This window comes from Lutra lutra, chromosome 17, assembly GCF_902655055.1.
Source record: "Lutra lutra chromosome 17, mLutLut1.2, whole genome shotgun sequence".
Lineage (NCBI taxonomy): Eukaryota > Metazoa > Chordata > Mammalia > Carnivora > Mustelidae > Lutra > Lutra lutra.
Genome location: NC_062294.1, coordinates 25,293,599 through 25,437,777, shown reverse-complemented (window position 1 = coordinate 25,437,777; position 144,179 = coordinate 25,293,599). Strand labels below are relative to the sequence as shown.

Genomic DNA, 144,179 nt, shown 5'->3' with positions numbered 1-144,179 from the left:
AAGAAATTAACACAGGGGAACAAATGAGAAAATGACCCAAGACATCTTAAGAAATTAACATGACATCACCTTTATCTAGGAACCTGTTTATTTCCGGTAAGTGTAATAGGGAATTGCATGTAACTGAGCCTTATAACTTCATTCATTTCTTCATTTGTCCATTCATTTGTTCATTTAATAAATATAGACTAGCCACTGGAATTAACACTAGCAATGAAAAGATAAATAAGCCATGGGCCCTACCTTTAAGCAGATCATTTTTTAGCGTATAGTCTATGTGCATCCAACACCATATGGCAAGTGTTGTAGTGGAAGTGGATTTAAGAAACAGCACTGGTCAAAAAAAGAAGAGATGAGCCCTGCATGGGAGGGTCTGAGAATAAATCACAGGTGGAGAAATCAGAGCCACATTTTGAAAAACGAACAAGAATTTAGCAGGTGGATGAAGCACAGCTAGCCTCTCAGGTAGATTAAGTAGTTTGAGCAAAGGCTTGGGGGCTCCCGGATTCCTCAGCAGTCCCAGGGATGAGATCTTATTGGTCCAGCTCAGTTCACCTGACCTTCCCTGAGCCAATCCTGTGTCTGTTCAAAGGAATTCTCTGATTAGACCAGCCTATAATACTAGAGGTAAGACGACAGTGATGCTACAGCCATGGCCCTTACATTTCTTCATAGAGACTTAGCTGTGAAGATTATATAAGGTGGTCCCTGGTAAGCAATTGGTACAAAGACTGGTAAGAACTGATGTTTGTTGTGATTGTAGTTGTGATGATTATTGATGTTATTACTATTTTAAAAAATGTTTTATTTATTTGACAGAGAGAGAGAGAGAGATCACAAGTAGGCAGAGAGGCAGGCAGAGAGAGGGGGGGAGGCAGGCTTCCCGTGGAGCAGAGAACCCGATGCAGGGCTGGATCCCAGGTCCCTGAGATCATGACCTGGGCCTAAGGCAGAGGCTTAACCTACTGAGCCACCCAGGCGCCCCTGATGTCATTCCTATTTTAATAACAAAGGCAGACATGTAGAAATCCAGCATCATTGCTGACCCTCACTAAATATCTCTTTGGGAACCTAAGAGGAACATAGCAGAAGGAAAGCAAGAGTTGTACATGGGGCAGTGTATCCTTCGGGAAGCTTTCCCAGGATTTGCTGTCCCTAGTCTGGATTGGGTTGGCTCCCTTGTACTCTATACATAGTTCCGCATGATCCCATCACATTGTAATAGAAACATCTGTTCCATTAAACTGGGGGCTTCTCTAGGGAAGAAGTGTATCTTACTCATCATTTTAACTCAAATCCTTGGGATATTGTAGGTACTAAGCATGCCTGTTCAAATAACTTATGAATAGGCAGATCAGAGAACACTCCATGGTGGAGATTATATCTGAGCTGGTTCTCAAAGGGTAGAGAGGACTTTTGAAGTGCAGAAATAGGAAAAAATCACATCAAGGACAGGAAAATCCTCAAAATAAGCTTGGAGATGGAGAAGCGTCCAGCATGCTTGAGTATGTCAGTTAATTAGATTCAATGGATGTGAGCAGTGAGTGAAGACCATATAGGAATGAGAAGGTAGACTTTAGGACAGATTGCAAGGGACTTTGAATGCTGGGCCGAAGAGATCAGACTTTGTAGTCTGTGAAATCGAAAGACTGAGAAGTTTTCATTTGGGGATAGGTATGGCCAGGATTCCTCTCGCTCTCTCTCTTACACACACACACACACACACACACACACACACACACACACACACACACACACACAGTACAAGGCATTTATTTAGGCTGTACTTAGTAAGTAGAATATGGGTTACATGGATTTAAGATGCAAAGTTCTCTGTTCCTAGGGAGTTTATGACTTAGCAAGAGATGGATTTACCAAGAACCCAAAGAAGGGTAATTATCACTTTATTTGCACTGACCTTTCCCCCCTAAATAAATACATTGCTGTCTAAATATTATATTTTAAAAACAGAATCTTCCATTTGATTTGGTTAAATGGGAACTCTACAAACATCATTGGGGTTGAGAAACAGAAAGGTGTCATTGTCCTGCTGAGAATGCACTAATAATGAATAAAATGATGGACAAAGCTAGAAGTCACAGGATTTTGAGTCCTACGCTCTAGTTCTTCTCAAGGACAATTCTCTCACCTCTCTGCATTTTGATTATATGAGCAAACCAATATTCCTTTTGCTTAAGCAAGTTTGAGCTAATTGTCCTGTCACTAGCAATTCAGAGAACTTGGTAGTTACTATTATTTAAATTGTCACTTTATAGATGTGAAATTTGAAGCACATGGAGCTTAAGGAACTCACCCAAAGTCATATAGCTAGTAAAAAAGTTGGACCAAGGTTGAAACTGAGATCTTCCTAATTTCTGGTTTATCTGGTCTGCCTATGCACTCTTAGTATTTCGTTCTAAAGGATAATCATTGAGTTAATGACTGTGCCTTCATCATGCTTTTCTCTCACACTACCACCACTCCATGACATCATAAATACTTAATGCTTGCATAATTCCTGAAGAAAGACTAAGTCTATAAAAAATTCCAGATGTACTGTCCTTTTGTTGCTAGGAAATAAATAACTAAAGGATAATTCCATCACTCATGTTGTAAATATCTCTCCATATTTATTCTTAAACCACAGTGCTGTCTGTGTCTAGATGTACACTGTTATCACACTGGTACAGAGAAAAGTGTTTGGTTGTCAATTCTTACTGTAGTTTTCTGCCTTTTTGTCCCTCCCTGATTTTTTTCTTCTATCAGCAAAATCTTGTCCATGTGGAGGAAACAAGGAGCATTTTATAAACCTGCCTAGAGCTGTAAAATATACATCTACCTTTAATAATGACAGAGGTATCTTTGGAACTTCCTCTAGAGTGAAATCTACTTCAAAAATTTGCATTTAACAGACAAACATAATATTGTTGAAGAACACAGAATTATAAATTCATGGACATTTGGGTACTGGGGATACTTTATAATCCACACATCCACACTTCTAACTGTAATTTTTATGGCTATGTAGTTCAAATTACCCAAGATGGATAATATTAACTGTATTTGAGGGGTTTGTAACAACGGCTCCGTGAAAGCTCTTTATAACTTGAGACTCACGCAGGAAGTTGCAGGCCCACATAATGTGCTCTCTGCCATAGGGTATGAATTTGTCACCTCTTGATGTAAATCTCCCAAATTTGATTGGTCTTAGAAGTATTCATTTTGCACAACATTCCAAAAGTCTCCTGCTTCAAAAATGAAAAATTGCAAGTGATTACTTTACAGCCCATTTAATTGCATTTGGAGATTTTCTGCCCCTTAAAGTCTCTGGATAACCATATTAATGCTCTCCCCAAGCACATTTTTGAATAGAGTTTTATTATGGGTAGCACCTGACCTTTCAACATAATTGCATGTGGTCCAAATTAATTGTTCTATTGTGCACTGAATAATAGGTATTCTAAAATGAGACTAATTATGCAGGTACTTGCTAGAGAGGAGAGTCTTAGAGTGAGCTCTTTTGGGTGACTGGAATTTAGGATAGGAGAGATAAGATGACAATTAACTAATAAACAAACTGACATGACTGACTCCACAGGAGACTTCTAGTCAACACAATTCAGAAAATTAGGAGACTCTTCCTTAACCAAACTGTAGTAAGAGGGAGCTTACATACCAAACCAACACTGCTGTAAATCAGTGTGCTAGTGAGAAAGGTGTGTAGTCTAGATTTGTTTAGAAAAACATAAAAATCATTTTGGTTAACTGTCTCCATTGTGTATTTAATACATATTCCATTCATTTATGTTTAACTCTGTTGATTCCTTTTTTGGAATATTCTTATGGATGTCATTGTGGTATTGTATAACAAGCACCAAAATGCAAATTTTAAACCTAAATTTGAAGCCAGTTTGCTGTGTAATTAGCTGATTTAAAGACCTCGGTGACTCTGTAGCTAAATCAAGTTCCTCATACTGTTTATTTTCTCCTCATCTGAAATGACTTGTTAGATCCTCTCTGCTTATCTTTTAGAAGTACCTGTTATGGAAACAAGAGTAGAGCAGATGGTTTATATCACGGGATGCCCATGAAAGTGAGGCTATGGGAGGTAGAGCTGCTTCCTGTGGCTCATCCCACCTCCACTGGTGTCACCCTGACCAAGAAGGCCTGAATTTCCCTTAGTTTGATTAAAGTTTAGAATGGTTTCTTCCTAATTCTAGGCTCTGACCTTCCTTTCTTTTAGAACATTTATTTTAGAAAACTTGTAATTGTAAGTTCTTTCCCTGGCTCTTTGAGATATGTAATTGAGAAAAAAAAAAGCCTCTTGCCAGTTTTACAACACAGAAAAGTCTCAAGGACCTAGGAGCCATCCCTTTGAACAGGTAAACATCAAGGGATATAACCTCCCTCTCTCCCAGGTTCTGTGGGAGGGTAGGCATCTCCTTTCAGTGGAGGCCTTGCTCCAAATTGTAAAACTTTCTGTCACAAAGATTTGAGAGAAAGTTTTCTTTCTCCCTTTCTTCCTTCCTCCCTCTCTTCTCCTTTCCTCCTTCCTTCCTTCCCTCCTTCCTTCCTTCTTTCTTTCCTTTCTCCCTCTCTCCTTTCCTTTTCTTCTTCTTCTTCTCTCTCTCCCTCTCTCTCTCTCTTTGACTCATTTATCTGAGAGAGAGAGAAGAGGGAGGGGCAGAGGGAGAAAATCCCACGCAGACTCCCTGCTGAACCCAGAGCCAGAGCCCAGTGAGGGGCTTGGTCCCAGCACCCATGAGATCAGGACCTGAGCCAAAATCAGGAGTCAGATGCTTAACCGCCTGAGCCACCCAGGGGCCCTGAGAAAGTTCTCTTTTAGGTAAAGCCATTTAGCAAACATGATGGCTTGGGTTCTCCCCCCTCACCCCAGCACTTAGGACTTCGCCTATTCTTTGTTTCAGGGGTGTTGAGTGCGGGCTGATATCTGGCCTCTCTCCCTAACTGAAACAGCCTTGAAGTCTCCCATACCCGTTTAACTTCCTCTGGCACAATGGACACTTTGACTGTCAGCATAATGCTCTGTGACGAACAACCATTTCCAGTCCCCTCAGCACTCTCATAGTTGACCGTCATGTTGAATGTACGACCTGGTGTGCCAGAGGTGGTGTTGATTTCAAATATTGGTTGTGTTTTCATTGCATGTACTTGTTAGGCCATATGTTCCCACTATTTTGCTAACTGTAGTCATGAAGCTAATAGCCCATCTTTGTGTAGGGGAATTAACACATGTGGAGCTCCAAGGATTGCCCCATGAACTGATGTGTGATCCACACACTATGGCATTTAATCCTGCCAATATCACTTGTAAAGTGAATAACACTATTTCTGTTGTACAGATGGGAAAACTGACAAGTTACTTATTTGCCCAAAATCAATCCATGAAAGCATTAAAGACCAAGGCAGGCTCCCTTAACGCTTGGGAATAGGACCTATTGGCTTGAATTTGAATTGTGTGTCTCTTACTTTATACTACCTAATCACTTACTAATTAGCTCCCTTTTTGTGTAGGGGCAAATGAAAGTTTGCAGGTGTTGTTGTTTTTGAAGAGAATGCATACCCGTGAGCAGGGGAGCGGCCGAGGGAGAGGAAGAGAGAGAATCCCAAGTCAGCTCCATGCCCAGGGAGGAGCCCAACAAATCAAGAGTAGGGCATGGGTACCTGGAGGACTCAGGCAGTTGAGTGTCCAACTCTTGATTTTCCCTTGGGTCATAATCTCAGGGTTGTGGGATTGAGCCCCACGTTGGGTTCTGCACTCAGCTTGGTGTCAGCTTGTCCCTCTGCCTCCCTTAACTTGCACTCTCTCTCTCAAATAAATAAATAAAATCTTAAAAAAAAAAGACACCTAACTGACTGAGGTACCCTGGTGTCCTGAAGGTTTAGAGGTTTAAATTTATTTTCCCAAAGAAGTACAGTACTAATAATTATCTTGTATAGATTTTGTGACTGTGGACTGAGATAATATGTAAACTGCTTAGGAGAAGCCCCAGATTTGATAAGAACCCAATAAATTGGGTACCTGGGTGGCTCAGTTGGTTAAGTGACTGCCTTGGGCTCAGGCATGATCCCAGGCTTCTGAGATGGAGCCCCTCATCAGGCTCCCTGCTCAGTGGGTAGCCTGCTTTTCCTTCTCCTACTGCCCCTGCTTGTGCCCATGCTCTCTCACTCTCTCTCAAATAAATAAATAAATAAATAAATAAAATCTTAAAAAAAGAGAACTCGGTGTTATAAATATTATGATTAGTGGGATAAAAGCATATGGAAGACGGTATGGTCTCTTCCTGTGAGAATGAAGGGAACACCTATGGTGGCACCACTGACAATGACTTAGAATCAATGGGAATGTCCCTATGATTTGTTGGTGAAAAACAGTGGGTCTAAACCATCCTTTTTACAGGGATATCCCAGATGAGGAGCAAATGCTTGCACTGAGTGGGTAGAAAAACTTTTGTGAGAGCCAAGGATGCCAAAAGAGTGTTTTAAGAGAAGCAAGAAGGCTTCTAAAAGCAAGGAAATTAGTACCCTTTCTGGCTTTTGAATTGGGATTTTCCAGTCTGGGTTTGAACCCAGTTATGTTGGGCTAAAACCTGGAGCAATGCCATTTGCAGTAAGATTTTAAATACTTTTAAATGCAATAACAATATTACTTTTCACTTTTAGGGGAGAACCAGAAGTAACATTTCTTTTAATTCATATTTGATAAAAATGACTCCCATGTTAACTTAGCTCTTTTAAATATGTAAATAACTTTTAATAATTAACTTTTGGGATATATTTTGGGATTAACAGCCTAAAATTAGCTTAATCTCAACATTTACCTAATGACTACATGGCAACTTAAAAGGCATTCAAGGGGCGCCTGGGTGGCTAAGTGGGTTAAGCCTCTGCCTTCGGCTCGGGTCATGATCTCGGGGTCCTGGGATCGAGTCCCGCATCAGCCTCTCTGCTTGGCAGGGAGCCTGCTTTCTCTTCTCTCTCTGCCTGCCTGTCTACCTACTTGTGCTCTCTCTCTGTCAAATAAATAAATAAAATCTTTAAAAATAAAATAAAATAAAAGGCATTCAAAGAATCCAGACTGTGTCAGTATATGACATACTAATTTTTCCCTCTATAACACTTCCTTATGGGTTAGTTAATTAATTCTTTTCACATAATATACAAATTATGTATGTGTTAATGGCATTTTAAGAAGAGGACTCAATTCATTTAATTGTTCATAATTATCTCCATTTTCTTTGTTTTTGGGAACTCTCTAGTTTCTTCTTGTTAGGGTAAAGGATTAAATATTAAATGGGAAAAATTGGAGATTTTAACTATCAGTTGAGCCTCTCTGAGAATTTTGCTATGATAGTGTTAGATATTTTCGTAGTTGATTAAGTTTGGTTAGTAATTGCCTGTTTTAAGATAATCAAGCATCAGCTAAGAGAACAAAGGAACAGGAATTGCTCCTTTCTTCCAGCCCAGAATACCTTTTGTAATTCACAAAAACAGAAAAGTCCACCATTAACTTTCATTGTATTGGAAGACAATAATGTCTTGAGAGATTGAACATGGAGATTGAACTTTTTGACTTTTGGAGAGTTACTAAAATGTGCATTTAAAAACTTTAATTCTGGTGTTTAAATGGTGTGAGTATGTCTGCCTAGGAAATTTGATTGAGCCGAATTGCTATGAAATGCATGCATTTATGCAAAGGTCAATTATGATATAGGCAATCTATTTTAGGGTAAGCTTTCTTGCAACTTTGGAAATGATTTTTTTTTTTTAAGCTAAGTGAGGATCACTCAAGGAATACAGAAATTAAAGAAAAAAGTCCAGCAGTACAGTCTTTATATTTTTTCTTCTAAGTCTCCCCAGTAGAGGCCGTCATATGCATTTATTCAGCTAAGACAGCAGACTGCTGAGTCCTAGAGTGCATTTAGCAATTTCAGATGTGTATGTCCTTCCAAAAGGAGAGATCAGGAAGATTCTCTAAGAGGAAATACAGTGACGAGGGAGATGTTGATATGTAGCATTAGTAAGAAACAATAGAAGGATAGAAAAAGGTATAATTCCAATTTTATTTTTTATTTTATTTCTTTATTTTTTTTTCAAAGATTTTATTTATTCACTTGATAGAGAGAAATCACAAGTAAGCAGAGAGGCAGGCAGAGAGAGAGGAGAAAGCAGGCTCCCCGCCGAGGAGAAAGCCCGACGCGGGGCTCGAACCCAGGACCTGGGATCATGACCTGAGCCGAAGGCAGCGGCCTAACCCACTGAGCCACCCAGGCGCCCCCCAATTTTATTTTTAAAGATGTTTACATGCCTCTATGTGGATTGCATGAAAAAAAAACACCGAGAAGAAATGCATCAAATTTTTAATGATCTTTAATCGCAGCAGGACTGGTAATTTGCACTATATATATATATATATATATATATATATATATATATATATATATATATATATATATATTTTAACAGTCACTAATATAATTTTTTTTAATTTAATTTTTTTTAAACATATAATATATTTTTATCCCCAGGGGTACAGGTCTGTGAATCGCCAGGTTTACACACTTCACAGCACTCACCATAGCACATACCGTCCCCAATGTCCATAAGCCCACCCCCCCTCTCTCAACCGCCCTCCCCCCATCAACCTTCTGTTTTGTGAGATTAAGAGTCACTTATGGTTTGTCTCCCTCCCAATCCCGTCTTGTTTCATTTACTCTTCTCCTACCCCCTTAACCCCTCATGTTGCATCTCCTCTCCCTCATATCAGGGAGATCATATGATAGTTGTCTTTCTCCGATTGACTTACTTCACTAAGCATGATACCCTCTAGTTCCATCCATGTCGTCGCAAATGGCAAGATTTCATTTCTTTTGATGGCTGCATAGTATTCCATTGTGTATATATACCACATCTTCTTTATCCATTCGTCTGTTGATGGACATCTAGGTTCGTTCCATAGTTGGCTATTGTAGACATTGCTGCTATAAACATTCGGGTGCACGTGCCCCTTTGGATCACTACGTTTGTATCTTTAGGGTAAATACCCAGCAGTGCAATTGCTGGGTCATAGGGTAGTTCTATTTTCAACATTTTGAAATGTTGAAACCTCCATGCTGTTTTCCAGAGTGGTTGCACCAGCTTGCATTCCCACCAACAGTGTAGGAGGGTTCCCCTTTCTCCGCATCCTCGCCAGCATCTGTCATTTCCTGACTTGTTAATTTTAGCCATTCTGACTGGTGTGAGGTGATATCTCATGGTGGTTTTGATTTGTATTTCCCTGATGCCGAGTGATATGGAGCACTTTTTCATGTGTCTGTTGGCCATCTGGATGTCTTCTTTGCAGAAATGTCTGTTCATGTCCTCTGCCCATGTCTTGATTGGATTATTTGTTCTTTGGGTGTTGAGTTTGCTAAGTTCTTTTTTTTTTTTTAAGATTTTATTTATTTATTTGACAGAGAGAGATCACAAGTAGATGGAGAGGCAGGCAGAGAGAGAGAGGGAAGCAGGATCCCTGCCGAGCAGAGACCCGATGTGGGACTCGATCCCAGGACCCTGAGATCATGACCTGAGCCGAAGGCAGTGGCTTAACCCACTGAGCCACCCAGGCGCCCTGAGTTTGCTAAGTTCTTTATAGATTTTGGACGCTAGCCCTTTATCTGATATGTCATTTGCAAATATCTTCTTCCATTCTGTCAGTTGTCTTTTGGTTTTGTTAACTGTTTCCTTTGCTGTGCAAAAGCTTTTGACCTTGATAAAATCCCAATCGTTCATTTTTGCCCTTGCTTCCCTTGCCTTTGGTGATGTTCCTAGGAAGATGTTGCTGCGGCTGACGTCGAAGAGGTTGCTGCCTGTGTTCTCCTCGAGGATTTTGATGGATTCCTTTCTCACATTGAGATCCTTCATCCATTTTGAGTCTATTTTCGTGTGTGGTGTAAGGAAATGATCCAATTTCATTTTTCTGCATGTGGCTGTCCAATTTTCCCAACACCATTTATTGAAGAGGCTGTCTTTGTTCCATTGGACATTCTTTCCTGCTTTGTCGAAGATGAGTTGACCATAGAGTTGAGGGTCCATTTCTGGGCTCTCTATTCTGTTCCATTGATCTATGTGTCTGTTTTTGTGCCAGTACCATGCTGTCTTGATGATGACAGCTTTGTAATAGAGCTTGAAGTCCGGAATTGTGATGCCACCAACTTTGGCTTTCTTTTTCAATATTGCTTTGGCTATTCGAGGTCTTTTCTGGTTCCATATAAATTTTAGGATTCTTTGTTCCATTTCTTTGAAAAAAAAAATGGATGGTACTTTGATAGGAATTGCATTAAATATGTAGATTGCTTTAGGTAGCATAGACATTTTCACAATATTTATTCTTCCAATCCAGGAGCATGGAATATTTTTCCATTTCTTTGTGTCTTCCTCAATTTCTTTCATGAGTACTTTATAGTTTTCTGTGTATAGATTCTTAGCCTCTTTGTTTAGGTTTATTCCTAGGTATCTTATAGTTTTGGGTGCAATTGTAAATGGGATGGACTCCTTAATTTCTCTTTCTTCTGTCTTGTTGTTGGTGTAGAGAAATGCTACTGATTTCTGTGCATTGATTTTATATCCTGACACTTTACTGAATTCCTGTACAAGTTCTAGCAGTTTTGGAGTGGAGTCTTTTGGGTTTTCCACATAGAGTATCATATCATCTGCAAAGAGTGATAGTTTGACTTCTTCTTTGCCAATTTGGATGCCTTTAATTTCCTTTTGTTGTCTGATTGCTGAGGCTAGGACTTCTAGTACTATGTTGAATAGCAGTGGTGATAACGGACATCCCTGCCGTGTTCCTGACCTTAGCGGAAAAGCTTTTAGTTTTTCTCCATTGAGAATGATATTGGCGGTGGGTTTTTCATAGATGTCTTTGATAATATTGAGGTATGTGCCGTCTATCCCTACACTTTGAAGAGTTTTGATCAGGAAGGGATGCTGTACTTTGTCAAATGCTTTTTCAGCATCTATGGAGAGTATCATATGGTTCTTGTTCTTTCTTTTATTAATGTGTTGTATCACATTGATTGATTTGCGGATGTTGAACCAGTCTTGCAGCCCTGGAATAAATCCCACTTGGTCGTGGTGAATAATCCTTTTAACGTACTGTTGAATCCTATTGGCTAGTATTTTGGCGAGAATTTTTGCATCTGTGTTCATCAAGGATATTGGTCTGTAGTTCTCTTTTTTGTTGGGATCCTTGTCTGCTTTTGGGATCAAGGTGATGCTGGCCTCATAAAATGAGTTTGGAAGTTTTCCTTCTATTGCTATTTTTTGGAACAGTTTCAGGAGAATAGGAATTAGTTCTTCTTTAAATGTTTGGTAGAATTCCCCGTGGAAGCCATCAGGCCCTGGGCTTTTGTTTGTTTGGAGATTTTTTTTTTTTAATTTTTTTATTTTTTTCAGCATAACAGTATTCATTATTTTTGCACCACACCCAGTGCTCCATGCAATCCGTGCCCTCTACAATACCCACCACCTGGTGCCCCCAACCTCCCACCCCCCACCCCTTCAAAATTCTCAGATCGTTTTTCAGAGTCCATAGTCTCTCATGGTTCACCTCCCCTTCCAATTTCCCTCAACTCCCTTCTCCTCTCCATCTCCCCTTGTCCTCCATGCTATTTGTTATGCTCCACAAATAAGTGAAACCATATGATAATTGACTCTCTCTGCTTGACTTATTTCACTCAGCATAATCTCTTCCACTCCCGTCCATGTTGCTACAAATCGCCAGGTTTACACACTTCACAACACTCACCATAGCACGTACCCTCCCCGATATCCATAACCCCACCCCCTCTCCTAACCCCCTCCCCCCATCAACCCTCAGTTTGTTTTGTGAGATTAAGAGTCACTTATGGTTTGTCTCCCTCCCAATCCCATCTTGTTTCATTTACTCTTCTCCTACCCCCTCGACCCCCCATGTTGCATCTCCTCTCCCTCATATCAGGGAGATCATATGATAGTTGTCTTTCTCCGATTGACTTATTTCGCTAAGCATGATACCCTCTAGTTCCATCCACATCATCGCAAATGGCAAGATTTCATTTCTTTTGATGGCTGCATAGTATTCCATTGTGTATATATACCACTTCTTCTTTATCCATTCGTCTGTTGATGGACATCTAGGTTCTTTCCATAGTTTGGCTATTGTAGACATTGCTGCTATAAACATTCGGGTGCATGTGCCCCTTCGGATCACTATGTTTGTATCTTTAGGGTAAATACCCAGCAGTGCAATTGCAGGGTCATAGGGTAGTTCTATTTTCAACATTTTGAGGAACCTCCATGCTGTTTTCCAGAGTGGTTGCACCAGCTTGCATTCCCACCAACAGTGTAGGAGGGTTCCCCTTTCTCCGCATCCTCGCCAGCATCTGTCATTTCCTGACTTGTTAATTTTAGCCATTCTGACTGGTGTGAGGTGATATCTCATGGTGGTTTTGATTTGTATTTCCCTGATGCCGAGTGATATGGAGCACTTTTTCATGTGTCTGTTGGCCATCTGGATGTCTTCTTTGCAGAAATGTCTGTTCATGTCCTCTGCCCATGTCTTGATTGGATTATTTGTTCTTTGGGTGTTGAGTTTGCTAAGTTCTTTTTTTTTTTTTAAGATTTTATTTATTTATTTGACAGAGAGAGATCACAAGTAGATGGAGAGGCAGGCAGAGAGAGAGAGGGAAGCAGGATCCCTGCCGAGCAGAGACCCGATGTGGGACTCGATCCCAGGACCCTGAGATCATGACCTGAGCCGAAGGCAGTGGCTTAACCCACTGAGCCACCCAGGCGCCCTGAGTTTGCTAAGTTCTTTATAGATTTTGGACGCTAGCCCTTTATCTGATATGTCATTTGCAAATATCTTCTTCCATTCTGTCAGTTGTCTTTTGGTTTTGTTAACTGTTTCCTTTGCTGTGCAAAAGCTTTTGACCTTGATAAAATCCCAATCGTTCATTTTTGCCCTTGCTTCCCTTGCCTTTGGTGATGTTCCTAGGAAGATGTTGCTGCGGCTGACGTCGAAGAGGTTGCTGCCTGTGTTCTCCTCGAGGATTTTGATGGATTCCTTTCTCACATTGAGATCCTTCATCCATTTTGAGTCTATTTTCGTGTGTGGTGTAAGGAAATGATCCAATTTCATTTTTCTGCATGTGGCTGTCCAATTTTCCCAACACCATTTATTGAAGAGGCTGTCTTTGTTCCATTGGACATTCTTTCCTGCTTTGTCGAAGATGAGTTGACCATAGAGTTGAGGGTCCATTTCTGGGCTCTCTATTCTGTTCCATTGATCTATGTGTCTGTTTTTGTGCCAGTACCATGCTGTCTTGATGATGACAGCTTTGTAATAGAGCTTGAAGTCCGGAATTGTGATGCCACCAACTTTGGCTTTCTTTTTCAATATTGCTTTGGCTATTCGAGGTCTTTTCTGGTTCCATATAAATTTTAGGATTCTTTGTTCCATTTCTTTGAAAAAAAAAATGGATGGTACTTTGATAGGAATTGCATTAAATATGTAGATTGCTTTAGGTAGCATAGACATTTTCACAATATTTATTCTTCCAATCCAGGAGCATGGAATATTTTTCCATTTCTTTGTGTCTTCCTCAATTTCTTTCATGAGTACTTTATAGTTTTCTGTGTATAGATTCTTAGCCTCTTTGTTTAGGTTTATTCCTAGGTATCTTATAGTTTTGGGTGCAATTGTAAATGGGATGGACTCCTTAATTTCTCTTTCTTCTGTCTTGTTGTTGGTGTAGAGAAATGCTACTGATTTCTGTGCATTGATTTTATATCCTGACACTTTACTGAATTCCTGTACAAGTTCTAGCAGTTTTGGAGTGGAGTCTTTTGGGTTTTCCACATAGAGTATCATATCATCTGCAAAGAGTGATAGTTTGACTTCTTCTTTGCCAATTTGGATGCCTTTAATTTCCTTTTGTTGTCTGATTGCTGAGGCTAGGACTTCTAGTACTATGTTGAATAGCAGTGGTGATAACGGACATCCCTGCCGTGTTCCTGACCTTAGCGGAAAAGCTTTTAGTTTTTCTCCATTGAGAATGATATTGGCGGTGGGTTTTTCATAGATGTCTTTGATAATATTGAGGTATGTGCCGTCTATCCCTACACTTTGAAGAGTTTTGATCAGGAAGGGATGCTGTACTTTGTCAAATGCTTTTTCAGCATCTATGGAGAGTATCATATGGTTCTTGTTCTTTCTTTTATTAATGTGTTGTATCACATTGATTGATTTGCGGATGTTGAACCAGTCTTGCAGCCCTGGAATAAATCCCACTTGGTCGTGGTGAATAATCCTTTTAACGTACTGTTGAATCCTATTGGCTAGTATTTTGGCGAGAATTTTTGCATCTGTGTTCATCAAGGATATTGGTCTGTAGTTCTCTTTTTTGTTGGGATCCTTGTCTGCTTTTGGGATCAAGGTGATGCTGGCCTCATAAAATGAGTTTGGAAGTTTTCCTTCTATTGCTATTTTTTGGAACAGTTTCAGGAGAATAGGAATTAGTTCTTCTTTAAATGTTTGGTAGAATTCCCCGTGGAAGCCATCAGGCCCTGGGCTTTTGTTTGTTTGGAGATTTTTTTTTTTTAATTTTTTTATTTTTTTCAGCATAACAGTATTCATTATTTTTGCACCACACCCAGTGCTCCATGCAATCCGTGCCCTCTACAATACCCACCACCTGGTGCCCCCAACCTCCCACCCCCCACCCCTTCAAAATTCTCAGATCGTTTTTCAGAGTCCATAGTCTCTCATGGTTCACCTCCCCTTCCAATTTCCCTCAACTCCCTTCTCCTCTCCATCTCCCCTTGTCCTCCATGCTATTTGTTATGCTCCACAAATAAGTGAAACCATATGATAATTGACTCTCTCTGCTTCACTTATTTCACTCAGCATAATCTCTTCCAGTCCCGTCCATGTTGCTACAAAACTTGGGGATTCATCCTTTCTTTCTTTTTTTTTTTTTTTTTTTTTACAGCTTTATAAACATATATTTTTATCCCCAGGGGTACAGGTCTGCGAATCGACAGGTTTACACACTTCACAACACTCACCATAGCACATACCCTCCCCAATATCCATAACCCCACCCCCTCTCCCAACCCCCTCCCCCCATCAACCCTCAGTTTGTTTTGTGAGATTAAGAGTCACTTATGGTTTGTCTCCCTCCCAATCCCATCTTGTTTCATTTACTCTTCTCCTACCCCCTCGACCCCCCATGTTGCATCTCCTCTCCCTCATATCAGGGAGATCATATGATAGTTGTCTTTCTCCGATTGACTTATTTCGCTAAGCATGATACCCTCTAGTTCCATCCACGTCGTCGCAAATGGCAAGATTTCATTTCTTTTGATGGCTGCATAGTATTCCATTGTGTATATATACCACATCTTCTTTATCCATTCGTCTGTAGATGGACATCTAGGTTCTTTCCATAGTTGGCTATTGTAGACATTGCTGCTATAAACATTCGGGTGCATGTGCCCCTTCGGATCACTATGTTTGTATCTTTAGGGTAAATACCCAGCAGTGCAATTGCAGGGTCATAGGGTAGTTCTATTTTCAACATTTTGAGGAACCTCCATGCTGTTTTCCAGAGTGGTTGCACCAGCTTGCATTCCCACCAACAGTGTAGGAGGGTTCCCCTTTCTCCGCATCCTCGCCAGCATCTGTCATTTCCTGACTTGTTAATTTTAGCCATTCTGACTGGTGTGAGGTGATATCTCATGGTGGTTTTGATTTGTATTTCCCTGATGCCGAGTGATATGGAGCACTTTTTCATGTGTCTGTTGGCCATCTGGATGTCTTCTTTGCAGAAATGTCTGTTCATGTCCTCTGCCCATTTCTTGATTGGATTATTTGTTCTTTGGGTGTTGAGTTTGCTAAGATCTTTATAGATTTTGGACACTAGCCCTTTATCTGATATGTCATTTGCAAATATCTTCTCCCATTCTGTCAGTTGTCTTTTGGTTTTTTTAACTGTTTCCTTTGCTGTGCAAAAGCTTTTGATCTTGATAAAATCCCAAAAGTTCATTTTTGCCCTTGCTTCCCTTGCCTTTGGTGATGTTCCTAGGAAGATGTTGCTGCGGCTGACGTCGAAGAGGTTGCTGCCTGTGTTCTCCTCGAGGATTTTGATGGATTCCTTTCTCACATTGAGATCCTTCATCCATTTTAGGTCTATTTTTGTGTGTGGTGTAAGGAAATGATCCAATTTCATTTTTCTGCATGTGGCTGTCCAATTTTCCCAACACCATTTATTGAAGAGGCTGTCTTTGTTCCATTGGACATTCTTTCCTGCTTTGTCGAAGATGAGTTGACCATAGAGTTGAGGGTCCATTTCTGGGCTCTCTATTCTGTTCCATTGATCTATGTGTCTGTTTTTGTGCCAGTACCATGCTGTCTTGATGATGACAGCTTTGTAATAGAGCTTGAAGTCCGGAATTGTGATGCCACCAACTTTGGCTTTCTTTTTCAATATTGCTTTGGCTATTCGAGGTCTTTTCTGGTTCCATATAAATTTTAGGATTCTTTGTTCCATTTCTTTGAAAAAAATGGATGGTACTTTGATAGGAATTGCATTAAATGTGTAGATTGCTTTAGGTAGCATAGACATTTTCACAATATTTATTCTTCCAATCCAGGAGCATGGAACATTTTTCCATTTCTTTGTGTCTTCCTCAATTTCTTTCATGAGTACTTTATAGTTTTCTGAGTATAGATTCTTAGTCTCTTTGGTTAGGTTTATTCCTAGGTATCTTATAGTTTTGGGTGCAATTGTAAATGGGATGGACTCCTTCATTTCTCTTTCTTCTGTCTTGTTGTTGGTGTAGAGAAATGCAACTGATTTCTGTGCATTGATTTTATATCCTGACACTTTACTGAATTCCTGTACAAGTTCTAGCAGTTTTGGAGTGGAGTCTTTTGGGTTTTCCACATAGAGTATCATATCATCTGCGAAGAGTGATAGTTTAACTTCTTCTTTGCCGATTTGGATGCCTTTAATTTCCTTTTGTTGTCTGATTGCTGAGGCTAGGACTTCTAGTACTATGTTGAATAGCAGTGGTGATAACGGACATCCCTGCCGTGTTCCTGACCTTAGCGGAAAAGCTTTCAGTTTTTCTCCATTGAGAATGATATTTGCGGTGGGTTTTTCATAGATGGCTTTGATAATATTGAGGTATGTGCCGTCTATCCCTACACTTTGAAGAGTTTTGATCAGGAAGGGATGCTGTACTTTGTCAAATGCTTTTTCAGCATCTATGGAGAGTATCATATGGTTCTTGTTCTTTCTTTTATTAATGTGTTGTATCACATTGATTGATTTGCGGATGTTGAACCAGCCTTGCAGCCCTGGAATAAATCCCACTTGGTCGTGGTGAATAATCCTTTTAACGTACTGTTGAATCCTATTGGCTAGTATTTTGGCGAGAATTTTTGCATCTGTGTTCATCAAGGATATTGGTCTGTAGTTCTCTTTTTTGTTGGGATCCTTGTCTGCTTTTGGGATCAAGGTGATGCTGGCCTCATAAAATGAGTTTGGAAGTTTTCCTTCTATTGCTATTTTTTGGAACAGTTTCAGGAGAATAGGAATTAGTTCTTCTTTAAATGTTTGGTAGAATTCCCCCGGGAAGCCGTCTGGCCCTGGGCTTTTGTTTGTTTGGAGATTTTTGATGACTGTTTCAATCTCCTTACTGGTTATGGGTCTGTTCAGGCTTTCTATTTCTTCCTGGTTCAGTTGTGGTAGTTTATATGTCTCTAGGAATGCATCCATTTCTTCCAGATTGTCAAATTTGTTGGCGTAGAGTTGCTCATAGTGTGTTCTTATAATTGTCTGTATTTCTTTGGTGTTCGTTGTGATCTCTCCTCTTTCATTCATGATTTTATTTATTTGGGTCCTCTCTCTTTTCTTTTTGATAAGTCTGGCCAGGGGTTTATCAATCTTATTAATTCTTTCAAAGAACCAGCTCCTAGTTTCGTTGATTTGTTCTATTGTTTTTTTGGTTTCTATTTCATTGATTTCTGCTCTAATCTTTATGTTTTCTCTTCTCCTGCTGGGTTTAGGGTTTCTTTCTTGTTCTTTCTCCAGCTCCTTTAGGTGTAGGGTTAGGTTGTGTACCTGAGACCTTTCTTGTTTCTTGAGAAAGGCTTGTACTGCTATATATTTTCCTCTCAGGACTGCCTTTGTTGTGTCCCACAGATTCTGAACTGTTGTGTTTTCATTATCATTTGTTTCCATAAATTTTTTCAATTCTTCTTTGATTTCCTGGTTGACCCATTCATTCTTTAGAAGGATGCTGTTTGGTCTCCATGTATTTGAGTTCTTTCCAAATTTCCTCTTGTGATTGAGTTCTAGCTTTAGAGCATTGTGGTCTGAAAATATGCAGGGAATGATCCCAATCTTTTGATACCGGTTGAGACTTGATTTAGGACCAAGAATGTGATCTATTCTGGAGAATGTTCCATGTGCACTAGAGAAGAATGTGTATTCTGTTGCTTTGGGATGAAATGTTCTGAATATATCTGTGATGTCCATCTGGTCCAGTGTGTCATTTAAGGCCTTGATTTCCTTGTTGATCTTTTGCTTGGATGATCTGTCCATTTCAGTGAGGGGAGTGTTAAAATCCCCTACTATGATTGTATTCTTGTCGATGTGTTTCTTTGATTTTGTTATTAATTGGTTTATATAGTTGGCTGCTCCCACGTTAGGGGCATAGATATTTAAAATTGTTAGATCTTCTTGTTGGACAGTTCCTTTGAGTATGATATAGTGTCCTTCCTCATCTCTTATTATAATCTTTGGCTTAAAATCTAATTGATCTGATATAAGGATTGCCACTCCTGCTTTCTTCTGATGTCCATTAGCATGGTGAATTCTTTTCCACCCCCTCACTTTAAACCTGGAGGTGTCTTCGGGTGTAAGATGAGTTTCTTGTAGGCAACATATAGATGGTTTTTGTTTTTTTATCCATTCTGATACCCTGTGTCTTTTGATTGGGGCATTTAGCCCATTAACATCAGGGTAAGTATTGAGAGATATGAATTTAGTGCCATTGTATTGCCTGTAAGGTGACTGTTATTGTATATTGTCTCTGTTTCTTTCTGATCTACTACTTTGAGGGTCTCTCTTTGCTTAGAGGACCCCTTTCAATATTTCCTGTAGAGCTGGTTTGGTATTTGCAAATTCTTTCAGTTTTTGTTTGTCCTGGAAGCTTTTAATCTCTCCTTCTATTTTCAATGATAGCCTAGCTGGATATAGTATTCTTGGCTGCATGTTTTTCTCATTTAGTACTCTGAATATATCATGCCAGCTCTTTCTGGCCTGCCAGGTCTCTGTGGATAAGTCTGCTGCCAATCGAATATTTTTACCATTGTACGTTACAGACTTCTTTTCCCGGGCTGCTTTCAGGATCTTTTCTTTGTCACTAAGACTTGTCAATTTTACTATTAGGTGACGGGGTGTGGACCTATTCTTATTGATTTTGAGGGGTGTTCTCTGAACCTCCTGGATTTTGATGCTTGTTCCCTTTGCCATATTGGGGAAATTCTCTCCAATAATTCTCTCCAATATACCTTCTGCTCCCCTCTCTGTTTCCTCTTCTTCTGGAATCCCAATTATTCTAATGTTGTTTCGTCTTATGGTGTCACTTATCTCTCGAATTCTGCCCTTGTTTTTTTTTTTTTTTTAAAGATTTATTTGACAGAGATCACAGGTAGGCAGAGAGAGAGGGGGAAGCAGGCTCCCTGCTAAGCAGAGAACCCGATGCGGGGCTCGATCCCAGGACCCCGGGATCATGACCTGAGCCGAAGGCAGAGGCTTAACCCGCTGAGCCACCCAGGCACCCCTCGAATTCTGCCCTTGTTGTCCAGTAGCTGTTTGTCCCTCTTTTGCTTAGCTTCTTTATTCTCTGTCATTTGGTCTTCTATATCGCTAATTCTTTCTTCTGCCTCATTTATCCTAGCAGTGAGAGCCTCCATTTTTGAGTGCACCTCATTAATAGCTTTTTTGATTTCAACTTGGTTCGATTTTAGTTCTTTTATTTCTCCAGAAAGGGCTTTTATATCTCCCGAGAGGGTTTCTCTGATATCTTCCATGCATTTTTCGAGCCCAGCTAGAACCTTGAGAATCGTCATTCTGAACTCTAAATCTGACATATTACCAATGTCTGTATTGATTAGGTCCCTAGCCTTTGGTACTGCCTCTTGTTCTTTTTTTTGTGGTGAATTTCTCCGCCTTGTCATTTTCTCCCGATAAGAGTATATAAAGGAGCTAGTAAAATACTAAAAGGGTGGCAACAACCCCAGGAAAATATGCTTTAGCCAAATCAGAAGAGATCCCAAATCGTGAGGGGGGAGTAAGGGGATAAAAAGAGGTTCAGAAAGAAAGAAAAAAAAGAAACAATTAAAAAAAGAAAACTAATAAAGAAAAAATATAAAAAGGAAAAAAATATATATATATTAGATAAACTAGTTAAAAAACGTTAAAAAAGAAAAGGGCAAAAGTTAAAAAAAATTAGCCGAAGAAGAGAAAAAAAAATTGAAAAAGAAAAAAAAAATTAAATTAACTGCAAGGCTAAAGAATCATGGGGAGAAAGCCAGGAGTTCCATGCTTTGCTTTCTCCTCCTCTGGAATTCCGCTGCTCTCCTTGGTATTGAAACTGCACTCCTGGGTAGGTGAACTTGGTCCCGGCTGGGTTTTTTGTTTATCTTCTGGGGGAGGGGCCTGTTGTAGTGATTCTCAAGCGTCTTTGCCCCAGGCCTTCCCCGGGGCCGGACTGGGTAATCCGCTCGGTTCACTTTCGCTTTCGGGAGTTTTTCTTCCCTGAGCGCTTTCCGTAGAGTCCGGAGGGCGGGAATGAAGATGGCGGCCTCCCGGTCTCCGGCCTGGAGGAGCCGAGAGCCCAGGGCCCCACTCCTCAGTGCGCCCTCAGAGAACAGCGCCCAATGACTCCCGTCACCCTGCCTCCGGCTGTGCTCCGAGCTGACCGAGCCTGTGACCGGTTCAAGGTAACCCCGAGCTTAGAGCTCACTCCTCAGCTCTGTCTCTGTAGCCGGCTTCCCTGTTCTAATACCTGTAAGCTCTGCGACACTCAGACATCCCCGATCCTTCTGTGACCCTGCGGGACCTGACGCCACGCTGATCCTGCGTGGGCTTCACCCCAGTTAAGCCTCTGGAGCGATGTCCCTCAGCGGAACAGACTTTTAAAAGTCCTGATTTTGTGCTCCGTTGCTCTGCCGCTCGCCGGGAGCTGGCCCCTCCCCCCGCGGTCTATCTTCCAGTCGCTTTGGATTCACTTCTCCACCAGTCCTACCTTTCAGAAAGTGGTTGATTTTCTGTTTCTAGAATTGCTGTTCTTCTTCTCTTCGATCTCCCGCTGGATTTGTAGGTGTTTGCAATCTTTAGATAAGCAATCTAGCTGATCTCCCGCTACCTGAAGTAGTCTCAGCCTGCTACTTCTCTGCCATCTTGACCACCAGTCCGCACTTTATATTTTTTGAGTTTTTCCCTATTTTACAATGATTATGTATATCCTTATCATTAAAGAAGAAATAGGGGTGCCTAGGTGGCTCAGTCAGTTAAGCATCAGACTTTTGATTTTGGCTCAGGTCATGATCCTTGGGTCATGAGATCAAGCCCTGAGTTGGGCTCTGCACTTGGTACTGAGTCTGCTGAGATTCTCTCTCTCTCCTTTTGACCTTCCTCCTGCTACTGCTCCCTCCCTGTAGGCTCTCTGGCTCTTTTTCTCTCTCTAAAATAAATAAATAAAATCTTAGAGGAAAATAAGAAACAGTGTTATACATTTTAAAAGAAAGAGAAGTAATAGAAACCTAATCTCTCTAAAAATAAGCCTCTGGCCATTTCAAAGACCATGATGAAATAGATTATCTGAGAAAGATATGATGGTTTCTCTTCTTTCTTTTATTTTAATCATACTTCCTAGGTTCTCTCTTGTATTAAGCAAGTAAGATACAAGATGAACATTGACCCTGTAGATGTCAATCATGTGGAAGATTATCTATCCACATGCTCTCACACATGCACACACACACACACACACACACACACACACACGCTCAATCCTCTTTTACAGATTTTATATTTGTTAGTTCCCCTCCTCGCTGAAATATATTTGTATCCCCCAAACCAGTACTTGAAGTGTTTCCGGGGCTGTTTGTGGACAGGCGCATGCTTTAAGCCACAAAACAATTTGAATTGCCCAATGTGCACATTACCAGCAGAGGCTGAGAGCCAGCCCACATGCTCAGCTTTCTTGTTTCAGCTCTAATATACTGGAAACAAGTCCTTTCTGCGATCTATTTAGTGCTACATTGTTTGCTTTTTTGGGCTTTTTGTTGATGGTTTCACTGTTTAACATGGCCCCCCAAGCATAGTTCTGAAATGCTGTCTAGTGTTGCCTAAGGGCAAGAAGGCTGGACTGTGCCTCACAGAGAAAATGCATGTGTTTTACATAAGCTTCATTCAAGCATGACTTACAGAGCTGTTGGTTGTGTGTTCATTGTTAATAAACCAACAATATAGGGGGCGCCTGGGTGGCTCAGTTGGTTAAGCGTCTGCCTTCTGCTCAGGTCATGCTGGGATCAGGCTCACACTGGGCTCCCTGCTCAGGGGGGGAGTCTGCTTCGCCCTCTCCCTCTGCCTTCCTCCTTACCCACTCATGTTCTCTCTCTCTCTCTCTCTCTGAAATAAATAAATAAATAAAATCTTTTAAAAAAAATCAACAATAGGGACGCCTGGGTGGCTCAGTTGGTTAAGCAGCTGCCTTTGGCTCAGGTCATGATCCCAGCGTCCTGGGATTGAGTCCCACATCGGGCTCCTTGTTCTGTGGGGAGCCTGCTTCTCCCTCTGCCTCTGCCTGCCACTCTGTCTGCCTGTGCTCGCTCTCTCTGTCTCTCTCTGACAAATAAATAAATAAAATCTTAAAAAAAAAAGAGGCTTTTTAAAAAAAAAAATCAACAATATATGTTAAATAAGGTGTCTTTAAATAGAAACATGCATCAAACAAGGTTCTATATTAATCACTTGATGAAAGTCCGACAGGAGGCTCACAGGAAACTAACCTTGTGTTTACCCAAGCAGCAATGGCTAATTCAGTGTTTATGGAAACTATAAATCATCACTCCTACAAATAACTAGAATCATCTATATATAACTTAGAGCATACCACTCTCTCTATATATGATATACATATAAGTCTGTATAGGCAATTTCTGTCTGCTTTTCACATTAAAACAACTCACCTATATGATTTAGAAACACACACACACACATACAAGTACACATATCCAAGCACACTTATACCACAACATGTGTTTCTGTGTATTCGTGACTTCTCCCATACTTCTTCTCCCTCTCCAGTTTTTCTGGTTCAGGTATAATACAATGATGTATATTTGGTTCCTCAGTCACTGATTATAGAAATGTGAATGCATTAGAGAGTCCTTACTATGGCTTTTTGCACTTCAGAAACTAGAGAAGAATGTCCTCTCCCAGACTTTGAACTCACTTCAGAAACAACAGAAACAATGATGACAGTAACAATAATCCTCATTTTGAAGCTTCTGATATTTTTTTGTGTGTGTGTTATTTGGACAAATGGATGGCCATCAAAGGATAGGTAACCAAGAGGCCTCAGTACTTAACTGGAAAGCCTAATATTGAAAAAAAGGAAGTGATAACACCCTACATCGTAGTGGAAGGTGCCATCTCAGTTGATAACCAGGAAAGTAGTACAGATTGTATTGTAGCTAGGACAGTAGTTCTAGTTCTGAATATGAATGTTTGGACACCTCTTCTTCAGAGGCCTCATGCTCATTTTTAGCAAGGGCCTTTGGGTCCGCGTGTATGTTTAATCCCATGGATAGATACCCAAAGGATGGCTGTGAGAAAGGGAAGTCTATCTGCAAACCACACCTGCACACAAGTGAATGTCTGTGTGCAGTATTCCATTCTGGACCTGAAGTGCTTCTTTGGAAAGATAAGGATGGTTATTCTAGGCAGGAGGGTTTGTGGAAAGCCGTGGATAAATGGGAGAGTGTGGGAAGTCCTCAGAATCGCAAATGCTCCGTGTAATGCATCGGTTGTTCTGGTTCTGAGTCCCTGGTGAAGCTGTGAAGGAAAAGACGAGAGAATTGTGCCGCCTGATGAAGAAGGCCCTGCCTGATGTTTCTGCCACAGGCTTGTGCTTTATCTGGAAAGCTTGGTGGAGCCCTTATAGAGCTCTTGGCAGGCACACCTGGGGAGAACTCTGTTTCAGGAAGACGTCTCTGACTGTCACGTAGAGAAAGCTGAGAGAGAACGGGTAAGAGCCTACTTCAGGATCAGGCCGGCGCTCATAGTGGCTCTAACGATTCCAGCATGTGTTTGAACTCTGTGTGTCTCCACACTACCTCTCTCACCCATGGGCATTTTCTGTCCCTTCTCTTAGACCCCGCCCACCTCCTGCATTCTTGATCCTGAGCTCTGTGCAAGCCAGAGAAGGCCCCCAAGGCCCAGCAGAAGTATCCAAAGCTGATATTAGGAATTCAGGGCCAAATTATTGGCTCTTTCTGCAGAAAAAGGACCAAATATGAGTGGAATATAAATATACTATTCCCTTTATTAATTTGGTCAACAAATATTTGTTAGATGCCAGTATGTTTCAAATGCTGGATTAGGCGACTAATGAATGAGCGGCGACCCAATTTAGAGAAATCCCATTCCTAATTGAGTTTTGTTTTAGTAGGGAAGATAAAAACAAAACAAAACAAGCAAACACAATAATTACCTATTGTTGCTGGTGTCATGGAGAAAATAAACAGAATGGAGGTTCAATTGTGAATGAAAAAGGGAGGCTTTTTCTAAACAGAGATCAGGGATGCTCTGTCTGAGAAGGTGGTGTTCAATCAACACTTGAAGGGTGAGGGAAAAGCAGACACGTGAAAAATTGGGAGAAAAGAGATCCAGAAAGGGAGTGTAAACAGCAGAGGGGTGTGTGTGTGTGTGTGCGCGCGCGTGTGCGTGTGTGTGCGCGCGCGTGAGCACGCACCTTTTCAGGTTAGAATGTGCTTGCAGTTCCATTGATTTCTCTTCATAATAACATTTGCACCCTTTAGGAATTTTTTCCCCCCTCTGTCATTATAGTCTGCACATTAGCATATTCCTTTATATTCTAATTTAAAAAACATGAAAGTAGCCTGACTTTTAAATTATGTGAATGATTTACAGTGGAGAAGCAGTTTTCTGATTTATATGTCCGTGTATGTGTATTATGTTTTGGTATCAGCAGTGGGTTCTTCATCTCTGAATTTACAATGACTCTGCACTGTCTGAAGACTCTTCTGGAAAAAGTAATGATGGCAATAAATGGCATTACTTGAGTTCCTCCTAATTCCAGTCACCATTGTATACTCATTAACGTACCAACTCATTTAATCCTCTCCAGATTAGTATTTTAATTATCTCCATTTTACGACTGAAGCCCAGAGAGGTTATGTAATTTGTCTGTGTAACACAGCTGTTAACTGTCAGGGAAGTTAACTTCCCTTTAGGATTCACTCTTTCAGTCAAACAGCATGTAATTCCCATACTGAGAACCACGTGCAAATACAGCAGTAATACTATTTTGTCATTCAACAAAAGAGAACTTTCCCAGAATTTCGGGATGAAAATTATATATTAAATGGAATTTCCTCACTTGTACCATTCCCTCCTTTCTTTCTTTTTTTTTTTTTAAGATTTTATTTATTTGACACACACACAGAGAAATCAAAAGTAGGCAGAGAGGCAGGCAGGCAGAGAGAGAGAGAACAGAAGCAGGTTCCTCACTGAGCAGAGAGCCCAGTGTGGAACAGGATCCCAATACTCTGAGATCATGACCTGAGTTGAAAGCAGAGGCTTAACCCACTGAGCCACCCAGGTGCCCCTTTTCCCTCCTCTTTTATTTAAAAAAAATATTGTACAATGCCTTGTCTACATTGTTGGTAAAGGGTCTGTAAATATCAATAGGAAGCCATTGCACGGAGTACTTTCCATGACTCATTAAGTCTTAAGAAGACTTTTGGGTAGAGTTGCTATTAACATTACCTGGGCTTGACTTTTGGCTTTGTCACCTCATAATGGTATGAATTGGGGCATGGAAATTATCTGACCTGTGTCTCAGTATCCCTGTTTATAAAGTTCAGTCTGATTCCAGAGTTTGTGACCTTAACCGATTGTATATTATCTCTAATATGAGATGGTATCGGATTAAGTAGGAAAATGTATTTAATTATTGTTAAGTTTAACATTTTATTATTCGTGGTCTTCTGCAAAGCATTGTCGTTTCTAGTTGCTCTATTAACAGAAAGATTAGAGAATCACTGATCTGGTGTCCTTGGTGGAAATGACTTCCTCAAATCCAGGACTTGGTTCACTGAGAAGCAGTGAACCTTTAACTGGAGTTATTCCTACTTTTAAAACCTTGTAATTGCTATCCTGAATTTACTGTGCAGAAGCTGGACCACGCAAAATAACATTTTCATTTTTCAGCATTTTAAATTGAATAGTGGATATGTTCATTTGTTGTTAATACCAATCTCAAACCTACAGCAAAAACGATCAAAACATAAAATGCCAAATTCATTATTATAATCCAGAATGCAATTTTATTTCATTATTTTTAGTTGAGCTATAGCTGCGCAATTTAAATAACCAGACCATGGTATCTTACTGGGTGATTTGGCTCACCCAGTGGCTAACTCAATGAACTGCCAACATTGACACTATGATGGCCTGTGAAACCAAGTTGACCCTGAATATAAATAGACAATTTTTCATTCAGAGCTACAGTAAAAAAAGCGAATACTCTTCAAATATGGGAAAACTGATTCAACAAATGAGTTTTCATCTCACTTTCAAACTTACTTTTATTTACATATGTAAGATAATTAGGTAAAGGTTTTTGTTGTTCTGCCCACTATATATGTTTTGCTAATTCATTCGGCCCATCTGGATACACTACTGAAAAGATTGACAACTAACATTTATTAAACTTCTGTTATGTGCTGTGTACTATGTGAAGTAATCCCAATTCTGCCAAATGCAACAGAACTTAATCTTCACAGTCATTTTCTGAGTTAGTGGTTACTTTTCTCTTTTAGGGAGGAGGACACTAAGCCCCAGAAAGCTATTTAACCTCTACAAGTTGTCACATGCATTAAATCCAGGAGTCAAATTAGAGCCCAGCATTCTGCATTATTTTTAACCTCCTCCTCCTCCCCTGAAAAAGAGATTTTTCAAGGTAAACCATCACTAATTAGACCAATACACAAATTGAACTAAAATATTTATTTTTGAATTCGATCTGGAAAGAATCTCTTCTGTAAGGAACATTTTTTTAAATAAAATAACTGAATAAATAAATAAATATAGCTTCTAAATAACTGAAACTGGCTGCTTCATGCTGTTTTTCTACAATCTGCACTTAGTCAACCTCTTAGTTTCATCAGCAGACTTTTTCTGGGTATTCTTGACTATTTCCTTGCTTTTAATGACTGTTTCCAGGCTGGTCATTTCTGAATCATTATTTCTTGTCCAGATCTCTGTAATGAGTTTCATATATGTACCTCCGGCTGCCCTCCCACCCCGGATATGTTGTTACTGGGATGCACAAATGACCTCAAATAAAACATGTCAATTACTGAGCACATCCATTGTCCCAGAAAGGAGCTTTTCCTCCAGCCACGCCTATCTCAGTGGATGGTCTGGTTAGGAAGCTTGGACTTCAACCTTAGCAGCTTACCATGCACATCACTGAGTTCTCTCCATCCTCTTTCCTATATGTTTTCAAATCCTTTTTGCCTAGCCAAAGTGATAGGATTCTTCTAGACCACCATCAGTTTCTTGCCTGTGTGTCTTCATCAGCTTTCAAACTCATCTTTGTATCTTTTAAGACTTGCCTTCCCCTCCAAGAAAATTCTTCGGAAAATCAGATATGATAATGCTCTGCTCTACCCTAACCTTTGAATGGCTCACCATTACTTTCCGAATAAGGTCCAAGCTATTGAACATGATTTGCTTTTCCCTTCATAATCAAATGCTTTCTTATCTCTTACCTTTCTTGCCCTCACTCCCTGATCCATCCATAATATCCTGCTTTAGCAAAGATATTCCTTGATTTTCTGAGAGTTTTGCATGTGTGTGAAACACTCTTCCCTCTTTCTTTTCTTTTCTTTTTTAAGATTTTATTTTATTTATTCGACAGACAGAGGTCACAAGCAGGCAGAGAGGCAGGCAGAGAGAGAGGAGGAAGCAGGCTCCCTGCTGAGCAGAGAGCCTGATGAGGGGCTGGAACCCAGGACCCTGGAACCACGACCCAAGCTGAAGGCCTTAACCCACTGATCCACCCAGGCATCCCCCCCTTCTTTTCTTTCTAGTGAACTCCAACCCGTTCTTTAAGTTTTAGCTTAGACACCAGCTTCTCTTAAGCTCTGCCTGTGATCACCCTATCTGGCTAAAGGATCAGAGCATGTGCTTTTGTATCACCCTAAATCTCCCCCTCAAAGCACTTAGGGCATTGTGTTATAATTCATAAATTCTTTTCTCAGCTCCCAGTAGACTGTAAGTTTCCTCAAAGGCAGAGGTTCACTGCCTGATACATGGAAGGTTTTTTTCCTCTTTCTGTGTGTGTCTCTGTTTCTCTCTCTCTCTGTTTGTCTCTCTGTGTATTTATTGTATTGCAGATGCATATTAAATAATTCTTACTAATGTGCCCAACAAGTTTTCTTCCTTATTCAGGTATTTTTCTCTGGGATAACACTCAATCTGCATGGACACAAAACCATAGAAGTCTAGAGTTGGGAAAGGCATTCACATGAAATGTTCTTTATCTGATTCCAGGCCAGTTTTATCATTCATTTTCTGTATCAACTTAGACACAGCATTTGCTCTCCTTAGGGACTTAGGGGCCATCTGTTTAAATCCCTCTAGATTAGGTTCCTTCACTGTCTCTTATTCTAGGTCACTTTAGAAATGGCCTCAAATTATTCACATGCTTTTAGCATATGTCAAACCAAAAAAAAAAAAAAAAAAAAAAAGTAAAGGGGAAAAAAAGCTTATGACTTTGTGAGAACTTAGTATTCACTCTCCCGTCATTTTTGTCAACTTTCTTTCTGATGATTTTGTTAATCATTTTGGAATAAAGCCTGAAATAAAATCTCACTAAGTTTCATTTTAAGCACTAAAGCCTGTTCTAATTTTGCTCTATGTCTGAATGCAGTCACTGGGTTATACAAAGGACCTCAAACAAAACGTGGCATGACTGAGCCCACTAACTGGTCTCAGGGAGTAGCAGACAGTAGCTAAGGCCTGGCACGATTAATAAGTAGGGTTGACTGAATACCTGGCCAACGTGGTCATGTATCCTCAGAGAGCTGTATTTTAAGGTATTAATATTTTTTAAAATTAGCTTTGTTAGGAGAAGCATCTGTTCTGCCTCTGTGGAAGGGGGCGACAGTATTTCTCTCCAATATGAATCTTTAATATATCAAGAGTAATCACAGAGATGCCTTTTCCAATTCACACTGGTAAGTGATGGATGGGAATTACTCTTTGGCCAGCACTTTATACTAAATAGAGTCCAGGGATAATTGACCATTGAAATTTTCTCCTAAATCAAACAAACCAATCCTTCAAATATAAAATTATTCATTTTATCGATATCAGCCTTCCATCCTTACTCCATTAAATCCTTAAATTCATGCTAGAGATGACATAGGAAGCAAATTAAAATGGGATTTTTACAAAATGAGGAAGATAAAATTGTGCCTTCTGAAGAAGCAATTTAATCTTAATAAATTATTTTTAATATTCTTTCTTCAATGAGGTGTCATATTGATCATAAAATGAAGTGTAGAAGGGCCGTGGTAGAGGAAACTGAGTTACAAAGAGACCACTACACCCTTGAACAGTTATACCTGCAATAATTTGCTTCATAAATTTTTATGGTGCATTTTACATTTTTTAAGAAAGCGAGTATTCCCAACAGTGTCACAATTAGAATCGTGACAGTGTGAGAGCAACTGCAGGAAATTGTATTGGATCTCTGGAGTATTTAGCTAAATAGTTTTAAATAGGAATTTGTTGCTTTGTTGAAGATGGATTAGAGTCGACACAGAAGACACCCTTTGAATAGAAGGCCCGTGCTCTCAGATGGTCCACACTCACAAATATGGCTTCACAGAAGAGCTAAATGCCAATTAAGAAGATCTAGGAAATGGAAATGATTTGCCTAAGAGATTTATAAAATATTTGCTGAAATAAAGGGTATCAGTCTTTAAATGTCAAATGTTAATGTGCATCATATACTATCCCCTTGTTTTAGATTTTTTTTTTTTCAGTGCTCTGTCTCTGTAGTTTGAGAATCCAAAGCTCTCACTAAGAAATATTCTCTCAAGACACATCTTGCATTTCACAAGCCCATTTTCCTCTTTTCTATGCAGAATTACTCTCTTTATTGCCTGTACCATGAGGATGTTTTCCTGAAAGATAGAATGGAGCTGCCTTAGTGGTTGGTATTCAGGTAGTTTCCAGAAGTTATGTGCCCTCTTCTTAATGTAGCAAGCTTCTACTGCTTTAACACAAACATGACTCTTGGAAGCCTTTTATCAACAATTGTGGACTGTCCCTGGAATATTGGAGCTGTTCATGAAGTGATAGCCCTTGTTCCTCTAGTTGTTTGATATATATGTTCATTATATGTTCAGTTATTATGGGGCCTGTGCTACAGCCGGGGTGGGTGTTCTGTTCAGGCCCAGGCACTGGGAGACCAGTTTTCCTTAGTCAGTAGGTCCATTGGCAGAAATAACAGAAGAATAAACAAATAATCAGGAGCTGGTTGTATAGAACTCTCCTCTGTCCAGTCTGCTGTTAAAGGGAAAACATCTTGAAACAGTATCTTTGTCAATTGCTGAAGCTTATTTATAGTATTTTCCTGTTGGGGCCATTCTAGTCTCTGTTACTGATAAAAAATTTAAAAAAATTTCCATTTCCCATGGAATTACATTTGGATCTAGAACTTTTCTTTTTTTTTTTTTAAAGATTTTATTTATTTATTTGACAGAGAGAGATCACAAGTAGATGGAGAGGCAGGCAGAGAGAGACAGAGAGAGAGAGGAAAGCAGGCTCCTTGCTGAGCAGAGAGCCCGATGCGGGACTCGATCCCAGGACCCTGAGATCATGACCTGAGCCAAAGGCAGCAGCTTAACCCACTGAGCCACCCAGGCACCCGATCTAGAACTTTTCTAGCTTGATCATGGATGTTACCCTCTGGGACCCCAGGTATGCAAAGCCGTGAAACAGTCCTATTGAGCCTTGGGAGGTAAGAGATTGAAAGCCTACCCTCTTTTTTTCTGTACTTCATAGTGAACTATTGTTTCTCTGTTAACCAGAATAGCCTCAGCCAAAATTATTGTCAAGGAAAGAGAGAAATTCATAAGGAGAACATAAGATCATAGACTGGATCACTTGAAAGAGCTCAAGGACCCTGAGGACCCAATATGAAATCAATGTGATAATTTCTTTTGTAATGAGCCGCCCAGGCACAACTGGCCTTAGAGAGAGAGAAGTAAGTTGAAAGTGAAGATCTTTATTTGGAAGCCCCAGCTTGCATCAGCCTTCGACAAGCTTAGCTTTGGGGAAGAGGAATCCTCCTACCTTGCAGGCTTATTCAGAGACCTTTTTCTGGCAGTGGAAAAATATCATCTCTCGGGCCAAGTGGGACCAGAGACATTATGGAGTCACAAGAAACAAAACGCAGTGAACCATCCATGCCCTTTGCTTGGCATATGGAAGTATGACCAATTTCCTTTGGACTAAGTTCCCAAATTTCTCAGAGGCTTCAAAAAACAGAGGAAACTCAAAAGGCAGTTTGTGGTCTTTGCTAATAAGGTTCCTACATGTTAGAACAATTACTTAGAAAAAAATATTAAAAGGATGGATGTTTGGAACAAGTCATAACTTGCTATACCCAAATAGTCATAGCTATTATGTTATATTCAAATATCTGCAGAATATCTTTTTTGGATGCCCCAGGGCACTACAGACTCAAGTCCAACATGGAGTTCAACAACTTTCCCGATAACCAACAATTTATCATTTCTTCTCCATTTCCGGTCTCCATTTTTCTCTATATTATCTTCCCAGACACCTGAGATAGAAAAGATACAGAGTCTAAATGTTTCTTCCTATTTTATATCTCACATCAATCAATCATGAATTCTAGCTGTTTTTAACCTCAAAAATATCTCAAATCCATTATGTCTATTGCATCCCCGTGGCTACTGCGGCAATGCTGGCCTCATGAGGTTTTGCTTAGACCATTGCCATAGTCTCCTAAGGGGATTCCATATTTCCAGCCAGCACACTCCATTCCATTTTACATATGCTACCAGAGAATTAAATGCTTTTCTTAAGAAAGCATAGCCTTAGGGGCGCCTGGGTGGCTCAGTGGGTTAAAGCCTCTGCCTTCAGTTCAGGTCATGATCCCAGGGTCCTGGGATCGAGCCCTGCATTGGGCCCTCTGCTCAGCAGGGAGCCTGTTTCCTCCTCTCTCTTTGCCTGCTTGTGATCTCTGTCTGTCAAATAAATAAATAAAATTTAAGAAAAAAAAGAAAGAAAGCATAACCTCTCAGTGGCTTAATGAACATTTCTTTCAGGATGATGTCTCAAATCCTTGGTAGAAAACACAAGTCCTTCAAAGAATAAAACTTCACCTACTTCTACCACTTCTATCACTAGTCTAAGATTTTTGCAGGAAGACTAAATTCGTTCATTTTTTTTTTAGAAGTCCCCAGGACTTAAGATGATGTTTTATATATGGTAAACTCCCAAATAGTTATTAAAAACAAGTTGAATTAGTTTGTTGGTATAGAAAGTAATACTGGGAAAGCTGATTCTTTATCGTATTCAAGTCCATTGTGTAATAATTGTCTTTGGTGCCATTTCTGGCCTTTGATGTAGTTTTGTTACCTTGCAGAACTTCTCCTCAAGCTTCCTCTCTCTCTGTTGGCAAAGATGATACCTGCTGCTACTTTATTCCAGAAACTGGATAACCTTCTGCGTTGTTTTTGTGCTGAGTGACCCTTTTGACAGACCCCGTGGCTCTGACCCTTTACACAGTAGAGGTCTCCTGGTGTTTTTACTCAGCAGTAGACCGTGATATTTAGAAATCCCTTCGTCGAGCACCTTTGATTCTCCAGGGATGCCCATAATAAATATTTGCATTATTAAAAGAGTTATAAACACAGTATAAAAATGAGTTCACAAGGAAGTCACCACTTGGCGTTTGATTATGTCTACCCAAATGAAAAATGAATGAAGGTGCAATTAATAATAAATGTCCTTGTGTTCTTGTTTTAATTTTTAACTCATCAGAGAATGTTAAAATTAAAGTGGAGCCAACATTTGCTTTATTGTTTTATTAAAGGCAGAATGTGGCCCTCATGTAGTTGATTCTTGGAACTTCATAAAATTCTAATATCTGTATTGCCACTCCTAAGCTGCTAACTCTATGCATTTACTTATTCCCTGTTAGCTTTAGTTTCCTCATTTATACATGGGGATGATAATAATGTGTGTATCATAGATCCATTGGTAGTATTAAATGAAGTTGTTCATCTGTTACCAACAAATGTGTATTAGGATGACAATTTTATTTCAGCCTTACTCCTTGTGAGGTTAGCAATCTAGAATTTTTTTCTCATTTCAGAGATGAAGTAACATTTTCTTTGAAAATGATCTGTCAGTGAGCACTTAGCTCTTCTAAATCCCACTTTTTTTTTTTCCAGTTGAGAAGGATATGTCAAAGAAAATCTTTTTATATTCTCTGGCCTCCAGAGAAGGGAGAAGTGAGCATTGTATTTATGGCTAATGACTGATACAGGAACATAATTTCACAAATTCTGCCTTGGTGGCTTTCCTTTCATCCCTTGTCCACAGCATTACTATAATTTTATTTTTTGTCAAAACACTGTCTGGACTTCTGTGTATCAGCATGTTGGTGATTGGCTCTTGCTAATGCAATGCTGGAGCTTGCTGTCCTCCAGCCCATGACCATTCTTGGAAATGGTATCTTTTCTAAAAGATCATGCGATAGTCAGCACCTTGTCAGGATCCAGGACTCTGTCTTTCTTTCTGTCAAGATCTTATGGGGTTTAAATATTTTCTCATGATCCAGGTGAGTGAGAAATGGATCATCAGTTTGGATAAATGTTTAAAATGATTAATGTTCCCTGGGGATGAGGTATAATGAACAAGGGTGAAGGCACTTCCTGCTTAAAATTTATGGTTGCCCAGAAAAGAATTTATCTCCAAACCAGAAGGAGCTACTCTGAGAGGGACCATTAAGATTGTCTAACACCTCATGGCATTTTCTTTTTTCCTCTTACCCTTGTTTCCAGGCTATCTTGTGGAATTCTTGAGGCATCTCATATCTTCAGCATGTAGCAGCGTCTGGGTCCCCACTGATGTGATTGATGAATAGGTGAATGCTGTGGATTCTATTGCTGCTTTGAGGTCACTTTTATTTTACTCCACCTTTCCACACAATATTTTACATGGGAACCTGGGAAAGATGAGACAGTGCCAGAAGGATGCCATTTTTCCTTCTCGTGAATCCCCATGTAGTCTAAGAGTTACACTTGCTCACAGAGACTAATTCTGCCTCCACATTCCAAATACAACTAAATGAATAGAAAAATGGAATCCCCAATGCCACTCCAATCGCAGGGCACAGGGAAGCCAGGAAGGCGTAAAAATAACGCTGTTCTAGTACATTCTAGTACCCGAGAACAATATGGCTCAGACGGCTGAAGCTATGGTTGTTGTCACATGAAGTTTCAGTGATGAGATTTAGACTGTATCTCATACCAGGAGTGAGGGGTTGAAAGGTTTTGGATGGAATGGATATACGTGGTCCCTTAGGGGAAAAAAATATTGCAAATAATGACAATAAAAGCAAAATTGTCCCATGCTGGAAAGGATTTCTTTATTTAATGAGAACTAGGAAAAGGCTCCAATTATGGAAGGAAAGCACGCTCCCTTTTGAAAGAAATCTAGATTGTCTCCCAAACATCAGGAGACATGAGCACAGTGAATTTTAGGTAGCGTATTCATTATGTTATTGTTCTTTTTAAAGATACATAGTCTCTGGGCTAGTTTCCTCATAGTTCTGTGGTGGAGAATGGTGCAAATAGGAAGGTCCAAAGCAGGCCAAGTCCCTCTTAAGAGCAGTGCCTTCTCCTACCCCAAAGTAAAGGAGCAGATGAGCCAGAAGAGAACCATTTCCAGTTGCTTTTTTTTTTTTTTTAAAGATTTTATCTATTTATTTGACAGAGAGAGAGAGAGAGATCACAAGTAGGCAGAGAGGCAGGCAGAGAGAGAGAGGAGGAAGCAGGCTCCCCGCGGAGCAGAGAGCCCGACGCGGGGCTCGATTCCAGGACCCCGGGATCACGACCCAAGCCGAAAGCAGAGGCCTTAACCCACTGAGTCACTCACGCGCTCCTCCAGTTGCTTTTAAAACAAAATAGTTTTAGGGGGGATGCATTTAAACATTTTCTCTGCAAATGAAATCTCTTATCTTCTTACTACAAGCTGTTTATCCATTTCTTCGATGATCGCTGAAATTACAGACATTCTCTCAAAGGAGCCACAAGGACACAATCTTGAAGCAAGTACATCCCAGCATTAGGGCTGAGTGGTCAGGGTCTGAAAGGGAATGATTAATCCAATGCTTTTGATTCTAACATGGAAGAACCGCTACCTCCAGAGATAGGAAGAACTGAAAGAAGGAAGGAAGGAGAGAAGAAAGTGGAGAGGAAAAGGCAGAGAAGGGAGAGAGAAAGAAGGTAGGGACAAAGGAAGGGAAAGAGGCATGGAAGAGAAGGAAAGAGAAAAACAGAAGGAAAGAAGGAAAGAAAGAAACAGCCTACAAACCAAGGGGGTTTTTGTGGCAAACACCAGGAAAAATAATACTAGCTTGCATTTAATTAGTGTGAAAAAAAAATGGATGAAGCGAACACATTTCCCCTTTTGAAAAAAGAAGGTGCTAAGTTTGAAATGGTAACTGTTTACAAGACAAACTAAGTTACATGTGAACAACACGACGAGTGTTCCAACACCCAGTCTTGCACCATATTGTGTATCCACTTAAGAAAAACTGGCTCCAATTAGGGATCTCCTGTCGAGCATCTTATTTATCTGCTTCCAGAACAGCTGTGAGCCATTCAGGATGCCACCAGTTTTTCCTCATTACACTCTCCTTAGAATTACAGATGTGCCTGGCTTATCCCCAGGGAGCCACATTCTAGTAAACACATCCTTTCTAGGTTTCAGGGGCTTCTCTGAAATAAGCCAGTGAACACAGGCTGACATGGTCAGTTGAAGTTGGCTTAAGAGACTTAAGGCTGTAAACACCTCCTGTAATTTCATGGGAAAGGAGAGCTGGATAATGAAAAGGATTTAGGGTGTGTGGGGGAAAGGGAGGGAGCCAGTTAAAATAACACACTTTTATTTTTAATCAGTTTTATCAAAAAAAGTTGTACTGGGAATCTGTGACTGAGAAGCCACTGTTGGAGGTGCACACTTAATTGTCACGGATGTATTTAATGAGGGGTTTAAGGGAACAGGCTGAGGCAAGTTAAGTGGGAATGAGTGAATCAACATATTTCAAGGAATGTACATATTTTTCCTTTGATAGAACAAACAACTGTATTTTAAGATCTTGTAAAGTGAATTCTTTCTTTTCCTGGAGAATGGCTTCATAGGAAATGCATAATGTATTCAGCAAGTGGCCTCAGACCAACCTTTATGGGAGTGGTTGAGCTCCGCCCACACACAGGTGGCCAATTGAATTTCAATTCACCCCAGTGGATATACGCGCGCCCCACTGATTGGATTTCTTCAACCGGCCTGCCCCGCCCCTACATCCGGGGTTTACAAGTAAGTTCCTCTGGGAGGGGCAGGCCCTTACAGTTTGTTTCCTGAATTGTTTCCTTGTAGCAAATGGAGTTTCCTCAAAAAAAAAAACAAAAAAAAAAAAAACAAAACTTTAATTCACTAACCGCTAGATCAGAAAATTCTGTGCCTTTGATTATTATCTTTGGTGATGACATGCTTTCATGATTCTTCATGTTCCTTATTGTTTTGTGTTGCTTCTTCTGCATTTGAGGTACCTGCCCAGTATCTTCTTAGATCTGTACTAGTTGCTTTCAGATGGGATATATTATTCATGGTTCTGTTTACTCTGGGGTTTTCCTCAATCTTGTGTCAATACACCTGCCTCATACTTTAAAAAAAAAAAAGTATGCTTTTTTCTGCTCCTCTCCCCCACTCCTGCTTGCTCTCAAGAGTAAATCATTGTAAAGTATTAATGAACACAGTCATGGCCCTATTTATTATTGATAAAGAAAAGAGGGTTCTCATGTTGGCAGACATGGGGGTATCTGGGGAAAAGAAGACTTAAGAATTAGTTATAGGATTTATTGAGCAACAAGAGTGTTAGGGAGGCTGCAGGGTGGGTTTCTAATTTGTTTACATGTCATTGTTGCCATACCATTTGGTAGTTTTAGTGGACTCGTCTTGGTCGTATGACCTGCTGTAGCCAATGGGATGTCTCTGATGCAAACAGAGACTTGATAAATACTTGTACTTTGGGGTCTTCCTTTTTTTTTGCTGCTTTGGGGAATCCTACAACTACCTCGTGAATGAATATTCTCTGGTTAAGCTGCAGGTAATTGCTGTCCTATTAGAATCCCCATTAGGGATTCCAGCAGAGATGAACAGCACCAGCCCAGACCAGAATGATCACCCAGGACATCCATAGGCATCTGAGCTAAGTAAATAATTATCTTAAACAACTAGATCTTAGAGGTGTTACTCTAAACAACAAAATCTAGTTAATGCAGAAAGCCAGATTGTAAAATAGATAAGGAGTTTATCAGAATCATCCATATATCTACATTCAAAATCTACCATTGTGCCTGATTGTGCAAGATACTGAAAAAAAGAGACCATTTTCTTCGCTTTGTTTTCGAAAACAAATTTAACAGCAATTATACCCAAGGGCTATAAATATTATAAAAAGAGAAGACTAGAGTACAGAGAGGGGACATTCAACTCAGACCTGGGAGTTGAGTTAGGGAATGCACTGGCTGGCTTTGACTGGCTGGTGTCATATGGGTGAAGGCGGGTAAATGTAAGGTGTGCAGAGGTGGGAGTTAAATAGGGTTCTAGACAGAGTGAGTGTCACACATGAAAGCCTGGAAGGGACAGCAAGGATTGTCTCCTGGAGGAAATAAAAGAAGTTCAGAGCCAAGCCTAGAACGAGCTTTTTCTGTTGTGACACCTTTTATGACCCTCCATTGAGCCTTACCTTGGGAACATTCTGCCTCATTTATCAAGGCCGGGAAAACTGGCTTCCGTTTTCTTCTTGGTCTATGAGTATAATGCCCGTGAGATTATTCCTGACATGGAGCCAAGTGAATGAGCTCCCCAGGTTAGGAGATTTGTAACACCACTTCACACAATTAGTAGAGGCTGGGGTAGCATATTCTTACGTTTGAGTGTCCTTGCCCAGCCAATGGCAATTACAGAGGGAAACGTAGTGCAGAAGGGTATGAACATCAGACACACGCTTCTCTGGTATGCACCTTTCATGAATATGCACTGTAATGCTGGCAACCAGATTGTCCTGAGTACTTCATAGTCTTGTTTTAAGGATAAAGAAGTACTGTTAAGGGCATAAAGCACCAATTTGAAGTCTTGGAATGGTAATACTCTAACTTATCCAATTTAATTGGATGATAATACCAACTTGATTGGCCAAACACATGATATTATTAGATTTCTAGAACAGAAATGAAGTAATCATGGAAGTGTCTCCTAATGGTGTCTAGTTTCAGAGCCTCGGCCTCCCACCACCGCTGCACCACCCTTGGTTAGCTCGTATATTTTGTGTGTCTTTCAATTTCCGTGTCCCTGTCACACATTTTCCTACATTCTTATTTATTTGCAAGAGGTACCGCTAAGGAAATGTTTGTTCATTTTGGACACGTGACATTAACATTTCTTTAAGCAGCACATGTGGACTGGTGCTCCCTAAAATCTGTTCTCTTACCCAGATTCTGAATTCTGTATAGGCAATCCATTGAAATTCTGTGTATTTTCCTAACTTTAGTGGTATCTAGAAATACTCATACCACAGAGTGAAAATAGTAATGTTATTTGTAGTACTTTCTGATATTTCTTCTGCGCTTTGAAGTTTTCCAGGAAGAGTCCTGTGCACTTGCTTGCGGATAACTTATAGCACCCTTGAGTGATGGGTAGCATGCCACACTATGTATGTACCTTTCATATGAGACGAAAGTTGAGAAGATAACCCAAGATGGCTAAATAGTCTCGATGAATCAGACTCAGAATTCAAACTGAACTGTGTAATCTTGGACAAATAATCTTAATTCTCTGGGACACAGGAGCTGTATTTTATAGGTAGTTAAACCAATAAGGAGAGCCTGGATGTTCGGGCGTTTGGGCTCCTCAGCCCGGCATCCTCATGCCCCACTGCCCTATGGGAGTATCTTTGGTGTACAAAAGGCCTCACCACATCACGTGGTCTCTCTGCAGGACAGCAGCGAACTGATAGAAAACTGGGGCCCTGAAGGCTGGTTTCAACCTGTGAGGTCTAATTCCACTTCATTATCATCAAGGACATTGAATTAAATGGACTGACATAACCCCTTCCTTCCTACCTACCTCTTGCCTTTATCTACCATAAGAATAGGAGAAATGATTATTAGTAACAGTTCTGTATTTTATTTTATTTTTAAGATTTTATTTATTTATTTGACAGAGATCACAAGTAGGCAGAGAGGCAGGCAGAGAGGGAAGGGGGTAGCAGATTCCCCACTGAGCAGAGAGCCCGATATGGGGCTCAATCCCAGGACCCTGGGATCATGACCTGAGCTGAAGGCAGAGGCTTTAGCCCACTGAGCCACCCAGGCACCTCAACAGTTCTGTATTTTAGATTCAACCTCTAAGGACTCCTGGATTTCATTCCTACATGGGTATTTTAAGATAGTGATTTCTCAGTGGGGTGATTTTTGCTCCCCTTGCCCAGTGGATGTTTGGTGGTGTTTGCTGACATTTCTGGATGTCACAACTGTGTATTTCTGTGGCACTGTTCTACTGATCAATAATGAGTAGAGGACAGAGATGCAGCTAAACATCCTACAGTGTATAGGTTGTCCCTTACAGCAAATAATTATGCAGTCCCCAATATCCATAGTGTTGAGGTTTAGAAACTTTTCTTCAGGGATTTTTTTTTTCTCCTTACCATCAACAGGTCAATAGGGATATTTTTTAAAAGTAACATTTATTCTACTATTTAATTAAAATATATGCATATTCATTTTAGAATATTCAAAGAGAAACAAAAGAAGAATACAGAGCAGGAAATGAAAATCATTCATAATCCGACAACAGAGATAACCTCTGTTAATATTTTCCCAATTTACTAAATGGTCCCCTCAATTAATTTAATTTGCGTGAAATTATATTTTTTTGAAAAGAGGATCGTTGCATACATTTTTGGTAACGTATTTTGTAGCTTGCTGCTTTACTGTATCTTACATGCCTTTCAGTATCACTAAACAGTTTCTGCAAAAATCATTGGGAGTATGGTGTTCTTATTTATGAATGTATACAGATTGGTTAGCCCATCTACCATGGTTGGACTTTTGGTTATTTCCAAGTAAGTGCTATTGTTACGAAGGCTAATAACGTGACATTTTTCACTCCGCCAACGACAGTTTGGTTAGGATAATATCCAGTGGTTAAAGGATATGCATTTTTTCCTTCATTCATGAAGTGAATTTTCACATTGTATCCCAGGACAGTATTTTTCAAGGTTTCCTTCCACCAGCGGTATGAGAGAGCACCTATTTCCCAAACCCTTGCCAACCTGGAAGAGGTCGTGTGTCTCCAAGTGAAAATCATTATTTTTGAAATTTAACTCTTGCCTGTTAAACAGCAATGCATAACTGGAGAATATGCTTAGAAACCCTTCCTGCATAGGCAGAGATTATTTGATATTTCAAAGGTAGTATCCCTTGGTCCCTGGAGGACTTCCCTTGAAGAAATTATTGATGTATATCATCAAAAACCAAGTATTCAAGAAGCAGTCTGAAACCCTGGCTAAAAGCAAAGTATGCAGGTTTCCCAAGAGTCCCATCTGTAAAAGGATCATTGATTTTTGACCTTTTGGGATGTTTAATCTTTCTCACTCTCTCTCCTTTTTAAAAATTCTCCTAATGTTTTATTATGTGCATGGGTAACGTGAAGAGGAAGCAGGGATAAAGGACACAATGTCCCTGGTTTTTGACTGGTATATGCCAAGGACCTTTCAGTAGTAGTAGGTTTCATAGTATAAAATTTTTAAACAAACTAACAAACAAAAATCATTATGTCCAGGCAGATAACCTTCTCCAGAGTGATCAGTACAGGTGCTTTGTTGTTCCTGATTTCATGAGAATAATTCAAATAAGCAAGGAAGAACTCCATAGAGGCAAATAATCAATCCAACATCCACCTTCACTTAAGATCTTCCTCTCCAAAGTGTTGGACAATAGTCCCCACGTTGGAATCAACTTTATTTATAAGATATTCATGATCCAGGTGTAGATTTTCAAGAGCTTCTTTAAAATCTTCTCTCCTAAATTTTGCTGTGGCAGTTTTGGGTATGTGAGCTAACGATCTACTTTGCACATGGTGAATTTCCTACGCTAGGCATCCCAGACAGCGTAAGTAAGATCTCACATTGTTATTAAGTAAAGGCTATAATAATGTCTCTTTCTAAACATATAGCTTCAGAAAGTTAATAGAGACAAAAAGAGAACCAATCTCCTCTATTCATTTGAAAATACTTTTTTTTTTTTTTTTTGGTTATACCAATAATGTATTCATCACTTTTGATGTGTTGCGACGGACGTCAGGATCTCAGTGGCTTTTAGCATAAGCGTGTAGTTTATTTTTCAACACTCTGCATATTTCCTGATGGCCTGCTGAGCTTGGCTCTAGGCTGTGTGTGGGGTTCACATCTATGCATCTTTCTGTTCATGTACCTCGGATCTGCAGCTCCATGAGCCATGTTCTCTTCAGGACAGATGGCCAAAGTGTGAGAGGCCAGGCTAAGCATAGAGCTCATCAAAAGCATGTGCTCGTGTTCTGTTTCCTAACAGCCTTTTATGCAAGGCAGTCTTTGGGGACCAAGCCTCATCTCAATGGAAAATATCCTTTGCCTATTCTGTGGAGGGTACTTCAGAGGTACGGCAAATTTTAATGACTTGCCCGAGGTCACAAAGAGGTAAATGCCAGACCTGCGATTAACACTCAGTGCTACACTATGCTGTCTTAATTTAGCTTAAAGTGGTTTCTATTTTTAAAAAAATAATGATCCATGGGGATAAAAATATATGTTTATAAAGCTGTAAAAAAAAAAAAAAGAAAAAAGAAAAAAGAAAGGATGAATACCCAAGTTTTGTAGCAACATGGACGGGACTGGAAGAGATTATGCTGAGTGAAATAAGTCAAGCAGAGAGAGTCAATTATCATATGGTTTCACTTATTTGTGGAGCATAACAAATAGCATGGAGGACAAGGGGAGATGGGGAGGAGAAGGGAGTTGAGGGAAATTGGAAGGGGAGGTGAACCATGAGAGACTATGGACTCTGAAAAACGATCTGAGAATTTTGAAGGGGCGGGGGGTGGGAGGTTGGGGGCACCAGGTGGTGGGTATTGTAGAGGGCACGGATTGCATGGAGCACTGGGTGTGGTGCAAAAATAATGAATACTGTTATGCTGAAAAAATAAAAAAATTAAAATTGGGAAAAAAAAATAATAATGATCCATTCATGTGTCTGTTCTTGTGTCATTAAATGGTGAAATCCTCAAGGCAGAAACTTTAATTTATTCTTAGAGCCCACCTCAAGCAGAGCACGTAGGGAGGAAATCTATGAACTGGGTGCTAATGAAATAATAGTTTAATAAATAAATTTAATAAATTAATTGTAGTAACATATGGAAAACCCAGCCAAACGGCTGAGCAGAGACCTATTAGCTGTCTCCATCTAAAAATGTAGTACAAATGTTCTTTAAAAAGGAAGGATTTAAAATGTCTGTACTTAAGATCCTATAGTTGTAGTCATTGTAATGAGTCCATTTTAATCTGTTGTCAAGATGTAATGAAAACACACAAAAGCGATTTTATAACCACGGTCCCCTCAATTAATTTAATTCACTTTATCCTAAATCTCACCTCTGTGGTGTTTGTATGTCATCACTCTGTGAGAGAAACTGCTGCTGAAAAGGAGAATCAATTGGGTCAAACACTTGGACAGCTCCAGGAGCCCTCACAGTGGCCTTTTCCTGGGGACATGAGCTGCAGTCTTGAGACTTAACAATTCCTCATGATTTTCATGTTCTTGGTCACAAGAACAGTGCATTTATTACTGGGGCCACCTCTCTGATGTAGAACACTAAATGCCGGAGGAAAATGGAAAACGGTTCTGTTTTCCCTCTGTTTCTTTAAAAGTTTTATTGACAATATTTGGAACAAAAAGAGATGTTCCGTTTGTTACATCTTAAGACTTAAATATGCTCATGAACACCACACCAACTGTTGAAACACACACACACCTAGTTATCTACTAGTGTTGACGCAAATAGAAGTTTTCTGTGAAGAAATACCAAAAGGGGAAGTGGAAAATAAATCTTTCACTGCCTCCAAATAATATTTGTCCTCAGGCAAGTCAAAATTTGGGAGATGGGAGGAGGTGGTGGTTTAGGTAATAGTCTATGCTATGTCAGACTGAAATCACCAAATACCATCAAAACCATTCACAATTCTCGGATGCTGTGAATATCAGAGATGGTTGAACGGGTCCAAAGACAGTGTGTATTTCTGTACCTAAAATCACGGCTTCTGCGTGCAGACCTGAGTTTGAATCTAAGATCCACCACACTTGTACACTTTCAAGTGTAACGGATTCTCTGAGCCCTAGTTTCTTTACCCTTAAAATGATCACCAAGGCTATTGTAAGGATTGACAGAGATCCCTAAAGCACCTAGTTTGATGTCTGGCAGCAAGCCACGTGCCAGATAAATTGTGTTTCCAACAATGGGCACATGGGATTAAAAGGAAATTTAAAGATCAAATTGTATTTGGAGTTTTAGCATTAATCCTAGGCGAGGGTTGAAGTAGGACACAGAACCGTCTCTGTCTTGGGCATATTTACTGCTAGTAAACAAGCATGTTGGTGATCTGAGACTCCTCATTTAACAGACTCTTGTAAATAGATTGTGAAAAGCAGCATGAATATTCCAATCCATGTTGTGTAGCAGGAAATCCTAGGGTTCAGAGACAGAAATTCATTATTTACTAGGCACGTAAATTTCAGACAAATTAACTTTTCTGTGCCTTGATTTCCTAATTGGTATTTTATAGTACATTTATTGAAAAATACTGTGTTCCAGGTACTGTATTCAACCTGGCAATATAGTCATTAATCCACTGTGGGAAGCCCTGGGTAGAGAGGGCTGAGTGAATGATATTGTCACCACCCCAACTTTCATCCTGCTAGAGAATAGAAGATTTTCCCTTTTTTGGTACTTTCTCCATTAAATTACATATTGATAGTAAATATGCAAAACAGATGCTGGGAAGACAAAAATGAAGTGAGAGAGGTACTTAAATAAGGTTGAAAGAGGAATCCTTTCTAGGGAAGCTTTGTTTAAGTTTAAACCGGATGAATGAGATGCAGCTAAGTGAAGAACTTTCTGGGCACAGAAGACAACAATCTGAAGACTGTAAGAAAGCTCTAATACTCCTTAAAGTGAAACTTAAAAAGTGAGTGATAATTAAACATGAAAAATCATTCTAATATTTGTGATTCCTACAGGCATTGGTAGAGTGTCAGCTCTATTTCTTTCTCTCTCTCTCTCTTTTTAAGTAGAATTAAAATATAGTGTTATATTAATTTCAGGTGTACAATACAGTGATTCAGCTATCCTATATGTGTTACGTGCTCATCATAATAAGTATGTTCTTGATACCCATCACCTATCTGCCCCTCTCCCCCACCAACTCCTCTCCTCTCTCATAACTACTAGTTTGTTCTCTATAGTTAAGAGTCTGAGTTTTTTCCCTCTTTTTTTCTTTCTTTCTTTGTTTTGTCTTTTAAATTCCACATATGAATGAAATCATATGGTAGTTGTCTTTTCTGACTTATTTCAGTTAGCATTATATCCTCGAGATCCATCCATGTTGTTGTTGCAAATGGCAAGAATTCATGCCTTTTTATAGCAGAGTAATATTCCTCAGTGTGTGTATGTGTGTGTGTATTTATATATATATATACATATATATATGTAAAATATATATATATGTAAAAAATATATGCATATACATATAAAGATGTATATATACATTGATGGACACTTGGGCTGTTTCTACATCTTGGCTATTATAAATAATGCTACAATAAACATAGGCCTGCATATACTTTTCTGAATTAGTGTTTTCATTTTCTTTGGGTAAATACCCAGGAATGGAATTACTGGATCATATGGTAGTTCTATATTTAAGTTTTTGAGGAAGCTTCATACTGTTTTTCACAATGGCCTCACCACCTTGCATTTCTACCAATAGTACACAAGGGTTACTTTTTCCTTGAATCCTCACCACACTTGTTTTTTCTTGTGTTTTTGATTTTAGCCGTCTTGGCATATGAGGTGACAACTCATTGTGGTTTGATTTGCATTTCCCTATTGCTTAGTGATGTTGAGCATCTTTTCATACGTCTGTTGGCTATCTGTATGCCTTCTTTGGAGAAATTTCTCTTCATGTCTCCATTTTTAACTGGATTATTTCTGTGTTAAGTTGTAGAAGTTCTTATATATTTTGGATATTAATCCCTTATTGGATATATAATTTGCAAATTTCTTCCATTCCATAGGTTTCCTTTTGTTAATAGTTTCCTTTCACTGTGCAAGAGGGGTTTATTTTTGTGTAGTCCCCATAGTTTAATTTTGCTATGCTTCCCTTGCCAAAGGAGACATATCTAGAAAATAAGTACTATTTTTTAAAAAACATTTATTTATTTATTTTAGAGGGAGAGAGAGACTGCTTGGAAGTGGGGGTTGGGGGAGGGCAGAGGGAGAGGGAGAGAGAACTGCAAGCAGATTCCCCACTGAGTGTGGAGACCAACATGGGACTTAATATCATAATCCTGAGATCACGACCCTGGATCATGAATTGAGCTGAAACTGAAAGTCACATGCTTAACTGAGCCACCCAGCCATCCCAATAAGTTCTATTTCTTAACGGCCTTGGATATGTCATTAACCTTTCTGAAATTCTGTATCCTCATTTTGATTCTCAGTAAATAGTTTTCTTTTAGCCTCCTTTTTTCATTGTTCATTCTGGCCATGTTGAAAGAAGTAGAAAGTGATAATTTACAAGTAAGAGAAACAATGAAAAGTAAGTCATTGAAAAGCATTCGTTTCCTTTAGTGCATATAATCATCCAGAAATGTTAGATATTTGTGTAGCTTTAAGCTGTGCTTATGTTTACTGTAATAGAAAAAAAATGCTCGAGTAATCTACTTGTAGAGATTAACTAGATGCATATCAATCTTATTTATTCCCTTGAGCCTACAGGATGGCTATATTTCTAAGCCTCCCTTGCAGTTATATTGGGGTCTATGACTAGGTTCTGACCAATGAAATGGAGGGGAAGAAGGACTGCATTCTTCTAATAGACTTGGCCATAAACTCATCCATATGATTCTCCATGCAATTTCTTTCCATTCCATAGCAACTGTGGAGGCCAGGTGATGCATGGTACACAGAAAGAATCACCGGGATAGCTACTCCTTGTCATGTGAGCACCAAATGAACCTGAACCACTGAGATTTGGGGATTATTTACTGTAATAGAAAACATCCCTTATCTTGACTAATACACGAATCCTGTGCATTATGGCCAACAATACGTTGGCTAAAAATTAGATTTTTGAAGAAGTCATCAATTCTTTAAAAAAAGTCTCCTTTTAAAAAAAGTACATTATATTATCTTTTTTCCCTAATTAAATATCAGTCTTTGAGATCATCTTAAAATGAATCAGATGGGATGAGGTTTGAGAGGCAAAGTACCCATAATCCATTAAGTTGGGATTTGACCACAAAATGGTGATTAAAACTCAAAAAGATATTTTATTCTTTATTCTTTGTATGTAAAGGGAAGTGGCTAATGGCCCATGAAATCTGAACAAAAGGAGCCTCTGTTGAAGGTAAAACAGGACTCACTACATTAGATATATTCTGCAGAAAAAAATTTAAACATATACACACACATACACATAGATACACACAGACAAACTTTCTAACATCCATGACATTTCCATTGTCTTTAGAGCCAGTCTTTTTCTGGGAACCCATAAGTCTTAAAAGCCCTGTTCAAGGTAAATATTTGTCTTCAATGCAAGCTGAGCACACTTATTGAAAACCATTGGTGCAGGTTAATGTGGTGGATGGCCACCCGTATAGGGAGTGTGGACACAGCAGGGGACATGAGGTTAGAACCCAACTTTGCCTATTGCTGCATCACTTAGGTAAGGCACATGTGAAGAGGAAATAATGCTTTCCTTCAGGATGGTTTTGAGCCCTAAGTAGCCAGTCTGACATTTCTCTGCCTTTTCAATTCCCACATACTGATTGCCGTGCTTTGAGAAGGAATTACTCAATTTTGCAGATTTACTTTCTTTATCCTCAGATGTACCTAAGGGCTATTCAACAATCCTTCATATATCTCTGGTCAGCTACCTCCCAAAGCATGTCCCAAAGCATCCCTTCAAAGCTTTGACCTCTCCCTTCCAACTGTCTGTTCTAGAATAGTACTCTCAGCCAATGTTCTGGCTTCTTCCTTCTTAGAAATGGAGGCTGCACCACATGAACCCATGCCCACCCACTGCCACGTTGTGGACATTTCTCTTTCTGTAGCCTCACTCTACAGCTCAGAAAAGCCCCTTCTCTCTGGACAGAGGCTTATCTGCCTTCCTATGCTCTTGAGCTCCTCCCTTATATCTCATATGTGAACCTGTCCTTTTAATGTTCTCTCTCATATGCCTCTGCTCCACTGCAATCCATTTCTCCTCTTGTGAGGGAGAAAATGAGACCAGAGAGGGTATTTCCCAGTTATGCGCCCCCCCACCCCCGCAATCTCTCTCCTTTCTGTCATTAGTAAGCTCTTCCTGCAAACAGTAGTCTCAACCTCATTGCCTATTTTTTGTTTAAGTCTACTGCAATATGCTTTCTCCCACAGCCACTCCACTGGAATTGCTCTGGAGCATGATCTGCTGTTTTCCAACCTCAAGGGACTCCACTTCTCTTTCAGTTGACTTTTCTGTAGCTTTGGATGCTGTCGAAGACCCTTCTTGAAACTACTTCTTCCTTTGGCATTTCTGATATTAAGTTCACTTATTTTTCCTCCTACTGCTGTCTTTTTTTCTCACTTAAACTCGTTTATAAGATACTCTTCTGCCGGTGTTTGTTTGTTTGTTTGTTTAGAGCACGTGAGCAGTGGAGGAGGGGTACGGGAGGGAGAGAGAGAATCCCAAGCAGGCTTCACACTCAGCGAGTGATCCTGAGACATGACCTGAGCTAAAATTGAGAGTCGGATGTTCAACCAACTGAGCCACCCAAGGCCCCCCATCTTTTGCCTCCATTTTAAATGTTGGTATCTGCTAATATTCTGTCATTGATGATCTCTTAATTTCTCCATTCTCCTTTATAGATTTCAACAATTTCCTTTACTTTCACTACAACCTGCACGCAAATATTTCCTAATTCTGTGTCTCCAACTTAATTTCCTAAATTCCAGGCCCCACCATCAAGTCAACATCTATACCTGGGTGACCAATAGCTGTCCCCATTTTCCCATGTTTGAACCTCAGCCTTCACTTCTCTTCCTGTTAAAGCAATTTCTCTTTCAGCCTAGGTGCATATCATGGCTTTGGCACTAGTAGTTTTGTGCTTTAACAAAGTTAACTAAGATTTCTAAATTTCAGTTTCTTTAGCTATGAGAAGAGTGTTAAAAGAATTATTGTGAGAATGACAGACCAATGACAAGAAAAGTTACTATTTATTGCATATTAGTTATGTTCTATGTGTGCCAAGTACAGTCCTGATGTTTTAAATGAATTGTTATTTATAGAAGCAAAATAGAGTATGTAATAAATGGTTATGGCTATTACAACCAGAAGCCTAGGATTTGAAGCTCACTTCCTTTTTAATTCCATTCTCACTGAAGCTGAAAGCAGTGTTTATGGCAGACACTGCTTTTCTAGGGGAGAGGAAAGCTATCTTTCTAAGCTTATATTCTTGGAATGTCAGAAAATTTCACTCTACCTCTATCCCAAGCAAATCCTTAAACCTATGGGAAAATCTTGCATGCCAAATCTTCAGACCATCATTGAGACACTTGGGATTCTTAGTTTTCATAATTACATCTAAATAACTGTCCATAATTCAAAGATGTATAGTAACTGCTATTCCATTCCTCAACCATAGCCAGTTACCTGATGGAACCAAGAGAAACATGTGATTCTGTTTTGGAATTACAGTGTTCAACACTTTCAGCTCACCCTATAGATGGGATAGGGGACTTTCATGAACATAGGAAAGACTTATTTATAGACGAAAATCAATACCATTGGCATTTGCTTTTCAACATGAATTCTCCTACCAGTGATTTGCAAGTTAATCTCAAATAACTTATGAGAGAACTTGAATTTCTTACTATCTTGCAGGACTTCATCTTGCCATGGGGGTTAATGGGCTTATTATTCAGGGGTACTTAATGTTTTTATTTTTGTGTTCATCTGTTTAATTTTGAAATATGTGCCAAATTGCTGACAAAACATGCCAGAAACATCCATAAATATGACCATGCAAACACATGAAATATCAAATATTATTTGAAGGAATAATAGGTCATCAGAAGCCCATCTATCAGTGCTCTAAGGAGCTAGAGATCTCAGGTTAAAATTCCTCTGTATTAGAGGATCTTTGAGGGTTTTGGGCTCTAAGGCTCTCAAAATACAGGTATCAGCCAGAATCATTAGCTATCTACCCAATAGTGTAATAAATAAAGTCATTTACTCCAATTATTTTCTCAGTATAACTTGCTTTCTCAAGCATTCTTAAGGTCTGACAATTATTTAGAAGGGTTTCTTCTGGAAATTAAAGGACTTTCCAGGAGTCAGGGGATGAAGTACTTAATGTCTGTTGAGGGAGATTGGATCTTTATGATTTTTAGAGAAGGTCTTTGGACGTGAAGAATTACTACCAGAAAGAATCAGCACAATAACAGAAGAACAGATGTATCCAGTATTGTAATAATCTATATAATATAGAAAAATTAAAAAAAATGTTTTATTTATTTAATAACCTGGTGGTTTCCAGACATGTTTTTGTCTTACCTAAATAGATAATAGCATGCATGGTATGTTTTACGTATTTGGCTTACCAGTCAAAAATTAGCTTCAAAGTCTTTATCCGATGCATTAACTAAACTATCTGTCATTTATGGAGAAACTTAAGTGGCAGTTGGTGGTATAAAACAAATCTAATGAGGAATTTAAAAATTTTGAAAATGATACATACGATACATATTCTTCTTTAATGAATATTGTTCTTATTTTCTGCTTTGCAATTTCTTTTTTTTTTTTAATTTTTTAATTTTTTTTCAGCATAACAGTATTCATTATTTTTGCACCACACCCAGTGCTCCATGCAATCCGTGCCCTCTACAATACCCACCACCTGGTGCCCCCAACCTCCCACCCCCCACCCCTTCAAAATTCTCAGATCGTTTTTCAGAGTCCATAGTCTCTCATGGTTCACCTCCCCTTCCAATTTCCCTCAACTCCCTTCTCCTCTCCATCTCCCCTTGTCCTCCATGCTATTTGTTATGCTCCACAAATAAGTGAAACCATATGATAATTGACTCTCTCTGCTTGACTTATTTCACTCAGCATAATCTCTTCCAGTCCCGTCCATGTTGCTACAAATCGCCAGGTTTACACACTTCACAACACTCACCATAGCACATACCCTCCCCGATATCCATAACCCCACCCCCTCTCCCAACCCCCTACCCCCATCAACCCTCAGTTTGTTTTGTGAGATTAAGAGTCACTTATGGTTTGTCTCCCTCCCAATCCCATCTTGTTTCATTTACTCTTCTCCTACCCCCTCGACCCCCCATGTTGCATCTCCTCTCCCTCATATCAGGGAGATCATATGATAGTTGTCTTTCTCCGATTGACTTATTTCGCTAAGCATGATACCCTCTAGTTCCATCCACGTCGTCGCAAATGGCAAGATTTCATTTCTTTTGATGGCTGCATAGTATTCCATTGTGTATATATACCACATCTTCTTTATCCATTCGTCTGTAGATGGACATCTAGGTTCTTTCCATAGTTTGGCTATTGTAGACATTGCTGCTATAAACATTCGGGTGCACGTGCCCCTTCGGATCACTACGTTTGTATCTTTAGGGTAAATACCCAGCAGTGCAATTGCAGGGTCATAGGGTAGTTCTATTTTCAACATTTTGAGGAACCTCCATGCTGTTTTCCAGAGTGGTTGCACCAGCTTGCATTCCCACCAACAGTGTAGGAGGGTTCCCCTTTCTCCGCATCCTCGCCAGCATCTGTCATTTCCTGACTTGTTAATTTTAGCCATTCTGACTGGTGTGAGGTGATATCTCATGGTGGTTTTGATTTGTATTTCCCTGATGCCGAGTGATATGGAGCACTTTTTCATGTGTCTGTTGGCCATCTGGATGTCTTCTTTGCAGAAATGTCTGTTCATGTCCTCTGCCCATTTCTTGATTGGATTATTTGTTCTTTGGGTGTTGAGTTTGCTAAGTTCTTTATAGATTTTGGGCACTAGCCCTTTATCTGATATGTCATTTGCAAATATCTTCTCCCATTCTGTCAGTTGTCTTTTGGTTTTGTTCACTGTTTCCTTTGCTGTGCAAAAGCTTTTGATCTTGATAAAATCCCAAAAGCTCATTTTTGCCCTTGCTTCCCTTGCCTTTGGTGATGTTTCTAGGAAGATGTTGCTGCGGCTGACGTCGAAGAGGTTGCTGCCTGTGTTCTCCTCGAGGATTTTGATGGATTCCTTTCTCACATTGAGATCCTTCATCCATTTTGAGTCTATTTTCGTGTGTGGTGTAAGGAAATGATCCAATTTCATTTTTCTGCATGTGGCTGTCCAATTTTCCCAACACCATTTATTGAAGAGGCTGTCTTTGTTCCATTGGACATTCTTTCCTGCTTTGTCGAAGATGAGTTGACCATAGAGTTGAGGGTCCATTTCTGGGCTCTCTCTTCTGTTCCATTGATCTATGTGTCTGTTTTTGTGCCAGTACCATGCTGTCTTGAGGATGACAGCTTTGTAATAGAGCTTGAAGTCCGGAATTGTGATGCCACCAACTTTGGCTTTCTTTTTCAATATTCCTTTGGCTATTCGAGGTCTTTTCTGGTTCCATATAAATTTTAGGATTATTTGTTCCATTTCTTTGAAAAAAATGGATGGTACTTTGATAGGAATTGCATTAAATGTGTAGATTGCTTTAGGTAGCATAGACATTTTCACAATATTTATTCTTCCAATCCAGGAGCATGGAACATTTTTCCATTTCTTTGTGTCTTCCTCAATTTCTTTCATGAGTACTTTATAGTTTTCTGAGTATAGATTCTTAGTCTCTTTGGTTAGGTTTATTCCTAGGTATCTTATAGTTTTGGGTGCAATTGTAAATGGGATGGACTCCTTCATTTCTCTTTCTTCTGTCTTGTTGTTGGTGTAGAGAAATGCAACTGATTTCTGTGCATTGATTTTATATCCTGACACTTTACTGAATTCCTGGACAAGTTCTAGCAGTTTTGGAGTGGAGTCTTTTGGGTTTTCCACATAGAGTATCATATCATCTGCGAAGAGTGAGAGTTTGACTTCTTCTTTGCAGATTTGGATGCCTTTAATTTCCTTTTGTTGTCTGATTGCTGAGGCTAGGACTTCTAGTACTATGTTGAATAGCAGTGGTGATAACGGACATCCCTGCCGTGTTCCTGACCTTAGTGGAAAAGCTTTCAGTTTTTCTCCATTGAGAATGATATTTGCGGTGGGTTTTTCATAGATGGCTTTGATAATATTGAGGTATGTGCCGTCTATCCCTACACTTTGAAGAGTTTTGATCAGGAAGGGATGCTGTACTTTGTCAAATGCTTTTTCAGCATCTATGGAGAGTATCATATGGTTCTTGTTCTTTCTTTTATTAATGTGTTGTATCACATTGATTGATTTGCGGATGTTGAACCAGCCTTGCAGCCCTGGAATAAATCCCACTTGGTCGTGGTGAATAATCCTTTTAACGTACTGTTGAATCCTATTGGCTAGTATTTTGGCGAGAATTTTTGCATCTGTGTTCATCAAGGATATTGGTCTGTAGTTCTCTTTTTTGTTGGGATCCTTGTCTGCTTTTGGGATCAAGGTGATGCTGGCCTCATAAAATGAGTTTGGAAGTTTTCCTTCTATTGCTATTTTTTGGAACAGTTTCAGGAGAATAGGAATTAGTTCTTCTTTAAATATTTGGTAGAATCCCCCGGGAAGCCGTCTGGCCCTGGGCTTTTGTTTGTTTGGAGATTTTTGATGACTGTTTCAATCTCCTTACTGGTTATTGGTCTGTTCAGGCTTTCTATTTCTTCCTGGTTCAGTTGTGGTAGTTTATATGTCTCTAGGAATGCATCCATTTCTTCCAGATTGTCAAATTTGTTGGCGTAGAGTTGCTCATAGTATGTTCTTATAATTGTCTATATTTCTTTGGTGTTCGTTGTGATCTCTCCTCTTTCATTCATGATTTTATTTATTTGGGTCCTTTCTCTTTTCTTTTTGATAAGTCTGGCCAGGGGTTTATCAATCTTATTAATTCTTTCAAAGAACCAGCTCCTAGTTTCGTTGATTTGTTCTATTGTTTTTTTGGTTTCTATTTCATTGATTTCTGCTCTGATCTTTATGATTTCTCTTCTCCTGCTGGGTTTAGGGTTTCTTTCTTGTTCTTTCTCCAGCTCCTTTAGGTGTAGGGTTAGGTTGTGTACCTGAGACCTTTCTTGTTTCTTGAGAAAGGCTTGTACCACTATATATTTTCCTCTCAGGACTGCCTTTGTTGTGTCCCACAGATTCTGAACCGTTGTGTTTTCATTATCATTTGTTTCCATAAATTTTTTCAATTCTTCTTTGATTTCCTGGTTGACCCATTCATTCTTTAGAAGGATGCTGTTTAGTCTCCATGTATTTGGGTTCTTTCCAAATTTCCTCTTGTGATTGAGTTCTAGGTTCAGAGCATTGTGGTCTGAAAATATGCAGGGAATGATCCCAATCTTTTGATACCGGTTGAGACTTGATTTAGGACCAAGAATGTGATCTATTCTGGAGAATGTTCCATGTGCACTAGAGAAGAATGTGTATTCTGTTGCTTTGGGATGAAATGTTCTGAATATATCTGTGATGTCCATCTGGTCCAGTGTGTCATTTAAGGCCTTGATTTCCTTGTTGATCTTTTGCTTGGATGATCTGTCCATTTCAGTGAGGGGAGTGTTAAAATCCCCTACTATGATTGTATTCTTGTCGATGTGTTTCTTTGATTTTGTTATTAATTGGTTTATATAGTTGGCTGCTCCCACGTTAGGGGCATAGATATTTAAAATTGTTAGATCTTCTTGTTGGACAGTTCCTTTGAGTATGATATAGTGTCCTTCCTCATCTCTTATTATAATCTTTGGCTTAAAATCTAATTGATCTGATATAAGGATTGCCACTCCTGCTTTCTTCTGATGTCCATTAGCATGGTAAATTCTTTTCCACCCCCTCACTTTAAACCTGGAGGTGTCTTCGGGTCTAAGATGAGTTTCTTGTAGGCAACATATAGATGGTTTTTGTGTTTTTATCCATTCTGATACCCTGTGTCTTTTGATTGGGGCATTTAGCCCATTAACATTCAGGGTAAGTATTGAGAGATATGAATTTAGTGCCATTGTATTGCCTGTAAGGTGACTGTTATTGTATATTGTCTCTGTTTCTTTCTGATCTACTACTTTGAGGGTCTCTCTTTGCTTAGAGGACCCCTTTCAATATTTCCTGTAGAGCTGGTTTGGTATTTGCAAATTCTTTCAGTTTTTGTTTGTCCTGGAAGCTTTTAATCTCTCCTTCTATTTTCAATGATAGCCTAGCTGGATATAGTATTCTTGGCTGCATGTTTTTCTCATTTAGTACTCTGAATATATCATGCCAGCTCTTTCTGGCCTGCCAGGTCTCTGTGGATAAGTCTGCTGCCAATCGAATATTTTTACCATTGTACGTTACAGACTTCTTTTCCCGGGCTGCTTTCAGGATCTTTTCTTTGTCACTAAGACTTGTCAATTTTACTATTAGGTGACGGGGTGTAGACCTATTCTTATTGATTTTGAGGGGGGTTCTCTGAACCTCCTGGATTTTGATGCTTGTTCCCTTTGCCATATTGGGGAAATTCTCTCCAATAATTCTCTCCAATATACCTTCTGCTCCCCTCTCTGTTTCCTCTTCTTCTGGAATCCCAATTATTCTAATGTTGTTTCGTCTTATGGTGTCACTTATCTCTCGAATTCTCCCCTCGTGGTCCAGTAGCTGTTTGTCCCTCTTTTGCTCAGCTTCTTTATTCTCTGTCATTTGGTCTTCTATATCGCTAATTCTTTCTTCTGCCTCATTTATCCTAGCAGTGAGAGCCTCCATTTTTGATTGCACCTCATTAATAGCTTTTTTGATTTCAACTTGGTTAGATTTTAGTTCTTTTATTTCTCCAGAAAGGGCTTTTATATCTCCCGAGAGGGTTGCTTTAATATCTTCCATGCCTTTTTCAAGCCCGGCTAGAACCTTGAGAATCATCATTCTGAACTCTATATCTGACATATTACCAATGTCTGTATTGATTAGGTCCCTAGCCTTTGGTATTGCCTCTTGTTCTTTTTTTTGTTGTGAATTTTTCCGCCTTGTCATTTTGTCCAGATAAGAGTTTATGAAGGAGCAAGTAAAATACTAACAGGGTGGCAACAACCCCAGGAAAATATGCTTTAGCCAAATCAGCAGATATCCCGAATTGTGAGGGGGGAGAAAGGGGATAAAAAGGGGTTCAGAAAGAAAGAAAAAAAAAAACTATTAAAAAAAAGAAAGCCGATAAAGAAAAAATATAAAAAGAGGAAAAAATATATATATATTAGATAAACTATTTAAAAAACGTTAAAAAAAGAAAACGGTAAAAGTTAAAAAAAATTAGCAGAAGAAGAGAAAAAGAAAAAAAAAATTGAAAAAGAAAAAAAAATTAAATTAACTGCAAGGCTAAAAAATCATGGGGAGAAAGCCATGAGTTCCGTGCTTTGCTTTCTTCTCCTCTGGAATTCCGCCGCTCTCCTTGGTAGGTGAACTTGGTCCTGGCTGGGTTTCCCGTAGATCTTCTGGGGGAGGGGCCCGTTGTAGTGATTCTCAAGCGTCTTTGCCCCAGGCGGAGTTGCACCGCCCTTACCCGGGGCCGCGCTGAGTCATCCGCTCGGGTTCGCTTTCGGGAGCTTTTGTTCCCTGAGCGCTTTCCGTAGAGTCCGGAGGACGGGAATAAAGATGGCGGCCTCCCGGTCTCCGGCCCGGAGGAGCCGAGAGCCCGGGGCCCCACTCCTCAGTGCGCCCTCAGAGAACAGCGCCAAATGACTCCCGTCACCCTGGCCTCCGGCAGCGCTCTGAGCTGACCGAGCCTGCGACCGGTTCAAGGCAACCCTGAGCTGAGAGTCACTCCTCGGCTCTGTCTCTGCAGCCGGCTTCCCCGTTCTAATACCGGTAAGCTCTGCGACACTGAGACACCCCCGATCCTTCTGCGACCCTGCGGGACCTGAGGCCGCGCTTACCCCGCCTGGGCTTCACCCCAGTTAAGCCTCTGGAGCGATGTCCCTCAGCGGAACAGACTTTTAAAAGTCCTGATTTTGCTCCGTTGCTCTGCCGCTCGCCGGGAGCCGGCCCCTCCCCCCGCGGTCTATCTTCTCGTCGCTTTGGATTCACTTCTCCGCCAGTCCTACCTTGCAGAAAGTGGTTGATTTTCTGTTTCTGGAATTGCTGTTCTTCTCTTCAATCTCCCGTTGGATTTGTAGGTGTTTGCAATCTTTAGATAAGCTATTTAGCTGATCTCCCGCTACCTGAAGTAGTCTCAGCCTGCTACTTCTCCGCCATCTTGACTCCTCCCCTGCTTTGCAATTTCTAATTGATTCTTTAATAATAGTGGGTCAGACTTCAGAAAATAGATGTTTTGGGGACTTGGTCTCATCTAGAAGATCACAATGTGAAAAGACTATCCAGGCGGAGTTGGGGAAGATAGGCAAAGTCATAGGGGTATAAAACACCATCACATTTTATAACACATTGTCTTAATTCATGTGTAATCACTTCATTAAAGAAATTGGGGTTGTGGGGCGTCTGGGTGGCTCAGTCAGTTAAGCATCTGCCTTTGGCCCAGGTCTTGATCCCAGAGTCCTGGGATTGAGTGCTGCATTGGCTCTCTGCTCAGCAGGGAGTCTGCTTCTCCCTTTTCCCCTCCCCCCTGCTCACTCTCTCGCTCGCTCTCTCTCTCTCAAATAAATAAATATATAAAATCTTTAGGAAAAAACCTTGGGATTGAAATAACATTTAAAAAAATTGGGATTGCAACATTGTGGGTGTATTTTTTGGTATGTCTTATGTATTGAGTTTACTCTTGGTTTTGGCCATGGACTTATCGTATCCAAACGATAAGAAAGCCTAAATCAATCAACCATCTCTTTATCTTTACTTTCAATACATAACCACTTACAAACCCATTCTACTTTATATAATGGTGTTGCTATCCAATATTTAAAAAATATGTTCATGCATGATGTTCGATTCTGCTTATTTCAATAAACTTCCTCAATTACTCTATATAGTAGATGTTTTATTCAAGAGAGGAATTTAAAGTCAGAAAGGTGATACAAAAAAGCCCAAGACCAGGCAGAGCCAGGATTTGAATCCAACCATTATGGCTAGAGAGCAAATGTTCTTATTTATTGTACTGTTGTTTGTGATATACAAATGACTTTGATGATGACTTCGAATAGTTTTCTCCTATTTGGACTTGAATCATCTTTTTCCCTTTATCTTGTTATACCTTTATTCTCCTAGTTGTCTATCCTCACCCCCATACCATTGGAGACCTAATTTGGTGGGATTTTAGACAGATGTTACAAAATATGGTGGGATAAGTGCTTGCCCATTTGTTTTTCTTATGGGATTAATAACCTCTATTTTCCTTTTCTATAGGACTCTTTCTGGAATTTTGATGCTTATGCAAAGAGGAAATTCTCCTTTTTTGTTTCTGAATACTTTTGCCTCTGTTTTTCTCTATTTAGTGTGGTTTTTTTTTTTTTTTTTTTTGAGTGATCTAATAAATAGAAATTCTCGCCACCATTACAGTGTGGCACCAACTGAATTATAAGTTGAAGGAATGAGATAAAGTAAGGATAAAAATATCATCTTTACTATGAATACAAGCTGATATTAAAGAATATAGCTAATATCTCAGGGAAGAATGTCTTTCAAATAGTAAAACTTAAAATTAAACAAATTTATCACCTTGTCCCACAATACACTGGATGGGACAAACCCATAAGAGTAGAGTACAATATATGATTTCCGTGGGCAGCTTGAGCCCAGAAGGAAGAGAGGAAGGAGCTAAGGGGATAAATTATGCACACATAGTTTATCTTTTTAAACTCCTAAGTCACTGTGTCCTCCCTATTCACAAGAGAAGGACCCAGTCAGGGGTAAGAGGACAAAAGCCAGAGGAGCTGAAATAGGAAAAGACTCCCCTCCCCCACAACACCCACATATTGTTAAGATGGGATAAAGATTAAATTGTGAGATGAGTCAATTGAAGGGTGTGAATATCATCAATAAAAAGGCAATATAATATTAGAGTGAAGGCAAGCACCATGTAAAGTCGTTATTGTCTAAAATGGAAAGTAAAGGACTTTTCTTAGAGTCCCTTCCCTGGAGATAGATAAAGTGGTCAGTAAATTTACTGGTTTTTACTATCCAGTCATAGTTTTTGTAAGTGTTTTCTGAAATTGTATAATCCAGCCAAAGGATCTCAGGTCAGGAAAATATTGAATGTATTTCCTTGAATGCTTTGGTTAAATATTTGAAAGATGACAATATGATGATTTGTCCTGAACTGCTCAACAGAGCACACATTTTAAGAGGAAGAAGGTTATAAAAAAATGTGTTTGTTTCTTTTGTCAATTGTTTACGATCCCCAAAAAAGAGCTGTTGAAAACTGAAGCAGAAGAGAACAGATTGCTTCTTTTGTTGTAGGAAAAAGTTAAAAAAAAGTTAAAAGGAGAATAATAGCTGAAAGTTGAGGTTTGGCAGACGTATGATATGATCTGATTTTCAATCAATCTTGAAACCGAGAATTTAAACACCTCCATCTGACATCAAATAGAAATGACCCATCGGTCATGCAGTCAGTGTTTCTGAGCTCAGGATGCCTTGCAATAAAGGATTTTCTGCTTTATTTTATTCTTTTTGGCCCCTCTGCCATAGCCCCAAATTCTCTCGCCTGCTTTTGGTCCAAACCAATTGCTTGGTGAGACAGAGTTGTGTAATGAAAAGAGAGTTGGGACTGAATGTTTTTGAATGTTCATGTCAACATATTTTAGTCCTATAATTATGAAGAAAAGTTTCTAGCTTGGGATTCATGTGTAAATTGATAATACCACCTTGCAGCTTTGCTGTGAGGGATTTTTAATCTGTAATATGGGTATTCTATAATATATATACTCTATAATATGGATACTTGCCTCTTGTTATTCAGTGTGTCTTGAACAAACAGCACCATGCATGCTATGTAATAAATGCTCAATTAATTTTTAATTGAATTATATTGAATTGAACTATGAGGATTAAAAATAAAAATGGTATATAGAACTTGTGTCATATAATTGTTTCCTAAGCATTATAAGAATACAGCTTGACATATTTAGAAGAACAGAGAAGTGCATAATATCTTTATTTTTGCGTTCATAAATTGGAGCAGACAGGCAGCCAACAAAAGTTACCCTTTCCTGAATTTAAGGAGTTTCAAGCAGATCCAACACTGCTTAGGGAATGTAGGAATTTACCTCACTCACCAAAGACTTCCATTTTGTTCTCTCAACAGATATGTGATGATAATAACTGCTTTTACTTATGAAGTTCTCTTTGATAAAGGAAATATTTATATATTTTTACACAAAAACCTTCTTGTGTAGAGAGTTCATTTTTTTGCTCTCCTTCACTAAGCCACAGAAGCATGTGATGGTAGATAAAAGCTCAGAATTTGGAGTTCTCAAAGTGAAGTTTATTTTTTTTAAAGGTTTTATTTATTTGAGAGAGAGAGAGAGAGTGATGGAAAGAGAAAGAGAAAGAGAGAGCAGGAGCAGGGGGAGGAGCAGGAGAGAGAGAAGCAGATTCCCCACTGAGCTGGGAGGTGATGTAGGGTTTGACCCCAAGACTCCAGAATCATGACTTGAGTGGAAGGCAGACACTTAACGGACTGTGCTGCCTAGGTGCCCCGAGTGAGATTTTAATCTATATAGTCTAACCTCCTGTATCATGACCTTGGGGAAATTACTTAATCTCTTTGAGCCTCAGTATCCCTATCTTATAGATCAGGAAACAATCATGCCTACCCCCTATGGGTGCTGCAAAGGGGAATGCACCAACTCATGGAAAGCATTTGCTGCAGTGGTGAATTAAAAGGGTTAATCAGTTTTGCCTTTTATTTTTCATAAGAGAACACCTGTTCTGTCCCAGGCATTGTACTAGGCAGATAATGTCACTTGCTACCATAATTACAAATTGAAGGTAAGAAAAAAAAATCGCTGTTGTGGGTCACCAGGCTAGTGTGTTTCAACAAGGACTTAAAGTCCAGATCTTTCGGTTACCACTTCCACCAGGACAATTTTCAAGGTGAATATAGCACAATTTTCAAGGTGCAAGAGCTTTTCCCAGTAGTACAGCAGTTTGATATCATAATTTGGGGTTATGCTCATAGCGATCATGGAAATATGATGGCCTCTCCTTCCTGCCTCTCCATGTTTAAACTTCGGAGAGTTTGCAGTTGTGAGTCTTGTGACAGCACTAACGATGACACCACTCAGGTGGAAGCAGGTCAGATGGGAGAACTTTACTAGGCCAGCCTTCCAGATGAGGTCCACGTGAATGGGATAGGGCTGGAGAGGACAGAGAGCAATTCTCCTTGCCCCGAGAACAGCTTCATTCAGTGCAAGCCTGTAAGGTAGAAATTAACATCTCCGTTGTACAGGTGAGTAAAGCTAAGCCACAGTGTGTAAGACTAACTTGCTGAGGACCACAAAGCTAGTAAGAACTGGAGGTGTTATCAGTGCCCAGCGGAGTCAACTGATAGAGTTGTTCTCAAGTAGTATATTGTGTTTGTAAAATACTTTTGTATAACTGTATTTTATGTGGGTAAATAGAATTACAAGTTGAGCTAAGCTGGGATGTGGATGTGTCAGGACAATGCTACCTGGCAAATTATCAAAATTCCTCAAGGATATCTAGCAAGTCTTCAAACATTTTTGGGTATTGGGCCTCTCAGCAGTGAAATGGCCTGGTGAATAGACATTTTAAGACTGGAAAAGTTCTGCCTGACATTCTAGTGCAATGTTTCTTTCTTTTTTTTTTTTTTAAAGATTTTATTTATTTATTTGACAGACGGAGATCACAAGTAGGCAGAGAGGCAGGCAGAGAGAGAGAGGGGGAAGCAGGCTCCCCGCTGAGCAGAGAGCCCGACGCGGGGCTAGATCCCAGAACCCTGGGATCATGACCTGAGCCAAAGGCAGAGGCTTTAACCCACTGAGCCACCCAGGCGCCCCTGCAATGTTTCTATAATTAGTCAACCAGTAGAATGCTTTGATTTAAGAGTAATTAATTACCAATCATCAATGTGCAACTGTTATACCAATAGTGAATCTATAGTTTTCAGGCCTCAGTTACTTTAATATATTACTGGTACCTGGTCACATCCATTATACTACTTCTTTTATTTATTTTTATTTTTATTTATTTTTAAGATTTCATTTATTTATTTGAGAGAGAGAGAGAGACTGAGCATGAGCAGGGTGGAGGGGCAGAGAGAGAGGGAGAAGCAGACTCCCCGCTGAGCAGGGAGCCCGACGGGGGTCTCGATTCCAGGACCCTGAGATCATGACCTAAGCTGAAGGCAGAAGCTTAACTGACTGAGCCACCCAGGTGCCCCTATACTGCTTCTTTTAGGTAAAGAAGGGGGGACTAGTAATTTTTGGGGGGACTAGTAATTTATAGTGTTTTTACTACATTAGTTCAGAAATGATCTTTTTTTTTTTTTTTTTTTTTTATTTGAGAGAGAGACAGTGAGAGAGAGCATGAGCAAGGAGAAGGTCAGAGAGAGAAGCAGACTCCCCATGGAGCTGGGAGCCTGATGCAGGACTCGATCCCGGGACTCCCAGGATCATGACCTGAGCCGAAGGCAGTCGTCCAACTAACTGAGCCACCCAGGCATCCCCAGAAATGATCTTTTATTTAATATCCAAGATATCAATTATTAACAAAACTATAATGCTACAAGGTCTGATCCTGTCTCCAATAACCTCACTATATACTTGAATGCTAATAACCAAAAAGAAGACACCCACATATCTATGACCAACTAGAAAGGCTGAGTTTTATCCCCCTGGCAGGCAGGCTGGAAACCAAGCTTGATAGAGCCTTCTTACCTTTACATACTTTGTTTTCTCAATTGTATAAATGGAGAGAGAATGTCAGATCTGTGTCAGAGGGTTTCCCTCTTAAATGCCTCTGAATATCTATTATAAGGGCTCCTTATCTTTTAGTTCAATCCTTTCTCTAGATCACACAGAAAAAAATGTAAAGAGGAGAATAGTAAATCTACAGGAAAAGTGCTCAGGAACCATGAGGCCAAGTCTACCTTAGAAACCCTTTGGTCTTTTAGGCAGGACACAGTTTTGAAGTTCAAGGGCAGCGTCTGTGTGTTAAAAGGTGAATAGTATTTTCAGAGTTAAAAGTAACACTTCCCCCCCTTTTTTTTTTAATGGCTCTGCAAAGCTCCGAAGGCCCAGGAAAGAAAATAAAGGGGGTACTTTTCTCTTCCTCATTTCTTATTTTTGTTTTATTTGTTGATGAGGAGCTGGAACTACCGCTGAGGCTAGGGCTGTAAACTCTTGGCCGTGCTTCATTAGAGGACAAGCCCCATTTTCAGGGAGCAGTTTTGCTAAAAGAAGGAGAAGCAGAGATTTTAAGATGTAGCCTGAATTGGCCGGCTCAGAACTGAGGGCATATGTGTCCCTCACCCCCTTAGAACAGGGAAAGTGGGAATATGGCCAGGGCAAAGGTGGAGAGTCAGCCCAGGATACAAATTTGCCCTTTTGACAATTTGTACCACTCTGAAAGTCATCATGAGGTACTTATGAGAGAGGACATTATGATTTCTGGTCCCAAGAGTACAATTGAAGTAAAAAATCTAGAAACAGAAGTTGAACTTCAGACACAGTTTTAAAAAGAAAAATCTAAGGGCACAGCAAAGATGACTATTTGATATTCTCTCTCTTTCTCTGGCAAAATTACCCCTAAGGTAATGATTACTTGATTCTTTGACCAAAGGGGAAATAGAAGGTTAATACAGAGGAAAAACTATTACAGACCAAAGTGTCATGGTGAGTAGGAGGAGAGGTTTGGCAGATGGAGATAAGAAATAAATCTAGCTCAAATGTTGCTGTATAATTCAATTAAGTAAAACATATATTAATACAAAAGGATATATATTAATTGATTAATACAAAACAGATATTACAAAAAGTATTACAAAAGGACATTTGTAATATATTCTTGAGTGTGCAAACAGTAAATGGGTTTTTTTTTTTTTTTGGACATATATATACACACACATTTTCCGACACACACATACCAAATTCCTTCTGTAACTATAGCTGGGGAGTGAGGATAGTTGGTGAATGAAGGGCTCCTTCCCTTTTAATGTGTATGTCATTTTGTGTTGTTTAAATTATTTCAAAGGTCAAAGGCAAATTTCCAGTACAGCAAAGGTATTAAAATACAACAAGTGAGGGGACACCAGGAATGCATTTAAAAATAAATAGTTCTCTTTAGTTCAACAATGAAAAATAATACCTTTATCATTAACTCTCAAGTGTGAATTCACAGAGGGCAGGGATTCTCCTTAAAAGTTCTGAATTTTCATCATCTACCACTTAGTCTGGCATGTGTATGTATAAAGTCCCAGGAATTTTTTTTTTTTAGATTTTATTTTTTTAAGCAATTTCTACACCTAACCTGGGGCTTGAACTCACAACCCCACAATCAAGAGTTGCATGCTCCACTGACTGAGCCAGTAGGGACCCCAGAGTCTCAGAAATTTTTTGTTGAATGAATGGGAATGAGGAATGAACAAGAGAAAGGAACTAAGTGAATAGTTAGGTGGAGGCTTATAGCCAAGATCCTTCAGCTTCTTTCTCTTTCAAGGTTACATTGTGTTCTTTGCAGAACAGATAAGAGCTGTCCTGGGGCAGGAGCAGAGTCAAAATTTCGCTCATAGATAACTTTGATTGAGTACCCAGCATCTGGGGGTAAAGAGAAAAGCTGGCAGGTTTTTATGAGTAGTCAAGATTAGGCCCTGCTGAGCAAACTAGATCCCTTTAGCTTATGCCAATTTTATTAATGGATTGCATAAGTCATAGATATTATCAAAGTAGATCCCATATGCAGAGTTGAGAAGGTGCAGATACAGAATATGATACTTTTAATACTGTTAAATTTGTTTTTTATATTTTATTTACTTGAGAGAAAGAGAGAGAGAGCACAAGCAGGGGGGAGGGGGACGGGCAGAGGGAGAGCAGGGATCCCAATACGGGGCTCAATCCCAGGACCCTGGGATCATGACCTGAGCCGAAGGCAGACATTTAAAGACTGAGTCACCCAGGCGTCCAATACTATGAAAATTTTTATTACTTAACAGAAATATTTGAGCAGTTAGTGGTGATACGAGAGTAATTCTTCAAGGAAAAAGTGGAACTAATTTGTATTAACTCCAGACTACATGCCAGCCTAGTTTTGGGTGTATTATATGAGCTGGACATTCGTTTAGTTTTGTTTTCTAAATACAAGGAATCTGAGGGCAAAGTAACTAAAGACACAGCAGGACAATAGTTCAAAGTGAAATATTTTTATCTGTGCCTGTAGCTATGGGCAAGAAAAGCCTCTTGTGTAGAGGGGAGGAGAGCATAGAATGACGAACAGAATTTCCATTTTTTTTCCCTCTTTTTTGGAGTCTAGGGTGGGGCAGCATTTTTATGGAGACAAGTACTCTCAAAATGTTTCTCAGCCCCCTGCTGTGTGAGACCCTGGATTTCTATTTTGGCATTCCTGTCTACTGGTGTGTGTGTTTGTGTGGTGTGCGTGTGTGTACACACATGTGTATTTGGGTGATATTTACAGATTGTGTTCTCTAGGAAACAAGACAAAAGGTGTACTGGGGAGTTAGGTTGGAGGAGGATCCAGAATAGGGGTTAGGGATGGGTAGACCATTGTACCACTGCTTTGCTCAGGCATTGGCCAGAGGATGCTCCCAGAAGAGTAAGACCTTGACTTCAAAACTGCTTTGGCCTTGATTACGCTGAAAATTGGAGACTATTAGCTCATCATGCTGCTTGTACCCAGGCAACAAGTTCTTTCCTGAGGTGGGATATGAGAAGAACATCTCCAGTTCTCGTTTTAGTCTTAGAGTATCTGGATCTCCTGGTATGTTTGTTGACCGGTTCTTGAGGACATTTGAACGCTCTTTACATCTTCACATGACAAACTCAGATGATAAATGGATATATCCAGATTTTGAAGGAAATTGTAAAATAAATCCAGTGTTTTCTTGAGTACAGCACGTTTGTTAATTTCACTCACTTTGGTTTTTCTATGGATTTTTACATTTCCGAATCAGCAGACTGCAAATACGAAACTCTTGAAGTATATTTTTCAGCTGTAAACTCTTGATAAATTTTAACTTTAGCAATATGGCTGGCATGCCTATTCGTATTTTCTTTATGTTAATCAATATAAGAATTTAATTTCTCTACCCATATGTGTTTGTTCAGATGTCCTTGACATGATGTCAACCACGATTTAACTCGTGCTTTGAGAAGTGGAGGAAGGAATAATTTGGTTAATTAATTAGGCTATTTGTTTAGTGAGTTATTTTTGTAAAGAACTCCTGTTTCAAGGTTAATAGTATCTGAACTGATGTTGAGGGAGGATCACTGGATAAATGAAGAAGGAGCAAGGGGACTCAAGAAAGAATTTATTGCTTTAAAGTGGCAAGGAATAGAATGTGTGACCTAATTGAGAGAAGAGTTTGCATAAGGAGATGAATGGCAAGTTAAGAGGATCCACGCATTAAAGAGTTTCCTATGACAGTTAACAGTCGGGCTTCTCACATCAGAGAGGCCTGGACTCATGTCCATGTTTGGTTATTTTCCAACTGACGAAGATGACTTTGGACAATTCCTCTACCTTTGGTTTCCTCATCTGTACAACGGGAGTGATAGTACCTACTTTAAATATTAAATGATGTAGTGAGGGGAAAGTACTTATTGCAGTGCCTGGCACACAGTAAGGCATCCTTAGATAATTTAGGAAATCAAGACGTGCATGCCATCATTATTATAATTATTGTATATTTCAGGAGCTTTTTAATTACCTAAGAGTACGCACTGAGCATGCATAGACGTACATTACGTTCCTTAAATACCAAAGCCTTCTCCCCTTAATACAAGACCCTCTCTCAGCTAATGGGGCCTTCATGGCAGTCTGTAACCTGAACAGTGGGAGGGAGCTCCCAAAATTTGCCTTTAATACTGGAAGCAGATCACACCATTCTAATTACATCTGCAGATAGACACACATATTAAATGTCTCCACAGCACTCATTGCTTTAGATTCCTTCCATGATCCTCCCTAGAGGAATAGTCTTTACCTGTCTATTTATTGAGTTTCCTTTCCTATAAGTTAGTGAAGAGCCTGTGGCTATGATCTTTAGGTAGTTCAAAGAAATAAACAATTCAAATGAGGTCTTTGGTTTATGTTTATTTTCCTTGCTCTCTGATAACAAGGGGTGAATCATGCCTTAGATTTATTTTCAAATGAGAAATATCCATAAAACTAGCAAGACATGGAGAGCCAGTTAGTGGGGCAATTGACAGCAAGTTTTTGTCAATTGCACTTCACGAGTCTTGGACCTTTCCCCACTGACCCACCCCCATTCAGATCTAGTTCAGGATATGTAGTATTTTATGTGTCATCTCACCAGTGTTGGTTACTCAAGTTGCAAGATATTGGTCAATAGTGGTTCCCTACTTTCCATCTGTGCTCCTCTTTTCCCTCCCCAGGATCACTTCCGGTAAATCTGATCATGTAGTCCTCTGCTTCAGACTCTTCAGGCACTGACTCTTGCTTTCTAGGTAAAGTTCAGATATCTTAGCATAGTTCAGAACTCCTTCAAATTTAGCATTCGACTGCTGCCACCTCTCTCACCATGCCATCATCTTGTTATTCTTCACTGAGAAATGCCAGAGACAGCCCCAGCTCTCCTGTCCCAGTGCCTTTGCATAACCCTGGGGCCCCTCTTTGTTTCCTCTAGTGCTCACTTGTATTTCAAAACTAACTCAAGGGTTGTTAACTGTTTTCTACAAACCTTCCTTGACACACCGCCTGACTTGGTTAAATTTCAATTCTTTTTCTTTCCCGTTCCCATAGATACCTGAATAAACTTTTTTTTACCAGTAATTGTGACAAATCTGTTGGAATATAGTGACATTCATAATTTGAGACAAGGAGAGGAAAGAGAAGACTAAAGTAGGATTAATACCCAGAATTAGAGACAACAGCCTTGATAAGAAAGAAAGAACAAAAAAATTAAAAAAAAAAAAAGATCCTAACGTTCTTAAGTATTTTGAAGATCCAGTGAGAATGACCACAGCACTTTCTCTTAAAGCACTTGCCCAACTGTGCCTCATATAAATGTTATGGAACAGGTATAAACAAGCAGAGGGCTTCTGCTATGCATGCATGGATCCTGTAATATTACAATTAATACCTGGTCATGTTTATCATGTAGCTGCATTCTAGATACTGCCTTTGAGCTGGGATGAGGAATAAAATATAAGCCACTTAGCAGAAGAGAAAGCTGATGCATTCTCATGAAAAAGGTGCCCTATCTCAAAGTTATTAAGTGGCAGAGTTGAGAATACTTGATTCCAACATCTGTGGTGGTTATGGGGATAGCACTGAGGGCACCTGATGACTCAACAAAGATGAGGTTGTCTGAAATGAAAGCCTCCATTGTGGTTTGCCAGCTCTGTATTGTTTACCATGACCTGATCAATCATGGAGGCTGAACCAAAGGATGACCAGACAGATCTGATGTGTCCTTAAATGTCCTGATCCTTATGTAATTCTAACGACCAAAAGGAGACTGTAGGTCATTGGAGGGAACGGAGGAGGGATCTCTGTACTAACATATTTCAGTTGTCTTTTTAACTGTGCTTTCCCTGTCCAGCTGTGAGCAACTGAGCAGAGATCCTTTCCCTTTAATTCTTGATTGCCTACTGTCACTTTTAGTAGCTTGGAAGACAGTCAGTGTTTCTTTCATGGCTTTGAATGAAGGTGGTTTATCGGTCTTTTAGAGCCCAATGCCAAAAGAAAAATTTAGAACTCTGTGCACAGTAGATGTCCAGATTTGTAGATTTGGAAGGAGACGTAGCAGTTGGGCAGTCCAGCACCTTCATCCGTTAGAGACCAGTTCATGTCTAGAAGTCTGGCTTCCAGCTTGCCCTCTCTCATACCTTGTTCCATCTGTACAGGGTGGTTTTCTAAGAACTGACTGGCTTCTACACTCATGGCATCGAGACTGATGAGGATCTTGGTGCTCACATTGTCTCCTTTCTCACCCGATAAAGAAATACTGTTTAGCTATCTTTGTTCATCTTGGGGGCTGGATATCAGGCCATGTGACTGCTGAAGTGTCTTCTTCTGCTCATGCCCGGGATGATGGCAGCAAGACAGAAAAGGAAGCCTGTTGTTTGGGATTCCAGCTGAGGGCCAGAACAATGGATCTTTTCTGAAAATGTTTCCTGGGCTTTTGGGCCCCTATGTTTCAAACCAAAATATTGAAATGTGGTGTATGGCCAATATTTAAAGCCCATTTTGCCAAGGAACCTTCACAGAGCTTATTACCAAGAGGATATTCATGATTACTACCATCGCAATAAAAAAAAAAAGGAATTCATTTGAGAAATAAACCTCTGGGCTCAGTAAACAAAACCACAAGCTTATCCAGAAGCTTGGGTTACCTTTGCCAAATTCTCTCCCATCATCAGGCAATTGCCCAAAGAAACTCTGACTTCCAGCCAACGTGGGTTTCATAGAGAAATACTCAGACCTTCTCTGTTTAAACTTCCTTCTTCCTCTCACGATTGCCTTTAAAAAAATCTTTATAGAAAGAGTTCTGTAGATTTAGTATTCCTAAATCCATAGTATCATCAAGAGAGTTCCTAGGTTGGAAGATGGGGACATATGATCAAATTTCTAATGAAATACTCCAATTAAGTAAAGCTGCCAATATGTTTTTACACTGCCAAGACCCAGAGCTACTCAGAGATGGGGGATAATTTTCCTGGGTGTAGCCATGGCTCTTGGGGTCAGCTAAAATCTCTCTCAAGCTTAACTAGTTCTTTTCTCTAAACCACTTTTCCTTCATTGCAACATGTCATCTTCAGCACGGGGACAGTTGAATATTTTCAGTTGCATATATAGCATTCAGATTCACAAGTAGGGTTGCCAAAGCCAAGGTTTATCAAGCAGGGGGTATTGCTGGATCAGGCTATTGAAAGCTAATTGTTAATTTTTCAGGAATTTCCAGAGGTGGTTGCTGGCTAGGGTAGGGGTATTTACAATATGGAGATTGTCAGCTGCAACAAATCAGGACTCTTAACTTTTTATCATGTAAGAACATACCACTGAATTCATTCACGTATGAATACATTCCTTCGAGGGTTTATTAAATTGGCACCTCCTCTTTGAAGCTTTCTATGATCCACCAGGCTGGTCTAAGCCCTTCTTCCAAACGTACTTTATTTTCAAACTCTTAAGGGAGAAGTCATTTTCAACAACAAAGCATGGACATTTATCCACACCTCGATGTTTTATTTTCTTTCTGGAATCTTAGTTTATTAAGTATTAGATTGCTGTTTTTTTTTTTTAACTTTTAATGTATCCAGTAAGTTACCTTGCATGTGTAGCACTTAAAATACTTTGCAGATTGAGTCTATAAAATATTAGCCCACCAGTGATCTGAGATTCTAGTTACGGTCAATTACACCACTGCTGTCATTAAAACCTTGGTTGAGATTCTACCTGTGGGAACCACAAATAGAGATGGACATGATGTGCCATCCAAGGAAGGTAGGCATGGGTGTGGAATAGAGAGGGACAGCCCCCATATTTACCTTCAGCTGAGATAATACTTATCTTTTTAAGGCTGGTCACTTGCTCCATTTCTTTGGTTATAAAATTGTTGTCACTTGGGAAGGGAGTAGGAAGGGATATGCCATCTCCTGCTTTCAAACTGTTGAGTTAACTTGTGCCTCTCTTTGGAAATTGCAATCTATTAAGGTAAGAATGTGCGTTTGAATAGATCCCTCCTTCCTCTTGTCCAGATTTAGTCTTCCAAAGATACAAATAGATGGATAGATGGATGCTATTTATACCTAGTGGAGCCATTAGTGCTGAAGAGCTTAGCGACATGGCTAGTAATTAGGAGGAGGCAATGAGGAAACCCATTTCCCCCGAGGTCTTTGCCCTGCCTTGCTGCTGCAACTTCAGTCTGCCCACTTGTGTAATGGAGGTAGCTGTAGCAATTCCGTTCTGCTAGTGGCACGGAATAAATCACTCACAGCCGTTTTGCACTTGCTCAGGGACTTTCAAGAGAGGATCTCAAAGTGAATCTGGGCTGCTGTGTGCCACAAAGAGGACCAACATTTCTCTTTGGCTTGAAAGGATGTCCCATTGTGAGAATGAACTTTGGGTTTTATCTCTCCCTTTGAAACAGAATCCATCAAAGTGAGACATCTGAAGGCAAAGACACAATGATCTCCAATCCAAAGCCAAGTTCAAAAACACAGAGATGAGTTGTGTTATTATGAAATTGTATTTGCTGGCTGAGATGGAGGACAAAGAAAGATTAACTTGCAAACATAAAACAGGCCTTGAAATTCCTATTAGTCTCCGGCTCCAGGGCACATACTTTTCCAGCAGGACACTTATATTTTTTAGAAGTAGAGGAGCAACAGCACATGTACACATGAGGTTCTCCCCTTCCCCCACTTTTTCCCTCTCAGTCTGAAATGTACAGTTATTAAAGCAAAATTTATTAATGATTAGATAGATGATGGATGATGAAAAGCGGTTTTGGAAGGTTGTTATTGAAAAGTGTGTCCTTCGGGGGACCTGAGTTTATGCTTTTGAGGGTGATATCCCGTGTCAGGCATTCTAAGTACAGCAGTGGCTTTCTGCAAGCCAGCTTTCTTAAAGGTGATTCCAAGTAAGGTACACCTGCCTAATTGTAAGGGTGCTTGAAACCTTAAATTATAGTTAAAGTATATAAGTGTCAATCCTGTGAAAGGAGAAATGCTTTCTAGACCAGCTGGATTTCAGTATAGAGAAAAACATTTCAAATATATCCTTTTTTTTTTTTTAAATTCCTTGTCACGCATTACTCTACTTTGTGGTCTAGTAATACTGGAATAGTTTATTTATCCATGCTACATTCCATATTCGCCACATGGGGCACATACATTTTAAATTCCTGGATCATACCTTCTTCTGTTGTCTTAATTTGGGTTCCCTGGGACCAGACCCTGACACAGGGATTTGAATGAAAGGAGTTGAGTTGGGAAGTACAAGGGACACCAGAAGGGGATTGTGATGTCATGAAGGGAAAGTGATTTAGTGGATGGTGATACCATGAGGGGAGGGCAGCCAACCAAAGGTATTCTTCAACCTGGCTAAAAGGTACCCTTCACTGTTATCATTTGTACTGGCCAGCCCTGTCTTCCTCATGGGTAACCAAATTCATATCTTGCAGCATTGTTTTGAAGATAAAAAGATGCAAAGCCAATTGCTGTGGGACCTGGCACACAATGACCATCTATCATCATCATTATTACTATTGCAGTTAAATAATGAGAGGATAAATGACATTCCTGTGGAACTTCTAGAGTGAGGCATTGTCTTGAAGGCAGAATTATTGTGTCCTATCAAGGAAATAGAAAGAAAATTTATGTTCTATATCTTTTCCCGGAATCCTTAGCCCGAAGATCTGAGGATCTTCAGTTACTAATTGCTTTCATTTGAGCACATTAGACATTTTACTGGAGCTGTTTGAGATTTTACAACTCTTTCTCCTCTCATGTTGAGAGTGAAAAGGCTTGCTTTCAGAGATGAATCGAGTGAGTCTACCTAAGCATGACTGAGAGGAGCAGAGGAAGTTCCCTTCTGGCATCATTTCAGAGATTAGTAATTTTTGAGACTCTGATGATGCAAGGAAGAGCATAGAAAGCCATTTATTTCCCTTTTGTCCAGTCTAAATGCAAATTTGAACTTTCCTGGCAGTGTGTGCATGTTAATGTCTGTGCTCTGTCACCCTGGAGAGAGCTTTCAAGTCCCTAAATGAGGTTGGGTGGGTGATTTAGGGAAGGGGTCACTGCATTGTGTAGGGCCCATTTCAGGGGCATGAGGCCGGAAGTGGCAATCCGCAGAAGCATCATCTTATCCTGGGGATGGTGGCCTGGCTGAGGGCAGTGGACAGGAATGCCAAAAGCCAGCAGCTGGACAAAAGTAGCCTTCAGCAGGTCTCCCTAAAGATGGGGAAAAATAGGGACAGAAGAAAGGGTAAGAGTACACCATGGCCTAATTAGCATTTGCTTCTTGTAGTCCTGGAAATGTCAGTCACCAGTTCGTAGCAAAATAAAGATGTAATGTTAGTGATAATGAATTAAATTGTGGCCATTTGCATTGGAATGCCATGATAATGATCTGAAATTACCATTGTATATATTCCCCTTGACAGTTCAAAATTGGACTCCAAGCTAATAGTATTTTGGATGAACTTTAAACCAATGAAATTGCTTTGAGTACACTCCTTTTGGCAAGCCATGTGGATTTGGGAAAGTTAATTTACCTCTGTTTTGTTCAAGCTGTTTGGTAATTGATGAACATACCATAAAAGTTTTAATGAATAACCACAGGGACCATTTAACTTATTTACTAGGTAAAAGTGAAATGTGCTTGATTGCCCTCCCTAATCTGGCTCTCCAAATGAAGGCAACCCAGAATAAATACTGTCGTGTGTGTGTGTGTGTGTGTGTGTGTGTGTGTGTGTGTGTTTATATGTGTGCAATCTCTGTTGCACAAAACGTTGCAGGCAAATATTTTCAGAAAGTCTGAATGGAGGAGTTGCATTTTCTCCCATTAGTTTCAATTTATAGTTCTGCTGCAAGCATCAGACATTGCTTAGGGAGGACTTATGTCTGTGTGTGTGAGGACTGGAGGCTCTGTTGCAGTGGGGTTATGTAGCAACCCACAGAATCAGCACATATCTTCACAGCATCTGTTGTGTGAATAACTCTCCAGCAACACTCCATTACAGAGAAGTAGTTAAAATAAGAGCCACGCTTTTTTCTTTTTTGCCTGGCCTCCCGGTGTCTAATTACACTATACCATCCTTTCATAAGTAGGATCTTATTATGAGATAAGTGCCCACATGTATCTTAGTTTCCTATTAAAGTCTATTCCTTGGTATGCCTTTGCAGAGTGTCTTTGACAGTACAGCCACAAGCAAACAAAGAAGGTTGCATTGAACTAGTGGCAGAGTCCAGATATGTGCTCTGTCCCATTCACACTGTGCCACCAGAGGCTGGTTAGATTTCCAGCCCCATCACTTAACTGGCTCTGCCTTTTGGAGAACATTAATTCAGATCCCCATGCCTCAATTTCCTCACCAGGAATTATGAGCCAATCTTGAGAGTCTGGTGGAGGATTGAGTGAAATATGTCCCATGAAACACATGATGGGGTACCTGGAGCAGTGGTTCTCCCCAGGAGGACCTGGTTTAACACAGATTCTGGATCCCACTCCTAGGGAGATGCTGAGACGGTAGGTCTGGGTGGGGCTTCAGAATTTGCATTGCTAGTAAGACCTCAGGGGACGCTGGTCCAAGGGACCACATCTGGACTATCACTAGTCTGGAAGATAAAAGATACTTGAGAATTTTGGTTTTCTTCTTCCATGGCTGGAATAAATTGCTACATCAGTATAAGCCCCTAACGGGCTCCAGTCATGTTTTATTCACCCATAATAACTACCTGCCCAGAAATGAGCATAATCAGTATTGAGGACTGAATTCTACTGAGCTTCTAGAAGCTCCAGAAACAACATAATATGACATTGTTGTGTAGTCTGCCAGGGAAGAGAAACTGAAGCCTGTGATAAGATCCCAGCTCTGCAAGTTTTAAACTCCTTAAGGCTCTGTTTTCTCATTTATGAATGGGTAATGTCTCCATGTTTTCAGCATTATACATACACAGTGCGTTTATAATATTTATATTTCTTAATCCCTAAAAGTGCTCGTGCAGTATCAGGCATAGCAAGCACCCAAATATTTCCCGCTGTCATTATTTCAGTATTTACTTCTCCGCTCTACTACATCTTCTCTCCCACTATCAGAGAGAGATAAAGTCCTCACCATGGTCCTGTTTCTGGAAACTGTCTTGTCACATTAGAGGCACTGGCATGTTGGATATGGCCACAAAACACAACTCTCCCTATGAAGGGTGACAATCCTAGGCATGACTCTAATGTGCACTGAGGAATAGTTATACCAGGTAACCCAGCTCCAAGGCATAGGGAAGCAGATGTCCTGAAGAAATAGGTTTAATGGATGTAACTGGATTTACCAGGTCAAATGAAGTGATCAATTTCCAGTGGGGACTTGGGGAGTAGAGGTGACAACATCAAGGATAGAGGCTGACCCCTAGAGGTATGAGAAAGGGCAGGGAAGATCAATGCTTCTCCCCCTCCACTGTTGTAGTTTGGCCCGACTGGATGCACAGGTGGTGAGCGTTCTGAGGTCAAGGAGGACATGCTGTCGGGATGGGATATAGCCGTTCCCAACTTCTGGGAAAAAAAAATGTACATACGGAGAAACTGCAATTCTTAAGGTAATATGAGCTGAGGAAAATAAAGAAAAGGTATAAGAAGGCAGTGAAAACCGTCCTTAATTTTATCTTCCATAGATAACCACATTAATGTTGATGCCTCTCCGATTTTTCTATGTAGATGCATAAACACGCACACAAATTTATTTGCTAAGACAAAATTATTATTTTATCAGTGCTGTTTTTAGTGTGCTCTTTCTTTATCAATAATACATCAGGGACAGCTCCCTATATTAAAAAATAACCTGCAACATTATTTTAGTGTCTGCACAGAACTCTGTTGTACAGATACATTATAATTGATATATCAGATCTATGAACTACAGTGTGATGAATACCTTGCATATATATTTTGTAACTTTTCCATAAATTCTTTATGATAACTTATGAATACTTGTAATATTTGTAATATTTTTGCTCGCTGGTGATCATTCATTCATTTATTCATCAGTTATGAATGAGTTCCTGATATGTATCAGGCCTTTGATTACAGCAATGAATAAATGCAGATTAATTTTGTTCAAGATAATGAAAAGGCCGACATTGGGGGTGCAATATGTGTTTCACTTTTTTTTAATGATTTCATTTATTTATTTGTCAGAGAGAGAGCACATGCAAAGGGAGCAGCAGGCAGAGAGAAAGGGAGAAGCAGGCTCCCCACTGAGCAGGGAGCCTGATGTGGGGCTCGATCCCAGGACCCTGGGATCATGACCTGAACTAAACTCAGACACTTAACTGACTGAGCCACCGTGGGTATTCACGCTTGAGCAGGAAAATTATTTTGTCCAGATCTATGATGTCACCTTGGCTGCATGTTAGAATCACCCAGGCAACTTTTTAGAAACAGGAGTGCCTGGCCCTATCTGTATCAGTTTTGCAGTGTGTTCTTGGTTCTGAGCAGCAGGGAGCTTGAAACATCTCCCAGCTGCTTCTAGTGAGCAGCAAGGTTTGAAACCTTGCCGAGGAGATGGGCAAAATGCGGGGAGGGGAGAGGGAGACACAGGCTACGGGTTACAGGGGGCGTCAGTCAGGGGAATGAAAGGCAGAGCGAAAGGTCTACAGTCAGTGGCACTGACTTGTGATGTAATGGGACAGATGGGAACTACACTTGCGAGAACACAGCATCATTATCAACTTCTCACACGACGAAGTTGGACACCTGAAACTAACGTAACATTGGGTGGGTGTCAACTATGCTAAAAAAACCCAAAAACCAACCAACCAACCAAACAAACAAACAAAAAACCCAAAACCAACCAACCAACCAACCAACCAAACAAAAGAACAAACCAAAAAACCCCCTACATTGCTGAGGACACTCACCCTCCTCTCACCTGCTGCTTTAACAAGACCCTTTCTTCAAACTTGCTTCACTAAGCTTTGGTCTGTCTTTGTGCCCCAGCCTTGTACCTGGGGAATTTTTTTGGTAACTCTGGGGGGAGAACAAATAGCCTTATTTTGATTTTTTTTTTTTTTTTTTTTTTTTTTTTTTTTTTTTTTTGTCAAGTTAAAGAGACTCCCTTTTGCCTTTGGGATGAAACTGAAGATCATCAGCCTTTTCTTTCCTGCTGAAAGCTTTAAGGTATGTGGGCGGGGTCTTACATTTCTCTGGTGTCTCTGGCTGTGATTAAACACACACACACACACACACACACACACACACACGTGTGCGTGTGCCCTTGAACTTACATGTGGTTAGGTTGTATCAGTCTATCATCACTGGGAGGCTGAACGTCTTGTCCTCAGGTGGCCACACAATCCTCAGGAGCTGAGAGTCTTGTTGTGTTTTACAATATGGCTTAAATACTTGATTTATTAAAACAAAAATATGCTTCAGAAGTACGTTGTAGAAGAGCAAACGGCTTAGATAGGAGAGAGGATTTCTGTGAATCTTGATAGCACTGAATCACTCAGACCTCCCACTTGAGCCCTTCTGTGAACAGGCAGCAGGATCCTCTCTGCGCCATTTATTGGGGTGTGCTCAGAAGCCCCGATGCGTGGGCCACCCTAATGCCCCACATGTGCTCTGGAGTAATTCAATTTGTTTTCTCCGGATGGAGACATTAGGTTTTGAAAAAGAGTAAAATGTGCTTGTTTGGAGCAATGTTAGAGAAAAAAAACATGCATTTTCTTGTTATAGCCTATTAAGCCTCACCAAAAGCTTTTGAAAAGGGTTCTGGCTAAAGGGGGTTTGCCTGAGTTTACCCCTTTATAAACACATGTGAGGGACATGAAAGACACAGAGGAACCTTAAATTGCATATTATTAAGTGAAAGTAGCCAATCTGAAAAGGCTACCTAATGTGTGATTCTAATCATAGAACTTTCTGGGAAAGGTCAAACTGTGGTCACAATAGAAAGGTTGGTGGTTACCAGGACTGGGGTGGGCTGGGGAGGTGGGAGATGAATAGGCAGAGCCCAGAGGACTTTTAGGGCCGTGAAAATACTCTGTGTGATATTATAAAATACACGATTGTACATTTGTCCAGAGGCTTATGTACTATACCCAAGAGTGAACCATAAGGTAAACCACGCACTTAGGGTAATTATGATGTATCAGTGTATGTTCATCCTAGGTAACCAATGTGTCCTTCTGGTGAGTGATGATATAGTGGGAGACGCTGAGCTTGCATGTAGGTAAGAATTATATTAGGACATCTCTGTACTTTCCTCTTGTTTCATTGTGAACCTAAAACTACTCTCCAAAAGATCTTTACAAAATAAAAAGATAATAATAAAATAGAAAGAAGTGATAATTCTGACCATCAAAGTAATAAGGCAGCTCATTTGGGGATGTGATAGAGGGATTGGGTAGGAGGTTGCTCTTTGGTAGAGAAATAAGCACAACTTGTTGTTGGATTTTTTACTCTCCAGAATGTACCTAGAACATCCTTTAGTCATTCCTTGCCATGTATGTCTGGATGTTTTCCCCTCTGTCCCACCCTCTAAGCTTTCAGTTGCTCATATTAGGTAAAAGACACTCATCTTAGAATTCAGGGCTCTGTGCTTGCTCTGAAAACACTTCTTGCTTCTGGACACATATATTTATCTTCACCTAATAACCTCCACTGAAGGTATTGTTCAGGAAATACCACAAGCATGAATGTGACATACTTCATGCAGGTCAGTAGGCTGAAATGGATGACTTATTCTGCCACCGTATCACTTATACAGAGTCTGAACAGAATACGCAGGTAGCATCCTACAGCTCCTACATTGTCTCCAGATTTTTTTTTTTCCTTACAGGCAGAAGAGGGACCAGGTATGCAGCCAGAGAGGCCAGGATTGAAGATGATCACATTTGGTAGACAGCTATGTGTGTTATGGTTGTAGTTTTTAGGCAATTTTGGGCTTTTGGATTAGGGAGAATCCCACCAATGCTCTGGGCTCCAGAGAAAACTCCTCATTTTGAACAAAAGGGAAAGAATGGGTAGCATGGGGACAAAAGGTAGTATATCCTTAATATTGATAATGTCTCCACTCTTTGGTGGTTTGAGGAAAAAGCAAAGATACTGAACATTTTAGAAGCCACATGATTCCATATTTTATTCTTTAGGAAATATTGGAAATTTGAAAAGGGGGAAGCAAGTGGACTGATTTGGATAATAACCTTCTCAGAGGGAGAGTCTAGGTTGAGGAAGTTTATGGGAGAGAGTAGATCCTATAAGAGAAAAATTGCACCAGAAGCTTATAAAAATGACAAGGAAGACTTTATTAAAGACTATGGCAATAGGGGAGAGAGATTGAATTCATCTTTGCTGAAACAAAAGGCAAATGGTTCTTCCAAAGCTGGTGTGAGTTCATGGGAAGGTCCTTGAGGGCTTTAGGGACAAGGGTGGTCGATGTGACTAGACCAGCTGTGTCTGCTGATTGTCCCTTTTTTGAATTTAGGCTTTCGTCCTTTTACAGAGACTGGGAGACAGGGATCCCATGATTCTTGATGATTACATTTCAAAGGGATGGTCCCCAGGTCCTTGAGAAAGACATCCTTGGGCTGTAAGACCAGCAAGAGGCTGGGAGGAGATTTAGATCTCAAAGGGAGGGAGAAAGAATTTACAATTGCCAAGTTTTCTCAAGTAAATGCTCTAAGAAAAGGAAAGTCATGGGCCAACAGTCAGGAAGAAACTTATCTAAAACTTAGTCTAGCTGAGGGGAACATTAAGGCTTTCTTGGTCGATACTCCAGAAGGAAGTATTACTCCTTTTCCTAACTTTCTCGTGGAGTCTATTGTGTGTGGAATCTGCACCGTTTCCTGGTTTCAGTAGTTCACTCATTAATAGTGTACATTTGTACTATAACATAGTGACTTGTTATCTGATTTACATCGACCTCAATTTCCCTTTCCATACAATGGAGATCATAAGGTAAAATCTGCCTCACAAAGTTATTGTAGCACAGAGAGGCAAGAGGGAGTGAAACATAATTTACACATTTAACATTGGGAAATAAAAAGAAACTGTAGTGTTCATGTGACAGAAGACCACAAAGCAACAAAAAGCAATGTGCTAATTTGTCATTTATTCACACAACTGCACCTGTAAAAACAAAAATACTCAGTAAAGATTTAAGAGCTAAGTAGGGCTACACAGTATGATGGATGCTCTTAGTGAAGAATAAAAAAATAACCTACCCACTATATTTCCTATTGGTTATGGACACATACATATTAATAAAAGCGTATGAACCTGATGGGAAGGATCACACCATGTCATCATGATGTTGCCTGAGAGCAAAGGAGGGGACTGTGGTTGGGCAGGGACTAAGAGTGCCCACCTGTCTATAACATGTGATCTCTTTCCAAAACGTTTTTATCAAATATGACAGAATGCTAATTTTGCATTTTTAGGATGGACAAGTGTCATTTTTCTTATCCTCTTTGGAATTTAAGTACTTGTGAATCCTAAAATGAAAAATGAGGAAGGGAGGGATGGAGAGGAAGGAAAGCTCGCTAGCTGGCTTGAGTTTGAGTGAGATACCGCCTCCTTCTCTCTGTGTGTGTGTGTCTCTGTTAGAGACAAGTGAGGAAAAAAGAATTTGGACGCAGACAGAACAAGACAGCCCCACACCACATCATGCCCGAAGCACCCAGCACACAGAGAAGCAGTTATGTAGGCTGCTGGGGGAGGCGCTGATGGTTTTGGCTGCTTCTACTCTCATGTGATTGAAACAGCAAAGGTTTTAAGGCTTCAAACACCAGCTCTGATCTGAAAATGAAGTTAGGTGTTTGAGAAACAGCTGCTAGAAACAGCTCGGCTCCCTCTGGAGCTTCTGGTCGGCTTCAGAGCAGCTGCCGGGAGGGAGGGAGGGAGGGAGGCACGCAAACTATCTCGGGCATGTGTGTGTGTTAATAAAAACAAAATGGCTCTCCCTAAATAAAACATGGCTGGTTTCCCCAGGATGAGGAATTCAATTCTAATTCCACGTTTCTGTCTCTGTTGAGGTTTTGAGCAAAGACCTTAGAGCTTCCTCTTTCCTTACGCTTGGGGCCTTTGGAGTTAGCGCAGGATGACTGCTACCCCACTCTCAGCTCAGCAGTTTCCAATCTGTGGGGACTGGGGCAAAGGGAGTAACTCTCCGAGCCTCAGTTTCCCCTTTTGTTAGCTCAGACCCTTGTTGTGATAACGATGTATATAAAGTACTTGAGAAACGGCAGAAGTCAGTATAAATGAATATCATCTACTAACCCTGTTTGTGTACACATTCATGTTCCTACACTTGTTTTGTTTGTTTGTTTTGAGGAAAAGCCAGGATCCACTTGAGATTTCCTTATTGCCAGGCTGGAAGCCCATCCTAATTCACTTAGAACGTCTCTGGTTTTAGCACTGAAAGTTCTGTGTCCTGGGAAAGCCCTCAGTTCTGGTCAAACCAGGATGGTTGGCTACCCTACTGTGTATTCATGCCTATGACAGACTGAGTTCTTTGTCCCCAGAAAACTCATAATCCAATATCAATTCTTAATCTTCTTATTATCTATGATATATAAATCATTATTACTTATTAGTTATTACTCTCGCCTCCTGTCCTGGACCATAAATGCTTATAAAGCTGGGGTTATGATATTTTTTTTCCTTTTATCTGTTACCAAACTCTTGTATTTACTAGGAATGTGATTAGAAATTCAGTAAATAAGTACCATACACATTAATTCATATATGACATCAGTGGAGTTCTTTTATTTCTAGTGTTTATGGCCTTAATCAAAACACTGAACTATTTTATTTTATATTTATTTACTTATTTATTTTAGAGAAAGAGAGAGAGAGAGTGAACACATGCATGGGGAAAGGAGTAGAGGGAGAGGGACAAGCAGACACCAGATGGAGTGAGGAGCCTGAGACAGGGCTCAATGTCACAACCCTGAGATTGTGACCTGAGCCGAAATCAAATGTTGGATGCCGAACAACCAGCTGAGCCACCCAGATGACCCCAAACACTGAGCTATTTTAGTCTTTAAATTTCTGTGTAAATTATATATACACATGCATGTATGTTAAAATGGACTATCACAATCACTGGTACATTAACTTTAGAATGTTTAGAATTTATCAATAGTGCCTCCTTTCTCCTTTCACCTAAAAGTATCCCAGATCTGATGGATACATATATAGTCATCTCACTTATGAGTCTGTGCATTGCAATACCTACCACAGCCTACAAATAGAGAGTATTTTTGTTAGCTACTTCTCTAGGGATTTTTTTTTTTTTTTCAAAATTTACAGCCTTCCTTACTCACCCATCTAGTAAAGTAGGCTTTCTTTCTCACTTTTGAATATCACACATCATCTCAAAACTTAAAAGCCCAAGAGAATGTTTAACTTATGTTCCATTCTCAGTGGGCTAGGTAAACCAGCTAATTCCATTCTCACAATACAATGCTTAGATTTCCATAATGGAGATATTCTAGCCCGGAGCTTTAGCAGCAGTGTGATTATTATGAAAAATCTTTATACCCTTGTAGATGGGAATATCTTCTCTGTGCAAATAACCCCAGGAGGCCAATCCAGAAGTCCTGATGGATAATTTTATTAGACGCCCTTGCTGGAAGCAACATACGCAGTCCATACCTGAGTGTACTGACAACGTCGATGAAATCCTCTAAATTTCTCAAGTTACCTGCTTCTCAAAGATGAGTTAGGGGAAAATAAAGGAAAGAAAAAAAAAAAAAAAAGCAAGAGGATGAATTAGGGAAGTCTTTTTAGCCGGGAGTTTTATACTTGGAAATTGTGTGTGTGTGTGTGTGTGTGTGTGTGTGTGTGTGTATGCATGCGCCCACATGTGTATTTCTTCGCACAGGAAAAATGAGTGTCTGGGACAGGAGATTATAGAGAATAGTTTACTGGTGGCACATAATGAGATGGTTAAGACGAGGTTCTGGGACTGTACTGCTTAGGTGTGAAATCCTGTTATACCATTTACTAGCTGTGTGAAGTTGGGCAAGTTATATTCATTCTCTTGGCATTAGTATCAGTAAATGGGGATGATGGTGGTATAATAGGGCATTGAGAACATTAAGTACAATTAGCTGTATCACAGACCCTCCTGTTGACTTTGCAGCATCTCCTTGGCCCCCTTCTCATTTCAGCCAAAGCTTTGATGGATGGTTTTGACACACACTGATCACACCCCACCTCAAGCATTGCTTTTCTCCCTCTCTCTCTCTCTCTCTCTTTGCCCCGAGGTCTCTCCAGACCTTGGTACTCCCCTTAGCTCATGTGCATGGGCAGCCCAGAGGTTCAGAGGAGACAACATTTAGCAAATGGGAGTTGGAAGCCAGTGGATAAATGCTCCAGCCTCCTGTTGTTCAGAAAAACAATTATGGAATTCATTTTACATGCTTTTTAGAAGTCTTGAAAGGGTCAAGACCTTGTGGTCAAAATCAGTGACCTAGGTAAAAGATATATGTTAGTTTTTGCTCCTTCTTTTTCTCCTACCTCTCAATCCCTTATTCCCATTTTCAAGGATCATCTCACCCCCCCCCCCACAAATCTCTGCCACCAGCCTTATTCTCAAGGTCTAGGAAAATCAAAGTCAGCTATATAAAGCACTGAGCACAGTTTTTGGCACATAAAATGCTCAATAGTAAGCTCCTAATAAGCCCAATGAAAACTACTACCATGACTACTACTAGTAATAAAAATGATTTTTTCTTTTGCACTGCAGGGTGAGTTAGAGATTCTGTATAATTTAGAGTATGGGAAATTTCTGATTCTTTTTTGAAATACACTTGATATAAAGCATATATTTTTTCATCCAAAGAGCTCATAAACCTACTAGAGTCTTCATTCCACCAAGATAGATATTTATTGTTTTCTACTTTCCATCTCACAGAAAATGTTCTAGGAATTGTAAGTGAGTGCTTTTACTTAGTTCTTTCCTCCCCCCAGGCAAAGGAAAGGAAACCACACAAATATAGGGGAGCAGTTTGTACTGAACACCTCTCAATCTTTTTCATGTTTCACTGCTGCTTCCAAAGCATGGAAGAGACTTGTCTCATGGCTGCCACGGGCAAATGTTATTATTTGTTGAACATCCACTTGTCCTGGTGTTTAGAGATGTAGGCCACATTGACTTTTTGTGCCTAATCCCTAGGCAGAGATTCTTGTGGGTTTTTCTGCCACTGAGACCAACTTCTCAGCTCATCCTAAACGTATAAATTTCATCCTTGGGGACAAGAGATTTCAAGAGGAGTTTAGATTCACTTCCCGACCACTTCTCCAGGTAAAGAAGATTCTGGAAATTCATGAGGCTAAAAGAGATGCATTATTATTGTGGAAAGTTGATTTCTAACATCCTTTCCTCTTCAAATTTTCAGTCTCCTAAACTTTTTCCAAGCTGAAGATAAGTCTTGATGGGTACTTGATGAGATTAAAGATGGACCATCTCAAATTTGTTTTCCAAACCATTCCTTTTAAAATATACTGCTTTTCTTCAAAATAATAAAGAAAACGTGTCTGTCTCCTATGTCAGCTTTTATTATTAAAAAGGCTGTTTGTATAACTCCAATTGGTCAAGACCACTCATACTAAGTTAGGTGTCTCTCTGGTATTATAATACCTCATATTTATCTTGTCGCAGTTGAATAAATTACCACTGTTGTCTTTCTTTCTGAACCATAAGCTCCTCGAATAAAAATCTTTTCTTAATAACTAGTTCCTGACACATAAAGAAGCTTCATGAATCTTAGGCCTCATTTCCATATTATATTTACTTCAGTTCCACAAATACCATTGTACAGCTTCTCATTGTGGCAAAAGTTCAAGAATTAAATGGAAGATCCTATAATCCGGTCATTTATTCCTATTGTAGGGATCATTTCATTTGTGAAAGTCATATCTTCCGTTTCATGTAAATGATGGAAATGCATATGAAAAAGGAAATCATCAAAATTATAATGAGGTAGTAATAACTATTGTTAGTGTAATGCTTTCAACATCACAAATAATTTAAAAAATAATAATAGATGATATTTAATAGCAGCCCTATTCCAGGCATAGTGCTAAGCACTTTGCACGCATTCTTTTGTTTGTAATTCACAATGTTTATATGAACTATATGTTATATCAAGGTTAAATATTGACTTGCCAGAGTTAACACAGATTGTAAAAGATGGATCAGGGATTCCAACCAAGGTTTGCCTGACTCGGTGATCTATATATTAACTATGACATACTCTATCTTACTTCCTATCCATTATCTCATTTCATTCTTACTGCCCAGAGGCTATGATTTTTCCCTCTTTTAGGGTCAGGGAACTGAGATTCAGGAAAGGCCCTGTACTGGAAGGGTTGGAATTAGAGGTTATTTTGTCTTATTTTTCTCCCCTGCCCCATTACCTCCCCACCCTCTTCAATTTATATACTGTTTAACACCTTGAGGACTCATGTGCTACACATTTGAACTACACATGCTTTTTCTACCTAAATAAAATTCTGCTGGGATTGTCTTAGAACAGGTTCCCTAGAAAGCAGAGCCTGAGGCACAAGCTGTGTGCTAATATTTTATTGGGGAGAACAATTTTCAGCAAGCAGAAGTGAGACGAAAAGGAAATTAAGTGGGAAAGGAGGAAGAGCAAAGACAAGGGGATTCGTTTGCCCAGCAGGTCACAGCTCTGTGAAAGTTAGACGGATTGCTCAGACTATGGTGTGTCTCCCAAATGTCGGTTATGGGTTTTACTTCTTTTTATTTATTTATTTATTTTAAAGATTTTTATTTATTTGACAGAGAGAGACTGTGAGAGAGGAAATATAAGCAGGGGGAGTGAGAGAGGGAGAAACAGGCTTCCCACTGAGCAGGGAGCCCGATGCAGGGCTCAGTCCCTGAGATCATGACCTGAGCCAAAGGCCAATGCTTAACAACTGAGCTACCCAGGTGCCTCTGGATTGTAATTCCTTTTAAATTGTCACTTTGGGGGAAAGAAGGGGAAAGAATGTTCCATGGATTCTCATTTCCCCTTGTCCAATATTCTCTCCATCGTATGTTGGCTGCCCTACACCTCAGGGTTATTCTCAGCCCTTCTGGAGATTACCAGGAAGGCAGAATCCCAAGACAACGGAATTATCCAGGCAGCAAGCCTGAATATATGAGGTCATCCATGGGTTGTCTCTGCTGTTTACATGCAGTGTAGAGGTCCATGGACTCCAGGGGACCAACAGGGCCCTTAAATAGGCAATGTGCTAGTCCTCATCAGCAACAGGGAAGCCTGTAGGATATATGTCAGGACGCACGAGGCATTAATGCTCACAAAGGACTTTACCGCAATTCCAATAAGCTCTGCAGTGTACAACAGGAAAAGATGCAAAAAGACTGAAGAAAATCAGGAATTCTAGAAGAACTGTTTTTTTTTTCTATGCGATTTATCTTATATGGCTACGAGTAAATGATAGCTTCCCTGAATATCTAAAAGCAGAGATTGAGGCTTACCCCCCAAATGCCCTGGCTGGGTTTGATCAGTTAAGAAGTGCATGTGCACATTTAAAAACCCAGTTGTTTTGAACTTTTATTTAATAACAGTTCACCCTGAACAGGAGCTCAGCATTGTTGGCATACAATATCATCTTTGCATACTGGCGTCCCCAGATGTCCAGTGTGAGCCAGGCTCCTCTGCCACTGGTAGACCTCACTGTTTCTCACTGCCTATGCCATGAACTCATGAAGCCACAGTCCCTGCCAGAAGGATGGTGGCTGAATTTAGCAGCCGTCCCTTCAAGAAAATCAAAACATTCCCCCCACTTGGTAGCCTATTAGAATGTAGTTGTTTTCAGGCGATTTTTCCTAGAAGGTCCTCAAGAGCATCAAGCAGAAGACCATGGCCAAGAGAGTCCAGGGAGATGGTTAAACCCCATGGTCTAAAGCACACATTCCAGCTTAGTGTCGTCTGCACGCTAGGAAAGAGCTAAGCCTGAGTAAAACTGGAGGGCCTTTGTGTCACAAGGTGGGAGGACCTGCCCACACTTATTTATGGGATGACCTCGGGTACTTCATGGGAGTGAATTCCTGGTGAGGCCTAGAGAACGGGGTGGAAATTGGGTCCCGTGACAAAGCATCATTCAGCAGGATGAGGAGAGATTTCTTTCGGCCCTATCCTCCCAGACTCCAGATGAGTCTTACCTGAGCAGGCTGCTTTTGGGAAAAAAAAAAAAAAGAGTGAACATGAAAACAGCTGACTCTACTTCTATCTGGCACCATCTGTACTGGCACTGGCACTGGCCACAGGGCCGGGCAGTGGTGCAAGTCACATCCCAGTGGCACCACTCATTGTGTGATGAGCAGACAATGGAGGCATCCATTGTATGACGAGCGACGACAGCCGTTCTGGCAGCGACAGCAGGAACATCGTCAGTGTGGTTATCTACCATGTCCCCAACATCAGACATTGGCACAACTGACACAGACATTAGTGTGCTTGGCCTCCAGGATCAGCAGCCTTTGCCCAGGCATCGGTAGCCTCTGTCACACTAGCAGCTACAGGGAAGCCTGGGGCAGGCACGGGTGGTTCCCCTCATTAAGGGAAAGAAGGGTTCTAAGAAAGGTAGCCTTGGCACAGGCCTGTGGGTGCGCTTTTCTGGGTTCCTGAAGAACAGGTGAACCAGCTATGGGGGGGAGGGATTGTGGACTGTACCTTCCATACCCTTTAATGGTGATGCTACAATGTAAGAGCTGTTTCAGGACCAATCTGCTGCCTGGGGCCACCTGCTCCACACCCTCTAGGAGGCAGGGGAGGGACTAGCTCAGGGGTCCACAAATTCTGTAAAGGGCCAGGTAGTATCTCAGACCACCTCTGTTACAGCCACTCAACTCTGCCATTATAGCACAAAAAACGGTCATAGAAAATATATAAAGGATGACTGTTGTTGTGTTCTAATAAAACTTTATTTACAAAACAGGTTGTCAGCCAGTTTTAGCTCATGGGCTGTAGTTGCTTGACTCCTAGACTAGTTAAAACATCAGCACCATTAGACCAAAGTAGAATCTTTTTTCTGAAATCTCTTATTCATAACAGACCAGAAAACATATCCCCTTTCTGCTTCTAAGACTGTGCCTTTCTTTCTCTGCCATTAACGTTTTATTTTGACCTTATAACTCTTTAACTGCATGAAACATTTACATAAAACAGTATAGTGATGTATTCATTATTTTTTATTACCTGGAGGATGAGTGAAAATGAAATGTACTCACCAGCTGCCACAGTCAACTGATAAAATTATATGTTCTCCCTTCATCAATCAGTATATAAGGTAGTATAAGAAATACATATTCTGTTACTTTATAAGCATAATGTGTGAAACTCATAATTGCTTCTAACACTAAATCCCAACTCATTCTGCAGGAGACATGAGGCAAGCACATAACTGAAAAATCATGTCCTCGGCATAATATAATCTTCAGGATTATGTTCAATATGCACATTAAGTAGAGTGAAAACAAGCCATGGAATTTTGCATCAAGGGAATGCTCTTGCACAAGTCAACTGGAATATTTACGTATTTCTCCTTCCGGTGTAGTAGGTAGGGTGGCTGTTCACCTGTAGAGGAATGTGGGATGTTTCAAGCATCACTAGAACAGAGTTTCACAGATATATGGTCGTAATGTATGTTTTTATAGAGATACATAGTCATAGATAAATGGTCATAATGTATGTTTTTATAGAGATACATACTTACCTATCATGTATGCTGACTCTACATGTACATATATGTATATGCACACGTGGAGAGATACATATGCATATACACATATTTTAAGCTCTGTTGACTTAATCTTATTTGTTTAGGCTCTGACAGTATTCAAGGCAGAAAGGGAAGAGTATTTAGACATGAGCAAATACCTTATATTCTCTGGACTGCTCTGTCGGTCCAAGGGGTCCTGCAGCTTAGTGTGGCGCCTTCAAGACAAGGAGTCAAGATTCCAACACCCTCCTCTCCTTCCCTGTTACCACATCCCAGCTCTCCCTGTCACCACTGCCTGTCACCAGCTCTTTCCTTGCTGGAAATCCCCCCCCCTTTTTTTGTTATATTGAGATTTTCCTCATTATTTTCTTTCTTTGAAGCTCACGTGGGCTTCAATTTGTCTTATTTGTCATTAGGAATGCGATAATGCAATCTCTGTTTTAACAAAAAAAGATTTATTTATCATAGAGAGAAAGTTTGGGTGGGGGAGGGGCGGGGGGGGATGAGCAGGGCTCTCTGCTGAGCGGAGAGCCTGATGTGGGGCTCCATCCCATAACCCTGAGATCATGACCTGAGTCAAAACGAAGAGTCTGATGCTTAAGTGACTGAGCCACCCAGGCATCTCCTGATGCACTTAGTTGTTAAACATTTATAGTTTTTCAACACTGAAACACATTTTCTACTATTCTGCTCTTATGGCTTTGAAGATACATTTAAGTATTCTGAGATGGCAAATGAGCTCTTAATAAATATTACTATTTGTAGCAACCTTATTTAGCGGATTCAAAGTCTGCTGAATATTGTGAAAACAAAACAAAACAAAAAACATGGATATAAATCACTTGAGGCTGATAGAAGACTAGTTCTCATGCTTAACTCCTAACCTCAAATGATTTTATTCATTGAAATGATCTCATTATTCTCATGGATTGACTTTGTAGTATCATATGTTTGAACTCATAAAACAAACGTACAATAATATATTTCATTAGTTTTAACTTTTATCAGTTTTCCCATATGTGTTTATAGTAAACACATATGGGAAAACTGTTTATAGTAAAACATGCAGTGTTGACTATGAACTATTATATTTTAAAAAGTTTCCTGTTACTTCAAAACAAAATGAAAATCAGTGAAACAATAAATATGATGTGGAATGAGGGTGTTGACGAGTGAATGTGCCATATGCTGAGATATGTAACCAAATTAGGTTAAACAATGAAAACTTAAGGACTGCATGTGTGTAGGACTGTTTCTGAAGCAGTTAGAGAAAGAGCCTGAATACTGCCATGGAAACTCATTCCCGGGTCCCCGGTAGATAAAAGCACAAAGACCAGACCTGCTCCATCAGAACTGGAGACTAAGCAGTCCTTGTCTCTTTGCCCCTCGGAGTTGCCCTTCTAATGCGTGCCAGCCTCTCTTCCAGGCACTGGCTTCAGTAAAATAGAAACGTTCTTTCTCTCAAGGAGTTTAGGTTCCAGTGTGAGAAAACAAACAAGAAACATAATGTAATCATCATCCTTATAATGAAAATATTAAGAACATAATAATATCACACAACCGAAGAACTAGAATAGGTTCATCTCGTCAAGAGTGCTAGGCTGGGAAGAGGTTGTTTTGGTCTGCTTTCATTGAGAAGTTTCACATTTCATCATAGACTGGAAGTCGAGGAGGGAAAGCCATAGGAACTTCTGGGGAGAGTCGGTTTGAGGCAAGAGGAGTAGCCTTTCACAGGTGCTAAGGGAGCATTGTGGAGGAACATTGAGGAGGTCAGTGTGCTGTGGAAATATCACGAGTGGAATAATGGGTTGTGCTTACTCACCTCTCCCACTGTCATAGACCTTGCAATAATTTCCAGAACCATGGTTTTTGAAACACTCTTATGATCTTACCTACCATTCAGGAGATCAAGACACTGCCTCGTAGAGGTTAAGCTATATGCTTGAGGTCACAGAAATGTTACTTTGAAGGTATATTTAGCCTTAACACTGCCTTGCTCTTCAAACCTAAAATCCTTATTTTGCCCTTAAGAAGACTCTCTGATGATTGCATAACTAGTAAATGTTAGAGATGGGATTAAAATCCAGTTCTCTCTGTTTTTAGGACTGATGCTCCTCTCCCTTTCATGTCTCAGGGCTCCTGTATACAGAGAGAGGAAATCTTGTGAAATTGCCTAATAACACTGATAACACCAAACAAATGCAACTACAAATGGGCCATGTGAGGTTTGTTAAACTTCCTAAAGAGGAGAATAGTATTATGAAGGCACAGTTTGTTATAGATTAATCTGAGTCCTTTAATGGTTTATAACTGGGAGAAAGGATTCACTTAGAATTTGTGGAATGCTTTCAATTAAAGGGAAGAGGATATAAACTCTTGTCTGAAGCTTCAAGTGCTGGTTGGATTTCTTTCTTTTTTTTTTTTTTTTTCCAGAACAAAACAAACTCAAAAGGAGTAATTCTTGAATTTGCAGTACAGGTACAACTGAACCAACAAATTTATTTAGTTAGTGCTGATAAACAGCAACCTTGAGAGCTACTAAGAGCAGCAATTACCTGACCTGCTTAACGATGCCCTCCCAGTTCTCTTGTACAATCAAAAGGAACGATTATGGAGCGGTCACTGAAATCCCGTGGGCTACAAGTTCTGTGCACACATGATCCTGGCTCTCCCATCAACCTGATCTCCATCACAGCTGTGAAAGGCAGCAGGCGTTCTGTTGCTCTTCCCAATCAGGAACACATCTTGCTTTCAGCATGTGAACATAACAAAGCATTGATGTAAATGTGCCTCAAAGTGAGAACCAAAAACATTAATATAAAAAAGTCAAATAGAACTAAGTTCTTGAAACTACATAAAAAACTGAATTATTACAACTAAAGCAGCAAATCAAAATATCTGCTGAGGTTTTCTGGTAGAACTAAAAAAAAAAAAAAATTAGTTGGTGCCCATGTTCAATACGTCACTACCATTGACAAAATAAAACTAAACCCAAAATAGGAAATTGAAAAGTGCATAATGAAATCAAATCTTGGATCAAGTATTTATGGAAAATTGGAAATGTTTGTCCGGTATATTTGACAAAAACAATGATTTAAAGGAGGTATTAAAGTTTATCTGATCCAGCTTTGGCCTGGCGTTCCACATAGAAAAGGATGTAGGCCTTTGCTTTCACAACGGTGTCTTCATCAGTCAGTGTTACAGTACTGTCATTGAAATGGAACCAGTGACCTTCATGAGTTGCATAGGCTGTGTAATGTCCAGAACCAACCCCGGAACCATGGTGAACCACCACAGCGGCAAGGTCGTACAGGCAGTGCTCTGGGCCACTGTTCTCAGGCTCTAGCAAGTAGCATTTCATGTCCAGGCCTCTCGGGAAATTCTACATAGGTATCAACTTTGTTTCTTAAATATGCAGTCCAATGAAATCGTTTCAAATGTAAGCATAGCACCTTGGGTAGTTTTTGAATCCAAAACTTTTTAGTGGATTTTTGTTTCTTTTTGCATTTGTGGCACATATATAACTCTGTCTTATCAAGTTCTTCTAAGTCAGTAAAACTGCGAAGACAATCTCGTAATGAACAAACTGGTCCATTTTCTTGATTCTTTGAGTGCTTATTTCTGAACTGACTTGGAATATCTAATGAAAGGTCTAGGAATGGATCAAACTTTCTAGATTCTGTCCCACATATGAGGCAGTTAACCTCATTTTGGAGAATACCTCCGAATATAGCTGTGACAACTGTAGATGCTCCATTTTCTTTTCTTTCTGTCTTTGGGGAGTTTGTCTTGTAAATCCCTTTCATGCAACATTTGTTACTTGCAGATAGAGCAGAATTCTCCTGTAGAATTGCTGAGCGGGAAACACCGTTGAAACCGCCCTGGAGTTCCAAGTGCAGGTGGCCCAAAAGGTAGCGCATGAATTCATGGGCATCCTGTTGCTGATAGCCCCTAAAATTTGGCATAATCTTCCAAACAACATAAAATAAGGACTCTGGGCTAAATGCAGTCTGGCTACCTTGCCATAAAGCACAAAGTGTCTTTCTGAACTCTTCCACCAAAGACACATTGTTATCCCCTTGGCTCCTGGTGTGGTATGTTCGCCTTCCTGCTGTTTTCCCATTCCTTAACTCCACAGCGGGCAGTTCTTTGAAATAACAGCAAAACTGCTCAATGTTACTGAGTGACTGAAGGATGGCATTCATGAAACATGTGTTCCCCAGATTCCGGAGTCCTGTGGCACAGATGGCAGCAGTGCTTCCATTTACTTTTAATAACTTGCTGTTTAGTGATGAGTTTTCCAAAAGTTTTCTTTTCCTATGCCTGTCAGCTGTAAAAGCTGAGTTTTCCAAGTTCTGTAAGTGTTCTCTGACTTTCTGTACCAGTCCCAGCTTGGTGTCATTAACCACAAAATCATCACAGCGATAACAGTATGTACTGTAGCTACTGCAATCCATACATACTGTATGCTGAGGTTTATCTTGCTTTTCTGATTTCTTATGATTAGTTAAGGGTACTTGTGCATCTTCATAATGTTTTTTTGCATGGCCATTCACATACCTTCCACAGTGGACACTTGAACAAGTCAAACAGACCCAGGGGCTTTTGTTGGAGCGGCACACGCTGTAACACCAGGACGACGGGGAGCCGTTGGGGAACTTGGCTGAGTCCGGAGCGATGCAGACGCTGGAGCTGAGGTGCGGACACTCCATGGCCACGAGTAGGGCGGCGAGGAAGACCGAGGCTCGGGGACCTGGAGACGTGTGGGCGGAGGGGCTCCGAAGGCTCCGTCTCCTGGTTGGATTTCTTAAGTCAGTGGTTCTCAACTGGAGGTGATTTTGTCCTCCAGGGAATATTGGCTAAGTCTGACGACATTTTCAAATGTCATGGCTTGGGGTTGGTGGTACTGTAGGCATCTGGCGGGTAGAAGCCAGAGATGTTGCTAAACATCCCACAATGGATAGGGAGCCAAGCCTCCTGCCACCCGCCTCCACCCCCCACCAAGGAATTATCTAGTCCCAAATACCAGAAGTGTCAAGGTTGAGAAAATGTATCTGAGTAGACAGAGGAGATATGATGTAATTTGTGAGTTTGAGTGTCTGAATTCAGATGGACTACTATTAGTATTATACCTTTAATCAGGGAAATTTACAAAAACAGAGAATACCAGCGACATTTCTCAGTGGGGAGTTATATGAAGGACTGAGGAAAAAAGCAAATTTCAAAGCATGTAGACATGAAGCAAAATTCTGGGATTGCTACTTGATTTCCTCTGTCGTTATGTTAGAAATTCTCAGTTTCTTCATCTATAAAATGGGAAATGTGAGAAGATGGACTTTCCATTGTTTAGGGGATTTTTAAAAAAAAAATCACATTTGCACTCAAGTAGGGAAGCACTAAAGAGATGTTAGCTATCTTCCTAAACACCTGTTCAAACTGAGCAGATAATACTTTTAAATTATGGGAAATGAGGAATCAATCAGTCTCCCAGGATCCATGAGAAACTCCAAGAAATGTTCTGAGTCAGATGCAGGTTTTATCTAGGTGAAGCCAGAATCACTTTTTTTTTTTTTAAGATTTTATTTATTTATTTGACAGAGATCACAAGTAGGCAGAGAGGCAGGCAGAGAGAGAGAGAGAGAGAGAGAGAGAGAGAAAGCAGGCTCCCTGCTGAGCAGAGAGCCCGATGCGGGGCTCGATCCCAGGACCCTGGGATCACGATCCGAGCCGAAGGCAGAGGCTTTAACCCTCTGAGCCACCCAGGCGCCCCCAGAATCACTTTTGATATACACGTGTCACTTGCTTGATGTATGTGCTCCATTTCCCACCCTCCCAAATCTGGTGAGTAAAGAAGAGGGTCTCACAGTGAAAATGCAGGCAACATTTCAAACACATGAATCATTTAAAATATCTTTAAAAGGGCTGCTGCTAAAAGCCTAAGTAAGCTTTGTTGTTGTTTTCTTTTCTAATTATAAAACAGATTAGAATAGGGAACAGAAAAGGAATTGTAAATTGTAGGGAATTTGCTAAACCTTATAATGCACAAAAAGTTAGAGTCACCCTCATCTTGACCATCCACAGGTAACAAAAATCCATGCTGGTATTTGGGATTATAGCTGACTTGGTAGGTGGCTGTTTGAGTTCCTTGGCAAACGGCTCTGCATTTTCGGTAGGCTGATTTCTCCCTGGTTTTCCATTGCTGAAGCAAACAGAAGAGCTCCGACTTCCTGTCACTTGAAGAAGTGGAGATTTATTACCTGAAACCAAGAGGGCAGTGTTAGAGCAGGGACAGTGTGAGTTAACTGTATTCAGGGTGCCGCAGACCAGCTGTCCCCGCCTTCCCCAGCATCCCTTATCTGCCCCTGCTGTTTGGTCATCAGCAGTTGGGACTGCCTATTCGCAGGAATGCTGCCGGAGAGAAGACTCAGGAGGCATCAGCTTTTTACTGGTGGTGGTGTGTCACAGTCTGGGTGGCTACTGATCTTTTCTTTTCTTTCCTTTTTTTTAAAAGAATTATTTATTTGGGAGAGAGAACAAGAGCAGGGCAAGGGGCAGAGGGAGAGTCTCAGGCAGGCTCTGTGCTGAGCTCCAACCCCACACTTCACTCAATCTCATCACCCTGAGATCATGACCTGAGTTGAAACCCAAAGTCAGCTGCTTAACTGACTGTGCCACCTAGGTGCCCTGGATTTTCTTTTGATGTGTCCTGTTTTAAACATCCAGCAGAATCATCAGTTGTCCTCCTCCACCAACAGCTTAGAGCATGTCAAGGGGATTGTTCTTTTTTTAAAATTTTTTATTTTTTTTATTAACATATAATGTATTATTAGCCCCAGGGGTACAGGTCTGTGAATTGCCAGGTTTACACACTTTACAGCACTCACCATAGCACATATCCTCCCCAATGTCCATTACCCCATCACCCTCTCCCTACCCCCCTCAACAAACAAACCCAACAAACCCTCAGTTTGTTTTGTGACATTAAGAGTCTCTTATGGTTTGTGTCCCTCCCAATCCCATGTTGTTTCATTTATTCTTTTCCTACCCTCCAAACCTCCCATGTTGCCTCTCAACTTCTTTATATCAGGGAGATCATATGATAATTGTCTTTCTCTGATTGATTATTTTGCTAAGCATAATAAAGGAGATTGTTCTTGCAACAATTTGTAGAAAGAAGGAGAGTGATGATAGCTTTTGGTTGGAATTGAAGCATAGCCAAGAGATGTGGGAAGACAAGACTTCATTTTAGCCAAGGAATAGGGTGTTAGGGTCAACATAAGTCCTTGATCTGTATTTGTTGGCTTTGAAGAGATTTTGTTTTTGGTGTGGGAAGCAGGGCCATGTCCTGGTTTACAGAGCTCCAGTTCCATGGTCAAAGAGCTCCATGTAGACATCCAAACATATGTCCTGCCACAGGGTCTGGCTTATTTCTAATGCTGCTTGATCTTGGTTTAAGAGACCTCTTTTGTTTTTTGTTTTTGTTTCACTTTCAAGATTGTCTCATGGATAAATACTGGGGATATATACCTATATTTTAAACATCATCAGGATTATATGGTTTAGTAGTAATTATTCCAATTTTAGACTACAGAATATTTTATATTTATGTAAGAAATCCTGCAACATTCTCAGCCAAGAGCTGAATTCAAAGAATAATAATGGGAAACTTTCTATTTAATTAAAATACATACTTTCTGGCTAAAGAGTTAAAGTTCCTTATAGTTCTTTTTCTTTTTTTTTTATAAGTTCTAAGATAATATAGATATCACATAATTTCCCCTGTATTCAGTCCATTGTAGCTTCACAAAGAGGAACTCTGCCTTTGAATTTGAGGAATATATTTCCTCCAGAGATAAACTTGTATAATATTGGCTTCAGAACCTAGGAGCTTAATATATAATTCCCCATTATGTTTCAGCAATTGTCAGAGAGGAAGGCAATACCAGATAGAAGAGGAAAGAGAGGAGTGTGAAAAATCACATTATTGGTATTAGAGACCTAAAAATTTTTACAGGTATTTTTGCACAATTTACATTAGAATGTAGCATTGGTGGCATTTCAGGGGTCCTTGGAGGTGCTATCTTTTCAGAAGTGGTGGTGGTGCAGGGGCATTCATTTTAAACTCCATCTTAGCAAAATGATTATGAAATCTGTACATCCAATTTGTCAGAGCACTGACGTTAGAGAAGGTTTTAACAGGAAAAGAGCTTTTACTCCATTGTTTGTTTTTCTATGAGGATTAAGTTAGTGAATTATAATAGAAACACAAAAAAGACAAATAATTTCATAGCTTAAAGAATATTAACTGCTCCCAGATGGAGCAAGAGAATATTACCAGTATTCCAGAAACAGTGCTTGATGGCATGTCAATCACTAACTCCTCCTCCTCACTGGAAACTTCCATCATGGTTCCTAAAACCAGAGAATAGTTTTGTTTTTGAATTTTGTATAAATGAGATCATGAAGTATATACCCATTTGTGTCTCCTTTTTTTCTTTCAACATTTTGTTTGTGAAATTCATTTGTAGGACTGTTGTTAGAAGCAGTTCATTTATTTTAATTGAGGTATGCTGTAATGTATGAAAATACCATAGTTGACTCACATATTTTTCATTGATGGATCTCTGAGTTACTTGCAAGTTTGCGCTGTTATGAGCAGTTCTATTTTCTTTGAGCACTTTTAAAGCACCAGTATTTCTGTGGAGAAATAAAACTATTTGTCATTATTTTACTCTCTTGAGGAAGAGATTTTCTTTTTTCCATATGGCTTTTTAGATTTTTCTCTTTATGTTTTGTTTTTGTGAATTTTACAAAGATGTGTTAGTTATGTTTTTATGTATCTGTTTAGCCTATCTGGAGCTTATAGTGCTTGATAATCTGTTGCAACAGATATTATTCATCAGCTTTGGAAAATTCTCTATTTGTTTAATAATTTATTATTTATTTTGTATTCATTTATTTCAAATTTATTTTATTATTTATTTAAAATTTGTTTAAAATCTGCACATCTTCCCTTTCCCTTTTGGGCCTCCAATCATGCATGTATTTAGTCTTATTTGTGTTCCTTTATTTTATGTATCCCTTTTCCTCCTTGTAGTTCAGGGTGCATAGTCTCACTGATTTAGCTTCCAAATCATTAATCTTCTCTTCATCTGCGTCTGATCGGCTGTCAAACACATTGTGCTGAGTTCTCAAGATCAATAATTATACATTCACATCTAGAATTTCCATTTTATTCCTCTATAGATTTCAGTTTTCTGATGTTCTTCACCTTAGTGTCTCTTTTTGAAGACATCAAAAAGAAGATATAGGAAGACATAACCCAGTTCTTTAAAGCCTGATAACTCTAATATCTAGATCACCTGTCGGTCTCTGGCTATGGCTATGGTCATTTTTTTCCCCTCTTAGTTCTCTCTCTTGGGATTTATATTGACTTTTCATTGAACACTGGTTTTTGGGGCATGAACAAAGGCTGTATGAGCCTTTAGCTAATGGTCAGAGTACCAGCAGATCATTATATTTCAACAGAGGTTGAGCTGGATTTTAGTCTCTGTAGGGCTTGGTCTTTTTAGAACTTACCCTTATTTCCAGGGTGTAGTCTTTCAGTTTCCAAACTGAAAGCTTGAGGTATTTATTAGGGCCCTTCTTCCTTGTTGGGACCTCTATATTAACTCTATACATCCCAGTCACTATAAAGCTGTTCTCTTAACTCTTCTACCTCCTGGCTTCCTATGTCTGCTAAGCTTTACAAATGCATGGGAACCTGAAGGGGGAAAAACGAGAAGAATTTGGACTTGCCTCAGTGAATTTTTCTCCTTTACCGAATCTGGGCCCTTCAAGCCTTGCTATCTTGCTCGTCCTCATAACTGCAAGCAGATATTCAGAGAATTTTATCTGCTACAGGTTAGTCTACCATTTCTGAAAAGTAGAAATTCCAGACATCCTTTTGTATCTCATTTCACCATGAACTCGTCTCTTAGTATGAATCAGAATTGCAATTTTACATTTATTTTTATGATACTTTGAATAATTTATGTCTCTCCCATTAGGCTGTAAACTCCAAGAGGGAAGTGTCCTTGTGTGTTTTTATGATACATCATTGCATCCCAAGTAGCTAGAATAGTGAGTGCCTGGTTCATGGTATGGAATTGAATATTACCTGAATAAATGAATGATTAGTTTTTGGGTATATAGAGTGAATGGAATAAAACACTAAAAGCAGCAAGGCAAGAGTCAAATCCTAATCCAAAACGAAAGAACTGAAACAGTCATCGGGAAACATATTAAGTTGTCTCATGAGATAGAACTTGTAAAAATGACCACAGACAGTGATAGAAGTGAGAACCATATTTTATTCAAGCCTTTAGGAGAACTTGTAGGCAGAAAGGGTGTAGTTAACGGTTCTGACAATTTAAATATCTGGATCCCAGAATATTTATGAGGATTAAACAAGATACGGCTTCTAAAATCACAATGCCAGGAGACTATAGTAGGTATTCAGCTCCAATGGTTAACATAGTGTCATTGCCGAATAGTGAAAGCTTTTTTAAAATTCTGTGCTTTTAGAATTCTTATACTCTACATTTTCAAAGGAGAGAGTTAGTGTGGTTGATTATAAAATCTCTCAAAATCTCTTGTATGACATGGACTTTGGATATTACTCATATAAGATAAAATATGCTAGAAATGTGTTGACTCCCTGAGGGGTCTAACTAAAAATAAGTGGAAAGGCCTATTTTACAACTCTGGTATTAGGATTGCTTTGGGGATAGGGGAAAAAATATATTTGATAAGTCTGCTCAAATTAATCAGGAATGAACCTAATGTTTCATACAAGGCAGTCCAAGTTAAAAATAAAGAACGCTAATTATTTTTCAAATTTTAATTGCCATTGATCTCTTGCAAGTTAAACTCAGTGTGCTGAGGAGCACAGTATATCGTTAAGACGGGGCATCAGAATTTTCTTCCTTTCATCAGGGAAGGAGATAGATTGAGTTATTCATTCAGTACATGTGCATTGCATGAATACCAAGTGCCCACTGTGTCTTGGGCACATGGGACACAGCCAGTTTGCTGAGGGACTTTGTTTTACCCCAAGCATTACTCAGCATGCAGATATGGGAAGTTGAGAGAGATCAGACAACCAGAAATGAATGTATGACTGTATTATCTGAATGGAGAGTCCAACAGGACATATTTCATGCCAGGAGCAGCAAATGTGGTATATATAGATTCTGGCCGTGCCTTCTGCAGGGCCTGAGAATATCAATGTTCTCCAACAGTGAAACTTTTAATGCACATCTCCAAAGAATGGTACAAGGCTAGATGGCTTGACTGAAGAGCAAGCTCTAACGTGACAGTCAGCGTATGACATAGATGTGTGACTTCATGATGGTGGACAACCTGATGGCCAGGTGGGCAACCTGATGTCAAATCCTGATTCCACCACTTGTTAACTGGATAATCCCAGACAAGATACTTACCTTTTGCATCTGCGTCTTACTTCATCATCAGTCAGATAATGATTGCACCTATTTCATAGGGTGGTGGTTAAGGCTTGGATGAGATAACGCACACTGATGCTTTAGCAAATAGAAGCTGCTAGTTCTTTTTAGATGTGACAAGAATAAAAGAAGATGCGTGTAGGACAACCTTGGCCTTTCCCACCTTCCAAAAAGGCATATTGGGAAAACAGCACTATTTCGAATTTCTAGAACTGCCACATTTTTTTTTTTTTGCACTCAATTCAGAAGAGGTGTTATTGTTAGAACATCCTTGCCAAAATGTTAGTGACCCTTGACAAGCACCATTAGTTGAAGCCCCAGCAAGCACAGTGTGCTTAGCAGGGGTCCAGAGGAACTCATCAGCTTGCATTGTTTTCAACAGATGCTTCAGAGCCAAACAATCTGTGCAGTGGGTTATTCCTACCCACACACCATCCACAGAAGTGATCTGAGATATTTACAATAAATATCAGGGGAAAATATGGATACTTAGCCCATTATGTGAAATTGCTATTATTTTCCCTTATGGATTCCTTGTAAAATGTCTGGAGAGGACATTATAGCAAGTGAATACTAAGAAAATCCAATAACATTTTTCTCTTATGTGAAAAATATTCTCTTTTTATCACCAACTGTCATATCAATTCTTCTGTGACCAAAAAGAAGAATGCATCTGCTATTTTACGAAGACAGAAACAATTAATGGTGAACTTAATTTTCCCCTGAGTATAACCTATTACACAGAAAGAATTAATTTCACCTTGTTAAGAAGCTATTATAAGATGTCTGCTTACCTGATCTATTTACTCTGTTTATCTAATGAGAGAACATTCCTACCTACTTCTTTATGGAGTTCCCACCACAGGCTGGGACAGCTACAAGGTCTTTGGGATACAGAAATGAATGAGACAAGTCCTCTTCCTGGAGGAATTAAAGGTGCTAAAAGCAGATATAGATCATACCTGATAGAAGATATATAAATAGGCACAGACAGGTATGAAACACCAGAACAAGTGAGGGAGGAACAAGTACATAAGGAGAAGGAAGAGAGGTCATTGGAATATTAAGCCCAGATTTGGAATAGCTCATACTCATAGATGTTGAAATCTAGGAATCTAGGGGCACCTGGGTGGCTCAGTCAGTTAAATGCCTGCCTTCTGCTCAGGTCATGATCCCAGGGTCCTGGGATTGAGTCCAGCATCAGGCTCCCTGCTCAGCGGGGAACCTGCTTCTCCCACTCCTGTTCCCCCTGCTTGTGCTCTCTATCTCTCTCTCTCTCTCTCTCTCTGCCAAATAAATAAATAAATAAAATCTTAAAAAAAAATCCCCTAGGAACCTGAAAAGGAATAGTTTATAGGGCCAATAGGGTCGACTGCTTGTTTCAAGCGAATTGTAGGGAATGAAAAACAGTTGCTTGGCAGTGACAGGGTGAGCTTTTATGAAAGAGAACAGTATTAGCCGCGTAGTTGGAAGACAGAGCTGTCTTCCCCTATCCCACTGAATGGGCTGTAAAAACATGGTTGGTTTACACAGCAGAAAACTTGAGTGAGAACCTCATTTCTGCTAAGATAGGAGGGAGAGAAAGCAATCTGTGAAATTTGAGGATGAGAAGGAATTTAGATTATAAGAATGAGAGGTCCAGCCAGGGCAGCTCAGGAACGTGGAGTTACAGAAGAAAATAACTTGCTGGGAAGGTTACCCTATTTGATGACTATGGATTATGGTGAGGAAAGGGATCATAAGAAGTGACTTTCAAAATCTTAAAGTACTTTGCTATCAGACTAGCTCTGGCCCAGGCTCAGGGTTCTGGACGGCATTTGGCTTGGTTTTGGAGATCTGTAACAAAGTTTGCAGCAGGCTGATGAGTTTGCTGCTCTTGGTGGTGGTTATCTTTTAGTCTAAAGAGCAACATCAATAGTCCTAGTTAGGAAGTTCTGGAGAGTGACCTATTCTGAACAGACTTAGACTATTTGCAGCAGTTCCATAGAATCTGCCCCACCCTCAAAGTAATTTGGAACGATGCAATGGCTTTTTGACAAAGGACAGCATAAAGATGCGTGAAAACCAGAAAAGGTTTGTTGAGAATCACCAGCTTGGAATATGCCACCGCACCTTCATGAACTGAGAAATAGGGAATTTGCACAGTTAAGATATTATCAAAAATATTTGTCAGTATCTTATGATCAGATAGAGATGAGAGCACACAATGAAGGGCTGTGGGTTAGCTACTTCTTTGCTCTCAGATTCATTGCCTGCCCTTCCCTTGCTCTATTTTTGTCACAGACAAATGTATTTACTTTGCCTTCTGGCCTGCAGTTGGGTTGGGCAGTGGTAGGCACTGGCAGAGTTCTGGAGGACAGGGGGAGGGGACTAATTGGGATGGTTTTGCTTTCTTCCTGTCTGTTTCTGCTGTCACCTCCAGAAGTGACTGAGTCCCCTCTTTGGGTCCAGCTACCACAGGAAAGCCCTTCTCTCCATGCTACTGGTACCTTCACTCTAGTTCTTCCTGCCAGGATGGTCTGGATTCTCTAAGACACAAAGCCCTCCTGCTGTTTTCACAGCCCTGGTGTGGTACCAGTTCCTGCCCTTGCTACACTCTGGGTCACCTCACCATCAGCCTTGGCTCTTTATTTCTTCCAATACCTAAATAACCAATTTCCTTGGTTGCAGTCTCTCTGGAAGACCTAGAGAGGTTTCTTACTTGCTTTTTCCCCCTGCCACATCTTTGCTATTACAGAGGGCAAAGAGTCTATAAAAACGGCTTGATTACAGTTGTCCATGGTGAGGTAGATGGCCAAGTGAGTGGGGGGTATAGTTAAGGTTCTTTCCTGAAATGACCTTCATGACATGTGCATTTCCAGATGCAGGAACCTCTTAGAATAATCTTCCCTTCTTTTAATTAAAAAGAAATTTGACCTTTAAGGCCTCATGTGATTGTCCTCAGTTTAGTTTAGGTACCTGAAATCTTTTACCATGCCTTGGTCGCTTTGTTTAGGCCATAAAGCTTCCCTCCTACCCACCCCCTATGGGGAATGGACACCGCCTGGAAACTGGAGCCAACTCTTTTCTAGAGGCAACTTTGTCTGTGTCTGGAAGTCGTTCCTTATTGCAGATTTCTTCATCTCAGCCTCTGCTCATAACCTCTAAAAGTGAGCTTTTACTGATGGTGTTCTAGGAAAACAAAGACAACTCACAGCACGGTTAAAAATAATGACTCAATGTCACAGAATACAAGGACGATGGCAATTGCCCAGGACACTCAGAACAGCTTTTCACTGCTTCTCCTCTCTGTGTTCTGAGCGCCCTGGGCAATTGTCTTCCATTCTATGCTATTAGCCTTGTGCCTTAAGTGGCGGCAGCAGATACTTTATAGGAAGAGAGATGCCCTGATATGAATGAGCCAACCCTGGATTATGGCAGGGCTGAAATACTAATGCCATGATGCTCTACCGTTAACATCGTCTCTGGCTGCCACGACTCAGCCTGGACCAGCCGTCCCTCCATCTAATACCAGCGGTGACACAAACACCATGAAATGCATGGACTCGGAACACAGAGACTGGAGGTTACTCAGCAAAGATCTAATTAGTAGCTCATATTGGAGACCAGGTATTTTGGGGGTCAGAATCGCTGAAACTCGGACAGCCTCCAAAGGCCTAATAACTACAGGCTTTTTTTTTTTTTTTTAACAATTATTACCTTAGAGAAAAAATTCATAGAGGTGGTTAACTAAAATGGCCAAAACTAAGAGTCAGAGGTTTAACCAACTATACCACCCAGGTGCACCCTGATTATATACTTTTAAGCTAGGAGGGAGTTGGGGACAGTACAAGCCTTCAGGGTAATTTGAGAACAAGGTTTCTAGGACCTTGCAGGGGGGGGGGGGGCTAGCTATTGTTAGGAACAGGTCATTTATTACTGTTTAGTAAAAATTCAGTCATGAGACTCTTCAGATGTGAGTCAGTGGGCCATATGTTTGGAGAATGATTGCCAACATACATCTTTGCTGCGGGGGTAGAGATAAAGGAAGTTTCCAAAGGAATTTTTATATGTTAAAGTAGACGTACAGGATCCTAGGGGTTGGACTAAAATTGCCTTTTGCAGAGTATTAACATCAAGACAGCTGAGTTCCTAGAGCAATGTCACTCTGCCTGTGTCAAGGACTTGTCAGTGGGCTGTAAGTAGTAAGGGAATTTAATTTTTTTATTTTGCCTTTTTTTTTTTTTTAAAGATTTTATTTATTTATTTGACACAGAGAGATCACAAGTAGATGGAGAGGCAGGCAGAGAGAGAGAGAGAGGGAAGCAGGCTTCTTGCTGAGCAGAGAGCCCGATGTGGGACTCGATCCCAGGACCCTGAGATCATGACCTGAGCCGAAGGCAGTGGCTTAACCCACTGAGCCACCCAGGCGCCCGATTTTGCCTTTGTTTTTCACATCATTTACCATGGCTGTTTTTAAATTTTTGTCAGATAATTCTAACATCTCTGTCATCTCAGTGTTGGCACTGTCTTTTTTCATTTAGTTTCAGATCTTCTTGATTCTTGCTAAGGCAAGTGAATTTTCTTTCTTATATTTTGCTAGGAAACTCTGGATTCTATTTAAAACTCCCAGCAGTAGAAGCCAGGTGGACGTTGAAATTTAGCTCGACACTTGTCCATCATTGAAACCCAACGTGGAGGTAAAGCTCCTTGTTGCAATTGGGCTGTGGTAGGAATCCAGCTTCTTTGTGGCCTCTACTGGTATGACTGTAGTGGTAGCCTTAAGTCTTAACTTTCTACTAAGCCTCCTCTGACACCACTCCAGTGGAGAAGGGGAGAGGTGCCTTGTTATTCCTAGGTGGGAATGGAAGTCCTGATTCCTTACTGGATTTTCTTTAATACCACCTGGGCAAGGGTATTGGGGCACCTTTTTATAGCTTGCAAGAGTGGGAGTCGTGGCTTCTCACCTGGCCTTTGCTTGTATAGCTAGAAGGGAGGTCAGACCAGTTTCTTCTGTGGTGTGACCAAGACAGCATTAATATTTCCCTTGGCTTCACCAAACTGTGGATGGCTTCTTTCTCTCTTTAGGTCTGTAGACTTTCCTTTCCTTATAACATTTATTATAGAAAACTTGTAATTCCTTTCTCTGCCTCTTTGTGATGTGATTTTTTTAAAAAAGCTTCTAGCCAGTTTTATAACTCAAGAATGTCTTTCTCAAGAACCTTTCAACCATCTTGTTGAAATGTAAATATGGAAGGATATAGTACCTTTATTTTCCAGTGTCTGTGGGAGGGTAAGAGCCCTAGATGCAGTGGTAGGTCACCAATTAGCAAACACAGATGAACTAATGACAGAGAAGAATATTTGCAGACTCAAAAATAACAGTATGCTAGACTGCATCCCATTGAAGAACCCCCTCCCAACAACCCTCTAGTACTTTTCCACTAGCTCATCTCCAGCACTTAAAAACCTTCTGCCTTTTGTCTAAGTAGTTGAGTTTAGTCTCTCTCTCTCTCCAGTTGCAGTGGTCATGAATAATTGTATGCCTTTGTCCCGAGCAATTTTAGTTTTGGTAAATGATTGGTTAAAGAGGAGTGATGATTATTTTAGGACTTTCTGTTTTGCTAGACTGCCCCTTTCTTGGTTCTCGTGCTGGAGAAAATAGAATTTTATTCAGGTCTTTTCATATCTATACCCCTGGGCATTTCTGGATTGTTGCGTTTTTTTTTTTTTTAACTCCAAATATGGGATATATGAGTTGAAGAAAAAGCCCAGAGAACTCACTACAATGTCATTCCTCAAGTCCCGTGGTTCTTAATCAGTCTGACTTCTTCTCTTCAACTTTCAGAGTCTTTTTTGGTTTGTTTTATATATATTGTGCAGGGTTTTTAGTTATGCTTAGTGCGGGGAGTAGGGGGGAACCTCTACCCCATCTCTCTGAAAGTGAAAGTCCTTAACTGTTAATTTTTTAACATCACATTTGTCCTTCAATAGTTACTCTACTTCTTCAAACTCTTGGCAGTTGTTATTGGGGCGAGGGATTTTTCTCTTATAAGTGATAATATATTAAGTTTTTTTAAGAAAACAATTACCTAAAAATTTATCACTGTAGACATTATATTTAAGAAATTGAACAGTTCTTTATCTTTCATAACTAAATGTAATGTTGAAACAAGTTATGATAATGGGAATGGGTTTAGAATTTAATCAAACTCTTGTATGTCAAATATTTCAAAGCTATGACAAGGCTGTAATTTGTGACTGTATCTCTCCTATGAAAACTGTCATCTGGTAGTTAGCTTGTGTGCTGAACAACAGGATCAACAACAAAACACGTGGGCTGCAAATGGACAGAAGTAGCAGAAATGCAGGATAGCTTTCAGCCTGCTGTCTGGAGCTGCTCCTTACAAAGGCTCCTGTCTGGCCTGCTCACCTTTTCTTCATCATCCACAAACCATACTTTGGTCTACCTACCATGTTCTTTGGATACCTTGGACCAACCATAGCTCCTTCAGTGCCTCTTCATACACAGTTTCCAGATGCCCAACAACACAGTTGTATCTGACTGCTGACATCATTGCCCAAGTGGTAGTGGAACTCACTGGCCACACGTAGCATGCCATCTTGGGCAGGGCTGATTGATTTGCCAACTTAGCAGGCTCAAGGGGAGAGAACCACCAGAAATCTCAGAGCTAAAGCCAGCCTCCCCAGACCCCCTAGAAAAGCTTCCTTATGGAGGAAAGTTACCCTCTAGGAAGCCTAACAACTTCTGGTCATTCCTGCCTCTGTGAAGGCTGAGATGATCAGTAACTCATGGCACACCTGTCAATTGCTGCATGACAGTTGGGAAGCTCTGACTTACATACAGAGATGATGGCTCATCTGTCTTACTCTTCTCTCCATCTCCTACCAATATGCCAGGAGTCAGGTACCACTCAGTAAGTGGTCACTGAATGAATTTACAAAAGAATGGATGTAATCATCTCTAGATTTTCTATGCTCTGGATGGACAGGTAGCTTTAACCTTTCATTATTTATAACAGTTTCTCCGTAAAAAGAGGTGGCTAGGATAGAAAAATGTTTTCGAAAAGTAAATAACCATTTTCCCATTTGTCAAGTTTTGGAACATCCCTATCGAGGGAAGAATGGAAACAATATCACAACTAAATTGCCAGATCAATAAATTTTAGCTGTACTAATATAGAGAGCAGGGATTCCATCTTAATGCCTAAAGTGAGAGGTGCTTTGAAATTTGTCAGCTGTGCACAGATATATTCTGTAGTTGGAAACTTCAAACACTAGGCTGACAGTTAACATCTTGGGTTCTTTACCACAAACAAAAGGCAAATGCAATTTGACGATCTGTTTATTTCTTAAGGTTCTAAGAACAAGGCACGGACATTACGTTTGGCTAACAAGAAATAAAAGATGCTGCATGCACAGCATTGCCCAACTCAAATGAGCATATTTTCTACTGCACTTGTTTTCTTTTGTGACTGTTCTACATTTCCTTGAAATGTATCCCCAGTCTGTTCTTCTAAAACTGGTATTTCTTAAAAAGCTCAGCTTCAAAAATGTCAAACATAATGAAAAATGAAAATCACAAAAGAGAAGGTTGTTCACAGCCACTCCCCTGGGGTTTCCTCATGTTTCTGGGTCACCATGCCGACTCTCCATGCGTTAGAAATAACATCCATAGTATACTTAGCAGGTAACCCCTTGTGATCAGGGTCAGAGTGGTCTCCAAGTAAACAAAGCCGACCCTTTCCTTGAAGACAATGCCACGTCTGTTCAGAAATACTCCACACCGTCCACCAAAGCAGTTCCAAAAGAAGTTCTCCTTTCAAAGTGTAAGAAAAAGAAAGTTCCTTTGGAAAAATTATAAAAGGGCACTTTATTTTCATCATCTGGGGCTAGAGCAGATGAAGGGCATGGGAACAGAGGCCTGCCAATAAGGGAAGGGGGTTTGGATGAATTTGATGAAGACCATTTAAGGGAGGCAATGAAATAAGCACGAGTGCTGATGGAATGAGGATGTATAGCTCCAATCGAGTATAGGGGAGAAGCAAATGGCATGAATCTCAGAAGATTAAGCCAGAAATGAGCTTTACAGATTATAAAATCCATTCTTATCTTTTAAAGATGGGCCACCTGGAGTCAAGAAAGAAGTAACCTGAAGAAGCTTTATCCCATATATGCTTCCATGCTTATATTATTAGTATTAATATTAGCACCAATTGTCTTACAGACAGTTTATTCGGCATGTGCTATTGTGCCAAATGCTGTGAGGAAGTGTTTAAAATCATAGACTTTGGAATTAAAGAGGACCAAATTTCAGTACTAACTCTACCACCTGCCAGCTATGTGACCTTGACCAGGTTATATAATTGATACCTCTCAGGTGCACTTTCTTTATTTGTAAGTGTTTGAATTAATAGTAGCTTTCTTGGTGGTTGTGGTTGCAGTAGAGTAGAGAACGTAGGTAACAATCTTAGCAAAGCACTAGGCATATGGGAAATGATCCATAAGTGTAATTATTATTTATACCAACTATAGTGAATTATTATATTTATTATTCAATATCAATATTAGTATTAACAATTATTAATTGCTAATTTATGTTGACATATCAACTTATACTTTTACATATATTTGTATCAATATTACATATATATTTATGTAAATATTTGTATTCATATGAATATTGCTTTCAGTTGCCTACCATGTTTTCACAAACTGAATAGGAAGACAGTCCATACACCTAATATGCTTAAAATTCTCAGTAAGCAACAGACGTTCTGTGCAGAGCTATAGGCCTAGATATTAGTACTAGACATTGAATCCCATTGATATGCTGGCTTTAAATATTGAAATGCAATGAATATTTATATAGTATATATACATGCTCCATATATTATTCACTGAACTTTCCATAGCTTTTTTGAGTATTACAGTTTCTATTGAAGACTTCCCTGTCTTGATATTTGTAACAGACCCTAGAGTATCCGCGTTTCTTCTAATTCTCAAAATCACACTGTGCAGTGATTTTATAAAGGGAACTCACACAGAGAAGAAACACTAGGAGATCCAGTTAAACCCAAACTCTCACTGCCTCCTCCAGTAAGTATCCTAAATGGCCAGATACCCTTCACAGGCTTTTAAGAGGGCCATTTCTGTCTGCTAGCTTTGTTCCAAATTGTTCATTTGAAACATCACATCAGTGGGCTGTTGGCATGCCTGATGGTTATCTGACTGTCAAAAGGCTTGGGGTCCTTGCCTCAGGTTTCTCTTGGCTGCCAGTCTGGTTGGAATATCTGAGGGGTATAATGAGCACCGATTTCTAACTGTATTATTTGGCAAAATCCAAAAACTTCATTACTGAGCAACGCTGGTTGATGAGTGTTATTTCAGTATCACCTATCTGGAGTAGATGGTATGCTAGGAACTGGGATAGATTCTGAGATTTTACCCTCCATGTAAATTAGTAACTTAGTTTGGTCACAGTTTCATGGATGCTGCAGAAGCACAAGACTTCTGGGTCAGAGACAAATGGACTTTATTACTCACAGCACAACAGAGACAACATGATCTTTATGTTCACTCTGGTTTCCCTCGTCCCTAAATGCTATGGACAGTGCAGAGGTGAATGCCTACAAACACAGTGGGTCTGTGTCTCAGCTGCTATTAGGGAAATGTCCAATCTTATCAAGAGTGGTGCTAGCAAACCTGCCCAACCTTTGCTCCAGAGGCTCTCTGTTCAGGAGACAAATCTGCCTTCTGCTCTAGAGAGAGAGAGAGAGAGAGAGAGAGAGAGAGACATTATCTTTATCTTCCCAGGATGTTTGCTATACAAATATCTTTGCAAAGATATTTTGAAACATGTCAGTAGTTTTGCTCAGAAGATGAGAGAAACACAGGAAACCCGTGGAGGATCCTATCTCAATACTTGTGCTACATGGGCAGGTTGGGATGGGGACATAGGAAGAGTGACCTATTTATTTAATTTTTTTATCCTCTTTTTAAAAATCTTGAAAATAAAATTGTTTTATTTTTTTCATCATGGTAAGTGTACTCTTTAATCCCCATCCCTTATTTCCTCCATTCCCCCACCCACCTCCTGTCTAGTAATCATTAGTTTGTTCTCTACAGTTGAGTCTCTTGGTTTGTCTCTGTCTCTCTTTTTTCCTTTGCTTATTTGTTTTGTTTCTTTAATTTCACATGAGTGAAATAATACTGTATTTGTCTCTCTGACTTATTGTGCTTAGCATTATATTTTCTAGTTCCATCCATATTGTTGCAAATGGTAAGATTTCATTTTTTATGGATGAATAATATTCATATATATAAATATCCCACATCTTTATCCATTCATGTATTAGTGGACACTTGGGCTGCTTCCATAGATTGGCTATTGTAAATAATGCTGCAATAAACATAGGGGTGTTTGTATCCCTTTGAATTAGTGTTTTTATAATTTTTATATTTTATATACTGTAAATACCCAGTAGTATGATTCCTGGATTATAGGGGAGTTCTACTTTTAACCTTTTGGGGCAACCTCCATACTGTTTTCCCCATTGGCTCCACCAATTTGCATTCCCACCCACAGTGCACAAATCTTTTGTTTTCACCATATCCTTACGAGCACTTGTGGTTTCTAGTGTTTTTGATTTTAGGCATTCTGTCAGGTAGAAGATGATATCTCATGGTAGTTTTGATTTGCATTTCTAACAGGAGTTAACTTCTACTTCATGTTTTATGTTGTGGGTTTCTGCGTAAGCTTTCATTTAAAGACAGATTTCTGAGGTTAACACCAAACCTAGCAAATAAAAAAAAAAAACAAACCTCAAAACAAAACAAAACAAACATGTAATATAACATGGAATGGAGAAAACAGTGAGCTGTGGGTTAAAAAGATTGTACAATAGTTTCTCACATTAACTAATGTGTGGCAGTGAATGAATTGTTCAAACATTAAGAGCCTCACATTTATTTGTAAAATGGTGAGAACAATGTCTATCATACAAGGTAAATGGGAAGTTTGAATAAGATGGTGTATTGGATTCTGACACACAGCCCTCAAAAATAGTGCTTTTCTTCTGTAGCAGATCCTGCTAGTACACTACTCAGATTTTCTAGGATGCCCTTTATCTGTTCAATGCAGCCATCCATCAGCTGCTGTAGTAGCTGCTGCTAAAGGCTCATCCCTACAGCTTTCTGTGGACGGCTGCTCTTGGGTGACTGGGCAGCCTTTCCTAGAGGCGTGCTGGAGTTTTGTCCTCTCCCTCTGCCCATAGCCAACGGTTGACCTTTGTAGATTCAAATCTCTAGCAACTTAGCATCACATTGAGACAGAGTCTTTGATGCAGTGTACACTCCAGAGTTCCTGGGGGATTAGGCTAAAGTTAGACCAACCTAAAACCACATCTTTACTCAGTTTCTCCCCCACCCCTTTTCTGCTTTCTTCCCTTCTTTCTGTGTCTCTTCTGGAGAGGACTCCCTTAATAAGTCACTTGAACATGAATCCATGTTTCTTGATCTGCTTCCAGGGAACTGGGCCTAAGACAGTATTCATACATTGGCTTCCATGTTGGACAAATGATACAGTGTTCAACTTTACCAGAAATATTGACATTCTGATTGCCTTTAGTATATATCTCTATGCTCTCTTTATAATTTCAAAATACTGGAGATGAGAAGCATATCACTTTTGTTGTCCTCATTTAAAGCAAGAAACATTTCCTTAACCTAAATAAATTGAAAGAGAACAGATTATTTTAGCAGAGAAATCAAGGGGCATATCATTTTCTTTATTTCATTGACCCAGATCTGTAATTAGGCCTTCATTTTCTATTATATAAGTGCACATGCACGTGTGCACACGTACATGCGCGCACACACACACACACACACTGCTATAACACTTGTTTTGAAAATGTGAATTTGTTCCAACATGATTGATATATTAGGGAACAATTTGAGCGTGGCGTGAACTTTGCATTTACTTATGTGCAATTTCATTTGTGAGACACTACATGAATGCAGAAAACTATACTGAGCTGATGGATACAAAAATCACACACACACACACACACATACAAAGTCCTCAAACATCTATGGGCTACCTTGTCTTACTGCATATGATATCCTGCAGTGTTGTGTTTTGCACTTCTTTCTTATTGGTGAACTTCTCTACGTTAAAATCAAAACACTCAATGTCCCAAACATGGGTTAGTGTCCTGGGTCAGAATTACTAGCAATGTATGCCAAAGGAAAGCTTTAAGTATTGAGAGAAATGGGAATATGTGATATCTCTTGAGCAACAGGCATAAAGGAATCAACTTTGGGGACCATCAGAGATAATGCCATGAAAATAAAGGGAAGGTCTATGACCTCAAGTCCTGTGAAGTCAACAAGAACATGGCCTAAAGAGATAAAAGAAATGGAAAGACTGTTAAGCATATGGATTGAAGACCAAAGAGAGAAGAAAAAAATCAGGAACAACCTTTCTCACAATCAAAGAGAAAGCACTGTATATATACGAAGACCTTAAATGAAATCACATAATCCTGCAGAATTGGCTCCTTTTAGTGCTAGTTGGGACTGGTATGGTGGGTTCAAACATTGCTACAATTTCCAAAGCCTTCAGTCGTTGGGTGAAGCTAAGCTGGGAGTGCAGATGAGAAAGCCCCAAGAGGAATTTCCAGTGGAGATACAGAAGTTAATTGAGGAAGGTATTCATTGGATTAAATCATCAATTTTGAAGAACTGTATGTCTATTACGAATGCAAACCTCAAAAGATATATATCTTAGAGGCAGAAACATATGCTCAAAGATTTAGATCTGCAAGACTGTAAATTCTGATAAACTCCCACGGATTCCAATAAGTCACGAGCTGCAATCTTTCTCACGGCCATTTTCACAAGTGGTTTATGTATTTTTAACCATTATCATGAATAAAACTATGCTTTTCTCAGGTTCCCATCAGCTTTGTATTCCTCTCATGAAGTTTTTGAGGACTTTGTCTTAACTCCATTTTCCCCATAAATCCTGCAATTTTTATTGTGCTCTCTTGCATAGCATGGTGAATTTTAGGAAGGTGTATGTTGTGTTATAGGAAGATATGTGCATGTGAATTCTTCCATACTGTTTCCTCTGTTTCCTTCCCTCCCTATTCTACTACTAATCTCTTACTCTCTCTCCATATTGCTCTCCATTTCTATAGAAAAGATTACTGTCTTTGGCTTACGGCCCATAGAGCAGACTCGGAGGGCAAGGATTGGAGAGTGTGGGTAGTTTCTTGGGAGGAGATTCTAGGAAGAACTGGTTGGAAAGGATATGAGGCATGTCACAAATGGAGAGAGCATTACTGAGCAGGTGACCTCAGTGGGCACCTAAGGCTCAAGGCTTCTAGAGCTTTCTGGGAGATTGTGTGGAACACATTGCAGGGTTGTCCCACCTGAGGGCAACAGACTAGGATGTTTATCCTACTGCTCTCATCTGTCATTGTCTGAAGGCTGCTCCCCGGCTCTCCATGTCTGCCCCACGTGTGGGCTGAGAGAACTCTCTTAGATGGAAAGTCGCAGGTGTTTGTAGTAGAATGCTATTAACGTATAATGAAATGGTGAATGCCCATGGGATATGGTGTGTGTTTGGGTTGGGTGAGAGGGGTGGGAAAAGAAACCAGCATCTGCTACTCTTCCATGGACTTTGTGGTCAAGGAAAAATGCTCCTGTTGTACTTCCTTGCACTAACATTCTAACAATCCTTTCTTTGTAGCACTTACCACAATTGGCCATTTTTCATCTATTTATGGATTTTTTGGATATATATTCAGCCAGTCTCAAGAGCTAACTGTTCTGCAGATCCACTGTTGCTATGCTGGTAGCCTGAAATAGGCAGGTGAATATAGTTACAGCATGGAAGTTGGCAACGCCACACCATATTCCCTCCCTTCCAACCCCCACCCCCGCCACTTCCTTCTGGAGACCCAGTTGTTAGACATTGGAGAACCCAACCACTGCCTGTGTCTGCTTCGTGTCACTGCTATATGAACCCCTTCCTTTTCCTCTGGGCCGGGCCACCCAGTAGACTGGGTCCCCTCTGTGAGCGAACCAATTCACTGGCTGGATGAGGCAATTGAGAATGCTTGCTTGGGTTGTGAAGAATATCTGCCGAAAACCACAATATTAATCTTGGAAGAGTGGATATTGACCTCTTCTTGGCAGTAATTAGGACACAGGAACTGTTGCAACTTGAAGACACCATGTCATCAGTGAGGAGGAGGGTATTTGTCATCCTAATTGCTCTGCCAAGAGGACATTCATCTACTCCGTCCGAGTGCTGAATATTATTTAGCTTCAGAGAAGAAGGGGGAAGGTTATGAATTCTTGAGACTGTACTTTCACCTCTCAAGAACCTGTTACTCTTGTTTTTAAAGCATTATTACATAGACTCTGTAAGACCAAGTACAAGCACAGAGAGGTTGAACTTCATAACTAATAAATCTCCTTATGATTCTAAATATCTGTGATCTCCTGCCATAGCTTTGACTGTTTTTTTAAAAATGGTGGTGTTAAGAACATCACCGGGGATGGGTTATCAGCACAGTAGCCAGGACCTCCAAAACGTGTGCTACATTCATGTCAGTGAATGAATGGGAAATTTTTTTTTGTTGGGGGAGACAGGGAACAAAACAGCTCTGGGGGGAAGATGATCTGAGGTATATGTATTCAAGCTGATTTGCTATAATTTTGATAGGACTTGTACACTTCCAGAAACAAGTTTCATTGGGTCCGATGGACTCTCCAGTGCTCGCAGTCATAGTTCAGAGATAAATGCAACTTGCTGTAAAACAGGCAAGTTTCTAACTCCCAGTGACCAGCCAAAGAGCAATTATTTTTGACATGGAATATATTGTTTCCGAGGTACAGTCTTTTGTAATATTGAGAGGCCTGCAGTTATCAGTGTCACAGAAGAGAGTACAGATTTTTAAATTGTAAGCCGTGGGAGAGTGTGTCTGTGTGTGGTGTACAAGGGCAAGGCTGTATGCAAAGCTTTAATTTTTTTCCCGTGTAACTTTCAAGTTAAATCCTTGCTTTAACTCCGAAAGTCCCTGGTGACTTTATACCAATCGTTGAAATCACCAACTGCTATTTCTACTTGGGGTTTTATGGACACGAGGATGTCAGTTATTTGGTTACAATCATGCAGGTCCACATTTGAAAGTTGCAAAGAAGTTATCTGATTCAAATAACCGCTGGTGGTCCTCGTGTCTGCGTTCAGTGGGCCTACAACTCCCAGTGGCTACGTGTCATTATCAAGGTTCCACCAGTATGACCAGCATGAGGTTGATCAGAATAAAGCATTCCTATTCTGTACCTCTGAATCAAGATCATAACAGAAAACAATCTGGCATGTTTACTTTTAATTTATTTTAATCAGCTTCATTTTAATCAGAAAATTGTATCTAGAAAAACTCGGTGAATGAAATCTAGAAGAAATGACATGAACACTTAATATTGTGTTGACATGCTTTTTAATGTAACAATTCAGCACGGATTTATGCTAGACCAATGAGATATTTTTAAGGAGAAGATTAAATATTAAAGTGCAAAGAAATGAGGAACTTTTTCTAAATCTGCATGATACAAGAATTAGCCCTGGGACTTATGTTTCTGTGACCTTTGTCTAATACTTTGTGATCACATTTTCCTATACAAATAATGTACCACAACTACAAAAATAGAGAATTTTGAAATTTTGATAATATAACACTCATTTTTCAGGCAGGATTTTAAATGACATTTTGCCATTCTTCAATTTACCTGGCTTTTGTAGGTTTCATTTGTCTAACATTTGTCTAACAAACAATGATTGGCTAACTAGTATGTTTAAGCACATACTAATGAAACATCCAAACTTTTTAGAAAATACATAAAGATTTCCTACACATGTCAGTTTCTATTTGCATTGAATTCATTGTCTGCATTATACATACTACATTTTATAATTTCAAACTGCATATCACATAATACACTGAAAAGTATGCATTGAGACATTATATTATTGTGGAAAAATCACAGACAGTGGAACCAGATCTTTTGGGCTTAAATCCCACTCTCCTCTTTTACTAGCTAGCTCTCTATATACGTATGTGTCATTTTCTTGCATATAAAAGGGAGATTTTACTAACAGTACCTATAAGTGAGGATTAAATGCAATGACTGTGTGTATGTATATTGTGTAGAATAATTCTTAGCATATAGTAATCATCATATTATTGTTAATAGCTAATAAATATACAGTGCTTACTATGTTCAACACACTGGGTTGTGTTACTCACTGGAGACAGAATTCTCTAGAGCAAATAAATACCTTGCATTGTAGTAGGGAGACATACATGCCAATCCACAAATAGCTATGACGTAAGACAGTACATAATACAGGAGATTATTGTCAGGAGTCAGAGAAAGGGGCAAAATTTGAGCTGTGATCCAAAATAGGACTCCCAGTTCTCCGAGGACATATGTATGAAGTATGTCACAAGTACAGGAAACATATTTTGATTCAAGGGAACATCCAATGCATGATAAAACTGTGCTTTTTACAAAAATGAACACACATTCCACAATGTATTTTTTTGTGTAGGTGTTATCTTTATGTTTCACTGAAGCTAGTGCTCAATGGCTGGATAAAATATTTTCTAATGCTATGGAAAGAACTCTGACTTTGAAGATGCAGAGACCATATTCTTAGCATCAGCTAACTGCAAAGCCCTGGGAAATTTCCCAGGGAGGCAAGATGACCTCTAATGCCCTTCTACCTCTCCAGTCCTGCTATTTTTTAACACTTTCAGTTAAGTTTGCAGTTCAATGCAAACACTCGACAACCTCTATGCAAAATGAGTTTTCAGATCTATAAATACAGTCTAGTGTGGATGCTAGGGAGGAAGATAAAAATGGATTTTGATGCTTGCTTTGTTAATTCACTAGGGTTTTTATATGACAGGAGAATGATGAAGAAGAGAATCTCCATTTGGTTTGAATATTTGTTGATAAATTGATAATTATATTGGTTAAAGGAAGGTTTCCCCCAGAGTACCACCTTACTTTAACTCTCATGGTCACTGCATTGGATTATTAAGTTAGTGAGAGAGTCTTTCTCCTGTGACCAAGATTTCTCTTGTTAGACTCATGCCACAGAAGGAATTACATAGACAGTAAGCTTCCTGAGGCAAAGCACTTGTAGCTGCTTGAAACTTATTTTCCTATGAATTTGGCAAGCTCTGAGTAGGCATATCTTCTCTTTCCGGGATGTTCTAACACCGGTCCCAGAACTGAATCTTGTTGGTTCTGGGTGGCCTACTGTCAGGTGTCCATCCCAGATTATGTGTGGTCAGAGGATAGGAGGCTCTGATTATGTTGGTTTTTATCCTAAAGCTGCCCATTAGGCTCGAAGTAAGTCAGTCTCCCTGAGCGATGGGCACAAGATCAAGGAAGGGTGGTTTCCAAATGAAATCTGGATAGGGTTACCTAAGAATGGAAGAAGTTGCTGTTCAGCCAAAAGGAGCCAGTACCCCAATCCGGCAAGGGCAAACTAGACACATGGTTCCACAAAGGGCCCACCATCCATCTATGTGTCATAAAATAGCAATGGAATCCATAAATAACTTGACATTTTCTTTTCACTCAGTTGTCTCATTTTAGAGCCCTCTTTCAAGAGGAAGTTGAAGAATTATTATGCCCATTAGTATCTGAAATGATGTAATGGTACTCTATCTGTCAAATTGCTTAAAATTATTTGTATTAAGGGCACAGAATGTGTCCCTAGCCTTTGCTCAAATAACATTTGCCTTCTTATTTAAAGATAATATATCTTCTAAACGGAGGATAAATGGAGAGTAAAATAAAACCTAGAGGCATATTCTATGCTGGCCGGAGGACTTAGAAAGTGTAAAAATTAGGTTTAGAAATTAATCATTGTAGATAGCTATTGTAGATTAATTTAACTAAGATATTTAATTTTAGGATATGTGGCTTTTAGCCATTGTTGTTACTTAAATACTATGCTTAACAAAAGAAATAATTGTCTCCAGGGCACAAAAACATCCTATTAAAATATAGACAGAGTTTGGGCTAGAAGAACATATGCTACTCTTACTGAAAAGGATGGAGAATATTCAGTTTACATCATATTCATATAGTTTTTTAAAGATCTTATTTATTTATTTGACAGAGGGAGAGAGATCACAAGTAGGCAGAGGAGACAGAGACAAAGGAAGGGAAGCAGGCTCCCCACCGAGCAGAGAGCCAGACGTGGGGCTCAATCCCAGGACCCTGAGATCATGACAGGAGCTGAAGGCAGAGGCTTAACCCACCTAGCCATCCAGGCACCCCTATATTCATATTTTTAAAAAAAATTAAGTATTTCAGAGCAGATCAATTTTGACACCAGAATCCAAAAGACCTTGATATGTATCCTCTGTCTGCAACTCAGGAATAGTGTGACTTTGGGCCATTCATTTTGATCCCTTTAAGCCTCTGAATGAATAAAATGAGGGTGGAACATAGCACTTACCCTAAGGAGTTTTGTAAGAATCAGACGAGGTGGGCTACTTACTAGGCATGCAATGTACCACTGTTAATTTTACTCTTGTTATAGCTATGATACAGCTATTGTTTATGTAATCATTCTGCTGTGGATTAAAAATTTCTGGATCACCCTGAAAACGAACATTTTTGTATATAAATGCCTTTTCTTGGTAGTTTGGTTTATTTCCTTGGAATAGAGGTCTAAAAAACCGTTCCCAGGGCATGCATTTCCAGAGTTACAACAATATTTTGAAATTCTGTCCCGGTGCCTCAGACGGAGAGTCACTGGGTTTACTCCTGGACCAGAGGCTTCTTATTGCATTGCAAATAGCCACAGGAGCGTGGCTTGTTTTCTGTGGAGTGACCCACACCCCGTGGTCTACATTCCTGGTTGCTGGCCTTTAAAAAGGCTAACTAACAAGCTGTTAGACCGCTGCCCTTTGAAAGGGCAAATCCCAGACTGCATTCCCAGACCAGAATTGCTTATTTGTTCTAGCCTGATATTTTTGTTCTGCACATGCTAGAAGGTTTTCAGGTTGGTGCTGGTGTTTGTCCCTCAAAGCTGTGAGGGTTGCTGCTACTGGGAAACGAATAAAAACATAGCATCGATGTGCCTAAATCATGGTGTTGCTTTCCCCCAATCAGCTCGTTGGTTTGGTGCCTGTATTCATGCCCATATTTGTTTTCCTTAGGGAAAATAATCTTAGGGAGAAAGAGAAAGATGTATCAAGAGAGAGATGAGAGATGGGAGGATTTGGAATAATTTATAAAGATAGAGAATTTAAAATACGTAGGAGCCGTGCTTTTCATCTACTGACTCAGAATAAATGGGGCAGTATGCAAAGTTGAACTAGAGTGACCAACTGTTCCAGTATGCCTGCAATTGAGGGATTTTTTAGGACAAGGGACTTCCAGTGCTGAAAACTGGGAGAAGTCTCGGGCTTACTGGGGTGGGGAGATTGTCAGACTAAAACCAGGTCCTGGATCAATATTCTTTTAATAAAAGCCCCTTTTGCTTGGTCTGTTTTACACTGGATTTCTCCCGCTTGGTACAAGAACCATGATGAAGGAACCTCACTGGCCCTGTGCATCCCCTCAGTAATGCCTGGGACCCCTCTGCCGGCAGGGGAGGTGGTAGCAGGGTGTGCGTCTCTATGCAGATTCTTCTTAGAGACCCTGACTTCACTCCAGATCCGTCACCCTCCTCCCTCACCACGCTCTGGGCTTGCTTCTGGAGGCAGTCTGGCAAGTCACACAAATGAAACCAGATTTTGTAGAAGAGTCCAGTTAGAAAGGACATGCTTGCTTTTCATATTTTATTTTTCTTATTTCTTGCCGTTAACCTTTAACAGCAATCCCAGGTTCATTTGGTACGACAAGTGTCTCACAATTGCCTCTGAGTCATGTGGCTACTTTGCTACTGCTGCTGTTCCCGCTCTTTATGATGAAGATTAGCATCATCATTACCTTTCTTTCTCAGCACCTTTCTTTTTCTCATTATCAAGAGAAAGTGCTCTCATTATCAAGTGCTTTTACTAAACACTATTGGATGAAGCACTTGGCATTATCTTATAAATTTCACCGTGGAATTCTAAGGGTTAAGTATGATTAGCCTCATCTCACAGGTGGGAGAGCAAAGGCTCAAGAATTTAGACACTTCACACTAACAGGCAACGGTGTGTTCCCAGGGAGAAGCATGGAGGTTTGGGAGTCAGGTGAACTTGGGCACAAATCCTAGCTGCTCTCCCTTGCCAAAGATCATGCAGCTGCTCAGGATGAAACATTGTTCTTCTCTAAAGAAGGTTCTTCTCAGAGGTTCCTATTAATGGCCCATGAATTGTTTTTAAGCTTCCTTGTATCAAATCACAGGGGGACCTCCAGAAAATGCAGATTCTGATTGAGTGGGTTTTGTGATGGACTCAAACGGCACATTGGTGATATAAGGTTGCAGTTCTTAGACTAGCGAGGGTGGGAGCAGGAGCCCCTGCGGTCACATAGTCCAGGAATCAGTGGGGGATGTGATCAGAACAGTTAGAACATTTCTCTTTGTGCAGGGTGCACCTCATCGTCTTGACCCCTGGTCCTGTTGTCATATCTGATCAAGCTCTTTAAACCCCAACATGAAAAGCTTCCCTCCTTAGACAATTGCTTACTTTGCATTAGAATGCAGGAGGCTTCTGCTTGCCTCAGAAGTTTCAGTTCCCTCCCGTGATATAATCCTATGAAAGGAGAAAATCTCTTTATAGAGGTGAGAGGTAGAGGAGCGGGCACTTGGCTTCTTCCTGAGTACTGGTATTTGGGGTAAAAGAATTCAGCTCTGGCCCATTGAGTGTCAAAGAGTGGTTCTGAACAACTTCTGCTCCTGCCCTTCTCTTTGATTAATATGATTCTTTAGTAACAAATCCTCTGTCCACACAGAATATTGCGTACCTCGTGAGCATTTGGTGATTGAGGTCTTGTTGAATTTGCTCTATTCACGCATCCCTTAATGATCTAGAAAACGTTTCATTTCTTAACGTGTCATAAAACAAAAGCAGTCTGTTTCAGAGCAGCTTTGGGACCTGCAGAGCATAGTCCCCTCGTGGAGATTCATGGTGTATTGTGGATAAAATTCTCAGAGAAACCCTGTGCTCATAAACTCACTGCACAGATTACTTTCTCCAGTAATCTGGCCGACTTTCAGGGACCACGGGAGTTTAGAAGTTCAGATTATGGGGGAGCCGTGTGACAGTCATGCTGGCCCTTCCCCCAGCAGCTGACACTCAGCGTCGACCACTGACCACATCCGTGCGCAATCTCAGGTAGAACCTAAAATAAGCAGTGAGGCTGAGTCTTCAGCCTCCTGCTACTTGCCACACGCCTCTTCTCACGGACTCCACTCTGCAGCCCCTGTGGTGGGAAGGGAGCAAATCTCAGGCTCACCAGGATCACAAGCACAGTCTGTGCAAAGTGAATTAAGGTATCTCAATTTGCATTGAGCCTGTGTCTGATCATATGCCTGGCTTTCTCTTTTTGAATGTGTAGGAATTAGCATCTAACCCTGACTGCTGGGAAAAATATGTTCACTTGATGAGTGAGGAATAACAGTTTTCTTTTAAAACACTCTTGAGTGAACTAAGACGTGTATAGGTTTTTATACTCTGTTTTACTATTGTTCATTTTATTCTTAGGTGGGGAGGACAGCACTCGTTTTTAAAAATGCTTATTATGGGGGCACCTGGGTGGCTCAGTGGGTTAAGCCTCTGCCTTCAGCTCAGGTTGTGATCTCGGGGTCCTGGGATTGGGTCCCGCGTCGGGCTCTCTGCTTGGCGGAGAGCCTGCTTCCTCCTCTCTCTCTGCCTACTTGTGAACTCTGTCTGTCAAATAAATAAAATCTTTAAAAAAAATGCTTATTATGATTTAAAACATATATTAGCAGCCAGAGATGAGTTTCTCAGTCTTAGCTACTGAGTTTTTCTTCTGTCTTTTCTTTACCTTAATTAACATTGTTTCCTACTTATGTCAGTTTTGGTGACCATCTTTTTTACTGTTATTACAGTACTTCAAGAAAAGTTGGCATTCTCGGGAATGACTCCCTTGAAATTCCTTCATGTAAGTTAATAGACTTCATGTTTATTAAGAGGTCATACTGCAAAAGAGGCACCTGAAGTTTTTGTTTTTGTTTTTTGTGTTTTTTTGTGGGAAGAGGAATGGGATGGGAAATAAGGAATAAGAAAGTTTGAATATTTCTAGTTGTGTTCCTTTAGACATGTTTGCCTTTGGACAAGTCACTCTACCTCTCTGAGTCTCCCCCTCCCACCTCTTGTCTATAAAATGAAGGGAAGCCAAGAGTTTCTTTTGAGAAGTGGCAGGAATAGCACCGGAGGACCGCCAAGTTGATTCAGTAGTCAACCACATTGTTGTGTACATTTAATCAGGCTCTTTTCTCAGAATCTCAAAATTGCCTCTTTGTCCTGAAATTGGTTAGATGATTTTACTGTCCTTCCAGATATGTTAGACCCAGAATGCTCAGCCTTCAGATCAGACAGCCTTAGAACTTCATCCTTTTTTTCCGTTTGGGAGGCACAGACAGATCTAATTTGAGCCGAGTGCCTTGACCTGGAAAAAAAATTTTATTTTTAAGAAAAAAGAAGAGGGGTGGCTGATAATTTTGGAGAGGTGGCTAGCTAATTTAGTGTGGTATATTTGTGCGGAAATATAATTCTTGACAGACTAGTATGTAAGCTCCATGAAGATAGGGGTTCTGTTTTGTTCCGTCTAGACTTTCAGTACCTGGAACAGCGCTCCAAAAAACCTGTCGAATGGGAGAACGGATGATCTTAACCTGGGAGCACCTCAAAGAGGAGGAGGAACTGGTTTCTTGTATAGCCTTGTATAATCAAGACCAGATGCCGCTATATGCTAGCAGCTTGCGGTCATTATAATTACAGTGAAAAAGACTGCTCAAAAAAGTTAACGTTAATGTCTAGAGGCGTGACAACAACCAACACCCTCGGTTCCCAGTGGGGCTAAGATCTGCATGACGATTCTAAATTGGGGATTGTTTTCTCCTGCCTAACACTGTCAGTATTGAGAGCACAAGAAATCACAGGGGATGACAATGTCTTTTTCACTTTGGTAAGGGTGGTTAAATCACCATGGTGATTACTAAAATTATGACACAGCCTCATGAAGCATGTGAGCAGAGATTTCAGAATTGTCAGTCATGACTGTTCCTACACGTACAGAGTCCGCAGTAAAATCAAGTTATTCTAAGTAGTATCTCATTCATTAGACTTTACTAGAAAGACTAATGTTTAAAAAAAAAAAAGAGCAAACCTATGTTTAAATGGACTTTTCGTTGTTTTGGTCAATTCTTTGTTTTACAATGACACCTCTCGAAGGGGCTTCAGTGCTCTCCCATGATTTCCCACTGCTTTCAGAATAATATTCACATTTCCCAGAATTGTATTTGAATCACTTTCCATGTTCTGTAGGCTCTGTTTATCCCATGTTATGCCATTCTTCCTCTGGCTTACTGTGCTCAGGCCACGTGACTTTCTGACAAGTTCTTGAGCACAGAAAATTGTGCCTCTGAGCTGCTCTTGCTGTTCTGTGTTTTGGAACAGTTTCCCTACGTGGGTTTCCTGACTGCTCCCTCTCAGTCCTCAGGGCCCCATCTGAATGCCAGCTCCCCGCAGAAGCCTTCATCAACTGCGCTCTCCAAAGGAGGCCCATCCCCTCTGACCATCTAGCAGTGCACCTCATTCATTCCCTTTAGATCAAAATTTATCCTAATTCTTGGAGGGGTTATTTGCTCTCTTGCTTCTTGTCTGTCAAACTTCCATAAGCAAAAGAACCAAAAAAGGCTGATTTACATTTTACCATGTGCCAAACACTATGCTAGGTTCTAATTATAGAGTGCAGAATTAAATATTTGTTGAATAAACAATAAACCTAAATAGAATAAGAGAAAGGAAACCCAGTCCAGCAATTCTTTTTGATTTCTCAGGACGTAGGAAATACACCATGCAAGGTAGGTTCATAAAGTTTTCAAAGCTTTGCTCTGGAGCCCTGATCCCAGTCTCTCCTCTTGAAATATTTCCTCAACTCAGGTTTTTTTAGAGCTCCTTAAGGCTTGGGGGCTGTTAAGAGACACGCAGGTCAGGTGACCTTTCCTGAAGGACTCAGCTTACTATCTTTCAAAGGATATTTAATTATTTGATTAATAATAAACACGGTTTTTTTTAAAAAAACAAAACTCTTATTGTGAGAATAAAACAACAAGAAAAACTTGTCTATTTTTGTTTTATTGAAACTGGCAGTTTTCAAACTGAATTTTTAAAGATACCAGTGTTACCATATTTTCAGTAGTGTTTGTAGTATTCATGAAATCGAAAGGCTGCAAATCATATTTTTCTTATCAATGTAAAGCTTAGAATCATTTATAACCAAGATTTGAAACACTCACATGTAAGTGTATGTGTGAGTATGTTTGTGTGGTGTGCTTTCTCTAGGATAAAAAAAAATCTGACCTATTGGAGGTTCCCAAGCACAGAGGTCAGTAAGCTACTGCCTATGGGTCAAATCTACTCACCACCTGTTTTTGTATGCCTCCAAGTTAAGACTGGTCTTTACCTTATTAAATGTGAAATGCAAAAGAGACTGTTAGTCTTTCAGCAAGAACAATTGCCCTAAAACTTGGGGACACTGTCTCTTGACCTTTACTCTCTGGCCTTTTATAGCAGAAGTTTGCTCACCTCTACTCTAACACAGTGCTCCTGTTGGAAGTCCTGCTGGGAACCGTAATAGGAATAGCCCAGTATTGTAAAGTGTTCTTTTTTTTTTTTTTTAAAGATTTTATTTATTTATTTGACAGAGATCACAAGCAGGCAGAGAGGCAGGCAGAGAGAGAGGAGGAAGCAGGCTCCCTGCTGAGCAGAGAGCCCGATGCGGGGCTCGATCCCAGGACCCTGAGATCATGACCTGAGCCGAAGGCAGCGGCTTAACCCACTGAGCCACCCAGGTGCCCCTTGTAAAGTGTTCTTGACTGCAATTTGGGGAAATAGTAATGTATCCTGTTCTGTTTGCTGAGGTCTCTGAAATCTGCCTTTAATTCTCTGACTGCCAAGCAGTGATAATAATAATAACAATAAAAAAACAGAAATAATATTTATTGGGTACTCATTATGTTCCAGGCACTATTCTATGAGCTTTTAAAACATCCACTGTGTCATAGATGTTTTCCTGAGTGACTGTTTTAAAAATTGAATGGCACTATTAAGGCTATCTGAATCACCCCCTTGATCAACTTTTAAGTTAGAGCTGTGTCTGACACAAGTATTCCTAAATTGCTGAATGATCTCCACAGACGATAAGGAGACAGTCCCAAAGATCCCAATTCCAGGAGTTGGAAAGCAGCAGGAGAAACATGTACATGGAGAGACATACCTATGCTACCTCTCATCTTACTCAGTTTCTTTATCAAAGACTCTAAAAACAAGTGCTCTAGAAACTTACTCCCCAGCCCCCTCAACAGGTATATGCCCATGTGAAATATATATATATGTATATGTGTGTATATATATATATATATATATATATTTAACACCCAGACAGGATCTATTTGCTGTTGAGAAGAAGGTGAAGACTTGCCTTGCTTTGGTATGTCCTACAGTGCTCAGATCATGTGCTGAGAATGTTCCCTCTGTGATCCCATATAACGTTGAGTGCTGTACCATCTCTTTCAGCTGGTCCTCTTGGGTCCCAAGGAGATCTAGTTAGTAGTTGTAGTTGTTTTATGAAAATCAACCAACTAGCACAAACACTGTGTGTATTTAGTATGTAGTCCTCCAAGTTGTGAGTGGAACACATAGCAGGTGTTTTTGTAAACCCACATACATGAGATCAGAATGGACTCCTGTTAATAAGCTCAGTAAATCTCAATACTTTGAGCTTTCTATAATAGTATTTTAAGATTGTTTTTCTCCATCCTGTTAGTCATCTATCAAGAGAAATGGGAATGAACCACTCTTTTTTTTTTATAATTGAGTAAAGAGATGGTATAAGCTATTCTTTTTTTTTTATGTATTTCCTTAAGGAGTAAGGAATCAAACATTGCAATAGTAGTTGAACTTGAATCTTCTTGATCAATTTTCTGCTTTGTCCTGAAAAGCTTCACAAAACTGGAAACATTTATTATCATGAATGTACATCATACAATCTGAAGAGAAATCTCTTTTAACCTCTATCATGTTTGATAATGTCTCCATGTTAGAATTATAGAATGATTTTCCACAGTCTAAAATATATTTCCCTGTTGATGTTCATGTGCTGGTCAACACGTAATGTGGAAAAGAAATATCGGTTTGGAGACAAGCCAACAAAGGGCATGAAGTTGGACTGGATGAGGGCTTCTGACAGGCACACCCCAGAGGTGGGAGAGGGTCTGATACCTTTAACATTGCTAGTCTTTGATACTATGGTTTGGCATCAGGAAGTACGTTGATGTGAAGCGGACTTCCTCATTATATATTCTGGCTCCAGTTTTGCTGTCTAGAGCTTCATCTGTTCTGCCTTTACATGTTTTATTTTACTACTTCCAAAAGTGAATAAATAATTTTTTTTTTTTTTAGCTTGCAGGAATTACCTGCATTTTAATATCTATGGATGTTTCAGACCCTCTGGCAGAGAATTCTTGCACTGCTACCTACCCTTTCCTTCCTGAGTTCACTGGACCAGTGAGAATGGAAACTTTTTTTTTTTTAAAGATTTTATTTATTTATTTGAGAGAGAGAGAGTGAGAGAGAGAATGAGAGGGGAGAAGGTCAGAGGGAGAAACAGACTCCCCATGGAGCTGGGAGCTCCATGCGGGACTTGATCCTGGGACTCCGGGATCATGACCTGAGCTGAAGGCAGTTGCTTAACCAACTGAGCCACCCAGGTGGCCTGGAAACCTCTTTAAAACCCAGACCACATATTCCCTTGAAGTGTAGCCTGACATGCAACTGGTCCTGTCCCTTCCTCTCTACCTTATGGATTTTGATACCTTTCTGAACTACAAGCACACAGACATTGGACAAGGGCTATTTATCTGCATCTTTTATTGTGTTCTGATACTGTGAGTTGAGCCTTCTTCACTGGTGTATATTTAGGGGTCATCTCAGTGCCTGAAAGAGGAGGTATTGCATGAATATCTGTTAAATGAATGATGAAGAAAATGAGTACGTTAAAAAAAAAAATTCCTTTCTCTATTGATCTCCCCCCTACTGCCCTATTTATATACACTGGACTCTACCCACCTCAGCCAAATCATTTCTCAAGCAAGCAAGTCCTTTCAAACCTTCTTGGTATTCTTCCTACATGACTGAATCGTACGGCCTTGTTTTCCTAGAAACTTTCTGTTCCATGCAACTTGCTTATACATCATGACCTTTTTTTTTGTGAAGACATGACCAACATCCAAAGACCAAAGAGATCATTCCCTCATGTCCTTCCCCACTGCTTTGTTTTCTTTCTCTGTTCTAGCAGCAACCACTTTTAGGGCTTTGTTAGCATCTGCCTCTGCCTTTCATGAAGACATGGAAACTCTTTGATGGTGGGAGCTCTGCTTGTTTCGAGAATGCAGAATTGGTTTTCGATGGTGGCCTGTTTAATGTAGATTGCAGGAAACACTAACCTTTACTGGACCACTGGACCCAAGGACATACCTTACTGTTTCACATTGCACTTGAAATCTTTCCTTATGGGTCACCAGATACTTTCAGGATTTGGGGAACAAAGAGTTAGCCAGAATGATAAAGCTGCAGGATTCTAAGGATCTCGCAAATGCTTTCCTCATCACCTCCTTTTTAGTTAAGCCCTTTCCTAGGAGATACCTAACCTCCTTTACAAAGTGGTTCAAGTGCACAGCTCTCTTGACCTGGTGCTTTAATTTGTATTTAATCATTTGTTTGCCTCATTTGGGACAGCTGTTTACAATTCATATTCAAATCGATTACAACTCACTTGATAATATCCTTTATTAGACTCTAATTTCCTGTGAATTAAACATGGAGTTCACTAAAGAACGCCTATTTTCCATCAGGTGCAAGAGATTTTAAAGAAGAGGAAGTTATAATTAGTTCTTAGGCATGGAGTCAACTTTTATTGTGGTTAATTGTGTATAAAATAAGCATTTCAGAGAAATCTGCAGTAAAAATGAAATTTAAAAAATTTCTCTCATTCTCTTGTTCTGGGAAGTATCCATCTCCCTTATTGCCATATACTTCCTTATCGTGAATGCAAAGATATTAGTAAAATTTTTCTTTTCTAGGAATTCATTTTGAGGAAATATTATAATATTAAATAGGAATTAGGGAGGTGTTTTCAATATTATGCTACATAATTTGAGGAGAAAAAAATTTCAGGGAAGAATCAAGTAAGTGCAGGAGAGAGGTAGAAATAACACATAAAAAGATAGTACTTCCCAATTTCCTCAAAGTCATTGTGTCCATCAATAAGGTCCCCTTTTAGTCCAAGCAATTTAAATTTTAGCTTGCATTATTGCAAATAAGAGTCCCCAACTGAGGGACTGGTGAGGAAAAAAAATCTCAAAGCCACATTCTGGCATTTGAAGAAAATGAAGAATCTATATGAATATGTAAGGATGTAATTTGACTGGAACATTATCTCTCCTCATTCCGTTCTGCCTCCTTTCACGTGGCTGTGATAAGGAAGCTGGTCTTATATGGAGACTTTGCTCTGGCTAAAAAATATGTTAGTTCATTATTTATAGGGGAATAAGTAAGCTCCTATGTATGAATGTTTCAAGTCACTGACATCCAACTCCAAGGCTGTACCTTGAAATTAATAAACCTGTAGAATAAGATAGAGCTACAGTGTGTCACCGCATGATGGGGAATCATTTTAGGAAGGAGGGATGGAATTGCATTATCAGAATTTGAATATTGATAGTCTGCTAAAGTTACTGACAGTTTTTATAAGAAAAATGACTTGATAATGGTATATATGTTGCAAGGTATATTGCTTTAAATGTTTCTCTAAAAGTCCCCTGGAGTTTTCTAACCCTAACTGGACGCATAGTGTTTCATATTCTTCCATCTCTCTGCTGTCTCTGATGCATTTCCCATTTCACCCTTGCTACAGGATGAGATATTTGAGGATACTTGTATACTGTGAAGGTAGTTTCCTATTTTCTTAGGTTCTCCATTATTTCTGAACTCTTGGTTTTTGGATCTTGCAATAATCTACGGAAGCACTCCATCATTTTTGCATGATGGAAAGAAGCAATGTTGCTTAGTAATAATATCTAATGCTTATTGAGGGAATACTATATTCCAGTCTGTCTTCCAAGTACCACTCATAGATTATTCTGTTTAATCGTCACAAATCAGAATGAGGTAGGGACTTCTACTATCACCTGCACATTACAAATTAGAAAAATGAGGCAAAATGAGTTTGTCAGTTTTCCTAACACGTCAGTGTCAATCAGGGTAGAAACTATGAGTCTGCGTCCAGGACCCTACTCTTTGCACCTCTCATGGTAAAAGGTCAGTGGGTTGGAAGGCCAGTGTCCAAATCTTCACTTTACCACTCCATATTGTGGTGCTTTTTAGCCTAGTCTCCTGTCTGATGGGTGCAATAAGACTTATCTTATTCAGGTGGAAGATTAACAGTCAGTATTGCTTAACTAATGGTCTGAGCAGTGCACAGGAGTTGATGAATATACTTTTATTGGTTCTGACACCTACATTAAAGGTTCTCAATGCTGGTAACTAGACCAAACTGTTGTATGTGTGTACAACTATGTATTTTTTAAAGGATAGATTGTCTCAGTTTGTATAATATCATCTAAGGGACCCACAAAACCAAAGAGATCTAGACTAGATGAACCCTTCACTTATCTCCTAAACGAGGGTGTCTTTGAGAATGAAAGGAGATGCTATTATTAATTACACTGAGAAACAAGTAATGTATGGTCACTCTATAGATCATGGATGAAAATATGCATATCTGAATTTGAGTTTGTTCTTCTATACAAATGAAAAGGTTAAATTAAATTATTCCTAAGGGTTTTTCTGTTTCTAGGATTTTATGACTTTTTTCAACTAAGTGTAAATCTGACTGGCTCAGCATGTCTGTTGCATCACATAAGACTGACTCTTACTGTCATCTGTCTTTTGAGAGGATATACCACATTTACGATAACATTGAGCTAAAATATGATTAGGAAAACAAATGAGCAGGGACAACAAAGAAAAACCAAAATGCAAAGTCCTACTATAAATAAATTTTGGGATATTCTGTTACGTATTTTTTGGGATGCCGCCCTCACCCATTCACATGGAGAATTATGGACTGTTTTCTTAAAACACCTGAGGAGCAGAATCCTCAGAGTAGAAACTTCCAGGTGTTCACTAAGCTTTGGAATGGCAAGACCTTTCCTTGAACTCTGAACATGGTATGATATGACAATTTTACACCTGTTATAAAACGCTATCACAATAGCATCAACACAGTGGTCTCCCAGTGGTCAAGTATCTCTAATGACAAAATGGGCCAAGGGTCCCAACTTTTGGGGTGCATTATAAAATTATATAACTCTTCTGTCTGGCTAATGATGAGGTTCTGTTGTTACCCATCTTGACCTGGGACATATGTCTTCTCTTAACTACACCTTGGGACTCTGCCAGAGCTTTGAGTTTATGATAAGGATGAACATGCAGACCAGTGCTCAGTACCAAAAAGTTGTTCAAAAAGTATTTGTTAGGTTGAAGTGAGAAAAAGAAATGAAATTTCAAAAGAAAAATAAACGAAGGGGAATAGTTCTAACTGTTGTCTTTGCTTGGGGCTTTATGCAAATATTTCTGTCATTAAATAATAAAATACAGTGTGAAGGGTTGATTCAGTACATGCCCCCAGAAAGCTATGTTACCATTAAAAAAATTCCGCTAAAATACACATGATAATAAGATTTACCATTTTAGCCATTTTAAAGCATACAATTCAATGGCATTAAGTACATGCACAATGCTGTGCAACCATTACTACTGTTTAGTTCAGAATTTTTTTATCCTCCCAAATGAAAACCCTCTACTCATTAAACAATCACTCTCCATTCTCTCCTCTCAACTCCTGGCAATCCCCAACTACTCTATATCTCTGAGGATTTGGCTATTATAGGGATTTAATCAGGCAATATATGGCCTTTTATGTTTGACTTCTTTCACTTAACAAAATGTTTTCATTTTCTTACTTCGTTGTATACTTTGCTTCATATATACCAGTACTTTATTCCTTTTTATGGCTGAATAATATTCCATTGTATGGGTAGGTTACATTGTTTATTCATTCATCCTTTGATGACTGTTTGGATTATTTCTACCTGTTGGGTATTGTAAGTGGTGCTGCTACGAACATTTGTATACGAGGTTTTTTTGAACACCTGTTTTCAGATCTTTCAGGTATATACTTAGTAGTGAAATTGCTGGGGCATGTGGTCATTCTGTTTAACTTGTTGAGAAACTGCCATGTGTTATTTTTTTAACTAATTAAAATATGAACTATGTGACAGGTATTGCAACCATCCAGCTATGTTTGTGTTCCTTCTCTCACAGTCTAGAGTTGCTGCTGGGAATCAGCTGCCTCCCAGGAATTAAATCTCTCAGCACACTGGCATTTAGGCAAGGCCACATGACTAACTCTGGCCAGTAGAATCTGAGCAGAAGTGACATGTGTAGGGTCCAGATGATGAGAAAGTAGGTGTGCCTTCTCCAGTCTCTGTCCCCCTTTTCTGAGACCGATGCAGATGAACACAGCAGTCTTGAAAGTCAAGTGTGGACAGTAGTGGAGAAGCCAGACTCAGGGCAGTCTTAGTCCCAGAATCATTCTTGGAGGACTCTGTCCTTGATCAAAAATATCATTTTAAGGGGCACCTGGGTGGCTCAGTGGGTTAAAGCCTCTGCCTTCAGCTCAGGTCATGATCCCGGAGTCCTGGGATTGAGCCCCACATCGGGCTGTCTGCTCAGCAGGGAGCCTGCTTCCCTTCCTCTCTCTCTCTGCCTGCCTCTCTGCCTACTTGTGATCTCTCTCTCTGTCAAATAAATAAATAAACAAAAAATATCATTTTAAGTTTTACATGAGTAATAAATAAACTTAAAAAAAAAGATATTTATTTATTTGAGAGAGAGGGAGAGAGCATGACCAGGGAGGGGAAAGGCAGAGGGAGAGGGAGAAATAGGCTTCCTACTGAGCAGGGAGCCTGATGCAGGGCTTAATCCCAGGACCCTGGGACCATGACCTGAGCCAAAGGCAGATGCTTAAAAGCCACCCAGGTGAACCAGTAAAAAGTAAATTTGTATCATCTATGAGCCATGGCATATACTGGAGCTTGTCTAATTCAATAGCCCACTTTATCTTAAATAACCCAAACTGTAGGTTGAAGAAGATAAGGAATACAAAGATAAGAGTCTTCCATACTTCTATTAATTCTCAGCTTCTCCTCTCTGCCTTCCATTGTTAAAGCTTTCTTGAGAGACTAGAAGAAGAGGGTTAGGAAGTGGGGTCTTACGAGGTGCACAACCTATTGTCAGATACAGCCTGTGGGGACATGATTTCCAAGTATGTTATCATAGCATGTGTATCTGTACGAAACCTCTTTATCTTCTGTTCTGACGTACAGAGATGTGTAGTGGAATATTGCTGGAGCTTGGACGGACATTGCTGTAGCGTGGGAGTGCTGGTTTGGGAGGCAGAGGATGCCAGAGAGTGCACAGGGATCAGAATATGGAGGGTTCTAGATACCAGAAGACTAAGTTGATACTTTTCCCATAAGTGAGGGGGAAACTGAGTGTTCTAACTTGATACAATTTATAGTTTTGACTAAATTTCAGAAGCATTAACCATGTGTTGGTGGCCAAGATGGATGTTTCCTGTGATAATAGCACTTTTGCAGGTCAGTCCTTAAGTATAATGAAGAAAAGCAGAGGCCACAGGTTAGCAGAACTGTTCAGTCTCTCCTTTGATACATGACAGTGGCCTTGTCCAAGCTCAATTTTGCTAGAGAGGCTTTCACAAAGGCTGGGTGGACACGGCCTCTATGCACGGGTAGGTCTCTAGTAATCACTGAAGTCATATATGTGGCAAGATGGAGAGCACATTTTCTGGGAAGACTAGAGAAACTAATTTGGAACCTTTCTTTTACCTTAGGATGTTTATTCCTGTTAATGTGCTGGACTAGAGAGATTTTAGATACCTTATTGCATGTTACCCCAAATGGGCCTTGGTAAGACTTTATGGCACCATAGGCTAAATATCAAACATCACAAATTACCTGACTCTATGCCAATGCATCTCTAGTCCCAAACTAGGTTAGTTTAATTTGGCAAACAGAAGATGCCAGTGTGAAGCTCCTTGTTCATCCAAAGCTTCCCTAAATTAAATGTCATCTGTTAGAGAAGGATTCAGGTGTGCCTCAGACCTTGATCCCTTTCATTATTGATAGCAGACCTTAATATTGTTCGTATATTCACATATATTTGACAAAAATATCTTAGTGTGATAAATAGAACTACTGCATTCCTAACTGATATAGGGTCGGTGTATGATATTCATTCTTCTTCTTTTTTTTTTAAGATTTTTTTTATATATTTATTTTACAGACAGAGATCACAAGTAGGCAGAGAGGCAGGCAGAGAGAGAGGGGGAAGCAGGCTCCCTGCTGAGGAGAGAGCCTGATGAGGGGCTTGATCCCAGGACCCTGAGACCATGACCTGAGCCAAAGGCAGAGGCTGTAACCCACTGAGCCACTCAGGTGCCCCCATGATATTCATTCTTTAATAAATCTATTAAGCTTTTCCCCATTGGTAATATTTATCCACTCTTATCCCAATAGCTCAACCTCTTCTCAGTTTTTAAACTTCCAATTGGACTTTATTAAGCATTACTTACTCTTTTTAATGAGACAACATGCAGTCCCCCCCCCATTTGTATGCATCCTTAAAAACACTGTATTTTGCCATAGAAACTGTTTGTCTTTTATTTTTTTCCAACAGAAATATTTGGGGTTTAATTAAAATCATCAAAAATGCTGTTAAAAAGTCATTAGTAAAACCACCTGCTGCCATTATTACGGAACACTGTTTTCCCTAGAGCCCAAAGGAAGTTTTAGTTTGTGGAAATGTGTATATTATGTGCTTTATGGGATTGTGGTGCTGGATTTTTGCCCATGTTTGAATGTGTTCATCCACGCACCTCAGAAACTCTTACTGTGGACATTCTGAGAAGTGCCACACCCGAGCGAACCAAGTACCTTTACAATTTCCGAGTAAACCTGAAATCTGGACTCCGGTTTCAATAAAATTTCACCTTCAATTTTAAATCAGGAGCAGGAGGAACTGGGTAAAAGCACAAGGATGCTCTTCCCTCACCATTGTGCTTCTGCTACATCAAAAAGATCCCAGATCTGTCCTGTCTGCAGCACATTTATGATTTACCACTGGAAGGAGCTAGAGTAAAGATATTGAAAGAACACACCGTAACTGGGTTATCACTGTGGTTGAAAAATGACAGAGAGGAAAGTGATGTGGGGGAAAAAGAGAAAAAAGAAAGATTGGCCTTACCTTCTGAAAGGCAGAGACTCGAGTCTTGAAATTCCACGGCACTGGGATACATAAGATCATTTAAAAATTTTGAAATGCGGAACTTGTGTGAGTCGTAAGACAATAGCTTGAAAGCCTGTCATTTCCTTTGATTTTGCTTGTATCAAAGATTTGACAGGGAAAGAGTGAAGGAGATAGGGGAGGAATCAGAGACCATTACTCCATCTCGGAAAAGGCTTACATCTTTACAAAGAAAAGATCTCAGAAAAAAAGATCTACAAGTACTTAACTCTTTATTGGCCAAACTTTATCATCTTCTTATCCTGAATGGAGATGAAATTTATTTGGCTTAACTGCAAAACTTTTTCCTGAGTCAAGACATCTAAGATCACTAAGAATTCGGTAAGTATGAGAATATAGGCAGAAGTTAAAACTGGAGTTGGACCGGTTCTAAAAATGTTATTATCCACTCTTGTTTTTTCCCTGAAAAAGAAGCAAAAAAAAAAGAGATACTCAGTAAGCATATTGATAATAAATCCTAGAGTCTACCTCTGTAAACAAAAATTTCTTCCCAGTTTCTAGGTTAATTATCTCGATCTGTCCTCATTGATAAGAGGCAAATTAATTATAGAAGATTATTCATGATAGACCACGCTTACTCTCTCTGGACAAAGGTTTCACTCACAAACATTAAAAGATAAAAAATTGGTATTTTTTTTAGTGAGTTTGACAAGCTATATAGCTCAAATCACCAGTGATATCTGCAACAGATAAGAATCCCTTGTTTCTGGTTATTGGCATGGCACTAAAATTGTATTGACCCCTCAGATATTACTCTGAGGCCCAAGGGTATCTCCACGATGAGTTGACAGAAAGAATAGTGGTAAGGGACGTTCTGTATTTTGGACACCATTGTATCTAGGCACATCATTAATTTCAATAATAATTTAAACTATCCAGTTATTTCTTGTATACCCAAATCATGTAGCCTTTATCTTCTGGGAAATGATTTTTTGATGGAACCAGCATTTTCCAAAATTACTCTTTATTTTCCAAGTGTGATGATTAATTTTATGTATCAGCGTGACTAGCTAAGGGATGCCAGATAACTGGTAGAACGTTATTTCTAGGTGTGTCTGTGAGGGTGTTTCTAGAAGAGATTAGCATTCGAATTGATGAACTGAGTAAAGTTCTGATGCGGGTGGGTACCATTCAATCTGTTGAGGGTCCCAAAAGAACAAAAAGAGGAAGTACAAATTTGTTCCTTTTTGCTTGATCTGAGACATATGTCTTCTCCTGCTCTAGGACTTCTGAGTTTCCCATTATTGGGCTTTCAGACTCATATCTGGACTTACACCATCAGTCTCCAATTCTCAGATATTTGAACCTGGAGTGAATGACACCACCAGCTTTCCTGGTTCTCTCTCTGGAGTTTGCCAGTGACACTCGTGGACTTCTCAGCCTCCATAGCCAGATAAGCCATTTCCCTATAATAAATCTCTGTAACTATATTGTTTCTCTGGAGAACTCTGACTAATACAACAAGCAAGGAAGGAGAGATGGAAAGGAAGAGATTGGTTTAGTCGGAGGGAATTGATTCAGATTACCTTTCTCTTTGAGAGTCATGATTTTTCTTTCATATATGAATATGCCTAGAATTTCTGCAGTGAATTTTGTTTAACTCATCCATTTCTGAAATTATCTGCTCTCAGAAACATTTTAGAACAATTTTCCATATAGCATACTTTGAGAAATGTTTTATTACACCAAATAACTCCAGGACTTACCTTCTATGGAAAAATGAAGGATGCCATTAAAAAATATGTGTGTGGGGGTGTGTGTGTGTGTGTGTATGTGTGTGTATACACACCTACACGTACGGTGGCTGTGTTATATAATTTGGCTGATAGTTGTATGCTATTGTTGCTAAAAAATAACATCTTTTTTGAGGGGGAGAGGGCTGTTCATTTTGTTATTTGGTGTTTGTTCTCTAATGTAAAGTCCACAATCTCTACACAATACTGTTTTGAATAGAAGGAATGATATAAATAAAAAAATAAATTATTAGTTATACTGCCTCATTTCTGAAAAAGTTGGCAGAGTTATTGACAGTGAAGTGGTAAAGCAAAGGGAGCGGTCTTCCATTTCTGTGTCTTCTTACACAATTATTTTGAACATAGTTATCTTCGAAACCACACCATTATAGCTTTCTAATCTCTCCATTCAAATAGAGCTGCTTCTACCTGCTTTTCACTGTCACTTTTGGAACTTTTTAGACCTGACTTTTTTTTTTTTTTAAATTTTATAAACATATATTTTTATCCCCAGGGGTACAGGTCTGCGAATCGCCAGGTTTACACACTTCACAGCACTCACCATAGCACATACCCTCCCCAATATCCATAACCCCACCCCCCCTCTCCCAGCCCCCCTCCCCCCATCAACCCTCAGTTTGTTTTGTGAGATTAAGAGTCACTTATGGTTTCTCTCCCTCCCAATCCCATCTTGTTTCATTTATTCTTCTCCTACCGCCTCAACCCCCCATGTTGCATCTCCTCTCCCTCATATCAGGGAGATCATATGATAGTTGTTTAGACCTGACTTTTATGATCAAAACAGATAAAAGGCACAGAAAGCAAAAACTTATTCTTAAATTATTAGTGTTGTTAATCTAAGGATTATTTTAGATTTATTCCTTAATTTCATCTTTATTAAAGTTAACACAATTAATTTATCACCTTACAAAAGCCAAAATTCTGATATCCCATTTGAATTTAATCATCTATTGATAGACTATTGTATGAAATACTGACCATCTTGTGTCTGTCATTGCATTGATCCTTAGGACTTGTTTACTTAAACCTCTGGCTTGTTGAGTGAATATTCCCTATCAGAATCCTTCTTCCCACCAAACTACAACAAGCATCAGAGATTAAGACTATCCCAGAGAAAGGATGACTATTCCTCAGTGAAGAGTTTGTGGGTAGTGTTATTCCTCTACTGGAACCCTAAAATGTAACTGGATATAGGAGGAAAATATGAAAATGTCTTTCTTAAAAACTAAAGTGAATTGTGAAAAGAGGGCAAAGTCCTGGTTGTTATGTGCCAGTGATCTAAAAGAACAGCTGTAAGGTCATGTATCAAAATTGAGTTTTGACTTTTGCTTCAGGAGAAATACCTTCTTGAGCATTACTTTTTCATCATGCCCTTTTTATTGGTACTGGTTTCCTTGCTATGTTTCTGGTCATAAAAACGTTTCCTTTTTCAAAGCACTTGGAAGTGATTTCTAGGATTGCTTTTCTGAAAGAATAACCCCTTTTGTGTGTGCTTAAGTGCTTGCATTGTTTTCTCATTTAGCTCAAAAATGAATGCAGTATGGTTTGCCAATCCAAATATCAAGTTGGAAGTGGCAAATTGTAACGAAACTTTAAAGTACTAATGCAGAGGAAAGAATGTTTCCATGTAATCAGTCACTGAGACCTGGTGTCATCAAATTCAGCCCAATGGAAGTATACCTTCTAAGGGAGTATCATTCCAATGACTATATTATTTTTTGAGGATAATGTGAATTTCTGTATTTTGGAAATCAGATTCCAGGGTTTACAAAAGATGGAAAGATATGACTAAACCTATATATTGACAGAAAGAGTCCCTGGAAATGTAAATGTCTATTTGTTCTATGGAAATAATTCTGGAGTGAAATCAAGAGCACTGGATTCTGCTCTCAGCTCTTTTTTCTAAATAGCTGTGGGAGCTTTCTGTGTCTCTAGTTTCAAAGAAAGGGTCAGACGGTCCATAAGTAGAACGTTTCCTTACAGATCAGCTATAATATATAATATATGCTGCTAGCGGGCCCGTATTTGTGGTCATAGTAGTGGGGCATAGTAGTAGAGTGGCATTTTCTGTGACATATAAGCAAGCCCCAAATCTCTTGGAATTCCTTATTCATTCTTATGTAGTCTGGGAGCCCTAAAAGACCACTGTTTTCTTAGAAAATAATTTAAAATTAACCTCTCTAGATTCTGAATCATTTCCAGTGTGTTGATATATATACATTTATCAATGTATCTCCCCAGACGTCCTCAACAATTCTTTCTTATAGACTAGCTTTGGAACCAAGGCCTTCACAGAAAGTGCCCCATAGGAGTCTGTGAATAGGCAGCTTACAAATCATAGACACGATTCTTCTCCAGGAGTAGCCTATTGGCCACATACTAGAAAGCAACAGTAAAGAGACAAAGGATAAGGTGTCTGGGTGGCTCAGTTGGTTAAGCAACTGCCTTTGGCTCAGGTCATGATCCCGTTGTCTTAGGATCGAATCCTGCATTGGGCTCCCAGCTCCACTGGGAGTCTGCTTCTCCCTCTGATCTTCTCCCCTTTCATATTCTCTGTCACTGTCTCTCAAATAAATAAATAAAATCTATTAAAAAAGAGAGAGAGAGACAAAGGATTTAGAGTACTTGTTCTTGGACTTTTCAAAGAGTAACTGAAAGAATGTGCAAGGAGTACAGTGGATGCCATTGACTGGTTATCTTGACTAATCAGTGTGGTCAAATTTATTCTTAAAAAATGTTCAATAAGTGGCTGTGACATTTTAAATTTAAGACTTTTTTTTCAGAACAGTTTTACATTCACAGCAACACTGACAAGAAGGCACAGATTTCCCATATGTCCCCCGTTCCCACGCAGGCATAGACACCCTCACTATCAACATCCCCCACCATTTCTTACAATTGTTGACTCTTCATTCACACGTCATTATCACTCAGAGTCCATAGTTTACATTAAAGTCTGTTCTTGGTATTATGCATCTTATGGGTTTGAACAAATGTATAATGACATGCATTTATTATTATAGTATCATATGAAATATTTTTATTACCTTAAAATCCTCTGTGCTTTACCTGTTTATCTTTCTTCTTACCTCCAACCCATGGTGACCACTGATCATTTAATTGTCTCCATAGTTTTATCTTCCAGAATATCATACAATTGGAATCATATAGTAGGGAGCCTTTCCCAATTGGTTTATTTTACCTAGTTATATGCATTTTTTGAGTCATATCTTTGCATGGCCTGATAGCCCATTTCTTTAGCGTGCTGAATAGTATTCCCCCATTGTCAGGATGTACCATAGTTTATCCATTTACTTACTAAGGAATATCTTGGTTGCTTCTAAGTTTGGGCAATTATAAAAAAAAAAAAAAGCTGCTACAAACATTAATGTGCAGGTTTTTGTGTGGATGTAAGTTTTTAGTTCCTTTGAGTAAAGAGCAAGGGAGACAAATTGCTGGATCCCATGGCAAGAGTGTGTTTAGTTTTATAAGAAACTGCCAAAGTGTCTTTCAAGGTGACCGTACCATTTGCATTCCTACTGGTAAAGAATGAGAGTTCCTGTTGCTTCACATCTTTACCAACGTTTGGGATTGTCAGTGTTTCAGATTTTCGCCATTCCAATTGCTATGTAATGGTATCTCGTTGTTTGGATTTACATTTCCCTGACAACACGTGATGTGGAGCATCTTTTCATTTGCTAACTTGACATCTGTGTATCTTCCTTGACGAGGTGTCTGATAAGGCCTCTGGCCCATTTTTAATAGGGCTGTTTATTTTTTTATTGTTGAGTTTTAAGAGTTCTCTGTATATTCTTGATAACACTTCTTTATCAGATGTCATTTTTTTTTAGAGGTTTTATTTATCTATTTGAGAGAGAGAGAGAGAGGCAGAGTGAGGGGAGTGGTGGGGACAGAAGGAGAGGGGGAATCAGACTCCACACTGAGTGGGGAGCCCAACAGGGTGCTCTGTCCCAGGACCCCAGGATCATGACCTGAGCCCAGGCTGATGCTTTGCTGCCTGAGCCACCCAGGCACCCCTCTCAGATGCGTCTTCTGCAGGCCATGACTTTTTACTCCCGATGGTCTGGAAATACATTTCACTCCCTATTTTTGTATACCTCTCTTCTTTCTATCCCAACCACATTTAGCCTAGTTCAGGCAATAGTGCCAGCCCTAGAGCTTTGTAGTTTTTCCCTAACTGGATTTTCTCCTGAGTTCATTCATCAGAGCCCCAGTTTAAGCGCTTTACTTCCTGGTCTAAAACGTTCAGCATTGCCACATGGTTTCTAAACCCTGGCTAAAATCCATAGTTTGGAATTTCAGGTTTTTTATTCTGTTCTTCCTGCTATCCATTCTTAACCACATTTTGTGGCTTCATCTTCTGCTCTAACCTCTAATACCCTGTATTGCTATTCACATAGATCAAGGCCCTCTGCAGTAGTCACTGTCATGTATTGGCTTATTCCATTTCTTTTGCCTCAGCGCATTCCCCCTTCTCTCTGGTAATATTCCATTCATCTTTTGAAACCCAGCACAATGCCAGCTTCCCTCATGATGGCCACTCTGTGGTCCTTAATGTCTGCCTTTTTACATAAAGAATTATGGTCATTATTGCATTATCACGTCGTATTTTATTTCTACAGGCTGTGTACATGTCTTCTTCAAAAGACCGCCTTTTTCCTTAAGGGCAGTTTTATTCTATTCCTGTTCACCTTCTGATTTTCAATAGCACTCACCAGAGTTCCTTGCATAAAGTTTTTAGAATTTCAATAAATTGATAGAGTTAGTTGCTATATCATTTTGACTAGTCAAACCATTTTAAAATGAAGTTCATTTTTGTTTTGTAGTTACCATTACATTTCTAATTTACTCTACTTTTCCTTTTCCTTTAAGTATAATCTGAGGGCATAGACTTGAAAATTATGACTCAAGATAATGAGTTTAATGGGAGTGATGTTTGCTCTAGAATTTCTTCAGATTTGTCTGTTATTTTTTATGATATAAATACACATACACATGTGGTTATATATCTATATTTATATCTCTCTCTATATATAGAGAGAAAGAAATAAAATAATTCAAGTCAGAGCATCAACTTGAAGTTTTGGCATTGTCACACTATTTCATATTATTATAACTATAGAAATTTCAAAAATACTAAATGCTAGTTTGTCTTGTTAAATATAACATATCATTTACTTGTTTTTAAACAATTCTTGCCTGAGTAATCTAGTTGCACAATTAGATCTTAGACCCTATCTTTGACATAAGAGAAACAATCAATAAGTGAAAGGGTGTATATGAAGGCAAGAAAGAGAGCCTGAAGGCGGTGAACATTCAGCAGAGGAAATGGGGAAGAAAAATGGTTAAAGGGAACATGTCACCTGCCAGGTAGGAAGAAGGTAATGTATAAATGACTGACAATCCAATTAGAGAATTCTTTTTAGGCAAAAAAGTGTGGCAGAGTAGAAAGTTATGAACTATATAACATACCATGACACAAATTCCCAGGGCAACCAGTACCATTCCATTTTCAAATATATGTATGAGAAAAGCCATGAATAATGGATTTCATATAACATCTTTGCTATGCATTATTTAAAATATTTTTGCTGACTGTAAGTGATCATATATATATGTATTTTTTCATTACAGTTTGTGATGTAGTTAATATTCTCTGCTTATGATATTAGTGTAGGGACATGATACTGGACATGTTGTTTTAAAGCCTACAACAGCTTATCAGAATTTAGATGGTATTGTAAGCATTTGGAAAAATCCATTACAACACAATTATTTCAAAACTGTTCAGTATTTCTGTGTCCCCCCCCCCCCAGGAAGAATGATATAAAAATGAAAAGGACAGGTCCCTGCTAAATTGTGATTTGGTTAATGTTATGATTTAGTGTCATGGATGATTCCACATTTCATATCTCAGCAAAATATTAATAAAAGACCCATTTCCCCCCTTACCAATGTCCAATGTGGTGGAAGCTATCCAGGCAAATAGAGTTAGAATGCAAGTGACTTAATTACCTGAAAATATTGGGCTCTCCAGCCAAAACTGGTATTTCAGCCTACATCTCAGTAGGGTAACATCTTAAGGCCAGAATGTTCAATTTTGGAAGCTACCTCAGAAGCTATCAAGACCAAATTTATTGTCTTTACAAAGGAGGATGCTGGTGCCTGTTGGAAATTAAGCTAAGGTTACCATCAGGTTGTTTTTACAGCAAAAATATGTTACATTTGCTTAAGAATATTACCAAGTGCCTATCATGTTCTAGGTGTTGTGTTATGATGTGTATATGATAATAATATGAGACAAAAGTTATCACTGTAGTGCATCACTGTCAGGGACCATTTTGGGGGGGCTTACTGGAACTAAGTTTACTAACAACCAAATTTATGTATATATAAATTAATATATATGTTGTATTATAGATAACATATTTTGTGTAATGTAATATATATGTTATATGTATATAAATTCAATGTTATATAACATATACAACACAATATATGTTATATGCTATATAACATATATGTTATATGTTATATAATACATGTTATTTATGTTATATATTTATATTATATATTATGTAACAATGCATAATATATTTAACTGAATTAATAATAGCATTACATATAACATATATCACTCTTACATACAACATATATCATATCTATATCGGAACATATGTTATATATAACAGTAACATTAGTGTTTAATCCTTATGTGTAAATACTGTTTCACTGTCAGATTTAATTGTAGGTCTATAGAGGTGTTTGGGTGCCTATGGTTGTAGTTCTGATAGTTGAAATGGGCTGATGATATGGCCTTAATACTTCCCCAGTGTTTGCTTTTATTGCATGAAGCGTACTTACATTACATTACACAAATCACAACGTTCTGGTTCTATATATAACCAGATTGAAAACTCCTGCATGTGAAAGAACTGTGTTTGATTCATAACTGCATCTGCAGCATCCAAAACAGTGCTCAGAGTAGATGCTCAATAAAATTTGTTAAATAACTAATTCATGTGTGTGTGTGTACATGTGTATGTATGTGTGATTACTATTTTCTCTGTTTTAAAACATGCTTGGAACTCGGGTTCAAGAAGGATTAGAATAATACATAATAATTTTAATGGAATGCACATAATGTATACATAATAATTATAATGACAAAATTATCTACCATTTTTGAGCTCTTAAGTCAAAGCCAGGTCCTAAGCTGTCTTTTTCATAATTTATCTCATTTAATTCTCACATACTATGTAGACAGATAATTATTCTTATTTTAGAGATGGGGATCCTGAAGCTCAAAGAGGTTGAGTAATTTTGCAGAACCCCCTAATATGAGCCAACAGCAGAGCTGAAATTCAAAATGAGTTCT

General features: G+C 39.7%; 1 protein-coding gene across 1 annotated transcript; it reads right to left on the bottom strand.

The window, feature by feature from the left end:
• Positions 1-91,262: 91,262 nt before the first annotated feature.
• Positions 91,263-93,576, bottom strand: LOC125089763 (ubiquitin carboxyl-terminal hydrolase 3-like). Its single transcript, XM_047712203.1, is given in 2 exon segments — positions 91,263-92,163; positions 92,165-93,576. Coding segments are annotated over 2 exon segments (1,605 nt in total). The 5' UTR covers positions 93,502-93,576; the 3' UTR covers positions 91,263-91,895.
• Between the last annotated feature and the right edge of the window lie 50,603 nt (positions 93,577-144,179).